The 121,896-nt window shown below is 33.1% G+C and overlaps 1 protein-coding gene across 2 annotated transcripts; it reads right to left on the bottom strand.

Annotated features, from left to right (window-relative positions):
• Nucleotides 1-1,690: 1,690 nt before the first annotated feature.
• LOC134682124 (complement C1q-like protein 2) lies at nucleotides 1,691-94,558 on the bottom strand. 2 transcript variants are annotated; one of them, XM_063541706.1, is made up of 3 exons: nucleotides 94,340-94,558; nucleotides 92,208-92,354; nucleotides 1,691-2,124 (listed from the first exon to the last, which is right to left on the bottom strand). In XM_063541706.1, the coding sequence occupies exons 1-3, from the start codon at nucleotides 94,446-94,448 to the stop codon at nucleotides 1,730-1,732; spliced, it is 651 nt and encodes a 216-aa protein (XP_063397776.1). In that variant the 5' UTR covers nucleotides 94,449-94,558; the 3' UTR covers nucleotides 1,691-1,729. The 2 variants fall into 2 exon arrangements, with proteins under 2 accessions (XP_063397776.1, XP_063397777.1); XM_063541707.1 differs by lacking the exons at nucleotides 92,208-92,354; nucleotides 94,340-94,558 and adding an exon at nucleotides 3,492-3,739.
• Nucleotides 94,559-121,896: the final 27,338 nt, after the last annotated feature.

Here is a 121,896-nt window from a genome sequence, read left to right as displayed (position 1 = left end):
CGATATACTACTGTTGCCTCTATTGGACCTTTGGATATAAATTTTCGCATAAAAATGTTATTGACTGATTATGTCACCGGTAATAACGTGGTCAATCAGACATGATCTCAAAGAAGGATTAAATTAGTTTTGTACTACTGTAATAACTTTTGCTATCGACGTATGTCCTTCATGTAAAGCTTTGATTCATTTTTAATTTTTCGTTTTGTTTTTATTTTCATATATTATCACTAGTCTCGAGCATCACCGAAAAATATATTTTTAATTAATTAACTGTCGAAATGCGCATTTGGCACTGTCAAGTAAAAGGTAAAACATTTTAATTGACTGTACAAGGCATTTACTTCTGTAAGTAGTCTTTACACGAAAATTAGTCTCTAGACACATATTACTAGATTTTAAATTCTTCAGTGGTTGTTTATCTGGGTTAAGTTCAATATAGATCTACGTAGATTTATGACATTTGAACGTGTAGCTAACCTATAGCTTCTACAAAGATATTGATTCCAGCAAGGCAAAAATCTACGTACCGCGTCGTAGCCGCTACGACATTAAACGAAACCATGTTTTGTTTTCAAGATGTGTTGTAACAGTTATTGGGGAACATTTGTCATTTTGTTGATAGTTTTCGTCGTATTGCTTTTATCTTTAGAAAAAACTTGATAGAACACGTTCCTCAATTTGCCTGATTTATATTTGAACCCGAACCCAGTTCGTCATCAGACGATTTATCTACGGTGTATGTCAAACAGAATGTACTCCACTATTAAGTCAGAGGAATTGCAATCAAATGTTGGGTATGGCAAAATATTTCTTACTATGACTTCGAGACGATGTGCATTATTAAAATTACTGATTTTTTTTATATATCAAATGTCCGTGTAGTTGCTTTTTGTCATAAAACTGAAATAGATACTCAATATTCTAGCTTTTTCTCTCCGTTCAATAAAGAAATTGGTGGCATGAAATTTCAGTTTGTTTAAGATTTATGAGTTTGACTGTCCCTTTGGTATTTTTCGTCCCTCTTTTAATCCGAACAAAACTATACCAGATATACTCTTATATTTGATGTGTTTCCTTTAGTTTAATTTTAACCCGGATTTATGAATTTCGAACAGTGGTATACTACTGTTACCGTTTTTGATACCTATATCTTCCAATGTTTATCACTACCTTTGATTTTCAGACAACAAATGCGCAGTGATCATTAATTAGATCATATCCTATCAATGTGATGATATGTTATGCTTTGATATTAAAGTAACAATATTTGTCAAAATATGAAAATAAATATATAAAAAAAGAAATCAGAAATCTATGATGTACGAATCTTATAAAAAATAGGTTCAACTACACAAGTTTAAACACGAAAACATAAGAAAATTCTAACTCTTTTTCTATTGAAAAATTCACAAAATTGTAAAATGAAGCAAACATTAACTTGCAGAGTTCACAGGCACTATGCTTGGTATAATAACCTTACTGATAAAGGTAATCATTGAGTCTCGGAATTTTAAGAGTAACATTAATTTAGTAATTTATAGTTTCTATCCAGTTTCCAGGTTTGTTTTCTTTTTTCTGCATTGTAACAGTGTTATTCACTTATAAAGGGGAAACAATCTAGACAAATGCAAACGAATAAGCATATGTTGATTTGGTTTTATTTAATTAAAATAAATAAACAACCAAATAAACAAATAACAAATATTTTATTTAATGAGTATATTCTTTACATTTTGTGTAAAAGACTACCAGAGAAATAAGTTTGTCCACCGCCAACGATGCCAGAGGCCCGAGACCATATATTCTTGACGTAAACACGATCACCAGATTGAAGTGTGAATGTTGTACCAATTGTTAGAGAATTGTAATTCAATGCTACAGAAACTGCCATTTCTTCTCCGTTTCGGAACATTCCTAAGTGCAAATATCCACTTCTGCTTTGTCTTGCTGAAGCTGTGAAATGATAGAGACCCTTGGTAGGAGCAGTAAAAATCCCTGTTCCGCTGTTGTATCCATTCCCAATATTTTCTTTTATTGCTTCGAACTTTACAGTAGCTTTAGCCGCAATAGCGCCATAGGCTGGTGAAACCAAACGTGCTAGAAACGTCACTATGGACGGACCTGAAAATTTGAAAATACACTGTTTAATCATTGAAATTTGAAATGTCAACGCCAAGTACTAGTAATCGATTTAAGATAGTAAATGTACTTTATGTTGTGAAAAAAACCCACAACATTTCTCATGAACTCTAGAGAGTTGGTGTTGATTTTGTTTTGACTTTTAATCGGACCGTTCATCAATTTATCTACAACTGTTTAATACAGAGATCATTATAATGTAACACACTATACGGAGAGAGATTTTATAGGCTGTGTCTACTGATCAAACCTTTTCATATCTTAAGGAATAAAATACGTTTAAAAATCAAAATGTAACATGCATTTTACATGCTATACATTGATGAAGTTAATTTCATAATTTAATTTCCTTAGCCGTATTTGGCACAACTTTTTGGAATTTTGGATCCTTAATGCTCTTCAACTTTGTAATTGTTTGGCTTTATAAATATTTTGTATGAGCGTCACTGATGAGTCTTATGTAGACGAAACGCGCGTCTGGCGTACTAAATTATAATCCTGGTACCTTTGATAACTATCATAACATCATTTACTAAGCAATACTCAATATACAATTAGCATATCTACAAATATATGTACGTTAATATTTCTTTCCTTGGTTTAAAAGTTACCAGACAGAACTTCTTTACCTATTTGTTTTACTACTCAAACTTATGATGTTGAATACGTTGTTATTTTTGCATTGCGTATATATTTGCATTGTATTGTTTAATTATATGCAAGTTATGTCTGATTTACATTTTATTAATAAATAAATAAATCAATATATTCACACTGCCTCAATTTCATATTGAAATGTCCTTACACGATTCACATTAATGGAATTCGGGAGTTATAAGACAGATCATATAAAAAATTACAAGAAAAAAAGAAACAACAAATATTTGGTTGATCCAATTTTCTCTTTTCTCTACCACCTTATTTTGTTTTATATCTTTATGACCCTCGTATATTTCACCCCTTAACATCGTCAAAATGGTGTAGAAAGGCCTTGATCAAAATATTTAATAAATGTAATTACGAAGAATTCAATGTAAAAAGGTAATGTACATGAATGGAAAATAAAGGGAATATTTTTTCGTTCATTCAGGCTACAAGTTCGAATAAGAAAAACTTCACATTCGTTGTTTCTGCTCGAAATAATTTATAAAAAATCTCTTAAAGACTCCAAACTAAGACAGTGCTCACACAACATCTACTTCTTTTTATATTTTCTCGTATATTATAGTGAACTTCAGTGAGTGAAAATCTAAATGTTTCGTCTATAGTTCTAAAAAGTGCCAAAACATAACGCTTTTAATAATCTTTAACTACTTGGATTGTTCAGAAAAATCCTCTTGAAAACTTACTTTGTTTTAATAATGTTTCCTTAACTGATTTAATTTCCGTACTGTACTGTTTCTGCATTTCCTGGACTTTGTTTTCTAGTCGGTCTAGTTGTTTGGCCATTATCCATAGAAAACCATTTTCTGAAGAACCTCGCTCCACATTAACACTGTATACAACGGAACTTAAACTTAAAACGCAATACAAAACTAAAAGAAACATAACTCGTTATGCAGATTTTTCTTATTTTATCAGTTAAGGATAAAACTGCGTGATGGTTACAGATATAATATCATGTGTCGACTGCACTGTCCTCTATATATGTTGACAACTAATCTAAAATCAATACCTATGTTGTTTTAACTACGATATTATAACATTCAAAAACATTTTAAGTTCCAAGAAATTTCATTTGTATTTGTTTCATATAATACAAACAAGACTTTTTAATTAGATTTTTTTTAAAAATTCATTGAATCTTTTCAACGGGGTGTAATATGGACGAAGGTTATTGAAATTATGACATTAAGAAAATGATTATGTACACGTAACAGGCATTTTTTTTTTAATTAGTCATTTTGTAAAATGAATTAATTTTCAAGCAGTTTCTAAAATGACTTAATTCTCAAGCAGTTTATAAAATGCCTAACAATGATAGGCATTATTTCAAATGCCGGGAAATACCTAGCTATTTTGCAAAAAAGAGTATTTTAGTGGTTAAGGACACGAACAGGAAAAAACTATCAGCGAAATAGAGAACGTGGAGACAATACTATATTAGCAGTACAGTTTAATATGGAGATTCTGATAAGATAAAGTTTGTTTACAAGAAAGTACATAAGTTTTATAGTTTATAAATCAAATTCGACAAAAAAAAAAAACCCAACCGGACACCGAACATGATATTTTCTATACAAACAAATCATCAATATAAAAAAAAATTATAGGCTTTGAGAAAATATTTATAAATGATCGTTGGACATCTTAACGAGATTGATTTTTCTCTAATGTTTGCGCTATTTTCAAATTTCCTAACCGGTGTGAGAAAAATAGTTCTCCTATCTAGTGAAATATCTGTTCTTGGCAAATGAAAAAATAAAATATCATCAGCAAACTAGATTTAAAATTGAAAAATGTCAAAGCTCGGAACAATTCTTTAGAGGGGCGTTTTAAACCCCCCAGAAACAGAAGCTGTAGTAGAGGCAGTGAACATTTCAGTAAAACACGCGATGGATAACAAAATTTGTGGTTTTTAGTTTTAACATAAAAGGAATCTATTTGGAACACTCGTAATATTTGTTGCAATACCATTGCAAAGAACAGAGATTCGGGTTTTGAAATGATATTGGACCAATATAAGACGCATATATGACTGAGTTGAAATTTATAATAGGATGGTAAGATGCAGTGTCATTCATAATGAGAAAATGAATCATGAAGTGTTAAAACTGACACAAACAAACATTTAAATAATGAGAAAAACTGGTATATTAAAGTTAAGAAAAAAACCCTAAAAACAAATGCAATTTTGAATTGTATGGTAGTCTCAATATTAAAGGTACGTCGTAGGAATTTTTTTTACAACTAATTACTTTAATAAAATATATTAGAGAAAAACTGGGATGTGCCGTTGTGTAGCTTTAAACAGAAACGGTTGGATGTACGATTAAATCACTAAGCGAAATATATTCTTTTGTGTTTAAAACTCAAAATAAAGACAACATTATGTTTTACTCTATGCATGTTATATGCAAACTTTTGAAATATTTTGTATTCCATACTTAATTTCATAGGGAATAAATAAAAAAAAAAGAAGAACTTTATACTTTTTCTAATTTTATTTTTATTTCAAAATGGAGAACCTAGTCAATTAGTTATTTAATTGTTTTGATTCTCTTTTCAAACCACATATTTTGAGATACTAGTATACATATCTGACGATGCATCCAGATCCTGAATATATTTATATAGTTATATCTTTAGAACTTAGTAAATATTGATAGTTTAGTGCTATATTCATGTCATGTAGTGTTGTCATTTAAGCGTTTTAGCGATGTCTTTTAACATTTCATAAGACGGCGAGTTTGGCTAACCATTAGACATGGTTCAACATGGTTCAACTCGAATGTTTTCTAAAAATACTTTTTCTAATTTTATTTTTATTTCAAAATGGAGAACCTAGTCAATTAGTTATTTAATTGTTTTATTTCTCTATTCAAACAACATGTTTTGAGATACTAGTATACATATCTGACGATGTATCCAAATCCTGAATATATTTGTATAGTTATATCTTTAGTACTTAGTAAATATTTATAGTTTAGTGCTATACTCATGTCATGTAGTGTTGTGATTTAAGCGTTTTAGCTATATCTTTTTACATTCCATAAAGCGAGTTTTGCTAATCATTAAACATGGTTCAACTCGAATGTTTTCTAAAAATGTCCTATACAAAGTCAGGAATATGGCAGTTATTATAAAAAGTAAGTCTCTAAAAATTCTGACGTTTTTTTGTATTGCACATCAGAGTACCCGTTGTTCCTTTGTTTTTCTCATTTAGTTAAATGTGTTTCCCTCGGTGTTAGTTTGTAACCCGGATTATTATTTTCTCCATCGATTTTTCACTTTGAACACCGGTATACTACTGTTGCCTTTATTTAATTGTAGATATTGTTATGTCATAGGCTATTTTATTCATCATATTATACCATAAGCATATTTTATACTATTTTTCTGTTATACAAGTATATGCTTTTGTTTAGAAATCAATGTGAATGTTATGTTATAAAAGTGGAGAGATTTAGATAAAATATTTAATCTGAATCTGTGTTCTGACCATTGTGCGTGATGTGTGTATTAGTTACATCTGTCGGCTGTGATATCATATATACAGGTTGTAAAATAACCCCAAATCAATACATATGTCGTTTAAACTATGATATTGTAATATTTAAATGAAAAAAAGGAAAAAAATTGTACTAAGAATTCAATTTTAAAATGTATAATAGAATAACATGTCACTAATTTTACAGTATTCTTACAATATTAAAAAAAAAAGACCGCTAGATAATTTCAATAACACCACACGTAAAACTTTTGAAATGTTCAATATTTCATTGCAATAGTATGAAATTTTAGAAAAGAGAGTACATTCAAGGTCATAAGTGCATGTACACTTCCCAAAAGAAGACCATTCTGATTAACAAACTGAGTATGCTTATTTTTCTGTAAAATACTGGAAATTTTAAGCAGTACTGACAAGTTGTGTCATAACCATATCAATAGTTTGAAGAAATTCAGTTTAATGTATAACAACATGTAATAGTTATATGGGGAACATTTCTTAAAAACAAACTTCAAATCATGCCAAATCACACCAAATCACGCCAAATCATGTCAAAAAGTGTGGACCAATGAATTCACCAACAAATAACAAAATATTCATCTCATCTACATGAATAAGTTAAATATTATACAAAAAATTACTTTGACCAATGTACCTCTTTGTTCGGTCCAGTTATACTTCTCATTTTTTCACAAACTCATAACTTTGAAGGCTATTGAATCAACATTTTTGGGCAAATACCATATATTTATGTAAGAAATATGATAATGAATAAGTGAGTGATGTGTTCAAGCTGACTAACTATCCGTGTGAACGTTTACTGACTCTCAGAAATAATTTCTTACTTCAAAGAACTTAAGTTTCCGCCGCGTACTATAAATGGACATATTATGATTCGCTTTAAGAAATAAAGTGTAACTACTGCTTCGATATTGGAAATGATGATAAAGAGTTGTCGTCAATAAGGCCCTTGTGTGATTCCAGCACTTTTCTTTTACAAAAAGTGTTGATACGCTAAAGTTAACTATTGTTCATCTTTCATAATTTTTTGTCTTGCTATGAAATACAGGGCTAACATCTTACAACTCTAAAATCCAAGGATTTTTTTCAACTTTTTTTGTACGAAACCGAATATGAATAAACCCTTTAAATGAACAAGCAGTGCATGTTAATGCAAAAGGAAAAGTGTCTTTAACTACCCTGCTAGCGTTGATGTAACGTAAAGAAAACTGCCATAAGATATAAAAAAAACTGTTTGTTTTCCTGATATTCGTTGTATACACAGCACTCATATGACCTTTCAAAAGGACCAGTACATTAATATTAAAAGGTTGAAACCAGGTCTTAAATTATTTTAAAGTTCTAGAAAAAAATATATGAAATACTTAGTCAAAGCCCTCTATCTGGACAGTATGGATAGGTTACTCAAACCTTGAAATATATAATGTCAGCTAATAATATATTTACGCCATATGAAGGTACTGATTAAATGTTCCTACAGAAATTAGAATTGCAACGGAAAAATGAAACACTGTCTTTTGTTGTAAGGTTTTATTTCAAGCGACCATAAGCGACTACTATGTATATGTTAGTCAAGATAAAATGCTCACTTATCAGTGAAATCCCTTATTTATAATTACTGCGATGAATAATGTAAATAAAGTTACACAATTTGAATTGATTGTGAAAGACATCATTTATAAAACAAGGTAAATTATGAGACAACTAGTTTAAATTACCATTGATGTTATTTTCGGTGTTATATAGAAATGACAACACCATTGTTTGCTTTCATTAATTGCTTTTCATTTTTAGCATTTCCAGATATTCAACAGTCTCTATAAGTTCGATTTTCCGAATGTTAGATTAATACTTGCTGAACATAAATAGGCAACTAATAATTCACAATATATCAAATATACACGAGGAAAACTATCCAAATGAATTTGATTTCTTAAACATTACAAGATATAATATATGCTATTTAGGGTATGCCGACTGGAATGAAGGGCAGACATGGTCTTCGTTGTTCGTTTATTTTAAATTAAAAACATCACAAATCATGAGATATGGATAACGATAATATGAGTTGTCAAAATGACAAACCCTAAAACGTCGTTGTCGCATATTACATATTTTTCTAATAAAAATACACAATATATAAAAAAAAAGGAGATGTGGTATGATTGCCAATGAGACAACTAACCACACTAGACCAAAATGACACAAACGGTAACAAATATAGGTCACCGTACGGCCTTCAACATGAGCAAAGCCCATGCCGCATAGTCAACTGCAAAAGGCCCCGATAAGACAATGTAAAACAGTTCAAACGAGAAAACCAGCGGACCCATTCACGTACAAAAAAAAACCAAAAAACAAATATGTAACACATTAACAAACGACAACCACTGAATTACACGCTCCTGAATGAATAGACATTTCTTTCTTTTATTGAATCTACTGTAATTTTCCCGCAAGTACAACATCATCGACCTGTACTGTTTAATTTGTATTAACTAAGGTACACATTTCACTGGTAGAAACAGTTTGAACGATCAGTGGCTATTGGTGGAGAATTATTTCACCGAGGGTATCACTAGCCCAGTAGTCAGCACTTATGTCTTGACAAGAGTTATCATTGATATGTGCATAATAATAAATTTACTGTTACCAAATCTTTTAATTTTTGAAATACTTAGGTTTTTCTACCTCAGGAATAGATTACCTTAGTTGTATTTGGCAAAACGTTTAGGAAATTTTGGTCTTCAATGCTCTTCAACTTCGTACTTTAATTGGCCCTTTTAATGCTACACATTAAAATAGAAAATGGCTGCTGCTACTGCTGCATTTGTTTTGTGTTCATTCATTAGAACAGTATATTCTTTTGTAGACTGTTGCATCTTTTTTTTTTTATTATATGGGATACAGAGAAAGATATTGCATACAAATGCTCAGGAGAGCATGAACTGTAATGTAAGACAATTATTTTTATAAATTTTATCAGGTTACCTACATTTGTAGGTACTAAACGGGTAAAAGGTGTAATTTATAACATTTTTATTGAATTTTGAATAAAAACAACTTTTAGTCTTCATTTATTTAGCTGTTTTATCTGCCATATAATAAAGAAGACATCAGTTGCTCGATTACATAGCGTATTGCAACATACATAATGTTTTATGTAATCGTGGCATACATAAATGGCTCCATCCTAAAAGATTTCAGTCAACCTCCGGTTTCCCTCCTATTTCTACGTCTCATAATGATCGATCAAATCATATTTCCCACACAAATGAAATTTTATAAACACATTGAGATAACAAGAAAACTTTAAACTACTCCTCTTTGTTAGTTTCACCATTGAAATGCTGAAATATTTCCATCTTTACAGCTTCGTTTCCGATTTCCGCCATTTTTGCATTTGTCAAAATATTTGTTTTTATTCTCCTTCAATTTTCCCTCTGCATGATTTTACAATAAATATTGCCTGGCTTTCAAGCGCAAATGAGACTTTCTATATCTTCGATTCAAACGAGGAAAAATAAGAGCGGACCCACAAAACCGAATGGTTAAAGATTCCTTATGAAAAATCCTGTAAGAACGGCGTACCTTATCGCGGCATATGCCGTGTATAGCATTGAAAGGGTTAAAATTTTTGATTCGAGCTTCACTAATGAGTCTTTTGCTTTGATACTATATATGCCCTTGAATTTTTACTAGATAACATTTTTGTTCGCTTTGGGGATTCCGTATATCGCTAGATTATCGGAATTCCAATGGGGACTAACTGTGCACCACTTATTGCGGACCTCTTTTTGTATTGTTATGAGTTACAATTTATGACAAAAATAAGCAAAGACCCATCAAAACAACATCTGATAAACAAATTTAATAATACTTTTAGATATTTGGATGATATTTTGGCTCTCAATAATGACGACTTCAGTATGTATATTAATGAAATTTATCCTGCTGAACTTACTTTAAATAAAGCTAATACTAACAATGATCACTGCCCTTTCCTTGATCTTGATATCTATATCACTAACGGAAAGCTGAATACTAAAATTTATGATAAGAGGGGTGATTTTTCATTTCCTATCGTTAATTATCCGTTTTTAGATGGTGACGTTCCCTTGTCACCATCTTACGGTGTTTATATATCTCAACTTGTACGATTCGCTCGTGTATGTAACAATGTTTTAGATTTTAACGAGAGAAATTTATGTATTACTGAAAAATTATTACACCAGGGTTTTCGATATCACAAACTAGTCAAAACATTTACTAAATTTTATCATCGGTATAAAGACATCATTCGTAAATATAGCTCAACATGCAGACTTCTTATACGTTCAGGTATTTCACATCCAATTTTTTATGGTAATATTCTTTATAAAGCACAAAGGTGTCAGTATTAACCTCAGAAACTTACAAAACCTTTGAATAGACTTATTAAGAAGGGATATAATTACGATACTGTTGTCAAGTCATTAAAGATTGCATATTTTGGCGTTAATATTGAGTCACTGATAAGGTCTTTGCGTCGGAACTAAACACATTTATTCTAAAAACAGTTGTTGGCATGACACGGGTTATGTTCTTCTCATATATGTTATGATGGTATGATACTAAACCCCTAACGGGAAGGATTGTGCCTGATATTCCTATGATGAAATCATAATCTTTCAGTCAGTTTAATTGAAGAGGGACGAAAGATACCAAAGGGACAGTCAAACTCGTAAATCTAAAACAAACTGACAACGCCATGGCTAAAAATGAAAAAGACAAACAGAAAAACAATAGTACACATGACACAACATAGAAAACTAAAGAATAAACAACACGAACCCCACCAAAAACTAGGGGTGATCTCAGGTGCTCCGGAAGGGTATGCAGATCCTGCTCCACATGCGGCACCCGTCGTGTTGCTTATGTGATTACAAATCCGGCAAATAGTCTAATTCGGTAGGTCAAATTCATGAAAGGGAAGGGGATTGTAGTTACGACGTAAGGAACATATCCGAAATCATTTGTGAAACAGTTATTCCATAACGGTCAACCAACTCGTGATGGCGTCCATAAAATTTACGAAGGGATGATTTCAACTTCACCATTTGGAACTCTTGGTTTAAAAGCTTCCTTGTGAGCAGTAACCCTCTATCAAGAAAATCATGATAGGAAATGCAAGCACAGGAATATCGTATCAATTGGGAGATATATACCCCGTATGCAGGTGCTGCTGGAATGTTGCTACTTAGAAATGGAAAGTTCACAATTGGAAAGCTGAAATCATCTCTTTTGTCGTAAAGTTTTGTCTTCAACCGACCCTCATTGTCAATGTCTAGATGTAAGTCAAGATATGAAGCCGACTTAACTGTATCTGTAGTATCCTTTATCTCCAATTCGATGGGATAGATGCGATCCACATAGTCACCAAATTTTGAATTGTTTAGTGAAAGAACGTCATCTATATAGCGGAAAGTAGAGTTAAAGGATATTGCTAACTTCTTATCTTTCTTCCTAAGAAGTTCCTGCATGAAGTCAGCCTCATAATAATAAAGAAAGAAGTCAGCAAGTAGAGGGTCACAGTTTGTTCCCATTGGGATGCCGACAGTCTGTTGAAAAACACGTCCTCCGAACGTCACAAATATGTTGTCAATCAAGAAATCAAGCATCTTGATAATATCGGTTTCAGAGAATTTTTTATTTGAATCAGAATGATTCTTTACAAAGTATGATTTATCCCTCCCTAAGACAAGATACTTGTATCAACGTTGGCCATTCTTTGTTATGAAGCAAAGTAATACCAACTCTTTTAATTTGTCTTTTAGTTTGGAATGTGGGACACTTGTGTAAAGAGTAGAAAAGTCAAATGTTTTAATACTGTTACAAGATGAAAGAGAGTTAGATTGTATGTACTCTAAAAGATCTTTGGAATTTTTAAGTATCCACATCTGATTCACGCCACCTCTAGAATAGGCAGTTTCACAATAACTTTGAAGCCCGTCTTTGATTGCTGATAAAATGGATGTTAATAATTTAGAAAGGGGTTTCGTGGAGCACTTGGAAGACCCAGCAATATACCGTTGTTTGTAAGGAAACTTATGTAGTTTAGGTATCCAATACAGTGATGGAAGATCCAGTTCTTCATCCTTGGTTGAAATACCAAAGGAACAACGAACAGACCTATGATTATCAAGGATTTCCTCTTTGGTAAGTGTCGTGAGGGTATATGTTGGGTTTCCAAGTGAATTGTCTATACCTAATTCGTTTATCAAGCAATTAATGTAATGACTTTTACAGATAAAAACGATGTTATTTGGGGCTTTGTCTTCGGGGACAACAACATATTCATAATGGAGGTCAAATAGGTGTTTAGCAACATTTGGATCTTTGAAGATTGACGTATCATGGGCATTGATGGACCCATTCAGTTTCTTAATTCTGATTTGTATTAACGACCTCACTGCCTTAATCCATTCGGATAGAGTGTCTACGTCTTCCTTCTCGCGCTTAGCCCATTGCCTGGCATAATCCTCGACTGAATCCATCAACATTTAAAGTTGTGTTTCCAATTGATGGATTTAGGCTCACGATATTTCGGACCTTTCGATAACACGTTTCGTAGAGAAGTGTTATTAACAATGTTAAGGTCACCGGTAATAACGTGGCCAGCAGGATTATATGTGAATTGGGAACTAGCACAAGTGCAATCAGGAGGTTTAGACTTGAAGTCGTCAATATCGAGATCCTGCAAAACGCATTTGTAATTGAAAATTTTAGTTGCAATAGGTTTGGTATAGGTAATAATTCTTGGTACAGACTGGTCTTTGAAATAAGGAGGTATTTTCGATTGAACTAATTTATGATGAAGGATATTGCCTAGGTTGACGCCATCGAGACCTTTGTTGGCAAGGAAAGATTTAGAAAAGATCTTTTCTCTTTTTCATCTTTTCCAATGCGGACTGGCTTGAAAAGTCTGTGACTAGCAATATCCGAAATTATAGCTTGTAGTTTGTATTGGTTTGAATGAGGGCTTGTAACAGTGGATTCCAAACATAAATTGAACAGAGAATGAAGTTTTGAAAGTCTGGAGCTGGCATGTCAGTTTACTGCTAGTAGTCTGTTGTTATTTATGTATTATTGTCATTTTGTTTATTTTCTTTGGTTACATCTTCTGACATCAGACTCGGACTTCACTTCAACTGAATTTTAATGTGCGTATTGTAATGCATTTACTTTTCTACATTTTTTAGAGGTATAGGGGGAGTGTTGAGATCTCACAAACATGTTTAACCCCGCCGCATTTTTGCGCCTGTCCCAAGTCAGGAGCCTTTGTAAGTCTTGCATTATTTTAATTTCAGTTTCTTGTGTACAATTTGGAAATTAGTATGGCGTTCATTATCACTGAACTAGTATATATTTGTTTAGGGGCCAGCTGAAGGACGCCTCCGGGTGCGGGAATTTCTCGCTACACTGAAGACCTGTTGGTGACCTTCTGCTGTTGATTTTTTATTTGGTCGGGTTGTTGTCTCTTTGACACATTCCCGATTTCCATTCTCAATTTTATTTTGTAGACAAAACGCACGTCTGGCTTAAATATATAATTTTATTCATGTTATCTATGATGAATTTATTTATAACGATTACAAGTTAAACAATTGGTAGTGCATACCTAGTCAATTTAAATCATGTCAATTTTTATACGCTATACGCTTGTTAAAAGCATCCATTCTTTAAATATGTGCCTTAATCGCAACTAAGTCAGTATCAATTTTTGCACTAGGTTCGCATCTGCTATAGTCGCAGCGTCGACTGTTAACACATCTTTTTTTCCCAAACAGATCCACGGAATCTGGACAACAAATCAAGGTTATAAGCCCACAAGCTACAAGTTAGAAATATTATTCATTAAATACCTCAAATGAGGGATCATCAATTTAAAAAAAAAATGTTGTATGCTATGTTATTTTTTTTTAATATTACCAGATTAAGGAGCCTTACATTGATTCATGTATATACATTTTGTTGTTGTTTTGTTTTTGTTTGTTTTTTACAAAATAGAATCTAACATGTCTGTAGAGGTTATACAATTGATGTTTTAACTTTGTCATATAGAAAACCTGTGTAAAAGAGGGACGAAAGATACCAAAGGGACAGTCAAACTCGTAACCGATTCAGTGTTATATAATTATGTAAATCCCATAAGAACTACCATAAAACAGCTAAGAAAATCACATAAACAATTTGAGGGCACTGGTCAAAATTGAAGAACTATCATTGATCATAAATTAATCGACTTCTTTTGTTTTTTGCTGATGTATTTTGTTTTTAAGTGGCTTAATGCCATGGTTATAAAAAGTGTTGACTGCTGTATCACAATTTTTTTTGGAGGGGATGGATTTTATGCGAGTGCGATACAAGCGAGACTATAGATAGCTATAAAAGCAGATTTCATCCTACACATTTTAACAGAAGGAAATATGTCCCCCATATCAGGAATACGACAGAACTATTGTTTTCAATTTTTGTCATGTGTTTAAGTTTTTGTTATTTTATTTGATAAGGGACTTTCCGTTTTGAATTTTCCTTTAAGTTCGATATTTTACTTTTTACATGAGCAAACATTCAAACGCGTTTATTTTGTAAATGCGACCTCGTTTTCAAGAAATTATCTGTAAACCTTGAATTAATCTTACTTGTTCATCCTCAACTGTAATTTATCAAAGTAAAATTTATTTTGTTAGTATATCATCAAGAGAATCATCTTCTGACCACTTTCTTTATCAATAAATCTCGCTTAAGGGAGATAAAAACAATTTCTGTCGATTAACTTGCTTTCATATGTGTGGCTAAGGGTATCATTTTTAAATGACAGCTTTTTATTTAATTTTTACTTTTTGCATTGAATAGAATCTATGAATAAAGTTACTTCCGGAAATAATGGAACAATGGGAATATCTATTGTTTAGTCCTTTTATATAGTTTGCACTGTATTAAAGTGCAAGCTAAAGTTTTATATCTTATATTTCCATACAAATGTTCTCTGTCAACACTTCGGTGTTGACATGAATATCAATAATGTGGTCATTTTAATAAATTTCCTGTTACAAAAATTTGAATTTTCGAAAAACTAAAGATTTTCTTATCCCAGGCATAGATTACCTTAGCCGTATTTGACACAACTTTTTGGAATTTGAGATCCTCAATGCTCTTCAACTTTGTACTTTTTTGGCTTCATGAATATTTTGATATGAGCGTCACTGATGAGTCTTATTTAGACGAAACGCGCGTCTGACGTACTAAGTTATAATCCTTGGATCGTTGATAACTATTTTTGTAATAAAACAGATTAATATCCCAGTCTCTGATCTAGGATTTTTGAATGGGGAAGGAGCTGCTGATGGTGAAACTCTAGTAATAAATTAAAAGATATTTAGCATATAGTAAACCTATTTCAATATAGTCATTTTGAAAATTTTACGACCGGGATATCTTATTTTATATGCGAATATATTATTTAAAACTTGATGAGGACTGGTATAGTTGTTTCCGAAATCAACATGCCCCCTTCCATCTCTGAATCAATTAGTCATTCCCTTAGGATACACACAAGGCATATAAGCACGGATAAATGAACTACAACAAAAACCCCACAAAATTAGCAGAGAAATGGAAAGGAAAGAAACACTCATCAATTATTACTGATAGTCTACAATCTCTATAAAGTATCAAAAACTTGTTCAGAATGGCAACATAATAAATTTTGTTATATGTATGTCGTCAAATTTAGTCCTGGTATCTATGAAGAGTTTATTTACGCATTTACTGTGATCTATAACAATACAAGTCATTCATACGAGAAGGAAAACTGACTTGCCTGGAATATTTGTTGCTCTTAGAAAGTCTGAAAGTTTACAAAAAATATGATTATAGTCAAGTAAAAAAACTATTCTAAAAACAATAAAGGCGATAATAAACTAACTGAAGCTTCTTAAGAGTCTGCATGGGTTTTCTGGAACAATGTACATCATGAACTTAAACTGATCCCATTGTTCATCATAGGGTGTCTGTAAACATGTTAAACCCCAACACATTCTGTGTGCTCATGTCCCTGTAGAGGTTGCATTTCTGTAAACATTGGCAAATTCCAATAGGAACTCCTTTGACGACTAAAACTGTTCTTCTGCAACACATTTTTTTCAAAGGTCAAAATATAGGACTGTGCGGCATATGTTCAACGTTTATATGCCCTGAACTTCTCAGAGTTTAAAACTAGCACTAATTTCTCAACTACCCCTACCGCGAATGAAAGATAACCACAGATTTCAATGTAACAATATGCACATGTTTATTTACTGGTAACATTCCCAAGTTATATCTCTGTGAGATGGAACACAGAGAGCATAACTGGGAACCAGTATGTAAGCAAAATTAATTTTCTATGAATATTCAAGATTTCCACAGAAGAGGCGTGTTTTGAGAAAGAGTTGTATTTAAAATTAAAATTGAGAATGGAAATGGGGAATGTGTCAAAGAGACAACAACCCGACCAAATAAAAAACAACAGCAGAAGGTCACCAACAGGTCTTCAATGTAGCGAGAAATTCCCGCACCCGGAGGCGTCCTTCAGCTGGCCCCTAAACAAATATATACTAGTTCAGTGATAATGAACGCCATACTAATTTCCAAATTGTACACAAGAAACTAATATAAAAATAATACAAGACTAAGAAAGACCAGAGGCTCCTGACTTGGGACAGGCGCAAAAATGCGGCGGGGTTAAACATGTTTGTGAGATCTCAACCCTCCCCCTATACCTCTAACCAATGTAGAAAAATAAACGCATAACAATACGCACATTAAAATTCAGTTCAATTTTACATACTGCAAACTATTTATTCAAATAGAAAACTCTCTAAAATCAGTTTTTCTCACATTAATACTCATTTATAAGAAATATAGTCTTAAAGAAATCACTGCGTATACACCAAGATTTTCTTTACTATACATTTTATACTCCCTCCCCTGTTTCATTATTTAAAAGAATTTGAAAACAACACTTTAATCATTGCCAGCTTACCCTATTTGCATATTTTCTGATATAAAATGTATAGAAACTGTTTAAAACTGTTTTGATAAAATATTGGAAGCATATCAGAATATTATAAATATAATGCTTTATAGTCAATTATTACAACATTGAAGATTATATAAAGTATCCAATCAAGTGGTAATATGTCGACTATAAAACTGACTACACAATTATGTTTACTCGTAAAAAGTGAAACGATGGTAGATATTCGAATGACTCTTTCAATACACACAGCCCCGTTCTATTATAGTTAAATTTGATGATTAACATCTATTTGTAACCTCATGTAATATAAAACCTAACTGACCTAATTGCACGAGTAAGCTTTCTATTCATATCTATAATTATGTTTATAATGATTGTCTGTAGTATTTGGAGGTCACCTCGATGGTAAAATAGATGGCGTCTAGACTAATATACGGAAATGCTGATACGTATTTTGACCATATGCATTGTTTTAAATGGTTATTGAAGACTTTTTATAATTTGTATATCATTTGATATGTGATAAATATGAGAATTGTAGTCAAGGTATGAAAATAAATTTGACAGCTCTCCCAATTTAATAAAAAAAAAATGTATGTAAGTAGTGATTATACAATACAATTTGTTGTACTAACCTCTTTTCTGTACTTCTTGACTAGTTTCAATCGATTTTGTAAAGCCTAAAAATAGTGATGTATACTGATACCAGACTTTTTGACTTTTAGACATACAAATGTATATATGGTTATATATTTTTCTTTTCATAACCAGTTATTTTCACGAAACATTTTATTAGTTATATGTATTGTAAGCTTAAAAGAGGGACGAAAGACACCAAAGGGACAGTCAAACTCGTAAATCTAAAACAAACTGACAACGCCATGGCTAAAAATGAAAAAGACAAACAGAAAAACAATAGTACACATGACACAACATAGAAAACTAAAGAATAAACAACACGAACCCCACCAAAAACTAGGGGTGATCTCAGGTGCTCCGGAAGGGTAAGCAGATCCTGCTCCACATGCGGCACCCGTCGTGTTGCTTATGTGATTACGAATCCGGTAAATAGTCTAATTCGGTAGGTCAAATTCATGAAAGGGAAGGGGATTGTAGTTACGACGTAAGGAACATATCCGATATCATTTGTGAAACGGTTATTCCATAACGGTCAACCAACTCGTGATGGCGTCCGTAAAATTTACGAAGGGATGATTTCAACTTCACCATTTGGAACTCTTGGTTTAATAGCTTCCTTGTGAGCAGTAACCCTCTATCAAGAAAATCATGATAGGAAATGCAAGCACGGGAATATCGTATCAATTGGGAGATATATACCCCGTATGCAGGTGCTGCTGGAATGTTGCTACTTAGAAATGGAAAGTTCACAATTGGAAAGCTGAAATCATCTCTTTTGTCGTAAAGTTTTGTCTTCAACCGACCCTCATTGTCAATCTCTAGATGTAAGTCAAGATATGAAGCCGACTTAACTGTATCTGTAGTATCCTTTATCTCCAATTCGATGGGATAGATGCAATCCACATAGTCACCAAATTTTGAATTGTTTAGTGAAAGAACGTCATCTATATAGCGGAAAGTAGAGTTAAAGGATATTGCTAACTTCTTATCTTTTTTCCTAAGAAGTTCCTGCATGAAGTCAGCCTCATAATAATAAAGAAACAAGTCAGCAAGTAGAGGGGCACAGTTTGTTCCCATTGGGATACCGACAGTCAGTTGAAAAACACGTCCTCCGAACGTAACAAATATGTTGTCAATCAAGAAATCAAGCATCTTGATAATATCGGTTTCAGAGAATTTTTTGTTTGAATCAGAATGGTTCTTTACAAAGTATGATTTATCCCTCCCTAAGACAAGATACTTGTATCTACGTTGGCCATTCTTATTTATGAAGCAAAGTAATACCAACTCTTTTAATTTGTCTTTTAGTTTGGAATGTGGAATACTTGTGTAAAGAGTAGAAAAGTCAAATGTTTTAATACTGTTACAAGATGAAAGAGAGTTAGATTGTATGTACTCTAAAAGATCTTTGGAATTTTTAAGTATCCACATCTGATTCACGCCACCTCTAGAATAGGCAGTTTCACAATAACTTTGAAGCCCGTCTTTGATTGCTGATAAAATGGATGTTAATAATTTAGAAAGGGGTTTCGTGGAGCACTTGGAAGACCCAGCAATATACCGTTGTTTGTAAGGACACTTATGTAGTTTAGGTATCCAATACAGTGATGGAAGATCCAGTTCTTCATCTGTGGTTGAAATACCAAAGGAACAAAGAACAGACCTATGATTATCCAGGATTTCCTCTTTGGTAAGTGTCGTGGGGGTATATGTTGGGTTTCCAAGTGAATTGTCTATACCTAATTCGTTTATCAAGCAATTAATGTAATGACTTTTACAGATAAAAACGATGTTATTTGGGGCTTTGTCTGCGGGGACAACAACATATTCATCATGGAGGTCAGATAGGTGTTTAGCAACATTTGGATCTTTGAAGATTGACGTAGCCTGGGCATTGATGGACCCATTCAGTTTCTTAATTCTGATTTGTATTAACGACCTCACTGCCTTAATCCATTCGGATAGAGTGTCTACGTCTTCCTTCTCGCGCTTAGCCCATTGCCTGGCATAATCCTCGACTGAATCCATCAAAATTTTAAAGTTGTGTTTCCAATTGATGGATTTAGGCTCACGATATTTCGGACCTTTCGATAACACGTTTCGTAGAGAAGTGTTGTTAACAATGTTAAGGTCACCGGTAATAACGTGGCCAGCAAGATTATATGTGAATTGGGAACTAGCACAAGTGCAATCAGGAGGTTTAGACTTGAAGTCGTCAATATCGAGATCCTGCAAAACGCGTTTGTAATTGAAAATTTTAGTTGCAATAGGTTTGGTATAGGTATAAGAAATTATTGGTACAGACTGGTCTTTGAAATAAGGAGGTATTTTCGATTGAACTAATTTATGATGAAGGATATTGCCTAGGTTGACGCCATCGAGACCTTTGTTGGCAAAGGAAAGATTTAGAAAAGATCTTTTCTCTTTTTCATCTTTTCCAATGCGAACTGGCTTGAAAAGTCTGTGACTAGCAATATCCGAAATTATAGCTTGTAGTTTGTATTGGTTTGAATGAGGGTTTGTTACAGTGGATTCCAAACATAAATTGAACAGAGAATGAAGTTTTGAAAGGGGTAATGAATAAAGTTTCGTGCGAATGTGATGAATACCTAACGGTTTTTGTATGCATGGCAGCAAGTCATTAATAGAGACATCATGCAGAGAGGGTGATGTATAATGACGATGGCCATGACTACGTCTACGTCGAGGAGTCGAGTTGAAAATATTCATCACATTCACCGAGTTACACGAAGGACTAGATAGAATACCTATACCATCAATTTTGTCATTGCAGCCATACGGTGTTGCAGTTCCCAATTGTCTAATCCAGTAGTCTTCTTTTTGTCTACGGAGAGTCGTTGAAAGATTAGGATTGTTCGAGCTATGGTATATTTTTTCAATAATTCGAACTGTCATAGAAACGATGGAATGATCGGGCTGATTGACCGGGCTGATTAACCGATACACTATTAAAGTTTGAGCTTTCGTGTCGATCTTAACTGAGAAATATTCATCCTTTAGTTTTATAAATACTCGAGTACTCTCAGATCTGTTTATTGTGTCTTTTTGTGTCGGGATGTTCAAGTACTCGACCACGTCCACCTGTATTTTGTCCATCTGATGAGTTAAGCCTTTTAAAACTGATTTTTATAGGTCGTTTTTATGCTGTACTGTTATACCACTGTCCCCGGATAGGGGAAGGGTTGGGATCACGCTAACATGTTTAACCCCGCCACATTATTTATGTACGTGCCTGTCCCAAGTGAGGAGCCTGTAAATTCAGTGGTTGTCGTTTGTTTATGTGTTACATTTTTGTTTTTCGTTTATTTTTTTACATAAAAAAGGCCGTTAGTTTTCTTGTTTGAATTGTTTTACATTATCTTATCGGGTTGTTATAGCTTTCTATGCGATATGGGCTTTGCTCATTGTTGAAGGCCGTACGGTGACCTATAGTTGTTAATGTCTGTGTCATTTTGGTCTTTTGTGGATAGTTGTCTCATTGGCAATCATACCACATCTTCCTTTTTTTATCATCAGAGAAACAATTCATAAGCATATTCTTAAAGTTAAAGAAGTTGCGATGAGAACAAATATATTTAAGAAGATGTGGTATGTTTGCCAATGAGACAACTGTCCACAAGAGATCAAAATGACACAGACATTTATGACAATAGGTAACAATACGATCTTCAACAACAATGAACAAAGCCCATACCGTATATGTTAGCTCTAAAAGACCCCAATATGACAATGTAAAACAATCCAAACGAGAAAACTTACGGCCTCATTTATATAAAAAGAATGAACGAAAATCAAATATGTTACACACAAACAATCGACAACCACAGAATTAAAAGCTCCTGAATCGGGACAGGCACAAGCATAAACAATGTGGCGGGGTTAAACATGTTAACGGGATCCCAACCCTTCCCTTACCTGGGACAATGGTAAAATAGTACAACATAAGAACGAACTATAAAAATCAGTTGAAAAGGTTGGCGTCATTACGATAAGGTTTGTTTACGGTGGTATCCCTTCCAATAAGAATATACTCACCATAAATGTTGTACTCAGATGAAAACTCTCGAGGAAGTAAATGTTTTTGACAGGGGAGTTGAGAAAATATTTATTCTTTTATTGCACTTCGGGTTTTCCAGTTGTTTCTTAGCTTTCCTCTTAAAGTTGATGTGTTTCCCTTGGTTTAAGTTTGTAACCTGGATTTGTTTTCTCTTAATCGATTTGTGACTTTTGAACAGTAGTACTGCTGTCTTTATTCATAATGTTCACTACTACTGCAAACGCGGGCACAGCGGAAAACATTAAATGCTCATTCAACTTAGACAAAACAAAGGTTCGTAAACGAAATTAAATGTCCAGAATTTCGACTATTAAAAGGTGTCTGGAACACATATTAATTTACATCATTTATACTTATAAAACTTACCGCAGAGTAAGAACAATGCACCAAAAAAATAAATAGATCTATTATGTTCCTTCATCATGTTCATGTTGACTGTTAATGCTACTATAAATGCATGATTAATCTTATATATAATAAACAAAGACAATGATATAAGGACGTGCCATTTGAATGGATGATGCCAACGAATCGAAAGCAAGTCTCTTATCTAACAGGTAGTGAGGTTCTTGAACTACGCATATGAACATGTGCAAAGATAAGGTGACATCTCTTATCAAAGTTAATTTAATGTAACAACTTCTGATTCGGACAAACATGAAAAGCTGTGCATTTCTAATTCTATGTTACAATCCCATTCCCTTTCATGAATTTGACCTACCGAATTAGACTATTTACCGGATTTGATATCACATAAGCATAAAATTGAGAATGGAACACGACGTGTGCCACATGAGGAGCAGGATCTGCCCGGTAACCTTCCGGAGCACCTGAGATCACCCCTGATTTTTGGTGGGGTTCATGTTGTTTATTTTTTGGTTTTCTGTGTTGTGTCATGTGTGCTGTTGTTTGACTGTTTATTTTTTAGCGATGGCGTTGTCTGTTTGTTTTAGATTTATGTGTTTGACTGTCCCTTTGGTATCTTTCGTCCCTCTTTTACACTTCGATACAACAAAATACATATCTTTCGTATATGATCAGTTTCATCCGATTAATCCTTCTATGAGACTATAATTGGGAAAATGACAAATCAATTACTGCAAAATTATTTGACGTTAATTGCATATCATCGAGAACTCTAGATTTTCTGACGTCAGAATAAATTTGCATAGTCATTTCCAAAACACAAGGCCAATATGGCCTTGAAAAACTGACCAATCGACTCAATGAACTACAATGCATTCAGGGCTACTACGAGTAAACTACTACTTAAAACACGTGGAATAACTGGGTAAACAGTCAACTAATATATTGCGTGGGACTCTCATTACCAAAGTTTTTATTCTGCAAATATATTTAATGTAAAATATATAACGTAATCTTCAATTTGCATGCTCAGATTAATTTTTTTTTTTTTTACTGGCTTCACGTTTAGACTTTCTTTTTCGCTTTGCAAAAGTAGTTGAACCGGTTTTGTGCATTGTTATGAATTGAACCTGCATTAATTTCACGACATGTTAAACCGATATAATGTCATTCCAAATTCATTTCTGACTAGAAAAACACGAAAACTTTTATTGAAACACTTCTTTCTGTACTGAATGTGTAATATTTTTTATCAGGACCTGAACTAAAAGTAAGAACATCATCATATTCAGTATGCCAAGAATAAGTGTTATAAAAGCGGCAGGGGCGGATCCAGCCATTTTAACAAGGGGAGGGGTTTCAAACTACATGTCACCATCCAAATGCACTGATCGTCCAAAAAAAGGGGGGTCCATCCCCCGGAAACCCCGCCCCCTGGATCCGCCATTGAGCGGGTACGGTAAATAGCTCAATAGATTTTTCTATAGTTTCATCCATCGATAATATCCGTCTGTTGCTAATCCTATCACAAAATATCTCCAATATTAATCTCTGGATCATAGTGGGTGTCATATTACCTGTTATTTTTCTTCTAAAACGTTCTTTGTATATAGAAATAAGAAGATGAGGTATGAGTGCCAAATGAGACATCTTTCCAACAAAGACATAATTTAGTAAGCTGACTATGCGGTATGGGCTTTGCTCATTGTTGAAGGCCGTACGATGATCTACAAATGTTAATTTCTGTGTCATTTTGGTATCTTGTGAACAGCTTTCTCATTGACAATCATACCACATCTTGTTTTTTTTATTATCGATCCAACGCTGCAATTTTCACAAAACATATAACTTTCCACCTTGTCGCACATACATACATATGGATAAAATCATTACAGCTTATTTCCTAATGCATGTAGAGCAAACCTTTGGTTAGCTTGCTTGCTTTGTTTGTACAATTGTAAAATATACAAGTTAAACTATGCCTATATATATATGTTCCGGACCATATGAGTATTTGGACCATACGCGTATGGTCATGACCATATGCGTATACTCATATGGTCCGACCATACGCGTACGGTCGGACCATACGCGTATGGTCGGACCATATGAGTATATACTCGTTTGGTTATAAACGGGCCGGACCATATGAGTATTTGGACCATATAGGTATTTTTTTCAATAATATACTTGAGAAAACTTTATAAAATAACAATGATTGCTACATGAAATTGTATTATTTACAATTCAAATAACATTAAATAGTGAAGCCAAAGTTAGTTTTCATCGCTAATTGTATTCTTGCATGGATGCGTAGGGTGACCTTTACATCAACACGGTACCATAGCTTTTCTTGGGTCCTGGATCATTCCGATGTGTCTACGGTGAAAAAGCTCTAGATCTCCAATATCGTAACATCATCATGACGGAAGTACACCATAGCACCAGACAACTTTAAAAAATAAACTAGCGTCCTTGCCGGTGATGTCATTCATTTTTTTTAAACAAAACACGTAAAGTTTGAAAAATTATGAATATTGCATTGCTAATGCTAATCATATTAAGTTTCAAAAGTAAACAATTTATTAGACTCTTTATCATGTCGACTTTTACGTAAAACAGTTGACTTCTTGTGTAACAGTTCATTCAAATATTTTGGGAAGTTATCTTCCGAGGTCGACATTTTGCCATGCATTCACTCGTAATAACATATTGGTATTAAATGTCTTAAATGAAAAAAATATGTGTTTACTATAGTTTTGACTAGTGATAAGATTTACTGTGTGAAACTTACTGCTTATTTTATTTTGTTAATCTTGTTATTACTAATTTTTAATGAAAAAATTACCTTTGGTAGTGTCTTTTTAATGACGTGACAACTAGACGGGTTACATAAAGAGGTTAGCATAAATGTACCTGTTAATTACCCCGACCATACGCGTACGGTCCGACCATACGCGTATGGTCGGACCATATGAGTATATACCCATATGGTCATGACCATACGCGTATGGTCCAAATACTCATATGGTCCGGAACATATATATTGTTTAAAGATGTCAATCTTATTTTCAAAGCTTGTATAAACAACTATACAAGCAAACCAAACAAGCCAACCAAAGTTTTACTTTGCAGGTATAATAAATCAGCTGTAATGATTTTATTCAGTTTGGCAAATGTCCGAGTCCGTTAAAAAACGAACAAACTGAAACTACAGTTGCTGATTTCACTACCTTAAAAAAAAAAAGGGAACAGTTTGAAAGTCCCATTTACTGAAATGTTACCAAAAAAAATACTTATAGATTTTGTTAACACTGCCATGTATGTAAATATTTCTTCGCCTTTTTTACGAACACAAAAGTTCAAGGATCTTACATTTGCCTTTAATTATCTATACGAACATTGCTGTACTCGTGAATATCAGCACCGGCTGTTATCGACGGCTTACTTTACACTAGTCAGTTTGTCTCATGGGTAATTGTGTTTTTTCGCTGTTGTTTCGTTGCTGTCTGGTGGACAAATCCATGAAATCTCTGTGCTATCTTCAAACGTGTTTTACACCAATATAATTTCTATGATCCCAACAGGAGCCCCCTCACCTCAGTCAAAGGTGTTGTGTTTTGTCTAATTTAAACTCCTGATTATACTACATTTTTTTAAACGAATAATATTTTTAAGCTGACTATAGAGGGTAAGACACGATTGACCAAACTTCTTCCTGCGTGCACTTCAAAATTTAGTGACGGTTAAATTAAGAAAGGGAAGGGAAACGACGACCAATGTATCAGAAGGTATCAATTCGCCCCATTACATAATAATTCGTCCCTGGAGAAAATTACAACTTTTTTGAAAACGCTTTTTAGTTCTATCAGGATAAGACAATTACCTTGATTTAACTACATGAGAGATTGAACTTTAATATCATGCATTTACTTTAATCATGTTAATCTACATTTACATACAAGTCTTCACAATAATTGAACACCAAATTCCTCACTCAAATCATAATTGCTCAAGCAACATCTGGTGACATCATTAATGGGCTTATTCTGGCATCATTTTAGTATATTTAGAATGAAAAATGAGAAAATTATATGTTTGCTTTATGGCAATATTGCGGCGCATTTTGTCAATGAAGCCAGAATGATGTCAGTAGCGGCATCAATGTTCTCACAACCCTCATCAGTTTGCGGCTTTAAAGTCACAATTTGGCAGTATTCTTGCCGCAACATTTTTTATTTCATAAGGACTTGCATGAAATGATGTGATTATCATGTACAAAACCTTACAAATATGGTAAGGAGACATGAAACAGCATTTTATGTTATTTTTTTTCTCTCTCAAAAACAAGATTTAAAAAACTTCACATTATTCATGTTATTTTATGTTTAATAGTGTAAAAAGGGGGTATTAAAGAAGTTCACATTCATGATATTAAAGGCAAATAGTAGATAATTAAAAAAATGTAAGGTTTGTTGTTTTTTTTTTGTGTTTTCTGTGGTTTATTTTTTATTTTTGGAGGGGTACCTGACAGCTGCATTTGTTTACTTTTTGGTCCTATAAGTGCAATTATGATCACTGTATCTTTTTTACAGAAACAAATTATTAGGAAAATATTATCTACCTACTTGTCCCAATAGGAATGAAAAGGCCTGTGTCTTTGCAACAAGTCTTTGAAACATATTGTGTGCAACATGTCGATCCCCAGCTTTTGTAGCATTTACTGAAGGCACACAACAATTTTTCCATCTATATTTCTTGTAAGTTGTTTGGATGATAACATTTCTATGGATGTCACAGGTCCTCAGTTGTGGTGTACAATGGAAAGGGATGTCAGATTCAAGTAAAGAAATTTCTGACACAAAATTATACAGGTCTCTTTCAAATGAAAGCGGTTTCAAAAATACCTGTCATCACTGCACTTGTCACAATTGCGTAGGAAATCTTTTATGCCACTCATTTTATAAATCGGAGGTTACAGATTCTACATGTATGAATAAATACGCTAAACAAGCTAGTAACGGCAAGCAAAGTTTTTTTTATACACTGTCTACAGACATAGTTCCATTGTTCAGACAATATTTTCATAATATGAGCACATCATACCAACTTAACCATATATAAAAGTGTAGGCTAACATCACTGTGAAAAATTTATCAATTTCCCATTATGCTTGAATATAAAACATGAATAAAAATCGTAAAATAACCTTGTTGTCTGCATTTGTTTACATTTTCCCTCCTGTTTTTAATGTACAAGAGAACTCCGCAAAGGGAAGTAATTTGATTAGGTAAATACAGGACAACTCGACTTTTCAGGGTCAATTTATTTCAACACAGTCAATTTGCCCACTGATTTTTTTTCATTTCTTGTTTAACCTGAATTCATTCTCTCTATTCTTATAATCAACAATATAAGAAATGGCTGCATTTTTTTTTAAACACCTGATCAAAATAGACTATAAAATCCCTCTTTTATTGCACTTTTTACCCTATTTAAGCTAAATAGATTTTTTTAAAAGAAAGTTTACTGCTGAATAAAATTTTCATTTGTTTTATTGTAACTGAAAAAAGTGATACATGCCTGAATATTTATATTATTTTCTTTTTATAGGTCATAATTGATCATAATTTGTAAACATCTCATTTTCCCCCTTTTTGGCCACTTTAAGTCCTGTTACCATGGAAACGGTAAACATAAGAGGCTAAGTGTAGTAATATTTTTTGCTAAGCTCATGTGGCTCTATTGAACTAATAAACAAATTTAAAACAAATATATTTTAGTGCGTGCCGAAATATTTTGGTGATTACAGAGAATTGCTCTTAAAAGGTTTTTAATGACTTTATCTAGCAAATTGATGGTATGCAAAATGCATCTTTCGAGTCTGAATAAAAACCGGAACCGCGGATGTATCATTTTAATTGTAAACTACGAGATGAATTCGGAATTACGATACGAAATTTCTTTGCAGGAAATATTGAGTTTTCACTCTTTAACTTTTAAAGTAATTCTATAGTACCCTTACAGCAGAACTCAAGTTATTTGCGATGAAATAATAATAACTGTTTTACGTCTTTAATATTTTGTACTTCTTAAAAAGGGGGGATGCTGATTGCGTAAGTCAAAATAAAAGCACGTGTTCGACTTGTGTAACTGTTTTCCTTGTAACTGGATTATTAATCTATTTTTTTAATCTAAATTATCAGAAGTATTTGCGGAAACTTAGTTGAATAATTCGAAAAATCAATCGTCGATCTTCAGATAGTAGTCTTCTCTATACCTTATGTTCTAACATAGCAACACTTCTAACAATAGACAACTAAAACACAAACGTATGTTTGTCGACTAGCTGGCTGCTTGTGTATATTCTGAGCTGCCGATTTTATTAAACAAATATGTACAAACATGTCACATCAATACACATAAAAAATTGTGGCAATCATGATGACTTCTAATATCTACTACTAATATCTAAATGTTTCGTGGCCGTTCAGGAAAAACTACTTTTAGAAACCTGTGTCCGTTTGCCTAATGCCATGCGAAAACCCAAGTGTTGGACCGCACTTGATATAAGAATGTTCAAAAAACATTTAAGAAAACATTTAAAAAACAAAGAATCTGCTATCAGTCAAAGACTGCGGCTAAATGAAATAATTTGAAGACAGAAATGAGTCTGACATAACCAAATCCGATTACGTTTGTATAGCCATACCACCTATATATATAACGAAAAGTTTTAACTTTAATGCTAATTTGAACATACTTATATATACAAAATATTTAAAAAACGTTCTTAACGTACAAATTAAAAAATTAGAAATGACCATACATACACCTATCATTTAACACAATAATTTTTCCCGCCCGAAAAATTCATACGCCTTCGAACTACTACGTGAGAAGACAATTAATTCCCGTTACACTACGTGCCACGGAAATTAGGAAGTCTTCTCTATACCTTATGTTCTAACATAGCAACACTTCTAACAATAGACAACTAAAACACAAACGTATGTTTGTCGACTAGCTTGCTGCTTGTGTATATAGAAAACAACAAAGATAGCTAGACTGTAGAAACAAATAAATTTCAAATTAAACAAAAAATAATTCTAAACATCAGACTTGCGATTCATAAATCATAAACCTAATTTCTTCGACACTTTTAATTTGTTTTCAATAGAATCAGCCACATAACCATCCTTACTAGAATCGCTTTTCCATCTACCATGGCGCTTCCAGCACCTTTCGTTAACGTCAGAAATAGCCGCCGCAGTGGCAACACCAGACCTCAAAGAGTGCAAACCAAGGTTTAACTCTGGAGCAACTAATTTCAAACGCTTCAGTATGCATTCTCTAGCTGTGCTATAGCTGATCGGTTTATTAACCTGAATTAAACCAGACTTGTTCTTAGATTTATACAATGGACGAAACAAATACTTGTCTGAAAAAATATCTAAATGCGCCAATCCAACATACTTTAATAACATGTCAAAGGGACAAGCCATTGATTGACCTTTAGAAACCAAAACTTCATCTCCAGCTCTATATTGGTCAGTTTTGCTCTTTTTAATCTTTACAACTAAATAACTATCCTTAAAAATAATGTCGTTACATTTCAGATTACTCAACTCCCTAAATCTAAGAAAAGCACTATAACTCAGTAAAATCATAGCCAGATCCCTAACTACTGTTAAATCATTCGACCCTTGAAACATAGAACATAAACTTATCAAATTGTCATTGGAGACAGGATCTTTCTTTACAACTGGAGCTTTAGCAGTACGTTTAGCTGATTCAACTATATTTTTTACAAAAGAATTCTCTGTAGGATCTAACTGACCTGCCATGTCATGGGCCCATTTAATGGAATAAAAAACACTATTGATAGTACTGTATGTAGCACCTGAATCAAGCAAATGAACTAAATATAAGGAAACATGAATAGGCGATGCTGGCAAATAAGTCAAATTATGTTCATGCGAAAATGTTTTCCATTTTTTAAAAGCATAGTTATATTTTCTAACAGTACTGTCACTCCTGGAATCAAGCAGTCTCAACGAAAAACTATCCACCAAATCATGTAAAGGATGATCCTCTCCGATACCACTATCCTCCATGGCTTCTGTTACAAAACATCCAAGCGTTAACCCTGTACAAAAAATACAAAATAAAATCAATCAAATCTGATCTTAAATGCAATCAAGGAAAAATTCATATATTTCCCAAATACACCATTATTTCCCCTTCCGGGAACAACAGGACTAATGCTCATTATTTGATGCTCGTCTTTTATGAACTGTTTCAAATTTCCAAAAATATCATGTCACATCAACCAATAAGGTGAAGAAATCCACAATGGAACTACCAATGTACAATTTGCCTTATCACTGCACAGTTTTCTTATAACCTTACAAACAACATTTGGTGGTGGTACTAACCAATTGTTTTCACCAAACCAATTTTGTGAGAATGCATCAATTTCTTCTGTATTCTTACACCAACATTTAGAATTAAATCTCAAACATTTAGTGTTGTAATCTGTAGCAAATCTGTCTATTGTATGTTTACCCCATAACTTATCTAACATTTGAAATACAGATTCTTTAATACCCCAGTCATCGCAATCTGAATATCTACTCAGACCATCAGCAATTTTATTTTGTTCTCTTGGAATCCAATGTGGTTTAATTTTTATATTGTTCTCTGAACATAAATAATTTAGCTCACAAGCAATATTTTGCAGTTCCGGTTTTTTGCTACCATTTTTAACTATACTAGTTACATTCTTATTGTCTGTATTCAATTTTAAACAATGGTTTACTAAACATCTTAACGAACTTTTCACTGTTCTGCTTACTGCTTCAAGTTCACGCCATGTTGAACTTTTACCACTTTCCAATACTGTCCAACTTCCTACTACAGTATTCAAACTGTTACCTGGTAATTCTAGACCACAGTCAGTCAGAATTTCTAACGAGTCACAGACCGACTCGGCACATATGCCATCAACTGCGGGCACAATATAACCCCCAAAACCTACATCTGAGGCATCAGTAAACGCCACCAAATCACATACATCTGACTCATGCAGATCATTACCTTGCTCATTTAACTGTGTTACTGAATTTAACCAGTATCTGAGCTCCTCGACAGCCAGGGCTGTCAGAGCGACAAGTGACTTCCAACTTGCCCTTAATAGTATACAGTTATACAATTCTCTAGTTCTAAGCCTAACTAGATTACCTAACACAGCTTGCATTGATATAATCTGGCCAACAATTCCGGCAACAAACTTTGCACTGTGCAACATTTTACCTTTTCCGACACAGAAAAGTATTTTACTGATAACATCAACTAATCTGTCAATACGTTCACTGGAAACTCTAAGTTTCCCGAACTCCATATCCCATACCAAACCTATCCAGGTCATATTTTGCTGCGGATACCAAACACATTTTTCTTCAGCTATTAAAAAACCAAATTCAGACAAACTAGATCTTATATACGAGCTAGCTCTTTCAGCTGATTGAAAATCATGTGCACCTCCAAGCCCATCATCAAGATACATTATTATCTTTAACCCCTGATTTCTCCAGTATTTTATCACTTCCTTAAGAATTTTGGTAAAAATATGACCCGCACTGGCCAGACCAAAAGGAAGAACATTAAATACAAAGTACTTTGTTATACCATTGAAATCCCAACTGAAACCTAAATAAGTTCTATGTTCCTCTAATATTTCCAAATGGTGATATGCACTTTTAAGATCATATCTAAACAAAAAATTGCCTTTTCCAAACAATTCTCTTGCAACTGTACCATCTTCAAATTTAAACCTAAACTGGTGTATGCATTCGTTGATATGCCTACAGTCCAAAACTAAACGGGGCTTCTTTGATCTACTAAAAGCTACCGTTAAAGGATTAACCACAAAAGGTATATCATTAACTTCTGAAATGCAACCTTTTTCTGTCAATTTAAAAATCTCACCAATAACGAATTCACCGTTATCCCTAGCAGATTTATTATTTCTCAATACAACATTTTCTGGCAGTACTTTAAACGGAATACCGTATCCCTTTTCTATAACACTTAAAATATACATGCTTGTGTCTATATCTCTCCATTTGTGTATTGATTTTTTCAATTTACCTACAGGTGTGAGTAAACTTGAATTTACCGTTAACTGGCTAGACACCTGTTCGATACGTTCACGCTCGAGTAAACAAATACTATCATCATTCATGAAATACTGTAAAGACTTATCAGTAAGGTGATTCGTATTCACCTGAAAACTATTATCATGTACTAAATCTGAGCAAATGCTCCTTAATTTATTAACATTAAATAAATTTGTACTTAACTTTCGTTTTTTCTCTGGACATTCAAATTTCCAGTGACCAGGCTTGTAGCAGTTATAACAAACTCCGGGCCTCCCACTTGCCTTCCCATTTGCATCACTAGAAGTAGCAGTTGAAGTTGGCCTGCTATATGGCGTTGGTCTCTTCTTCTTGGCTTTCTCCGATTTTGTTTTTCTCTCCGCTCGTGTCTGCGCTCTAAAAATCTTACGGTCGTCCTCTGAATCATCTGCGAGTGGATTCGCTGTATATTCTTGTACAACTTTCCATCCCATCTCGGAAGAATCGGCCATTTTCACTAATTTCTGTCTATAGCGTATTAGTTGCATACCTTCAGCTATTTTCTGCTTGGCTAAGCTGGCACTTGGATCCCTGGACTCCAAACTGGCATCGGCTTCCTTCAAAGTTACGCTTAGTTTGCGATTGAATTTGAACTGATCCTCACACGACTTTCTTTGAAACTTGTAATCATCATTCCCCGAAAGTTCGTTTTGCAATCTGCTCATTTGTAGCTCAGATCTCTCCTTCTGTTGATGATCGAATTCTTGTAGCTTTATAGAAAACATCCCTTCCATTTGCGACAAATCATTCTGCGTTTTTCGAATTTCCTCCCCGACAATCCGCTTAACACTATTCTCGATGTCCGGATCCATCATGGCACTCAGAAAAAATTTGATGTTCACTCAAGTAAAGCAGGGCTAGAAATGACCATACATACACCTATCATTTAACACAATAATTTTTCCCGCCCGAAAAATTCATACGCCTTCGAACTACTACGTGAGAAGACAATTAATTCCCGTTACACTACGTGCCACGGAAATTAGGAATTCTCCTGTCTGATTTGTTGATCTACCTGTACAAGCTTAGGTACAAGTGATTAGCGATCTTATCCGGATATCCTTCAGGCGTTAGAACTGGAAGCGACTAAATAACAACCTCGCTAGCCAGGTCAATAATTTTCTATATTTAGATCGGAATTCCTTCTATTTATTAAGACTCGGGTTAATATCGGTTAGGGAAATTTTTTCCGGAATTTTATAATAAGAAAGAATAGGATAGCAATTATCGTTATTAAGTGAAGAAAACATCGAGTTACTAAATGAAATTTCACTTAAAGTGGAGGGGCATTTAAAAGTTTTACCGGCCTTGTCCGTGTGTACGTCCGTACGTCAATAAATTGTTTTCCGTTCTTTTATCTTGAGTTTGCCTCAACAAAGTGTTATGAAACTTATACACAACCCCTTTTACAACAAAATTGAGATCACATTTGAATTTTGCTGGCGTGACGGCGTCATTTATACCATATTAGGGTTATGCGCCTAAACAATAATTGAAAAAATACTGTTTCCATTTTCTTACTTTTAAAAGTTTGCCTGACACAAAATCAAGACATATACCTAATAAATTTGCAGCAAAGAAACAGCGTCTTTATTGCTGCTCTTCATCTTGAAAATTAAAGTAAGATCTTCAACACAGAGAAAACTATTCTCGTCTCAATGAAAGTTGCAAGACAGCCCTAGCACCAGTTTGAGCAGAATTGTTTGCTAGTCAATATCGCCACAGTTGTACCAGGGAAGACACACGGCAGATGCGAGGCAATATGAACAATTTAATATGAATAGCTGGCAAAGAAATATAACAAATCTCTCATAGATTGCCCGACAGTTCACTTATACATTGATATAAAACGAGACAAATCACACAGGGTAAGTTACTAGATGTTGTATATATATGAAACCCCTCACAAATGAAGTAGGTGGTGTGGTGGGATGTATGATTAACCAAGTGTGTTCTGTCCTGCTTGTCGGTTTGTCCATAGATATAGAAAGTGAGGTACTAGTACACTATATTATGTAGGTGGTCTTTTAACCGAGCACAGAATAAAAATGCATCAAACTTGTCATTTTTGCTGAAGATGAAGCCAGAATATTTTTTTTAGTACCTGAATAAGCCAGATCATTTTTTTGTGTTAAAATAGAGGCCAGATATATAAAATCCCCCCTCCTAATTCAAATGTTCCGTGCTTTTAACCACAAAACACAGATCAAGTTTGAATTTGGGAAGTGTCACTTTTACTATTGTAGAGTTATAAACACTTTACAAATGGAAAAAAAATGCTTATTTCTGTTCTCTAACTTGAGTTTGTCTCAAACACATATTATGAAACTAGTGTGCATCACTAATTAGGAGCAAACATTTGATTTTTAAATAAGGAGGAGTTGGTGCGAGGAAGATTTGTTTTTAGTTGTAATCCCTGACCTGCCTTTTTATTTTTCATTGTATTCGGTACTGCCTTTTTTATTAGTTTACCCTGACTTGTTTTACTAAAATTGTCATCTTGCCTTTTTGAGCAAAGTTGCTCATCCTGCCTATTTCGTTACTCAAAACTCTTGTCCTGCATTTTTATTTCAAATATCATCCTACTGAAGGTCGGTCGTTTTTCTCTCCGGACACTCAGCTGGTTTCTGACCGCCACAAAGTAGCCAACATATGGAGCTTTAAAGAGACGTAAAAACACCAACAATCAATCAATCAATCAATCAAAATGGTTATTATAAAAAAACTTTGATCAAAGTACAAATTTGGGTAGTGCTACTTTACTGTTCTTGAGGTATCCCTTAATAAGTTACATTGTATATGCAAGCAGGGGCATCAACTCTGTCCCATGCACACAGTTACAATTTATTCTTTATCAAACGAAAAAAAAATCGTTTAAACTCTGAGAAAGATGATTGAAAAAAACAATATAGGAAATTGGACCATAGACACAGACCCGGTTTTACAGGTTAGTATCTTATAAGGACTAACCACCATAACCAGGTACTATAATTGTCACACACTACCACATAGGACTGATTAAAAGACCCTTTTGACCATGGACTCAGACCAGGTTTTACAGGTTAGTATCTTATAAGGACTAACCACCATAACCAGGTACTATAGTTGTCACACACTACCACAGTGGACTGATTATAAGACCGTTTGGACCATAGACTCAGATCAGGTTTTACAGGTTAGTATCTTATAAGGACTAACCACCATAACCAGGTACTATAGTTGTCACACACTACCACATAGGACTGATTAAAAGACCCTTTTGACCAGGGACTCAGACCAGGTTTTACAGGTTAGTATCTTATAAGGACTAACCACCATAACCAGGTACTATAGTTGTCACACACTACCACAGAGGACTGATTATACGACCGTTTGGACCATAGACTCAGACCAGGTTTTACAGGTTAATATCTTATAAGGACTAACCACCATAACCAGGTACTATAGTTGTCACACACTACCACATATGACTGATTAAAAGACCCTTTTGACCAGGGACTCAGACCAGGTTTTACAGATTAGTATCTTATAAGGACTAACCACCATAACCAGGTACTATAGTTGTCACACACTACCACAGAGGACTGATTATAAGACCGTTTGGACCATAGACTCAGACCAGGTTTTACAGGTTAGTATCTTATAAGGACTAACCACCATAACCAGGTACTATAGTTGTCACACACTACCACAGAGGACTGATTATAAGACCGTTTGGACCATAGACTCAGACCAGGTTTTACAGGTTAGTATCTTATAAGGACTAACCACCATAACCAGACACATATACTCATATAACACGGTTCTTCTATCTCTTATGTATAAATAGATTATAGAGGTTAGTATAGACATTCGTCTATTGCCATAGCATTGTCAGTTTATTTTCGATCTATGAGTTTGAATGTCCTTCTGGTATCTTTCGCCCCTCTTTCAGTAACCTGACAGTATGTTCTACGTTGTTATGTAACCACATAACACTTCTAAGTAAAACAAAACGCATATACAATTGTTAACTATCTCTTACTTTTAAACAGTTCATGGAGATGAGTACAGATATACGACTAACTTCAGTAACCTGGCAGTATGTTCTTCACAGAAATATAACTGTACAACACCTATTCTTAGTAAAAAAAACTCATTTTACATGGTTGACTATCCCTTATGTATAAGCAGGTTACAGAGGTTAGTACAGGCATACAACTAACTTCAGTAATCTGGCAGTATGTTCTACACAGAAATATAACTGTACAACACTTGTTCTCAGTAAAAAAAAACTCATTTTACATGGTTGACTATCCCTTATGTATAAACAGGTTACAGAGGTTAGTACAGGCATAAGACTAACTTCAGTAACCTGGCAGTATGTTCTACACAGAAATATAACTGTACAACACTTGTTCTCAGTAAAATAAACTCACATTACATGTTTAAATATCCCTTATGTATAAACAGGTTGCAGAGGTTAGTACAGGTATAGATCAACTTCATTAACCTAGCAGTATGTTCTACACAGAAATATAACTGTACAACACTTGTTCTCAGTATAACAAAACTCACATTACATGTTTAAATATCCCTTATGTATAAAAAGGTTGCAGAGGTTAGTACAGGCATAAGTTCAACTTCAGTAACCTGGCAGTATGTTCTACACAGAAATATAACTGTACAACACTTGTTCTCAGTATAACAAAACTCACATTACATGTTTAAATATCCCTTATGTATACACAGGTTACAGAGGTTAGTACAGGCATAAGACTAACTTCAGTAACCTGGCAGTATGTTCTACACAGAAATATAACTGTACAACACTTGATCTCAGTAAAACAAAACTCATTTTACATGGTTGACTATCCCTAATGTATAAATATTTCAAAATTGATTATTATTTACAAAATAGCTCATTTTTTTTCAACTGTTCTGTCTATTTCACAAACAAAGTCTTCATTGCTGGTGCCAGTTGCAAAAGCCTCACCAACACAATGGGTTTTTCTGTGGAACAAATTCTTGCATATTTTGCATTGAATCTGTAAAATATAATGTTCATGTATATTAAAGTAAAGCCTTTAAGTAATGTGTCTTTTCAAAAATAGAAAATAGATAATTATGTAAAAGCAATTGTTACAAAAAATCATGTTGATCTCTATGCATGATAAATTTGAAAAGATCAGACAAGATTATAAATAGAATATATAGAGTATACATGATTACCAATTGTTCTTCATCAGCATTTGTTCGAAATCCACAGCATGGACAGCATCCCACCATGTGTCCTGTAAAGAAAGGATTTAAAAAAAAATTGTGAGATATTAAAATATTAACAAAGCACTTATTATTATTATCCAAAACAATATTTAAGATACTCCTTCAAAATATGTGATACTGAAAGAATATATGTGGTTAACTCAATTGAAACATTGATTTCTTCTTCACACAATATCCAAATGCAAAACATAATTTCTCTGTCAGTGTTGTGATATTCAACAATGAGAAAAATCATCCTTCTAATGGATTAAATATGTAATTGGAAGGGTAAAATATTGTAATTAATATATTTATTATTATGTTCAGTATTGATTTATATAGTTTTTTTATAATACCTTCAAACATCCATCAGTGTGTGGGCTATCATTACCCTTTTATTATTTACTTCTTCCTGAGTTATACCAAGCAGAGATTGTCCAGCCAGATATTTCTCAGCAAACTGCAATATATAATTAGAAACATTTAAGAAAGATAGTGACATTAAGTTCTTAGCAATTTGCCAATTTACTAAATGATGTGCTGTTTTGATCAAAGTGTTGCACCCTTTTTTGTGTCAATAAATAATCTATACAAGTCCTGCTATTTGAAATAATGATGGGGTAATTAAAAAAATGTAAATATGTAGTATATATTTGAAGAGTTTTGTATGAAATTTTGAGTGAAATCTTTCAAAGCTTATACAATGTTTGTGTATAACCACTACCTCAATGCACAGATAAAATGTTTACTAGTATATGTTATTTAGAAACACTCTTTTGTTGATGAAATGACAATTATGTAGGATTTAATGTGTCTAAGGCGAGAAACTCATTACAGGTCTTAATCTAAGTCACTTATGTATAAGATGTAGGTGAGGGTTACAGTATTTTGATATGGACCTTCATTATTTTTCAAAGTTGTTCCATTTGAAGATAACTATGTTTGTGATTTTCATCATGAGATCAATTTTTTCAACAGAAGTTTTACAATTCCTTGAGAATTTTAAGGGATCTACAAATACTATGAAAATTGTAATGAACAAATAATTGTTCTTCCACAATACTTCTATATATCTATTCAAAAGAAATAAAAACTGTACCTATTTAATACTGTACAGATATACATGCAACAAAATAAGAAAAGGTGTATCAATACTATGAAAAATTGTAAACTAGCTAATTGTAAGAAAGGAAAAAGATTATCACTACAAAATCAATAACTACCTTAAAGTCAGTAAAGAAAATCATCTCTTTTGCAATAATGGTCGCAGGACAGTTCAATTTTTTAGTTGTTTGGATGTGGAAACGTTTCTTTTGATAAGCAGAGTGATCCGATTGCTGAAATATTGAAACAGATACACGTAGTGTCACATCATTTAATAGTCATCTATTGTATAAACCATGTAAAATTCAAATGATCAGTATGGCACATTTTACTTAAAAAAATTAAATGTTCATCCTCAAAAGGACCACACATTGGACTATATATATCTAGGACAAATCTATAAGTGTCTACAATAAAACCAGGTTCTACAGGTTAGTCATCAGAAGATTCTAACTTGTAAAACCTGTTTGGTGTCTGAGAATTTCTGGTCCCTTATCTGGTCCTATGGGAGATCACAGATTGATCTATAAGTGTCTACAATAAAACCAGGTTCTACAGGTTAGTCATCAGCAGATACTAACTTGTAAAACCTGCTTTGTGTCTGAGTATTTCTGGTCCCTTATCTGGTCCTATGGGAGATCCCAGATGGATCTATAAGTGTCTACAATAAAACCAGGTTCTACAGGTTAGTCATCAGAAGATACTTACCTGTAAAACCTGTTTAGTGTCTGAGTATTTCTGGTCCTTTGTCTGGTCCTATGGGAGATCACAGATGGATCTATAAGTGTCTACAACAAAACCAGGTTCTACAGGTTAGTCATCAGAAGATACTAACTTGTAAAACCTGTTTTGTGTCTGAGTATTTCTGGTCCCTTATCTGGTCCTATGGGAGATCACAGATGGATCTATAAGTGTCTACAATAAAACCAGGTTCTACAGGTTAGTCATCAGAAGATACTAACTTGTAAAACCTGTTTGGTGTCTGAGAATTTCTGGTCCCTTATCTGGTCCTATGGGAGATCACAGATGGATCTATAAGTGTCTACAATAAAACCAGGTTCTACAGGTTAGTCATCAGAAGATACTAACTTGTAAAACCTGTTTAGTGTCTGAGTATTTCTGGTCCTTTGTCTGGTCCTATGGGAGATCACAGATGGATCTATAAGTGTCTACAACAAAATCAGGTTCTACAGGTTAGTCATCAGAAGATACTAACTTGTAAAACCTGTTTTGTGTCTGAGTATTTCTGGTCCCTTATCTGGTCCTATGGGAGATCACAGATGGATCTATAAGTGTCTACAATAAAACCAGGTTCTACAGGTTAGTCATCAGAAGATACTAACTTGTAAAACCTGTTTGGTGTCTGAGAATTTCTGGTCCTTTGTCTGGTCCTATGGGATATCACAGATGGATCTATAAGTGTTTACAATAAAACCAGGTTCTACAGGTTAGTCATCAGAAGATACTTACCTGTAAAACCTGTTTAGTGTCTGAGTATTTCTGGTCCTTTGTCTGGTCCTATGGGAGATCACAGATGGATCTATAAGTGTCTACAACAAAATCAGGTTCTACAGGTTAGTCATCAGAAGATACTAACTTGTAAAACCTGTTTTGTGTCTGAGTATTTCTGGTCCCTTATCTGGTCCTATGGGAGATCACAGATGGATCTATAAGTGTCTACAATAAAACCAGGTTCTACAGGTTAGTCATCAGAAGATACTAACTTGTAAAACCTGTTTGGTGTCTGAGAATTTCTGGTCCTTTGTCTGGTCCTATGGGATATCACAGATGGATCTATAAGTGTCTACAATAAAACCAGGTTCTACAGGTTAGTCATCAGAAGATACTAACCTGTAAAACCTGTTTGGTGTCTGAGAATTTCTGGTCCTTTGTCTGGTCCTATGGGAGATCATAGATGGATCTATAAGTGTTTACAATAAAACCAGGTTCTACAGGTTAGTCATCAGAAGATACTTACCTGTAAAACCTGTTTAGTGTCTGAGTATTTCTGGTCCTTTGTCTGGTCCTATGGGAGATCACAGATGGATCTATAAGTGTCTACAATAAAACCCGGTTCTACAGGTTAGTCATCAGCAGATACTAACTTGTAAAACCTGTTTTGTGTCTGAGTATTTCTGGTCCCTTATCTGGTCCTATGGGAGATCCCAGATGGATCTATAAGTGTCTACAACAAAACCAGGTTCTACGGGTTAGTCATCAGAAGATACTTACCTGTAAAACCTGTTTAGGGTCTGAGTATTTCTGGTCCTTTGTCTGGTCCTATGGGAGATCACAGATGGATATATAAGTGTCTACAACAAAACCAGGTTCTACAGGTTAGTCATCAGAAGATACTAACTTGTAAAACCTGTTTTGTGTCTGAGTATTTCTGGTCCCTTATCTGGTCCTATGGGAGATCACAGATGGATCTATAAGTGTCTACAATAAAACCAGGTTCTACAGGTTAGTAGAAGATATTAACTTGATACATTTAATATTTTTTAATCAAGTTAAAAGCAATTTATATACATCTTCCAAAATATCATTTAATACTATATATATACCAATAAAATGTACCTGTGCATTCTGGGCTTTGACTTTTTTAGCCTTATTTCTATCTGGCCCATGGTGACACTCAAATCTCTCTGTTTGTAGGACTATATAGGGATTGTCTGGCATATGAAGATTGTTCTTTTCCCTCCACTGGATCTTGTGCTGCTTACTGCCAATATCAAATAATTGAAATATTCAATACTTGATTACTACTGTGTTTATATTACAGTGTGAAATGTATATGTATTGTATATTTATCACCTAAACTCATTCAGCATGTTCAGGACAGTTACCATCTCATTTTAAGTTTTAATTTTAGAAAGAAGTGATCTTTTTTCAGTGGAAACTGGTCCACTGATACAGAGATTTTAAGCCTAGAGCAATTAAATATACACAAATGGCTGATAAGTAGTGCAGAATAGTCAGTAATGATGAAATGAATTATTTTCATGCGAATTACACATACATATCAGATCACTTTTTCAAATAAAAATTAATGCTAAAATCTGTTTTACACAATTAGTTTTGTTTCAGTTTCATCAATGTACTGGACAAAGAAATAACATGATGATAAGTGTCTTTCATAATTTTCTTACCCTTCTGAACCTGATTTCACTGCCAATTTTAAGTGGAGTCCATGTTATTTTTTTATTTATTTCAACTGTTGTTGTAAACGTATTTTACTTTTCTACATTGGCTAGAGGTATAGGGGGAGGGTTGAGATATCACAGACATGTTTAACCCCGCCGCATTTTTGCGCCTGTCCCAAGTCAGGAGCCTCTGGCCTTTGTTAGTCTTGTATTATTTTAATTTTAGTTTCTTGTGTACAATTTGGAAATTAGTATGGCGTTCATTATCAATGAACTAGTATATATTTGTTTAGGGGCCAGCTGAAGGACGCCTCCAGGTGCGGGAATTTCTCGCTACATTGAAGACCTGTTGGTGACCTTCTGCTGTTGTTTTTTTCTATGGTCGGGTTGTTGTCTCTTTGGCACATTCCCCATTTCCATTCTCAATTTTATTTGGTTTTATAAGTCTTTGTTTACTCAGTGGCTTTGATTGTAACTATCTCATATTTAAAAAAAATTATTGCCAATATATAATGTATTGTATTAATACTGCATTGTTTCCCTTACTACCATGTTCTTGAACATGTATATTGTAAGTTGTTTCCCCTGATTACTTTCCTCACCTCATGTTTCATTATTAAATGTGCCTTCTTATAACATGTTAGTTTTTAGTGCTTACTGGTGAATGAAAAAAACCTACCAGTGTTTCCAAAAGTGGATGAAGTTTTCACAGAAACAAAATATGATTTTGTCTCCACTTCATAGTGCCACTTAAGCTCCTCCAACTGTTCTTTTGACTCAACAAAGCCATTATATGGGTTATGGAATGTGGAAAAAAAATCACACCATCCTGGAAAAAAAGGGCTTATACATTAAAGTATTATTATTCCACTGTGTGTTGATTTTGATAGCAAAATAAACATCTGATTGGTTGAACTAAATTATCACACATGAACAACAATTCATATTCCATTCTGGATATAGGGCTTGCCTTGTGTGAGGTTACAAACGGTACATGTTTTATAACGTTATCATTTGATTGTTTTTTTTATATTTTCATTTGTATAATATAGTATTTTGGTTTTTAAAAATATTTTCAGATTTAAAAACAAACAAGAATGAATCAATAATTAACTTTTAATCGCAACTGATTATCATTGTGTACATTGTTTTTTATAGTTAAAAAAAAAACAGATAAAAAAAGAAGTATATTGATTAATATATAAATGTTTTAATGAAGTAAAAAAAGGTAAAGACAGTAGAATAAAACGCTCATTTCCAAGGGCTTACAAATGTAGGAAGATATGAAGATTTGTTCATCCAAGGAAAATCATATATGAAGAGGACATCATATCTCCGTTAGGCTCAGGAGATAAATGTATAACATTCATGCATAAAAAAACATACCCCTCCGTGAAGTTAAATGATCGTACCCGAACACTCACTCACTCAGTGACGGTCACTCACTCAGACTCTTTACGATGAACTGTTAAATCTACTGCCCCGGAGATCAATTTTAGAAATTTTTTAGTTAGATTCTGTGGACCTGTAGATATGATTTTTACAGGCCCGAGAGAACTTTTACAAGCCTAGGCTGCCTGGGCTGATGTTCAGCGCGAAAAAAGTAACATATCACTGTATATGTCAACATTTCAAAAGACAGGACAGTTAAACTTTCTTTGATACATGTTGTATAGAGTTATTTTTGTATATAAGCTTTGCTTTCATTCATAATATTTGTTCAATTTTATATAAAAAATGAGAACCGACTAATGTGGTTTAAAAATGTATCAATAAAGGTACAAGTACTGTCAGAATACACCTTATCGCTATTTGTCCGCCATTACTGGACATCACACAGGGTCCCGTAAAATTTTGACGTCATAATTCAAAATGTCTGACGCCACAATGGAAAAGTGATTGTTGTATGACGCCAATAGTTCAAGCGGAACAGATTCTCGGGTCAAGCGGAAATAGCGATAAGGTGTATTAGGAGTTTAACTATTCAATCTGAAGGTTAGAAATTATATCATTGTATTGATATTAAATCTTCGAACTACCTGTATCCTGTGTCTGTTGGAGTGGGGATTGTTCCATATTTGCGTTGTTCTAGTTCTACATGTTTTAACTATTTAGCTTAGCTGTTCTCTTCCCTCCTGTTCTACTTTCATTTTCAAAAAGAGCGCCGGAAATAAATACGGGGAAGCCGTTCTATTTTTAACAAGTAGATGCGTACGCATTTCTGGTTTCAAAGGTTGTTATCTAGTTGCTTCCGTTAGAACTAACTGTATTGGATTATATTGCAAAAAGCATAGGGTTATGCAATTACATGCATTTGATTATAATTGGAGATCCCTGATGCAGACCAGTAGTCAGCCTAAGAATATCGATCATATGGTGATTTTTTTTAAAATTTACTGTTTGAAAAAGTATGAATTTTTCGACATACTACGGATTTTCTTAACCCAGATATGAATAACTTTAGCAGTATTTGGCACATCATTTTTGATCTATGGGTCCTCAATGCTTTTCAGCTTTATACTTATTTGACTTTCTAGCTTTTTTTCAGCGTCACTAGTGAATCATGTATAGACGAAACGCGCGTCATGCGTATTAGTGGAAGATATTAGCAGTCAAAATCGAAGGGATTGTGCAAATGATGATACAAGCATGAAAATTACCACAAAGCATCATTTTTATATACTTTTAAAGAAACAACTGCTGGCCATACAAAAAAAATCATTTTTTCAAGATGGCCACTGCCGTTTTCTAAAATGGCTGTTTTTTCAGTTTGAAAATACTGATTTTTTCTGGAAAACTTTTCGTTTACGTTCTTTTAGTAAAAATCAGCTGTCAGGTTTGGTAGCTACCTTGTTTACATGTGAATAATTCACTAGACATGAGTATTTGACACATACAGGGTTTGTGCATGCGCGAAAATGTAACAAAATTCATTAAAATATATTTTAACTATTTACTATAAAATAAGTGATTTGGGATTTTCAATGATATTATGTTTGGTTTGATAACATTTTTCAAGGTTATGACACACATGATTTAACAATTTTGCGCATGCGCAAACTATTTATAGACATAATGAGTGATTTGTATGCACTACGAGGGCAAACTGGTATAAATCGTAGTTCACATCATTACTCTAAAAAACAAGTAAGTGTAAAATCTATGATGCAATTGTTCAAAAACAAGCCAATTCAGTTGCAATGATCAGGTATTTGATGGATAAGACGGAAAATGTGGTTAAAACGAGAAAAACATCAATAGTAACGGCAGATCAGCCACTTTTGGTTATGAATATTCAGTGGGAATTGCCTGATAAACAGGCATTGCAGGACCTTGACTTAAAACAATATCTTAAAAACCCTCCGACATGTGACTGTTCCCACTTGCCTTATAATTACAGCCCCTCTGGTCATGTTATAACTGGGGATCTAAACATAATTCAACATGAAAATCTCCGAAAGGTGATTTCTCATGGTACTAACCCCAACACATCAATTGGAACCATAACTTCAAAATAATTATGGATTCTATTGAGGACTACGCCAGAGCATGGGCTAAGCGAGAAGACGTTGAACTGGAAACTTTGTCAGAATGGGTTAAAACTATCAGGTCTCTGATAAAACGTCGCATTCACAAGTTGAAAAACTGTGTGAACGATCGACCAAAGTCCGTTTTCAGAGACAAAGAGGCCATGAAATGTCTATCAACTCTTCATGATAAGTATGTTGTTGTTCCTGCGGACAAAGCTTCAAATAATATTGTCTTTGTATGTAAATCGTATTACTACGAATGTCTTGTAAAAGAATTGGGTATAACGGAGCACTCAGGTAATCCCACATACAAAGACATATCATTTGACAAGGATGAGATTTTAGCAAATCATAAGTCCTATATGGCTTCAATAAACATTACATTGAAGACCAGATCGGAGGACTTACCTTGTTTGTATTGGATACCAAAACTTCATAAAATTTCGTACAAACAACGGGTATATTGCTGGCTCATCTTCATGTTCCACTAATTTAAAGAATTGTCCATGAGATTGACTAAGATTCTGTCCGCAGTGAAAGAGGGTCTTTAGAAATACTGTGAAACTGTTTACTCGCGTAGTGGTATTAACCATATGTGGATTCTTAAAAATTCTAAAGAACTTCTAGACAATTTTAAATCTTGGTCTTTTTCTGAAATTAGTTCCATCAAAACTTTTGATTTTTCAACCCTGTATACCACTATTCCCCATGTAAAATTGAAAAATCGCCTAAAAGAAATTATCCACAATGCCTTTCAACATAAAAATGGTAGCATACGCTATAAATTTATTACTTTGGGATTTCATAAGGCATATTTCGTTAATAGTGACAAACAAAAAGGTAAAATATGCTACTCAAAAGAACAAATTGTCAGTATGCTGGAGTTTCTTATCGACAACATATTTGTTGAGTTTGGAGGTATACTTTTCCAACAAATTGTCGGCATTCCTATGGGAACAACTTGTGCGCCCCTTCATGCCGACCTCTTCTTATTTTCATATGAATCGGAGTTCCTCCAGACACTTGTCAAAAACAAGAGGATCAAAGAAGCCAGATTATTTTATTTCACTTTCAGATATATTGATGATGTTCTTACCATAAACAATCCGAACTTTTCTGATTGGGTTCCATTGATATATCCCCCAGAACTAGAGAGTAAAGAAACAACAGACACCGCTTCCTCCGCCTCATTTTTAGACTTATATCTCGAATTTGACTTACACAGTCATCTCAGTACCAGAATCTATGACAAACGAGACGATTTTAATTTTGAAATTATAAATTTCCCCCAGCTTAGTAGCAACATACCAACTTCACCTGCATATGGGATATATATTTCCCAACTTATTCGATATTCAAAAGCTTGCAGCTCCTACTCAGACTTTGTATCATCAGTGTCTGAGTAGAAAGTTGATGAACCAGGGGTATGTCAAAGAACGTCTCGTTCTTTTTCTAAAAAAGTTCATCCGAAGGTACTAAGACCTTGTTGATAAATATTCCGTATCAACTTCTCAAATAATACACGATGGTCTTGATGTATAGATTCTGAGTACTGATTTTGTTTATCATCTTAACAACATGTTTTACTGTTCTTTCATTTGTCTTTGTTCTATTATTAATATCACTTTTACTGTTGAATTGTTTCATGTGATATCCGTTTGACGTGGCTCGGTACTTATGCATCTCGTCAATGCGTGTGTATTGGCTTTCATTTTTTGGTGGTTTGTTTTGTATATGCGACTCTTTGTATTTCTTTTGTTCTTATTACGTGACTCTGTACTTTAAAAGATTCCGTCAGTATTATTTTGGTCTATTATATGTCATTATGATATATTTCTATTATGAATTACTATATACGTTGAACCACAAACGTCAAAATCATTCAATCGCGTAGTGGAATTAACTATTTTTAGATTCTCATAAATTCTACCTATAACTTTTGGACTAGTTTAAATCTCGGTCTATTTCTGTAAATTGTTCTTACATATTTTTGATTTTTTAACTCTGTATGCTTACATTGCCTATGCAAATTTTAAACTGTTTGTATGCACATTGAACGACATAATAGGAGTTATTCTTTTTAATTTGGTTATAAGAAACCGGTTCTCCTTCGCTTTGTTTTTGCTTCAAACGATCTTCAAATTATTTGCCTTTGATCTTTTTTAAGAAACCCTTGTGTGTTCATTAAGTCGTTCATTTATTATAGAATGCCTCAAACCACTAGATCTTGCAAATTTATCTGAAAGTCCAGCTACCATCAATACGTCTAAATGAGGTTTTTGGTTAAACCTATGACAACACATCGCCCTTTACAATTGCATTATTCGCATCAAAAACGAATAGACAAGAACTGTCATATTCCTGACTTGGTACAGGCATTTTCAAATGTAGAAAATGGTGGAACAGTCACAATTAATAAAATAGTCAAAATATGGGTACACCAGTCATCATCGCATAACAATTTAAAAACGGACAATTTAACAGAACACAAAAACATCTATCTACAAACACATGGATTGACTTGAGTGTCTGACGTCATAAAATTTGTATACGTCACATAAATTTGTCGTTCAATGTGCAATGGATAAACTTGAAACATTTTGTAATTTGCAGATGCGAATTCTGACGCATTTATCGTTGATAGAGCAGCAATGGTTGATTCCAGGCCACCTTGTAGGGAATCAATATTGGATGATATTGCAATTGTGTTATACGGTCTTAAATAAACTCTTGCATCGATAAGTATTCAAGAGTAAATATTTTGTTAGATTTACTAAATGAATCATTGAAAGGCTAGATGTGAGAAGACAAAAGATGACAACGAAACGAAATTTTTCAATTGTCTTGCCGACAGAAATGCTTCTGTAGAGACTAGTAAGGATACTTTCCAGCTACCCCTTGTAAGCATGGAGAAGCAGATATACGAATGTTTGTCCATGTTCGGCCTGATTATGAAAATTGTTGTAGGACGGTAATTTAAGGTAGCACCGACACAGATATAGTAGTATTAAGAATTGAAGCACTCCAAAAATTTGGTGGAACAAACTGTAAATAGGTTGTGGCAGGAATGAAGACTTTTGATGGCTTCAATAGGTTGTGGCAGGAATGAAGACTTTTGATGGCTTCCTGTACGTGATATATCAAATGTGTTTGGTCCTCGTGTAGCTACTCTTCCTTTCATACTTTCAGTGCATGTGACACTAAGGGAATAGGTCAGTTTAGATGACATAGGAAGTATTTCAACATGTAAGGGACGTACTTATTTCTTTGCTGAAGTATAAAGACACATACAAGGACATAAAAGAAGCATTTGTTTGCATCATGTATGACAGAACAACATCACTATTTGCTGTTAACGAGGCACGATGTAAATTTTTACCCAGGAAGCAGCGGCATTGTGATGTAGTTCCAAAGAGCAGCGTATCAAGGAGGATAAGTTTGGGCTCAGCCTGATTTATGTACCAATTCATGAACACTGGGGTTGGATGAAAGAAAAAAATCGAGGACTTCTTCTGCTACCGTTAAAGTTGCATCCTCCTGTTGGGAGTTTTTGAAATGAGGAGGCGAAAAATCCAGTTGTGTTGGTGACTGTAAATGCTACCGTTCTGTCCTTCCTTGTACAAGTTTTGTTATTGGCTACTGTCCGATAATTTTAAGATAACGAACCTGTCTTTTTAACAAAACTAGGCATTTAATCTTAACAAAGAATGTGATATCACTTGTTAAGTTGATGAAAATTATATAAAAATACATTTTCAAAAATTTTGCCGCCATTTTGAAACCGGAAACCACTCTTTTTTTGTCATTTATGTGTTGTTTTTCCTTACTTTACGCTTAATAAAACCTTACATTGGATTATACCTATAACACAACTTTCAAAGATTTACAACTGGATATGACGCCATTTGCAAAATGATCGGTGGCCATCTTGAAAAAATGGAAATTTTTGATGGCCAGCAACTGATTTCTTTTAATTATCGTTTAGTTCACCTGTATACCAAATTTCATGCTTGTATTTCATGCTTGTGTTATTACTTGTCAAGTTGATGAAAATTATTATAATATTTTTACGTATTTACATCTAATTTGGAACCGGAAACCACTATTTTTCTTTAGTTATGTGTTGTTTTGTCGTACTTAGGAGCTGTTTTTAACGTTTTATCATATCTTACATTGAATTATACATAACACATCTTTCAAGGATTAAAATCCCTTGTAAAATTGCTTGAAAGTAAAAAAAATCGAAATTTTTGACTCGTTAGCCGACATTTTGAAACCGGAAGTCACCTTAAGTTTCATTAATGTATTGTCTAGTCGTTATTTATGACCTGTCATTTTCTTTTTATCAAATCTAACAATGGATTGTACATATAACACACCTTTCAAAGGATTAACAAATATTGGCTAATTTGTTATGACGCCATTTTCAAAATGTGTGGTGACCATCTTTAAAAAATGATTATTTTTTTCTGGCCAGCAGCCGATTTTTTATAAGTACCATTTAGTTAACCTCTATACCAAATTTCATGCCTGTATCACGATTTGCACAATTATGTCCATAATATCTCAATTATGACTAAAGCTGATAAAACAAATTCACAATTTAAATGTTTATTAAATCTAATTCTACTATTAGCAGGAGACATACAACAAAACCCTGGCCCTCAAAATAGAAACATCACAGTAAATCCTTGCGGCCTGTGTGACAGACCTGTCACATGGTCGTGCGAAGGCGTATGTTGTGATGATTGCAATATTTGGCATCACAGATCATGCATTGAACTCTGTAGTCATGACTACGAACTACTACACAGATCAAATGTGCAGTGGATGTGCTGCAAATGTGAATCCATGAATGTGGACTCGTTTACCTACCACAGTTTTGAGCTATTTACAACTAATATGTTCTCACCACTCTCAAGATCCGACTTTTCAATAGATACTGACTTAAATACATCAGCATTCAACCCGGTACATATCAGTAGCCCAAAATCCATTGGAAACAGACACAGTGGGAACAGCTAAAGGAGCAGTAACCTTACAAAAATTCAACAATTCAAATGTACTTAATTTACCACCAAAAGGTAACTTACGTATTATGACGGTAAACTGCCGTAGTATCATTGAAAAGAAAGCCGATCTATCAGCTTCCATACAATACATAAAACCAGACATCATATGTGGAACTGAATCCTGGCTAAAAGGAATTAAACCAGGTAAACCAATGAAGAAAGATGCAATTAAATCAGGTGAAGTCTTCCCAGAGAACTTTAAAATCTACAGAAATGATAGAGGCACTCTTGGGGGCGGAGTATTCTTAGGAATACATGAAGATCTCATATCAACTGAATTCATTGAACCCGTTACAGACTGTGAAATTGAATGGTCTAAAATTAAATTGAAAAACAGCAAAGACCTTTTCATCGCATCATATTACATGCCTCACAGAAACATGAAAGACATAACAAATCTAAAACTATCACTAGAAAAGTTAACTACAGGAAAACCAAAACATATCATTATTGCTGGAGATTTCAACTGCCCAGATATCGACTGGATAAATATGGAGATAAAAACAGGAGCAGCAGACATAGAAGTACAACAAGCACTTATGATTCATAAACAACCCGTCCCTTATTAAATCAACTGGCAATGCACCAGGAATTTCAGACCATGATATCGTCATTACAGACTCATTTATAAAACCATACTATTGCAAACAACACCCACAGAAAAGATACATGTTTGGGAAAGCAAACTGGGATCAGATTAAAACAGACATAAATATGATAACAAAGGACATCTATAATCATATACACGATATGCCAATAGATAAAACATGGCAAACCTTCAAGAACGGTGTACAAGCAACAATTGACACAAACGTACCGTCTAAAATGATAAAGAAAAAGCATTCTGTCCCATGGTTAAACATAAGACTGCGCAAAATGCTAAAACGGAAAGCTAGGTTGCACAAACATGCTAGAAAAACTGGAAGTTACAAAGAATATAAACAATTCCAAAAAGACTGCAAACGCCAATTTAGAAAAGCAGAATGGAACTATATTAATGACATCATCAAGGCAGGTTTTGAAAAGAATAGTTCTAAACCATTCTGGAACTACATGAAAGCAAAGAAACAAGATAATATAGGAGTAGCACCACTAAGGTCAAATGGAGGCCTTACAAACGACAGCAAAGAAAAGGCAGAAATTCTAAACAACCAATTCAAATCAGTATTCACTAATTAAAATTAGATCCGAACTCACAAATACCACCACTAAAGAAAAGATCAACTTCAAATATTTCAAAATTGGACATAACATCAGAAGGAGTACATAAATTATTGAAAAACGTAAATCCATCCAAAGCAATGGGACCAGACGGAATACCAAACACTGTCCTTAAAACATGTGCAGAAGAACTCGCACCAAGTATATCCGCCATCTTTCAAAAATCAATTGACACAGGCACTCTCCCCGAAGATTGGTTAAGTGCAAACATAGCTCCAGTATTTAAGAAGGGGGACGTCCACGCAGCTGAAAATTACAGACCAGTTTCACTGACCTGTGTATCATGTAAGCCTTTGGAACACATCACCTGTAAACACATCCTCAAACATCTGGAAAAGCACAAAAACCTGACAAATTTAAATCATGGATTCAGATCAGGTTACTCTTGTACAACACAACTGAAGACCTACTAAAGAGCTTCGACAGTGGCATTCAACTCGATATGGCTATACTCGACTTTTCAAAGGCTTTTGATAATCTGCCACATAACAAACTTCTGGCAAAACTAAACAGCTTCGGAATAGATGGAAATCTGAACAAATGGTTAGCAGCATTTCTGCAAAAACGATCAATGCGGGTTGTCGTAGAAGGTGAGCACTCAGAATATGCCCATGCTCTGGCGTACCACAAGGCACAGTACTAGGACCGCTGCTTTTCCTATGCCACTTCAACGACCTCCCGGAAAGCGTAAACTCTCAAGTTCGTTTATTTGCAGATGACTGCTTACTCTATCGAGATATTAAAAACACAAAAGACCACCAAACTCTCCAAGAAGATCTAAAAGCTCTGGAAGTATGGGCACTAAATTGGGGAATGAAATTCAACGCAAAAAAATGCTATATAATGAGCTTCAAACAAAAATCAACACACTTCTACCAACTAGACAACCACATACTAGAACAGGTACAAACTAATCCTTACCTAGGTCTTAACATATCTGATGACCTAAAATGGACCATCCACATAGAGAAAACAACAAGCAAGGCAAGCTGTACACTAGGGTTCCTGAGAAGAAACTTACGCCAGTGCCCCCAAGAGTGCAAAAAACTTGCCTACTTAGCCATGGTTAGATCCGTACTAAAATACGGTGCTGTCATCTGGGACCCATTCACCATTCGGGAAATAGAAAAAATAGAAAGCATACAGATAAGAGGAGCGCGTTTCATTCTGCACGACTATAAATCCAGAGACACCACATGCGTCACAAATATGCTTTCTAAGCTAAAACTACCACCTCTCCAAGAGCGAAGGAAACATCAGAGGCTGACTTTGTTCTACAAAGTGGTTGAGGGATTGGTGCCGGCTATTGATCCAACAGATTATCTGCAAAAGAAAAGAAATAAACGCCAAGTCAAAGCAAAAAACTTTAGTGACTTCCAATATTCATACATAGTGGAAAGACAAGAAACCAGAAATAGCAGATCGTATAAATTAATAGACTGCATAACAGACATTCGAAAGAACTCGTTTTTTCCAAAAACAATAGTCGAGTGGAACCATCTAGACGAGGTAACTGCATGTCAAAAGACATTTGAGGGTTTCACGGCTGCCCTCCAACGGTTGGACTAACCAACCCGCTCTCCTTCCAGTGCGCATATATCCTCGATCGGATGTGTAACATACAGATACAGAGATCTCCCACTATATCAAATTTTAAGCCTGGTACCTTTGATAACTTTTTTCTTTAAACATGTGGAATTCAATAAAGAAAGACCATTTCACGTTAAAGGGATTTATGTTATATTTCAAACTTTGATAGCACTTTGTTCGTACTACATGTATATATGTACATACGATCTGCGCTGAGCAAATCATCATAATGAAATATTCGTAAATCACAAAACTTAATTGGATTTCGGTATGTTTCAACTATAATTCAATAACAATTTATAAAGAGATCACTTATTCCAAGAAATAAATTCATATTTATTAATATAAAATAACTTTTTTTTTATTGTTGCTGATCATGCAGCAATTATAATGTTTTTTTCTTTCTCAACTGGGAAAATGTTTTCTACTAAATCATATACAAAACATACACCAAGCCTTCTTCTAAAACCCAAAAAGCAAGTCCGAGGAGGCTTCAAGTAAACAAAAATAAAATGAAAAGTTCATCGTTCCTTTTACTAAATCCTGCATCATTTAGCGCTCTCTCAAACATGACATATTTTTTTTACTGGAATTTAGATAACCCATTTATATTGCATGAAAAATGAATAAGTGATATGATAAAAGAAAATGTGAAAAAAAACACATCACAGTCATATTAACTACGGTCGTCAGTGAAAGAGTGAAAGGTGAAGTTGACAAATTGAAATACGAAATATCGACTGAAGTAAGTGAATAGATATAGAATTTAAAACCCTTGAAAATTCATGTGCTGAAAAATAATGTCTACATATTGACGGGGATTTAAATTATTGGACTTGATAATCCGAACAAAAGCAAATTGATATTACTAATGAACAAAAAATCAAAAGCATTAAAATTCGTATTTATGCATACTTAGAATTTTTTTAGAGTGCAAGTGAGCATTATACATAGACACAGACATATCAAATAATGAAAACCATTTATAAAGTAACCTTTCGTTTGAACCAGTATTGCTTTCTTTCATTGAAAAAGAATCTAATCTGGATTGTTTTCATGGCCATGCCATGATGAAGTTACCAACCAAACCACAGGTAGGGCAATTTCACGTACTTCGTTGGAAAGTAATTTTTTTGGAACTTTGATTATCAAAAAAGTTGTTAATAAACACGCAATGTAACAATTGTTTTTTCGTTAACAGCTAACAGCCTATACTATTTGTCATCAAATGCACCCGTTTGACACCTTTTTTGGGCATTAAATACATATTTAATGTACTTTAAACTATTGAAATATACTGTATATGGAAACTGTAAAATATAACAATTAATTTTATACAATGTCACATAAAAAAGTGGTATAGTCCAGCAGATATCAGGATAATTGATCACTTAATGGAAACAAACCATGAAACTTGGCAAAATGAAAGATAAAGGAGAGTAAACAAGATTTAGATGAAGCCACGAAAAAAAATTCTAATTTGGCCGCGACATAATTATGGTACTGAGAATCCACACCATCTACTTGATAAACTCTTCTGATATACATTATATTATAGTTCAATAGATATCACAAACTTGAGGAAATGCATTTCAGATACGCCAATAACTATTATTGTAACTTTAAAAATATATAATTAATAAATATGTTTTCATGACTAGCAATGAAAAATATGTACGAAGCCCTACTAAGTCAAAAAGTCCTCTATGGAAAATTTGAGCAACAATTAAATAGCGCCTCAAACGTAACTATTTGACATCAAAACGTTATAGAATAAAATTGAGAATGGAAATTGGGAATGTGTCAAAGAGACAACAACCCGACCATAGAATATACAACAGAAGGTCACCAACAGGTCTTCAATTCAGCGAGAAATTCCCGCTCCCGGAAGAAATATTCATATGACTGATAACCTGAAAGAAGATTTAAATTAAAAATTAGCAGTCTCAATCAATTTCTCATAGTCCGGTTCAGGAGTGACATAATAAAACATATCCTTTCAATGCTGCTTTCAGTTATATACATGACCCTCTCAATCCTTTCTTTCATACAAAGTGAATGAGATATTTACATGAAATTGCAGCTTCTGCAAGCCCTGACCAGAATGATACATAAGTAGCATAAAGTTTTCGCAAAACAAATTATCTGGTGGTGGCGTAACAGAATTGCTAATAAACAGTTACCCACCATATAACACTTCCTTGTGTTATCATTGTACATGAACCAGTATTATATTAACTAGACCGATCATACAGAAGCACGACATAGTGGTCTATAACTTTTACTACTTTTGATATTTCGACTTCGATTTTGAATAATTTAAACAAATTCATCTGACAGCTACTGACGGTTACAATGTTAGGACCATGAGTTTCAAGCTGATTTCTTAGCCTTCTCAGAAAATGATGATACCATCAACAATCAGCCATTAACCAGTGGCTAGATCTTTAAATTCAATTATTTAAATCAAATATATCGGAATGTCTAGCCATTTCCAACCAATTCACACCTGTGCAATCTGCAGTCTGTTAAAACAAGACACAGACAATACAATAACATATGTAACAACTGTTCTGGTCAATATTATGTTATGATATTTTTCTATGCAGCATATTAGCAAGCAACAACATTCTGGAATCTGTCTCCTCATATCAACAGTAGCTCAATAATCTATTGCTGTGTGCTGCAGTATTTTCAATTTCGTTGTCGTTGTCAGTTAATACGATCCCATTGTCTATTCCAGCTCTGATTAGATATAATATGAGCGAGAAAATCTATTAGAGACAATGTATCTTGACATTTTGACAGACGGTCAGCTTTTGTACCTAGATGAATCGAACGATTTCCTCATTTCTGACAATTATAATAGTCTTGAAATAAAGAACCATTACTTTCCAAATACTATTAGTTAAATAGTGTGCTAGTGACCTAATACGGTATATATGGGGTCAGTAAATTCCATATGGGATGAGAGCAATATATAGCGTATTACGTCACTAGCACACCATGTAACGAATTTATCTTACCGACTATCTTAACGTGTACAATTCAGACTAGTGACCTATCAAAATAAGCAAGTCTTCAATACATTTAACATTAACATGATTAAGAAACTACTTCATTTGATCCTACAAATACAGATGCCAACTTGTTAGATTTAAATAGGTATTATGAATTCATTTCACTTTATCAACACTTTCTTCGTCTGTTGAAACCTTTAATTTTTTTTCTCAGTACTGTTTTGTTTTTCTAAAGGGACGTAACACCACTACTAACCGTGTATGAAATAAGCCCCGCCTCCTTATTTATTATAAGATATATGGAATATAAAGGGACGTAACTCTACTTTTAACCGTGTATGAAATAAGCCCCGTCTCCCAACTAACCTAATATCAAATATACACGGTTTCCACGAGGACGCTATAAATTTTCTGTTTACAAAACTTTGAATTTTGGAAAAACTAAGGATTTTCTTATCCCAGGTATAGATTACCTTAGCCGTACTTGGCACAACTTTTTAGAATTTTGGATCCTCAATGCTCTTCAACTTTGTACTTGTTTGGCTTTATAAATATTTTGATTTGAGCGTCATTGATGAGTTTTATGTAGACTAAACGCGCGTCTGGCGTACTGAATTATAATCCTGGTACCTTTGATAACTATTTACAACACTGGGTCGATGCCACTGCTGGTGGACGTTTCGTCCCCGAGGGTATCACTTCTGTGTTGACATGAATATCAATAATGTGGTCCCCTTTTTTTTTAATTTCCTGTTTACAAAACTTTAAATTTTCGAAAAACTAAGGATTTTCTTATCCCAGGTATAGATTACCTTAGCCGTATTTGGCACAACTTTTTGGAATTTTGATCCTCAATGCTCTTCAACTTTGTATTTGTTTGGCTTTTTAACTATTTTGATTTGAGCATCACTGGTGAGTCTCATGACTAGACGAAACTCGCGTCTGGCGTACTGAATTATAATCCTGGTACCTTTGATGACTATTAACCAAGCATAGTCCTATAAATGTATAGGAGGTAAGACAAAATAGTATATTATCCATCGTACAAGTTTTCTTTGTAGGTGGTGATGTTCGAAAAAGTGGTAACTTGTTCCTCTTGATTTGACAAAAGACAGACGTTGTTCGTATAGACCTTAAAAATATCAACACTGGCAATTCAAATTCCAGTGTTACATACCAGGTTTTAAAATGAGGAAATGTGTTCATCTTTCCTTAAACCACTTTTTAATTTCTATGATTACCATTTCATGCATCATTCAAGGAATATATGTACTGTCAGTTAATCATTTCACAATAAACTATAAAGCTTACTTTTTGTAAATTGATCTACGCTACATGTTTTGTATCATGAGACTCCGAAGTAACCTGGACATTTACTTATACACTGGTCAATTTACTGTCGTCAACTACCCATGTCTCTGAACGTAGTCATGTCTATGTGTAGGCCGCTGAACATCATAACAAAGATTTCCTTACCACACATCAGAGGCCAGTACAATTGTAATAACTAGTTTTTCTTTTTGTGAAACGTGGTTGATCAAAAGCAACAACCAGAGTTTGACCTTGATTTAGCTTTCTTTTGAAACAATGATAGAAGATCAGAAATAGTTTATTATCAACCAGCAACGTAAAAACATGATAGGTGGAACAGAAAATGTGTTCCGAACTTCAGCCTAAACACTTGCATTTTCTGCAACATATTTGAGCTAATTTGCTTCTACTTTTAATGCAACTTGGAAAGAAGAAATACCAATTGATACGGATGGTGGAATATTCGAATAAATTTCTAGTAAAAAACATTTAAAAAAAAGCTTTAGATTGGTCAAATGTTTTCAAAACTACTTAAACATCCAATGAATTATTCAGGAATAATAATAATAATACCGGTTCCATGAATGAATCTTTTGATGATATACTACTAGTATGTGGTCAATGTTGTTTTTGTCAGACGAAATGAAAGATATTTGTAGTAGATGCCTAGGGTAAACAATACATCTCGGGATATAACGATGACGAGCATCGTTGGCCATCAAAGTAGAAATTCCTAACAATTTGTCATAAATCGCAAAATAAGCACAAACAGGGTTGTATGGTAGAAAGTAAAATCACAAAAATACTGAACTCCGAGGAACATTCAAAACGGAAAGTCCCTAATACAATGACAAAATCAAAGGATAAAACATACCAAACGAATGGACAACAACTGTCATATATACATGACTTGGTACAGGCATTTTCAAATGTAGCAAATGGTGGATTAAACCTGGTTTGATAGCGCTAAACTTCTCACTTTTATAACAGTCGCATCAAATTCCGTTATTTTTTCAACGATGCGTGAACATAACAGCTATGATCGGTAAAATAGTCAAAATATGGTTACAAAAGTCATCACTGTGTTACAATCTCAAGACAAACATATAAAAAAAAACACACAAAAAAATACCCCTGGTTCATATTATCATGGAAGATATGGTCTTTCATGTGACGCTTCCGTCAATTAAAGTAGCCAAATACTTTTTTGTTAACTTTGCACACATTATGTGATGATGACTTATTACAACTTTTTTTTTATTTGACCTTCACATTTGTTTTTCCTGGAATTCGAAGTTTTATTATCTTATCAATATTTACCTTTTAAATACTGAGACGTGCAGTGATTTGAAAAATATTTTTTTCTATACTATACATTGCAAAGACTTATTAGTGGAATCCAAACAAGTTTGACTACATAAAAGGTGTACCCGAATTTCTCTGCAAAAGGGCTTCCAATTCTAAGATTGCTAAAAATACAATTTTAATCGTTTAGAAAATGAATCTTTTATTTTTACGTGAACGTTTTCAATTGTATTTATTTAAATTCATCTTAAAGATACAAAGGTATTTGAAAATCCACAAAATTAGTTGTATTATGAATAGTTGTCGTTAATCAAAGATGCATACAATCTTTTAACTTCATTCTAGAACTTTTGTTTGAGTACGTTAATATCTTACACTTTTTTTTTATTGTACATATGCATAAAAAAATAAGGACTATACAAGCATCTCTTTAACATGCAGAAAATGCCGTTTTTACCTTCAATAGTAAAAACATTTCATTCTATTGTTTGATTTCCTTTGGATTTTCGCCTGGCTGAGACAATACTGCATATGATTCTTATTGGAAAGTTTTATAAACACTTCCCTTAAAGAGGTACTGTACTTAAAATATAGAAAGGCGATGATTTACCAAAAACACATTGATTGACATATTTTGGAAATATAATAATCTAGGTTGATGCTAAGGGCACAATCATAATATAATTAGAATCGGCCCGATAACACAGTTAATTTATAGAGCATTTCTTTGGAATAATACTAATTATAAATTTCCAACTTAATTTTTTTTGCTTAAGATTTTTTTACAGTTAAAAGGAACTTCATTTGGACTACTTATATCAAAGTTGAGTAAAATAAATCAGCTCCAACTACAAATATGGTCAAATGTTTGCAATGAGTGTCTTTAATTTTGTTTGACAGCCTGGTCAGCTATAAACAGCCCAAAGTTCTAACTTGTGCAAAACAATAAAAGAATTAACAAATATCATACACTCGTCAGGTTAAAAGCAATATACGACAACCACTGATAACAGGATCCCGACTTGGGACAGGCATATTCAGAATGTGGCGGGGTTAAACATGTTAGCGGGGGCCCTATCCCTACCAAGTCTGGAACAGTGATGTCACAGCACAACATATGAACAAGCTGTAAAGATCAGTTGGAAAGGGCCGACTCACCAAATCAATACCAAGAAACAAAAACACAGATCGGACGTTGCAGGGTATTTATACATCACAACAACAAAAAGAGACACTAAGTACAGATCTGAGAGTGCTCGCGGTAACTGAATAATTTTCAATCAGTATTTTTTCTTCATGCAACTGAGTAAAAAAAGACGGATTTTACCTCAATGAGATAGTAAGCCAATCAAATACGACTTTGACGATACAGAAAAGCAAACAAACGTTTTGTGGGGTTAATGTCGCTCAGTCTTTTGTTTTGTGTTTTGTATTCTGTTGTTTGTCTTTTGATTATTTTTATTTTGCCATGATGTAGTCAGTTTGTTTTCGACTAATGAGTTCGAAAATCCCCCTGGTATCCCTTTTTTCTCTTTCACGTTGAACCGAATATAAAAAAGGTGTATAAATAAAAAAATGGAGTCCTGGAAAAACGTCTTTACTCTTAAGTGTCAAAGTGACATAGAGAAAAAAAAAACAGTTTTCCTGTTTCTCAACTATTAGTTTACTATAATACAATAATAAGTATAAACTTTTTATTTCATTTCCAATTTCCAAACAGGTTCAAATGTTCATTTCAGAAATTATCATGGAAAGTATAAATTTATATGAAGAAGTAATTCCATGAATATATTTTAGCCCCAAAACGGTTTATTTGTGTTTCAAATCAAAGAAATATAAATTCTGTCTTTTCAGATGTGTAGCAGAACTCCAGAAAAACTATTTCCTTTACCTACTACAGAAATAACGTCCCCAGAAGAGCTAGCACTAGTACAGTATATCCATGCTTGATCACCTTGTGATAAAACATCTATTCCATTTGCAGATACACATGGCCCCCCAATTTGGTTATTAAAGTTCAAATCCGCTATCACATCGCCAGTTGTTTTTACTTTGATGTGCATATGAATAAATGCCTTCGGTTCGGGACATAATTGTAAGCTGAAAAGATAAACTCCGGTAACGGGAGCTGTAAATACACCAGTGTGCGGGTTGTATCCACCACCATGGTTTACTATCATGTTCGGGAATACAAGAAGTTTTCCAATTAAATTACTATCACTTGTCACATCTCGAGCCTTAAACACGACATTAGGCGTTTTGACCCCTGCAAATAGATAATATAATATATGATATGATGATCTTAACTCTTCTATTCAAACGCTTACAGATATGTTAGTATTCAACATTACATAGACATGCAAAGGGTATAGTGGGTTTTGATCGGAATCTAGTTGATGACCATAGCTTATCGTGTACCATTTGTTCAAATCGTTTACCTATTTTACTGAATATTTACCTACATATATCTCTTATTCGATATTTTTATCGGTAAGGCGGCATTTCTAGTGGTATACCTTTATTTTTCTGCCGAGTAATCGCAATTGCTTTTATCGATTAATCTTTCTATTTCTTAGTGGTATTCAACAAGATCCATCGATATTACCACATTCTTCATTGAATAAGTTAATACACATGATTTATATGTAAAAGATTGGAACTAACGGTATTAACATGTATTTTCAATTTTTTACCATCTTTGACAATTATTTCATAATTTAACGCCCGTTTATACATAAGCTGAATACACACACTGTGTTTCTTAAATAACTCTCAGCTACAATTTGAAAAGGCAAACGTGTTAAAAATAAGTGACTAGCGATTATTTCTATTGTTAAAACAATTAGACAAAAACTCTGGCATTGCTTTACAAATTTAAATATCATATTCAAAGTTGAATAATTACAATTTAGATATATGTTTCATTATAATACGTTATTCTGATTGGTTAACTGCAATATCGCGTAATCAACTTTACACAACCATTACACAATGGAATTTATCATTCATGATGACACGAGGTCCCACAATAAAATGCACAAGTAAATTAAATAAAAAACTTGATAAAAATCGTGTTTTCATGATCCTAACAAAACAATGTATTTATAAGTATTGACTGCTTCATTTTGTAACTTCATAGGGTTGCAAAAGCGCAAACTGTGCGCACATATCAAGATTGAAGCGCTTCCGCGTTTGATACAAAATGTACTTTGGTCAACGCTCCTGAATATAAAACTTTGAGTTTTCGAAAACTAAGGATTTTCTTATCCCGGGAATAAATTTCCTAAGGCGTTTTTGGCACAACTTTTTGGAATTTTGGATCCTCAATGCTCCTCAACTTCGTACTTGTTTGGTTTTATAGATATTTTGATATGAGCGTCTGTGATGAGTCTTATGTAGACGAAACACGCGTCTGGCGTACTAAATTATAATCTTGGTACCTTTGATAACTATTTACACCACTGGGTCGATGAAAACTATTGTGTTATTTTAAAATAATATATATCGATGAAAAATAATTATTAAGACATATATGAAAGTACAAAAGCAAGGAGATGTGGTATGATTGTCAATCAGAAAACTATCAACAAAAAGCAATAAGCAGTTATAGAAACATTGACAGGGTCACTGAACAGTTGTAATGTCAGGGATATCAAAAACATTAATTTATCAAAATAGACGGCAGAGCATAATTTTGGCAGAACAATGGATTCGGCAATAGATAGTATATTCATAGATTTGTTATAACAGTTGATATTTACCCAGTTCTATGATGTCATTAATCTGTTTTTGTAGGTTGGAAATCGTTAAACTGTTTCTAATTTCAATTTCCAGGAGTTCAAACTTATGTTTCTGTTCAAAGTTTGCCAATGCTGTATCAATAAAAAGAACATTCAGCAGAAACCTCGATTAAGTAAAAAAAAATAAATATGATTTTAAACCAGAGAAAAAAAGCATCTTCATCATTCACAAGTGTCATATCAACTATAAATTAGATTTCAATCTATCTATCAAAATTGTGGTTGTGGCAATAACCTAAAAAAATATCAAAGAAAATCATTGGATCTTCTTCAATTGCTGATGAAAATTTATCAGTAAGTTATATATGAAATTATCAAATCAAGGATATATGATCCTCTTGTCCACGAGAAAACTATATACCATAGAAAAAAGACAATGATACAAACAGCTATATGGTCACCGAGAGCCCTTCAATTATGAATAAAATCAAAACCGTAAGTGTAGGAATGCAAGGTTTATTACTGAAAGATTCTGTTGATTTATATAAAACTACATGTGTGTTTTACTTAAAACATATAAAATATATTGGAACGTAATCACAATTTCATTTTACTGTTTTATGAAAATAGAAATCAACAAATTGTTTTGATATGTTTTTTGTTTTGTTGGTTATCAACACTATTATGAAACTGACTCATTGCCACGTTTTTACTGCTTAATCTAACAGAAAACAGTATTGAGATAGATAAGCAACACGAATTCCACCAAAATCAGGGGGTGATCGCAGGTGCTCCAGAAGGTAGGCAGATCATGCTCCACATGTAGCAATCGTCGTGTTGCTTATGCTATTACAAATATGATAAATAGTATAATTGTTATAACAAATGATGACACAACCATATTCATATTGGTATAAAACAAGAAGATGTTGTATGATTGCTGATGAAACAACTGTCAAAACAACGAATTTAAGGAGTCACCCTACAGCTTTCAATCTTCTGAAATGAATATTTGATTAAGCTACGAAAGATCCCAATTTATAAAAAGTGACACATAAAAAACGAATAAACCCAAAGCCTGGCCTATGAAAAAGCAAGCATAAATAAACAAATATTAGAGACGAAAACCAACGACACCCTTAGATAGCAGGCTCCTTACTAGGGACATGCACATAAATTATGTGGCGGGATTAAACTTGTCTTATCTTGTTAGATACATTTCTGCTTTGTACAGATATGATCAGTTAAGCCATTTTGTTATAGTTTGTTCTTATGATGTACTGTTACACAACAACCCAGACACCTTCATACGTCTTTTGACAGCCACATTATGTGTGTGACTGTCCAAAGTTGGAAGCCTGCTAATAATCCCTTTAGTTTTACTATTATAGTTACATTTGATCTGTTTACCACACAGTGAAGTTGCTTTAAAATAATATAAGTATGCCTGTCCGTCATGTATACCTATGATGTCATATGCAAAGTTAAGAATCTTTCATCTGGTTTCCAATTATTTTTTGTGCACAGTCATATTCTAAAAAAATCACACAAACTCAAAATGAACGTATTTAATCTATGTAAGTAATGACACGCAAATGTATCAATAGGTAAAAGAAAAGTTGTTTTCGGATCATAAAACCAAGTAACGCCTTATCTTTCACGACCAAACTAATACATTTAATACTCCTTCACAAAATTTGCTTTAAAGTATTGCACTTTATTTTCCAGGAAGCTAAATCCTTATGACAGACATATTTCTTTTTTGTTATTTGTTCCACCGTTTGAAAATACAGACTATTTTTCACTGATTTTGAAGTAGGATTACACTTAATAGCATTCACAATCCAGATACCAGATCTTTTTCGATCCGATCGCAATTCTTGACAATCCTTAGATATTCTTTCACGATCATTTGTCTAAAAAACACAACATGTTTTGTAACATTTCATTACCTGTTTGGTCAAGTTTAAAGAACATTTCCCCCATTCTTCGTTCATTGTTGTATACATAAATGGCCATCAGCGCTACAACAATAGCACAAGCATATAATTCGTAGCCCATGTCTTTGTGTTGATTCCTACAATAATTTGTTAGCGTAGGTCATATAGATATTTACAAGACCTTCGTGTACTTTTGTTGTTGACTACAGGTACGCTTAAGGGAGATCATCCGTATGGTATACAAAAGCAATTAGGTGAGACGATGACTATTTAAACTTAGCGTATACCGATTATAACATGTATTTATTTACACTTTACATATCTATTTATATACATTTTTAAATAACCGTGTTATGGTATGTTCTATATATATATTAACTTATATTTGTTCCGCCTAACATAAGTACTAATGGACACTTTCTTATAAACAACGAGGAACTGAGGAACAGACAGGGCGGGATCCCTTAACATGCTAACATTTTTTTATTTTGCTCAAATCTGATAACAGCAGTATTAAAATACTAATAACCGTTAATCTAAGTAATCGTATATGAGAAAAAAGCAAACGGAGAATTACAAAATCGAAAACCATTGACAAGGATAATTTTTTTTCCACAATAGCAGTTTACAACAATGTCAATTTTAAGAAAACAGAAGCGCACGACCTGGTGCTATGCCAAAATAGAGGTAAACCACATTGACAGTATGTATGATAATACATAGCTATACATATTTAGTTAACATAAAAAAGAAAGTTAGACCGTTGGTTTTCCCGTTTGAATGGTTTTACACTAGTAATTTTGGGGCCCTTTATAGCTTGTTGTTCGGTTGAGTCAAGGCTCCGTGTTGAAGGCCGTACTTTAACCTATTATGGTTTACTCTTTAAATTGTTACTTGGATGGAGAGTTGTCTCATTGGCACTCACACCACATCTTCCTATATCTATGATTGCCAATGAGACATCCCTCCACCAGAGACCAAAGGACACACACATTAACAACTATATGTCAGTCTAATGTCAATAATGAGCAAAGCCATGGGCTTTGCTCATTGTTCTAAGAGAGGTTAAGGAAGTGCAAACCTAAAGTCTCCTTCAACTTCAATCAGCTATAAAAGGTCCCGAAATGACAAATGTAAAACAATTCAAACGAGTGAACTAACGGCCTTATGTATGAACAAAAACTGAACGGAAGACAAATATGTAACACATAAACAAACGCTACCGCTAAATAACATGGTCCTGACTTTAGAAAGGCACATACATACAGAATGTTGCGGGGTTTAACATGTTAGCGGGATTATTACCCTCCTGCTAACATGGGAAAGTAGTGTAACAGTACAACATAAGAACAAACTATACAAAACAGTTGAAAAAGGCTTCACTCATCAGATGGATTCAAATGGAAATACATCCAATATTCCACAGAGTGGCCGGGTATTTGAATATCCTATCAAAGACACTAAGTACTGATATGAGAGTACTCAAAATTACTGACAGCTCAGTTAAAAGCCACTTATAATTAATAAAAAAAACCATAGTGCAGCTAATACTAAATAACAATCAATACACATCAAATATCTAATTGATTAAGTGTTAAGACGTCATAAACATTCAGAGAAAAACACGACCTTGTGCAATGAGAAATGTAATTCAAGTTCGTAAAACAATGTTTTAACTGATGAATTTAAAATAAAAAATCCAAAAAGCATATTGAAACAAAAACCACAAGACCAGAACAGATATTTTATCAAGTCTATCGTTTGTTTTGATATGCAGAATATGTAAACACGTGTCCTCGTGCTAATATTTCAAATTTCTTTTATAAACGAAACTCAACATTTACAATCTGACTGCTCACTTTTCTCTGAATAAATGTGCATACAATGATGTATGGCCGGAACTTTGACTGGACGAGTAGGAAATGAAATAACATGTGCCCTTATCGTTATTTTGAAAATATTTTGGCTGAACGTAAAACATTAAATACAATTACCTCGTGGTTTGAATCAGGTGTACAACAGAACAGAAATTCGTTAATGTTGACAAATTTAGAAAGTAAGCTATATACGACCATGCCTGACACAACAATAGAACAAAAATTGCCAGAGGCTTGACACTCCACAATCCAGTTAGGTGATGATGTCTATAGCCACTTAGAGAAAGCACTTCACCTGAATGAAATCTATAGTCCTGCCAGCTGCATTAGAGTGCCTACTGATGTACGAAGTTAAGACTGATGTAGGTTAGTTTATTTGATGTTAATGTTTTTGCAATAAAACTTTGAAATATTTCCGGTGTTTCCTTATAATTAAAAAGAGGTCAATATTAAAGGAATTCATCTTAGGAGCAGTATGCTTAAATAACTTTTTGTTTAGAATTATACTGTTTGATATCTAATATCTGTATTAGATTTAACTTTGTTTTATTTAAGGAATGATTGCTATCTTTTTTTCTGTTTATGAAGAAATAAAAAAAATAGTGCACACTGAATAACGCGCGTAGCGGGTTATGTAACAGTGTATACCACATTTTTTATAGTTATTTCTTATAATTTAATTCTAAATTCGATTTTTTATCGTAAAAAACCATGAAAAAACGTTGATGACGTCACGGTTACATGACGAAATTATGTATATGGGCTCATAACAAAATAACGTCAGCCAATCAGAAGACCCGTTACATCCAAAAATAAATTATTCCTATTTGGTCACGCAATGTTCTGTATCTGATTTCGGTTTCTTTTCAATTGACACAGCATGTTAAGCCCTAATAATACACATAGAACCTGTTTAAGCATTTCAGTTTTTTTAATGTAAAGCTTGAGTTTAAAAGGAAATATATATATATGAGCAAATACACTTCAAGTCTTACTTTTTTTCAATTTGACAAGATTGGACATAAACCAGTATAATTCTGAGGTGACGAATAGTCTTAGGAATTTAAACAGTCATATTTAGTGCACTATTTGTCGGCGGAACATTTCGTAATGCAAATTTTTTTTATAGTTTACAAATAACAAAATGTGATATATGAATGCCAATGAAACACTTATCCACAAGAAACCAAAGTTATGTAAATATTACAACTATAAATCACCGTAAAGCGTTTAATCATAAGATATAGCGTTCCATATAAAAGTCATATTGAACTTCAAATTAAAAAAAAGTTGATTATATTTTATATTCTTGAATGGCTTGGTTTTATTCTAAAGAAGTGAACGCGAATGATTAAAAACAAAAATCTTAACAACATCAACATTTTTATCAATGTATCGATATTGACTTCCCCGGCACTCATTCGACGTTATTATCCCGAATGCAGTAATCTTGATACGAAACACCTATCCACAAAAAAAAAACAAAGTTATGTAAATATAAACGACTATAAATCACCGTAAAGCTTTTAATTATAAGATAGACCCTTTCATATAAAAGTCAAATGGAACTTCAAATTAAAAAAAAAATGTTGATTATGTTTTATATTCTTGAATGGCTTGGTTTTACTCTGAAGAAGTGAAGGCGAACGTTAAAAAAACAGTAACCTTGATACGAAACACCTATCCACAAAAAAACAAAGTCATGTAAATATCAACGACTATAAATCATCGTAAGGCTTTTGATTATAAGATAGACCCTTCCATATAAAAGTCAAATGGAACTTCAAATTAAAAAAAAAATGTTGATTATGTTTTATATTCTTGAATGGCTTGGTTTTACTCTGAAGAAGTGAACGCGAACGTTAAAAAAACAAAAATCTTAACAACATCAACATTTTTATAAATGTATCGATATTGGTTTATTGACCTGTTACCTGTTACCTAGTCTTTATCTTACTCCTCTAGCAGGAGCTTCGCTTCTACAGCTTACTTCAACTTTGCACCCTTATTTGCACGGGTGCGGCATGTGGAGCAGGATCTGTTTACCCTTCCAGAGCACCTGAGATCAACCCTAGTTTTTGGTGGGGTTCGTGTTGTTTTTTCTTTAGTTTTTTATGTTGTGTCATGTGTACTATTGTTTTTCTGTTTGTCTTTTTCATTTTTAGCCATGGTGTTGTCAGTTTGTTTTAGATTTATGAGTTTGACTGTCCCTTTGGTATCTTTCGTCCCTCTTTTTTTGCACCCTATCCCCTACACACGGGGCACTCATAAAATCAGTATACGTAGTTATTATAATTTATAACAGTAACATATATACAGCATGCGGACTAATCCATCACCATGTAAACGAAGTTAACTATATATATTACACAGACCAATCGTTCATTGCCTGATCACTATTTATATCTCCATATCACAAAGGCTTAACAATATAAAAAAGAAGATGTGGTATAATTGCCAATGAGACAACTATCCAGAAAAGACAAAAATGACACAAACATAAACAACTATAGGTCACCGTAAGGCCTTCAACAACGAGCAAAGCCCATACCGCATAGTCAGCTATAAAAGGCCCCAATAAGACAATGTAAAACAATTCAAACGAGAAAACTGACGGCCTTATTTATGTAAAAAAATGAACGAAAAACAAATATGTTACACATAAACAAACGACAACCACGGATTTGCAGGCTCCTGACTTGGGACAGGCACATACATAAATAATGTGGCGGGTTAAACATGTTAGTCTACAATTATAACATTCCTGCCCGCGCATTAGCGTTTACTGTCCAAATAATATCCATGTTATCTTTAAAATCTAAAAACTTTCCACTCTTCATTTGGTAAGCAATTCATCCATAGATAACACGCAAAAAAGTACTTAAAATGTAAAACCACTTGATATCTTACAAGCCTTGGATACGAGTTTTCAGTTCAAACACTATCCATCTCTTAGTATTGCAGAATAAGAATCACTATATAAATCCTGACACAATCCAGTAAAATGCGAATCAAATGCATATATGTATATCGAATTGTTATCTAATATGTATTATTCTTTGGTTTTCTTTTATACCGCCTATACTGAGAATAAATTTACTCAGACATTAAAAGTAAACGTTTGTGATATAGTTTGTAACACAGACCTCTGGTTAATGTCTCTTTACGGACCTGTTCCTTGTAGGTAATAAAATGATATGATGTACAGTCTGTAATTAGATGTAAAAGATTCTCCTTGTCATCAAATAGTTCTTGTATTAGCAAAGGTGGCTTATAACAATCTACGAGAAGAGATTTGAGCTCTTGGATAAAGCGATTTCTTATGCTTGACAGTTTTTTACATTTAAGTATAAAGTGAATCATATCTTCTGGTTCAATGTTACATAATGGACAGTTTGCTGAGATTGAGAGTTTTTTGAAAATCTAGACCTCTGATACTGAAGAATTATTATTCCGGTGGCAATTTTAACTTTAATTGCGGCCATATAAACGGAGTACGGGTCAGTCCCACTTCTTTTCCAAATATTATAGATATAGGAAGATGTGGTGTGAGTGCACAGTTCCTATGTTGGAATCATTAAAATTAATATATTTCAGAGATGACTTTTCTTTAGCTTCCTTCTTTAAATTTTGTAAAAAATGATTATTCATACATATATTCACAAGTCTATTTTTGATGGTGGATTCTCAATGATATCATAAGGCGATGGCAATCCATAAATTACAGTAAAATTGTGTAGTTTTGTTAACCAATTTCCAGATTTTTCATATTTCATAGTCAATTGTCTTAAAGCCATTTCTCTTTCAACAGACTTATCATTTGAAATTATATTTCAAAATGTTTTCAGAATTTTCTTATGAATTTCTCCCTCTATAGGAATACGCCCTAATAATAATAAAGTTGCAGCTATTGATGTTCGTTTAGGCAAGTTCTGAATTTGCTTTGATATTTAAAGAATAGTTCCATTTTTTGTATATATGTATTTGAGAGCGATATGACATCTAAACCATATAGAAGTCTAGGTATAACATACATTTGAATCAAGTGTACAGAAACTTTTGGATTTACTCCATTCAAACCTTGTAACCCAGCACCCATAAAAGAGTATACAGTTTTCCTTGCAGTAGTAATACGCTTGTTCACAACTTCTTTAACCCCAGCATTTTAAGTTATATTTCTATCTATTCCAAGGTGAACTCGTATTCAGAAAGTGTTATTGATTTTCCATTCAATGACCAAGATGTTGGCAATTTATCGTTACATACTAAAATAGTAGATTTTTGCGCACTCAATTTGTTTGCATGTTCTGCATGTACATTAAGCATTGTTTGTAATTCATATGGATCTGTAGAGATTAAAGCAACATCGTCAGCTACTGTTGGAATACCACAATAAATGGTTCATATAAATGCTCCTAATTGATTTCTTTCAAAAGTTTATAAAAGTGAATTTATAAATATTTTATAGGCTGTCGTGACCAGATACCGCCTTGTCGTACACCTTGATGTTACTCTATTGAGTTTGATAGCAACCCTTTCCATTTAGATTTGAGATTTTCGTACCATCTTTTAAAAAATAACCAATTGTCCCCCGTTAATCCAAAGTTGTGCATTTCTCTCATCAGGCCAAGATGCCAAACAATGTCAAAAGCTTTCCTTGCGTCCATTAAAGTCACATATAGTGGTGATTTTGTCTTTATTGCTTGAATTATAAATCCAGTTAAAATTAAAGCAGCAATAATAGGCATTTCTCCAGAGGTAAATCCTTTTTGGAGTTTATTTTGGTTTTTAGATACAGAGTTTTTATTTTGAGATAAATGAGCTTTTTCAAAAACTTTTCCTACTGTACTTATGATAGTTATTTTCCGATATGAGTTCGGATCAATATTTGGTTTTCCATTTTTCAAAACAGGACAGGCTATCCCACCTTTCAATAAAGTTGGCATATGTGAATGTTTAAAAATAGCATTTACAAGAAAAGTCAATATAGTTATCATAATAGGTCCACCATAATTTAAATGTTCAGCTGCTATATTTTATTAATCAGCAGATTTATTATTTTTCATAGATGCTAAAATACTTTTCATTTCAACTTCTGTTACAGGTGAAATATTTTCTATCTTATTTTCAGTAAAAGTTTTTGTTGAATGTTTTATATCATTTTCAACTAGACTAAAGTGTTCTTTATCAAAATTTTCAGAATCCATAGGAGTTGCCAAATCTTGAAAGAAATCCATACATTCATCACGAATCAAGTTATCGTCATTTAAAGAGATATCATTAAAAGTAAGCGAAGAAGTTGTGGTATTTGCTGGATCTCTTTGTTTCCTTACTAAAGAAAAAAGTCAGCATCATTTCCCTCGTGAAGTTCCATAATTTTCTGATATTTATTAATTCTTAATCTTGCCTCAAGTTTCCTGTGCATTGATCTAAGTTTCTTTTTGTAAAACTGAATATTTTGGAATAAAATGTTACTTTTATCGGTGGGTCGGCTAGCGGCTTTCCACTTTGCAAAATGATCTCTTTTTATCTTAGCCATATTTTCCAATTCTGGAGTCCAATGCTTTATCTTTAACCTTTTACATTTTGAAAATTTAGAACGGCTACATTTAGAAGCTGATGTTGCAATGATTAAACATAGTTCATTTATCTTATCTGGTATATAATCAAATGTCAAATTTATTGACCTTCCATACACTCATTCGACGTGTGATTATCCCGAATGCAGTAACCTTGATACGAGACTTCTTTATTCGTTTGATGTGTTTGAGCTTTTGATACTACCACTTTCCTAGGGACTTTCCGTTTTGAATTTTACTAGGCGTTCGGTTTTTTTGTGGTTTTACTTTTCGCTTTGACTCCAACCAACAAACAGTGCAAGTCGGATTAAAATACAATGACGAAAGAATGTGAACATATTTGCTCTTGACGGTAAATATACAATATAAGGTTAATGTAAAAAAAAAATATAAACTTTTTTGTATGAGGCTGAGAAACTGTGAAGAGCGAGGTTCTATTTATTGACCTTATATTGTTTTCATACTGCAACTTAAAACTAAAACATTGATAGCTCTTTAAATCGTAACACAAATTTCAAACTTCTTTACATTCCTTATTGAAGCCCTAGTTTTGAGAATATGTTCCATGATGAAATTGACATTATACAAAATATAGATATGTTACTATATTAAGGAAATAAGCACAACTAGTTGCAGTTTAAATAGTATTATAATGCAATTATTTTGTATCAATGGTTCTGATTGATAATCGCATCCGATATAAAATGAAAGCATATTAATAGATCGAATAAATAATCTAAATATTGGCCAGAGCATCTGATGAGGATGAACGGCTTTGGTCCGAGTGTGACCTAAATTGATATTCGAAACACCATGCGGAATGAAAACAATAGAACATTTAATCCAAAACAATAGAAAGAATACTTAAATAATTAAAAACCAATTGTTCAAAGAACAATTGAAGGTCTTTCCACTAATAAGTATCTATTTTGATATGAAAATATTAAAATTCAGTTGAAAATGTCAGTTCATATGGCTTAATGATGTAGAAATATGAATTTCAAGCAAAGGTCAAAATCTAGAACGTCCAATTAACCTATGACCTTGACCTATATTTTAAGGTCATAAACCAAGGATTCCAAATCAAAAGACCCTAGGTCTGTATTATGTATGGTTCATGAGTAATATCCGTTTACGCATAATTCTAAATATAAAAGGGGCAAAAACTCCCATTTATTGTCTACGCACCCTTCCAATCAAAATTTATAAGTTACGACATGTCGCAACTAACAATTTAGTAACAATAATTTGTCAAAATCTTATAAAGGTAATGAAAAAGAGTAAAAATAAGCCAAAATCAAAATTTAGAATTTGACCTTGACCTTTGACCTTGACCTAATTTTCATTTTTTTGGACCAAGGACCTCAAATCAAAAGATGCTTGGTCTCTAGCACTTATGGTTTACAAGATAGAAATGCATATCACTTATATCAAATGCATAAGGGGAAATAACTCTCATATGGAGCGTTCATATCACTTCGGTCAAAATAGGACAAATCATGCGAAGGATATAACGAGCAATTTTGTAAAATAAATTTGTCATAATATTTTACGGTTGCGAAGGAGTTGCGCTAACAAGGAAAACAGTGTTTGGGGAGATAACTCCCACAAAGAAAAGTATTCGTTTACGCAGGGTACATTTCAAAAGCGCATAAACTGTTCGATATCATATACCAAATATCTAAGCGACATATTGCGAAACAAATGTTTATCGCAAGAACAAAATTAGGCGGAAGAAAAAAAAAAAATAATCAGAAGAAAAACAATAGGTCTTCCCACAGAAAAGTGGAAAGACCTAATTACATGACACCAATACACTTGGGAACACACTACGAGTGTCAAAATGTAGCCCTCATTACAAATTATAATGATTAGAAAACTGCAACATGTCTTCCAAGACATATAGAAATGCTTGACTACTCCTTGGATTGGTTAAGACATGTGTATTAATTTAATTACAAAAATGCTGAACTCCGAGGAAAATTAAAAATAGAAAGTCCTTAATCAAATGGCAAGTTCAAATGATAGAAAACATTAAACGAATGGACAACAAGTTGTCAAAATTTGTTAATACAAGAACCTATCAATAATTATTTCTTCAAATTTGGACGGATTTGTGATACTGCGACGCATCCCATACTTTTGTAGAAGGTTAAACCTATTACCTGAGGGGTTTTGTATCCCTATGTCAAGCATTCTGCGACATAAGTCGCAGGCTCGACCAAAATGATACAAACGACAAGTATCAGCCTACAAAACACAATATAGACAGAGCAAAATGTAAGTTCATTCAAACCTTAATTAAAACATGTGAGGTGGTAAGAATTTCAATCGTTCCCTGAACAATTGGTATTTAATTCTATAAAGAAATTGACACCATAAAACTATTTAAACTTTGATTTGTAAAATTTAAGGCATTTATTCAAGGAAACATTTTTTTCGCTAGACTATTTAAAATTGGTATTTTTAACTTTTTTTGGATTCAAGCGTCACTGATGAGTCTTTTGTAGACGAAATACGCGTCTGGCGTATATACGACATTTAGTCCTGGTATCTATGATGAGTTTATATATGTTATCGACTTTATGCGGGTGTCACATGTTGAGCAGTATCTGCTAACCCTTTCAGAGCCCCAAAGATCAAGCCCGGGTTTAAGTGAGGTTTTCGTTTTTCAGTGTTTTGTGGACTTGTTGTTTTTTCGTCGTTTTTCGTTTTTCGTTTTTCTATTTTCGCGTTTTAAAATTCACTTAGAATTGTTTTCTTAAATTCCCCCTTCCGTCTCTGTTTTGTCAAAAAAACAGAGAGGGTGTTGAAACAAAAATAGTTAATAATGGGCTGAAGAAAAAGTGAATTATTCATTGCCGTTTGGTTTATTTCAAGTATTGTGATATTATTTTTGACTTACACATAGTTCACAACAGACAACAACAAAAATAAAAAACTGCGTGTTACAATATAGTGATGTTTTGAATTGGACGTTTGACAAAAAGATATTTGATTTGTTCATTTACTTTCTTGTGCTATGTTAGAAACATAAATAAATTGAAAAACACATATACACTGTAACAGTTATATTTCATTTATTAGAAAACCCTAAAACCCGAATAGGATGACCAATAAGGAAATATGTGCTTTGCAGCAATTCCATGCGCCTCCACATTGGCTACGTCGTCTTTCTTTAGTTCAAATACTACGGTTTTAGTTGCAGGTTGATACTCATTTTCGTTGAAAGCGCTGGCACGATTCCCTGCAACAACTTTACCGTTGACTACAAAATCACTCTCAAAACTGGTATTAGGTGGAGTCAATGCAGTCCAAGTAAAACTATATACACCATCCTCAGGACAAGTAAACAATCCGTTTGATGGGCTGTAAGCCTCCCCAATATTAAGAATGATAATGTCAAATATTACAACCGCTTTTGGATTCAAATTTTTTAAATCTTTTCCAAGATTGACATGAAATGCAACATTCTTTTTGTGAGTACCACTGCAATCACATTTGTGTCCTGCAATGGAAAACAAGAATAGAAACACTTTCTGAATTTAATTGTACTCTAACACAATCTTCAAACACCCGAATTCAAAACATGAAACATATATGTGGCTCTTGCAAAAGATAAAGATCATTCATGCAATTCACATACATTCACCAGGTTCAAAGACTGGAAAAAAGTAAAAACTAAAATAGTCTGTGTCATAGTTCCACACCAATTGGTTAAACACAAATCGTAATACAATTTTAAAAAACCTATTGTTCAGAGAACAATTGAATGTCATTCCCCATGAAAGACATTTTGAGAAGAAGCTAGTTATTTTATACTGATGCGGTACACAAGTGGTTTCGATATACTTTTGAGTGAAATAAGAAAGCTAATTTGTTTCTTCTGGTGACGAAAATGTATCAACCGGTCTCATATGATAGCTTCTTTTATACTAATTCCAAAAATATATAGTTTCTATATACTTTTGCCTTAAAACCAGGCAATAATTGGCCACTTCCGATTAATCGAAAGTCATTTCTAGTCTTTAGTGATAAGATAATGTATTCAAATTACAAAACAAATGAATTCCAATAAATTTTTCATGACAAAAGTGCAAAAACGCCTACTTTTGGTTTTCTCAAGGTCACTTCCGTTTGTCACTTTTCAAGATCATATGTCACCTTAACTTTTGTAAAGGGTCATATGGCTTTTTAATGAGCCAAGTTGAAGTAATAATCAATTAACCTTATAATTAAACATTTCAGCGACAGTAATTACATAAGATGCCATTTGATTGTTTCTGATCAAATGTAACACATCTTCATTACAATAAAGCAAAAATTGTGCAATCGTTCTTTTAAATATATGTTTAAAAGTGTTTTAGAAAATGCAAAAATAAGCAAAAGTCAAAATTTAGATTTGACCTTGGCTGTGAGCTTGATCTTATTTTCTAAGTTAGAACCTAAGAACCCAAATAAAAACATTCCAGGGTTATACGGTTAAAGGTTTACAAGTTAAAAATTTATTTCGTAAAGGTAGGATGTAACGAACAAATAAAAAAAAAAGAATTTTACGCCATCTTTTTTTTTTGTTACGAAGAAGATGTAATTACATGGTGTTTTCAGACTTTTGTATGTGCATGATCTGTCAAAGAAAAATGAGATACAGACCGAAATTGTGTAAAAATAAAAAAAAATGCAAAAATAAACGCTTAGAACTTTGCATTTTGGCGATTTGCACAATTAAGCTACAAACAAAAATAGTTCAAGAATCTAGTAGTTTTGTTCTAATGGCACCAAGTTTGACTTAACTGATTCCCGTAGTACGTTCTTCGGTCTTGTAAAAAAGCTCAATTTTATTTATATTCAATTTGCTAAATTGACATTATATTTTAAAACAAAAAAAAATGCATTGTATTTTGCCATAGCCGATGACTGGTTTCATTTAAAATTGTCTCTTCAAGGGAAAATAATGATAGAGACTGGGCATTGAATTAAACAAAAAAGAAATTTGATTTCCAAAAATAAGTGGACGAAACAATTTAATAGAAGACAATATCAATTAATTTTCATTATATTTATTCTCCATAAAAAGAAGAAACAGTTTTTTATATTCATATATTTTTTTCTTTATTTTATTGCTTTCATATTCCTACATATTTGTGTTTGTTTGATTACTCCCTCTAAACTTATTTTCAGACGTCTTTGACTTCTAGTCTTTTACAAATCTGTAATAAACTTTTTTGTTGATTATTTTATTGTTTTTTCTTTCTTTCTTTCATTTGTTTGTTGATGGTTGGGGATATGAGCCGGTGAATAGGGAAACTGCGCCACTACTCTGTTAAAATAAAGGTAGGCGGCAAAAGATATAAAATTGAGAATGGAAATGGGGAATGTGTCAAAGAGACAACAACCCGACCAAATAAAAAACAACAGCAGAAGGTCACCAACAGGTCTTCAATGTAGCGAGAAATTCCCGCATCCGGAGGCGTCCTTCAGCTGGCCCCTAAGCAAATATATACTAGTTCAGTGATAATGAACGCCATACTAATTTCCAAATTGTACACAAGAAACTAATATAAAAATAATACAAGACTAACAAGGCCAGAGGCTCCTGACTTGGGACAGGCGCAAAACTGCGGCGGGGTCAAACATGTTTGTGAGATCTCAACCCTCCCCCTATACCTCTAACCAATGTAGAAAAATAAACGCATAACAATACGCACATTAAAATTCAGTTCAAGAGAAGTCCGAGTCTGATGTCAGAAGATGTAACCAAAGAAAATAAACAAAATGACAATAATACATAAATAACAACAGACTACTAGCAGTTAACTGACATGCCAGCTCCAGACTTCAATTAAACTGACTGAAAGATTATGATTTCATCATATGAACATCAGGCACAATCCTTCCTGTTAGGGGTTTAGTATCATACCATCATAACATATATGAGAAGAACATAACCCGTGTCATGCCAACAACTGTTTTAATAATGAATGTCTTTAGTTCCGACGCAAAGACCTTATCAGTGACTCAATATTAACGCCAACATATGCAATCTTTAATGACTTGACAACAGTATCGTAATTATATCCCTTCTTAATCAGTCTATTTAAAGGTTTTGTAAGTTTCTGAGGTGAATACTGACACCTTTGTGCTTTATAAAGAACATTTCCATAAAAAATTGGATGTGAAATACCTGAACGTATAAAAAGTCTGCATGTTGAGCTATATTTACGAATGATGTCTTTATACCGATGATAAAATTTAGTAAAAGTTTTGACTAGTTTGTGATATCGAAAACCCTGGTGTAATAATTTTTCAGTAATACATAAATTTCTCTCGTTAAAATCTAAAACATTGTTACAAACACGAGCGAATCGTACAAGTTGAGATATATAAACACCGTAAGATGGTGACAAGGGAACGTCACCATCTAAAAACGGATAATTAACGATAGAAAATGAAAAATCATCCCTTTTATCATAAATTTTAGTATTCAGCTTTCCGTTAGTGATATAGATATCAAGATCGAGGAAAGGGCAGTGGTCATTATTAGTATTAGCTTTATTTAAAATAAGTTCAGCAGGATAAATTTTATTAATATACATACTGAAGTCGTCATTATTGAGAGCCAAAATATCATCCAAATATCTAAAAGTATTATTAAATTTGTTTATCAGATGTTGTTTTGATGGGTCTTTGCTTATTTTTGTCATAAATTGTAACTCATAACAATACAAAAAGAGGTCCGCAATAAGTGGTGCACAGTTAGTCCCCATTGGAATTCCGATAATCTGACGATATACGGAATCCCCAAAGCGAACAAAAATGTTATCTAGTAAAAATTCAAGGGCATATATAGTATCAAAGCATGTCCAATTAACATAGTTTTTTTGTTTATTGCTACTAAAAAATGACCTAAAAGAGTTTGAACATATATATTCACATTCTGATTTTTTGAATGCCCATTTAATTAGGTGTGTGAATTTTTTCTTAATGAGAATGTGAGGCAATGTGGTATACAGGGTAGAAAAATCAAAACTTTGAACAGATTCAAAATCACCAATATGAGCATGCAATTTATCAAGTACTTCCAACGAGTTCTTGACACTCCAAAAGTAATTTATTCCACTATTTTCGAAGGCCTTATTTGAACAATTTATTATAAGGTTTGTCTTTGTTTGGTTATGTTTGTTTGTTTGTACGTATGTATGTATGTTTGATTTGATTTGGGTTAGGAACCGGGAAAGGGGACTATGCTCTCATAACTTTTGCAGTAGTAGTGAAGGGCAAAAATATAAGACTGCCATTTTTAATTTTTTTTTATTTGTTATTGAATTATGACTGGCGAGTAAATAGGATATTAACTTATTTCCTAACTATTAGACTAGTAGGATTGAAAGTAAGGTACTTTGAAAATACTGCTACTTTGCTGCGATGTCTTAAATAAATAAGTATTTAACTAAACGCACACTGCAAATTGAACTGAGAGGAGCAAAATCACAGAGTTATTGAGGACTTAATCTCCAAAACATCGTAATACATAAACTGGTATGCACATGTTAATACGTTTTTGTTCAATTTACTATGCATCCGTTTTGTAAATGAATAACAAATGTATTACATTCTAGTTTAAGAAAACATCGTACAAGTCAGACGCAAAACAAACTTCCGTATCTTAATAATTTTAATTTTTGACTTGATTATGTTTTGAGAAATAAGGTTGGAAAGTAAACCCATGAGAACTAAGGCATGTTACGGAAGATTTCAACGCATCTTTACCCTTAAAACAAGGTTTTTGATGTTTTCTTACACGTCCGCGACTTCAATTTTGGTTACAGAACGGATGCTTTTCAATTCCAGATTGAAATCTTTCTAAATGTCAATAAAAGGAGATAAATGTGTTTTCTTGTTTTTCTCTTATACAAATCATAGTCCGTATTTTTGCAGATCTCATAGGAACACCGCTGTTTGTTTTCGGGAGTTTGTATGAAATTAACATTGATTGGTTCGCAGCTCCTTTCATACTCATTTTTGTTTTGAGGTTTTATTTACCGATTCTGCTGCTGATTGAATGTGCGGTATTACTGCTGTTCATCATATATCGGAGTGAGATAAAAGTGCATTGGCATTTGGTTTCTCCTGTTGCTCCTGTCGTGCTCATTGATTTATACACCAGTTAAGTGCGACAGGCGTTTCATTCTTTCGGAAAACTTTACATCTTACAGCCGAAAATGAATATTTTTTTCCAGTATTACGACAGTTTCATGTTTCAGAAAAAATTAAACGTTCATAAAATTCTAATTCTTTCTGAAAACCAAAATCAGTGTATGTAAAGTGCGGATCCTAAAATATCATTTTTACTGTATATGCCATAAATGTCTAATGTAGAATGATAAATAAACAGACGATTTTTTTTTTTAATTTTTGAAGAAAATGAAGAAAATGAGTTAAAATGTATATGTTCAGAAATACATAATACTAATAAAACAAAGTTAGAGATGCGAGCGGGGTTTTATCGCGCCTAAAGCCATCCAGTTGTGAAATATATACGAAAATAGGTGAATATTTAGGACATTTCACGAACAGATCGTGCAGGTGCTTTATAACTAACAGGTGAGATGTTGTTGCAGTAAAAATTATTCATTTTAATACAAATATTAAAGTTGTATAACGTAGAATATGTTTTGTCATTCAGTTTCTTCATATTTAACTAAATTCCACTATGATGATTTCGTAATGCTAGTCATGTTTACTGTCGAAAAATGATACTATTCTTTCATTTTCACTGTGGAGCGAATCATTAGTATTGTATATGCGGTGCATTTTCACTGTATAATTTATTTTTTTAATCTATTACAGCTCATTTCTTTAAGCATATAGAACAAGACTTTAGTTGATTTTCTTGCTTTTTTTTATTGGATAATCGTTATGATAACACCCAATTTAATTCAAATATTAAAAATACAGGTTAAACTATGCCTATTCATATTGTTTAAAAATGTCAATCTTATTTACAAACAATTATACAAACAAAGCAAGCAAGCCAATCAAAGTTTTGCTTTACATGCATTAGGAAATTAGCTGTAAAGCCTTAATTTAGCCGACTTGCTCAAACAACAGACAAAGTAAGAGAAAGATTTGATAAAATTTAACTTTCGGAGGAAAGTTTGGTTTTAAAACACTCAAATAAATTCAATAGAAATAACATTTATTTCAAATGTATTCCATTTAGTTTCCTATAAAGCTTATAGGGATCTTTATCCTTATTTTTTTTTTATCCATTTCCATTACACTTCACCGCTAATTACGTACATCTTGCTATAGATTGCATCTTTGTTTTCCCATTTAAAAGGTCTTACACTGGAGCCCTTTATAACTTGCTGTTCGGTGTGAGCCAAGACTCCATGTTGAAGACCGTATTTTGACGTATAATGGTCTACTTTTATAAATTGTGACTCGGATGGAGAGTTGTCTCATTGCCACATATGACATCTATATATGGCTCAAAAACGAAACGAGACGGGATAAAAAGGGATAAAAAAATCTACGCTATTTTTTTAATATATTTATAATGGGCTTAATAAGAGTCAAAAAAGAGTAAATTGTGGGTCGCATTTGGGTATAAGCGGCACACCGGATTGCCGATTTTTTGCAAGCGTGACAGGTGAAAGTCAAATGATTGTGTAGTGAAAAACGGGAAATGAGGTCTAGCGGGACATGGATAATTACAAAAAATTAGAACTGCATAGTGTAAGCAGGATACGGGAATCTGACAAAACAATAAGCGGAATACGGGAATCTGCCAAAACAGTAAGCGGGATCCGGGATCAGAACCCCCCAATGAGACCCCAGAATAAGATATTTTTGTATATTCATCCTATTGTTACAGTCATGCCTTCAATAACAAATGTATCCGATGCATGCATTTTTTTTTTATATTTTTGGTCCCTTTTTCAATTTTGTGGGGTCCAAATTTATAGCTAGTCCTTTAATATAGATATTTGGAATTCGTTGACATGCTGAATCTAACCGTGTATCTAGTTTTGGGATTTTTTGCCTAGTTGCTGAAATAGCCCACATAGAGTTCCAAAGGGTCTAAAATCAACAAAAAATAATTGTAGCATGCATTTCGTGTACAATAACCCAAATGTGCATGGTTTTACCTCTGCGGTAGTATCCATTCGCGGATCTAGAATTTTTCATACGTAGGGACCCACTGACTGCCTAAGAGGGCCGGTTGCTGTCACGCTCCAGTGATTCCCCATATAAGTTAAAATCAAGGAGAAACGTAATCTGAAGAATACAATATGACATTTTGAGAATCGCTTTTGTTACAAGTTTGAAAAGCTATATTTAATGAGGAATGAATGAGGAGTTTGTATTTCAATTTGAAAATACATGTATCATAAATCCTAAAGTCATCAACTAAGTTTTTTTTCATTTGTTGCAAGTGAATTTATCACATAATTCTACAATAAAAATTCCTCGCATCTTTGAAAATTCTACATTAATAATGACTGCACTAACAGTGATAATTCATCGCATCTATAGTTAAAATGGATCGCTTTCAATAATCGATATGCTATATTATGATGCTTTTATAACACTTATTTGAACTTTATTGCTTTGTTTGTATATTAAAAAGACATATCACAATGAAAATATGTTAAAACTTAACTTACAATCCTTTAACTTGATATTGTCAAAACGTAAACAAATACAGTTTTCCCATGATCCTTTATTCAACAATAGACATACCCGCATATAACAGTAAAAATGAACTAGCTGGATTCGCACTTTATATACACTGAAAATAATTCAGTCTTAAATGTCCTTTAATAATTAGGTATTGGTTTTGGAAATTCTCTTGGTTTCTTCAGCATTTTGAAAATAAATCAGTTCATCAAAATAGACGTCAAACCATTATTTGGGTATAGCGATGGATATTCTGCCAGAGGAAATATATATTTTTTTAGATTTGTAATGATAATTTATATTTACGTTTTTCTGTGATGTCCTTAATCTGTTTTTGTAGATCAGAAATCGTTAATTTATTTCTGTTTTCAGTAACTTGCAGTTTCATCCCATTTTTCTTTTCATTGTCTGCAACTTTTTCATTAAGTGAATCTAATTGCTGCTGCTTTAGCTGAGCTTCAATAAAAAAAATCATTTCAAACCAGGACAAAATTAGAAAGAACACAAAATGTTTACTTTATTCACCAGTATAATAATTTTATATATCTGTATCAACAACTATTAAGTAGATTTTAAGCTGTGTATCAAACTTTCGGATGTGGCAATCACCCAGAATAAAAAGATCAAAGAAAATCATTGTGTCATTTTTAACTGTTATGTTCAGATGAAAATTAATTATTAAGACATATATGAAAGTACAAAATTAAGGAGATGTGGTATGCTTTCCAATGAGAAAAGGAAAACAGAAGTTTGTCATATTTTAATTTTTCATAATAAAACATGTATGCCAAGAAAGTCATGTTTGATGAAAGGCCTTATAATGTATAAGGAGATGTTGCATGATAGGCTACGAGAAAACCCAGAATTAAAATGAGTGTAAACAGCACTGACGTGACAAAATATGAAACAATTAAAAAGAAATAATACCACAGGGTTTATAAGACAAACAAATCAACGAAAAAGCAAATATCAGAATCGGCAACCAACGATGAGCTCCATTACGGTAAAAAAATCAGACTTTTTTTTATAGATTTGCACAGAAATCCACTTCTTTTTTTCCGGTCTTGTTTTCATTAGACTTTGAATAAGATATATAATTATGTAGCGCTAACAAACCTGTCTAACCTGCCACAATCTGAATATGTCTGTCTAAAGTTAAGAGCCTGTAGTTCAGTGGTTGTCGTTAGTTCATGTCTGTCAAATTAGTTCTTGTATGTTTTGTTGTTTATTAAACCGGTTTTTTTTTAAAATTATATTGTATTATTAAGTTTATGTCGGGCATTGTAAAGCCGATATCAGGAATGTGTTTTTCTTTTTTTTTGCCGACCAGATGATGGTAATTGCTTACATCCACTTCATTCGATGGATAATTGTCTCATTGGCAATCATGTTTCATCTCCTTATCTTAATATTGTGAGCTTAAATATAATATTCACAGCAGCAGTCAATTTAGACCAAACTGAAAACCAGAAGCTCAATATATTGACACTGATTTCAAACGTACAAAATTTATAGCAACTCATCAAGGAATACGTAATAGCAAGCGACTTCTTTTTTACTGAAAGTCACGTCCGGTGTCCCCCACCCCCAAACAGTTTTTTTTAAAAGGGTTCCTCACAGTCTGGTTTCTATATATCCATGATTGACAAAATGGGGGTAATATTACAATATGTTATTTCCAGTTTAACATATAAAAGGTCATTTTACACAATTTAGGAAAAAAATGGTTTTAACGAACTTTAAAGGGAATTAGGTGCACAAATATAACTTCCGGTTCATATTTTATATGGAAAATATCTCCCAATTAAATAACCAGTTACGCAATATAACAGTCATTATCACGTATCTATACATGATTTTATATGAAAGAACCTTTGGTGCCATAGCTTTTGTATACTTTGAAACCCTGAAAATAATATTGACGCCACCGTAAAGTTATAAACTAACAATTATCAGTTCTCATTGGTGGTTTTATTGTGTAGCTAAAATTCGATTGGATAGACTGAGATATTGTACATTACCTGGACAGGAGAAAATATCAAAATTTGATTATACAAGAACCTATCAACAATTATTGCTTCATATTTTGAAGTAATTTGTGAAACTGTGACGCATCCCATTTTTTGGCTATTTTAATCATGATTCAACACATAAATGATTGTCTTTACACTCCCGGTGAACACCTTTACCGCAAACTCTACACACTATTCTACTCCTCCTTCGACCCCCTAACCATTTCTGTCTAAACATACATCGCAATCTTTTTCTCTATGACCGGGCAACTTTCTGATTCCGTGTTTGTTCTTATTTTGTCTATTGTCGTCTTGGTTTCCGTTTCTTAGTACTATGTGATCTTTAGCGAGATCCTCTATAAGCCTTTGTGTGAAGGATAATCTCGACAATTTCGGATTATCGGGAGTGTTTTCCTTATAAATAATGTATGCATTGATTACCACACGATGCATTAGATTAAAAACAACCTTTTTCCAAACCTTTAACGTTTTTCGTCCATTATTGTAACTCTCATCATGTCAGCCAAATTTACGCCCCCCCATAAATTTATTATACGAGCAAATCATACCCGGTTTATCATTTTCTTATGCTGCTTTAGAAAAAGAGGATATGATTCTAACTGGTTTTCGACCATTCCGTTCTTTATATGCACATTGCACACTAACTTAATTCTTCCTTGTCTAATATAAATGCTCTCCTTTTCCTGCAAAAAAGGATTCTTTATTGTGTTTGGCATTTGCCGATTAGCGCGTAATGTTCCAGTGAATAACGTTCCTTTTGCTAAAAGCTCTTTAGCCAGATTAATTGAGGAGAAAAAACTGCATTAAACCAGTAAATAAATGATAAGCTTTGTTAAACAATCCTGCGGCATCTAACAGTTTGTTGACTACGTAAGCACCCTGTAACATTCCTTGTGGTGTTGGGTCATATTGTTTGCCTTTTAAAAACTGATTTGACAAATATAGCCACTGACGGCCTCGGCTAATACCCAAAGTTTGACTCCAAATTTTGCCGCTTTTGAAGGAATATATTGTATTATTGATGAGCAGCCTTTAGATGCGATTAAGCTTTCGTCAATACTTAGGTTCTGTTTTAGAATGTAATGTTGTTTCGACTGTCGATTAAAAAGATCAACGAAGCACTGAAATTTTGATGTGGGTGAATAATTGTCGTCGTTCCGGTTCGGTATTGTAGTATTATCTACGATATGAAAAAAAATTAAAATGCTCTGAAATCGATTTCTATAAAACATATTACGAAACCAAACAGTATCCTGGCTTTGAAATTTGGTGTTCCAATATTCTGTAATGGATGGTTTACGTATGAGACCTATGTTGAGTATTACTGATATAAATCCTTTCATCTCATCTAAAGTTACATCACCAACTTTAAACATGTTAAACCAGGAATGAAGACGTGAAAATCTTCTAATCCTCTGCCGACTAGTGATGAAATCTTGTGCATACCTGTTAAAAAAAATGACAGTACAATTGATATGAAATGTTCAAATAGTAAAAATAATCTTAGAATTAAAACATGTTTACATTCTCAACGCTTGACCTAATAAATTAGTAACTCACGAATGCACGTAGCCCATTAGGTAATTTTTAGTGCTTTTTTGTTTAACGTCCAGCGTCAAATTAATGCGTATATTTAGGACGAGAACATAATCATACTTACGTAAACAATGTCGTCTGCTTTGTACTAGTTTAGAAGTTTATATTGCGCATGAAGATATGTCACTTTACTCTGACTTATTATTCTGACTCCCTGCTGACCAGTCTTTGTTCTTATGATTTATTTTCTGTTGCTTACATGTAGTGTTTATAAGCAGCAAAATTATATACCAATTTCATATCTATATTTAATATTATAAAATGTGTTGAAACGACCAGGCAAAGGTAAGAAAAAACAAAGGCAAATGTCTTCATATTAATCGCAACGTGTGCATTAATATATCGTACTGAGTAAACTTATTTTCATATGTGAAATGTAACATATAACGCAAAAGTTGATTGTAAATTTTACCTGTTTGTCTCTCTGACCAAATGTCGTAGAAAATCAAGTGTCAGAAACAGCAAGAAGTAGTCAATAGGTTAAGCGTTAAATCTTTGGTCATGCAAATAGTCAATCTCTGGAGGTCTAACTCGAAACCAAGGATTGGCATTCATTGGAACATCATTCATCTCATCTTCAGATTCTGAGCTACCGCTTAAAAAACTTCAAAATCACCATCACTCTCCTCGTCTGAAAACTGCTCTGAATCACTGGAGTCGGCCATATTTGATTCATGAGCAATATGACGTCAACAATATATTTTTACATGACGTCAAACATTAAATCGGGGGATATCTTTTTCCGCCAAAAATGACCTTATTTGCGCCAATGCTACTTCTGCGCCAGTCCATTGAAAAAATATAGATACCATTTGCGCAAATAAAAAAAATCATCTAATTTCGCCCAAATTTTGCATGTATTTATTTTTGATACATTATTGATATTTCAACTACTTCGTACATGATTTTTTATCTTGTCTCCTTCGTCCGGGCTTGGGGCCAGAATTTTACCTACTGAGTTGAAGTCTTCCGGAGGTCTAGAAATTTTTTTTGAAGGTCGTTTAAAAAAAATATCAGTTGCTTTTCGTTTGCAGGCGGTTCTTAACAACTTTGAATATTAGCCGGTTCTATGTCTGATTCCGAGCCTAATTCACTGGCCATTTTGTTCGGAGATCTTGCAAATTTGAACATAAATTTATTATTCGAACGAGCAAAATATATTCAATACAAAGTACATAATGTACTTTCAGAAAATGTTTTTTTTTATTAGTACCAAAGTTAAAAGAATTTGACAAATAGTAAAATTACAAGCAACAAATAATTATACTCCACAACAAAAGAAACGCATCAACTCAAGTGGAAAATTTTCAATTGTCTATGACGGCATTATAAGTAACTGTGCTTGCAAATGGGCCCAAACATTTACACAATGATTGTTGCTGGGGTCCTTTGTTTTAAGCCGGTGTATAGGGGGAAATTCTACTCTTCCAATTGTTTTTATGTAGTAATGTTTTAATAGTTTCGAACCTTTCTCTTCGATGTTTTTATAAATTGTTTGGAAAGGAAAAAAGCAGGCGTAGAAAAATGGAGACTAGTTTCAGCGTATCCCTTTTCAATCATTAATTTGTTAATTTTTTAATTGCAAAGATTACTCTTCGTGTTTGCAATTTTTCTTTTTTACTTTTGAACATTTAAGCCACAGTATGACTGGTATCTTGATAAAAAAAAAATGCGTAACTATAATTCTTCCGTTTTCAAAAACTCTCCGAAAGTTGTTATATTTTGTATCAGTTTAAATTATGAAAATAAGGAAATGTGTGATGATTGCCAATGAAAAAACTATCCATTGTTTATTTGAACACTATGGAACCATCTTTCAACTAAAAAAAAAACGAAACTAACTTTTAGCTTAAACAGTATTTATTAATGAAAAAATACATGATATATATTATGGGGACGAAGTCCCCAATAACAGTAGAAAATTCAATAAAATAAAAAATTCGGGAAAATTTCCTGAATTTTTTATTGTACTAATGAACTCAAAATCGTTCATTTTTTTTTATGTCATCTTTTGAAATCCCGGACCTGCGCAGAAATCTACAATGTACTTCCTTTTTCCGGTCTCTTTTGTATGAATCTTTGAGTAAAATATATATTTATCCGTCTAGTATAAATAGGAAGGAACTCAATACCAATTTCATTTTTAATAATTCCTTGATATGAAAAACGTTACCTGATGATAACATTTCTTTTTTTACATTGCATATGACGTCATAACTTAAATAACGTCACAACTTCGTCCGCATTTACAGGTTATGCCTGCCTCATATTACAATGTTACATAAAGTTCAAATAAATATTCGGAAACAAGTTTGAAAAATCCGTCTCCTTAAACTTACTTTTGCCCATAGGATTTTTAAAAAACATTTTTCATAAAAGTATTACCGAAAAAGAAAATTATATTTCTACGCATAGAGAAGCAAGAGGTTTCAAAATTATCAATCAATCACTGAAAGACGTCGTACCCTTTTACTCAAAATCTTATGACGCGACGTTATTGTTCACGTCACTGACGGCAAATATTGTTGTGTACTTTAGAAAAAAACAAGCTGGGCAGTAAACGGAAAATAGGAATGGAACTGAATAATTGTCAAATCATATCGTTGGAAAGTTAACCTTTAAGAAAGCATATTTCAAGAATTTGGACGGATGATAAACCTTTTGACAAACAATTGGATTTTGTTCACTTATTCCGCGTTATTATGTTCGGTTACAGGACGGATACATTTAAATTCCATATGGAATGCTTTCTGAGTACTTCCAAAAGAGGATATAAGTGTTTTCCCTTTTCCCTTTTCTCTTTATTCAGGTTTCATAAGAACTGTGCTGTTTGTTCTAATCAGTTTGTTTGAAATGAATTGGGTCTGTTCCGTCATCTCCTGTTATTACGATTTTCCATGTACAGTCGAAAAGCAAGCCCTTAGAAACGACCTTTGTTGCTTCTTACTTAAGACAACAATGGGACTGATATCAAAACCCGCCATTCTGAAATTGCGTAAATTTCGCGGATTTTTTCGGCGCCAATTTGGAAGTTTATCTTTTTTTTCCAGTTTTCTACTTGACATTTGGGTCTGAAATAGATTTATTTCGATTTTTTAAGCATGGATTTTATTATCAAAAGGAAAACAATTTTTCAAACATGTCAAATTCAATATTGACCGTCTTTTAACGATCCTGTGGTGCTGTTGATCGTCGTTTGAAATTTTGTTCTTCTATTTTTCACAGATTAACAAAGACTACATTTACAAACAATTAATAATACGTATCTCAAAATTAAAAAAAAACCATCAAGTATAACGATCTATTACCCCTTGAGAAACCCCGTTTGATATAAATTCCTAAAGAAAGACATTTTTTGACATTGTAGTTTTTCGGTCTTACACATCGATGTCACCTTGCATCTCAACACAGTCAATGTACACACATATATGCATGTTTGTTTGACAAAGAAATGGCGAGATCATCTGTGAATATTTGACTTTGGATTTAGTATTCTCTTTAGGTCTGTGAAATGTACGATTTAACTAAAAACAAGGTAAGGAAATCTTATACTGTCTTTGCACAACCTTAACTGCTTTAGATGACTGACATAAAACTCATTCGTTGTTTATTATAATATATTTTTTCTGTGATATGGGAATCCTGCAAAAGTAAATGAAAAAGTAGTGTCCTAAATTTGAACTTAGTCAGCCATTAATCATTTGAGTTTCTGGTGGGGGTAGGGGGTGGTGGCTATTGATTGTTTTGAAAAAAAGATTGTTTTCAATTTTTGAATATAAAATAATTTGTTTTTGACCCTGTGAAAAAATGTTTGTTTAACCCTCAGCTGCCATTAAACGAAATGCCAAAATTGAAAGAGAAGAATTGTTTTCAACTTGTCTGGAAAAAAATGCATAGTACCCCTTCCCTGGTTGCTGCCTTAAAACATTCACATTCAGAGTGTCATTTTAATCAATCTTATTCAAAGCATTAATTTATCATACTGACAGTGACATGAAGTGTGACTTAATTTTGACTTATGATCTAAAACCTAATTGTTGACTAAGCCCCCCCAGAATCTGCTCTGAAATACTTTGGTCTTTTGTGGATAGTTGTCTCATTGGCAATCATACCACATCTTCTTTTTTCTATTTTATATAAATATAAAAATGCATAGTTTTTTAATGTTATTATTTTTTTTAAAAAGATAAAGAAAATATTACTGGGTCAATTTTGTCTAATTTATTTTTCAAGTTCATGGTTTGCATCATTTATTTATTAGTTTAGTGTGTTATTTTTATAATTTGAGTCCTTTCAATAGAACTATAACTTGCATGAAATCAATGAAACAACATTTATTGTTATATTTAGTTTGTTCATACAAGGATTGCAAACTAATTTTCCTTTTATCTAAAATAACGAAGATTTTACATTCAGAATACTTTCATTATGATCTATTTTAAGTTTAAATGAAAAAGGTAGGACCAGGTATCAGTAATGAAAAGGAACTCCATTTTAATCCTGTCTTGTCAGATCCATTTTTCATGAATATTTTAACTACCCCTTGTATTGATTTAGTAGAAATTTATTTCTGTGTAGAAATAATTTGGTTACAGCAGTAAAAATACTTACCAAACATGAAAATGAAATAAACCCTTGGAATATTAAATTAGTATTAAATTATTATGGCACATAGGGACACATAGGGCCTATTTCACTGGGACTAAGTTCTGAAAAGTGATAAAAAATGTGTCTCTATTCTTTTTACAGTATCAAAGTATACTTAATGAGATTATTTTAATAATATCCACCTGTAAATAACAGCATATGTTGATTGATATAACAATAAGTTGTTCATGATAGTGTCAAACAAAGGGACGTAACTCGTGAAATACCGTCGGCCCCGCTTCGTCAGAAATATTGACACATCTAACTGGCACATTTGCGTATCTTAGCATATCAACTGGCACAAATTTGACATATCATAGTCCAAGTAATGTTACATAACATAATTCAAATTCAGCATAGCTTCCCGAGAAGTTAGGAAAGAAAATTACGATTTTAATTTTCTGTGACCATTTTTTTTCGTCAACACCTTGACTTTGAAGACACATTTGAGAAAGAAAAATTAGTGTAATCCATGAATGAGTTGAGAAATATATTTCTTATATACTTAATTCATGCAAAGTACTACACATTCCAAAAAACGGGTTTAATTTTTTTTGGTAAAAATATGCCCATATAAGGTAATCACATGACGTCCATTGTTGCTTTAAGAAATGGTGTCAAACCGGGGTCAGCTTTCCGACTGTGTATTTTAAATGATTTTAGAACACACCTCAAAGCCGAAATACATTTTTGTTTCCGAAAATCAATAGCTTCCTGTTTCTGTAAGTTAATCATTAAAATATTTGTTTTTGTAATGCTTATTGTTCCCTCCTCAGAGATATTTAGTAAAATAATTCATCAAAACAGACGTCAGTGCAAATTGGGCAGAACGAGGAATTCTGAAAGAAGAAGTATATTTGTAGATTTGATTTAACTAGTGATATTTACTTAGTTTTGTTATGTCATCAATATGTTTTTGTAGATGATCAGTCGTTAATTTGTGTCTGTTTTCAGCTTCTTCCAGTTTCGTCCTAGTTTTCTTTTCAATTTCTGAAAACTTGGTATCAACAAAATGCAATACCTGCTGTAGCTGAGCTGAAATGATAAAAAAATAATCATTTCAAACAAGATAAAAATATCTACTGCACAAATCGTTTACTTCATTTACCAGCATAATATCAGTATCACCAACTATGAATTGAATTTCAATCTTTTTATGAAAATTTTGGTTGGTGATCACCTAAAAGAGAATCGGGAGTTTTTTTAAGTTAATATCATTAGAGATTTTTTTTATAATATTAATAGTTATCAAAGGTACCAGAATTATTAATAAAAAAGGATTAAAATAGCGCATTCAATTTACCAATTATAAGTTTTCATATTTTGAAAAAAAGTTATAATTAGTAAAAAAGACTATTGAAATTTATTTAACGCACGTCTGCTCATGTTAAAAAGCTTGTTTTTCTTTATTTGCGTTCCCCAATAGAGTCACCCTTTACTCTTAATCACGCGCGATATTTACAGTTAATATGCCAATTTAAAATCAGGTCTATTCCAAGTGATAAATACTCAATGTTTACATAAACGTCAAAATAACAGTTTCGTCGAGAGAATAACTGTTTAGTTATACACAAACATCGCAATTTGGATTTACGTCCCTTTCAAAGCAAAAAAGAAAAGAAATCTGAAAGGATTCAACAGGGGGAGAAATTCATACATGTAATGAACGATTGTACTAAATAATAATACAAATTCAAAGCTAAACAGTTGTTGTTGGCATATGTTTTCTGTATAGACAAAGGGAAGTAGGATCTTAATACTATGAGTATTGAAGTACTGATCACTTTAATAAGCCGCTAGACAAAATACCACATGTGAAGATCCAAGACGATATATATGGGATCAGTTAATTCCATATTGGGATCCAAGCTTCATTCATTAAATATGTTTGACAAATTCTAAGAAGCAGTTGCAAGTTCATGAAAATCGTATTCATTATCCATAGGCGGATAGAGTATGTAAACTACTACCAAGATGAGGAAAATATATATAATTTCGAAATGAATTAGTTTTTCATAGACTCGGGTAATGCGATGATCAAATTCGGTTCATACATGTCTAAAAAAGATGCATTTGGAGCTTTATACATGCATGTGTTGTCTGTATTATCTAATTGCAGGACTATAAATGGGACCCAATCAAAAAGGTTTGTACTGTTAATTGAAAGAAGAACATGTTCAATTTTATCCTGTAAGTAAAATTAGATAATATCGCTTATTCGATTTAATCCCTGTGAAAACAAAAACGTACATATTAAAAGATGTCCAGGCGAAGACCACCATACCTTTTTCTCGCTTCACTAATTTGTGGCTTCAGTTAACATTATAAATACTAAGATATTAGCTTTTCTACAATGTACGCTATCTAGGATGCCTCGTTAGCGTTACCTTTCAAATGAAATTAGGTCTAAAAATGTTTTTTGTATGTATAGAAATGTCACACACACACACACACACACACACACACACACATGAATGCATTAAATCAATGTAATTAACGACACCATTCAACCAATTACAAGTGTATCAATCGGGAATTAAACCTAGTCACGCCTTATTTTTCACGACCAAAAAAAATGCGTTTCCTTCTCTTTTACGATGTTTTTTTCAAAATAATTGTTTTTTTCAAGTAATAATATAGTTTTTTTTACTTATATATCTGACACACAATTAAGATTAAGTTTTAAATATATTGAAATGTAACCATTATAGATACAAAACGTGATTTGTTTTCTTTATGATGCTCATGGGATTGTGTGTCGACTTTTGTGTTTTCAAAAAAAGAACTTCATTTTCGTAAGTAGTGCACATTGTTTTCAAGGAAGTAAAATCCTTTTGACAGACATTTTTTTTTATTTGTTACACCGTTTAAAAATACAGACTATTTTTCAAAATTACACTTAATAGCATTCACAATCCGATTCCAGATCTTTCACGATCAGATCGCAATGCTTGAAACCGTTAGATATTCTTTCACGATCATTTGTCTAAAAACCAGCATGTTTTGTAACATCTCTTTACCTGTTTGGTCAAGTTTATATATCATTTCCCCCATTCTTCGTTCATTGTTGTATACGTAAATGGCCATCAGTGCTACAACAATAGCAAAAGCAAATAGTTCGTAGCCCATGTCTTTTTGTTGATTCCTACAATAAATTGTTAGCGTAGGTCATATAGATATTTACAACACCTTCGTGTACTTTTGGTGTTGACTACAGGTATGCATGGCACAAAGGGAAATCATTCGTATGGTATACATAAGCAATCAGGTGAGACGATGACTATTTAAACCTAACGTGAACCGATGAGAACATGTATTTATTTACATTTTACATATCTATTTATATACATTTTTATATTACCGTGTTATCGTATATGTTCTATATTTAAAAAAAGATGTATCATATTTATTGAAATCTGTACATTTGTAAGATGAAAAACATCAAGTACCGGTACCTTATCTCGGCCTCGTTAACATTAGTAAATAACATATTTATACAACTGTTAGTTTTTGTTAATACTTTACATACAATTTTCCATACTAGATTTTTTTTTATATACATGTCAGTAGTTTCAAAAAAGAAGATTACCATTAAGTTTATCAAACATAATTACCTGATATAAAAAATGTACAGATTGAAAAATATATTTTATTTTTTATTATGAATTTCTTTTTTATTTGCACATTAACATAATACGGGCGCAATACGTTTGCGCGCATTTAGGGCTTTAAATGAAAAGCTGCGCGCAAACGTAATGATTTTTGCGCGCAAATGTAATGGTAATACGCGCAAACGTAATGCACCGCATAATACGTTATACACACTTTTATGCACAATAGTTATATACACTACACAGAAGATATATGATATACTTAATAGACACAACTGTGATAGTTTGGTACATTGCAGAATATGAGTGCAAGGATGAGGCTAGTTGGATATGAAATATATAGACAATATATGTGGAGTAAATATTTTTTTTGTTAGTTTGTTTTTATGACAGCAAAGGAATCCAGGGGTTCCAGCAGTTCTCTGTCCTACTGAGTAATTTTTTTTTTATAAAATATTTTTTTTTCTATCAAAAAGTTTAAAATTTATTTTTTAGTGCTATTATATTGGTTTGTTCCACTTATAATTAGCTCTTATAAATGTCGAATGTTGTTAATAGAAGTATCAAGTTTCTTTTATTATTTTTATCTGTTTTTGTTAGAATACCAAATAAAACCAAATCAATATTTAAAGTTAGTTCTATTTATGTCTTCTCAAATATCCAGGAGTTAAGGTCTTCCCATAATTTTGATATATATGGACAGGTCCAGAATATATGTTCTATTGTTTCGACTACTCCGCAACCAAAACTACACTTATTTGTATTTTTTATTTTTATTTAAAAGAGAAGTTCATTTGTACTAAAAATTTTGATGTTTTGTTCTGTATTGAAACCACTGCAATTTTGAATTTTTTGTTATATAAAAGGGCAATACATGGATATTTTTCCAATTGGAGTTTGTATTGAGAATTAACGACCATTTTTGTTCACATTTATGTTTGGAATTTGACTTTTTACCATTCAAAATATTATGCATGCACTTTGAACCTCTCTGGGATTAATAATAAAAAAAGTTCTACATGTAAACATCTACCACGACACAAGTCAACGGGTATTTGTTCCGCCTAACAGAAGTACTGATGTACACTTAATTTTAAACAATAAGAAACTGAGGAACAGACAGGGCGGGATCCATTAATAGCTAACATTTTTTGATTTACTCAAATCTGATAACAGCAGCATTAAAATATTGATAACCGTTTAAAGAAAACGGAGAACTCAAAAATCGAAAGCCGTTGATAGGGTATTGTTGGTTCACAAAAGCAGTTCACAACAATGTCAATGTTATGAAAACAGACCATTGCTACTTAAAATTAGTCAGTTATTAACAAATACCAGTTAACAGCACACATTTTTCTAAAATTACAGTTAACAAAAGTGTAAAAATGGCAAATTTTTCTTTAACATTAAATGCATTTTTATATTATTTATCGAGGGCTTGCTTTGCTGTAAAACTTATCCAGATACCTAGGTTTGTCTGTACTCAAACGAATGAGTGTGAGCAATAACAAGCAACTGTATGACCTTCAACAATAAAAGAACCCAAACCATATACTGGGTATAAAAAGCTCCGACGTAAATTGTAAAACAATACACATGGGAAAGTTATTGTATGGTGACCGGATAAGGCCATTTCGCGTTTTCGCGTTTTCGCCCTTCATATTATATAGGGGGAAAACGTAAAAACGCGAAATCACGAAGTCGAAAACGCAAAATCGCAACGTCGAAACGCGAAAAAGTGAAACATTTTTCTTTCCGGACCGCGTTTTCGACTTTGCGTTTTCGCGTTTTCGACTTCGCTATTTCGCGTTTTGCCCAACAGATTGTGAAGGGCGAAAACGCGAAATGGTCTTAACCGGCCACCATAATTAATCTTGTAATTTATTAAGAATGATTTACGAAAAAAATATAATGATATTTATACACCAACTACAAATAATTGACTATATGCACTTGACTTTTGATATAAATGAACTCATCATAGAAAACTAGATAAAATTTTGTATTTACGACAGACGCGCGATTCGCTCGAATCCAAAAATGTTATAAAGGTTAAACAAAGTACGAAGTTTAAGACGGACTTTAGGTTTTCACTTCCTCAACCTCTCTTGTATTGCAAAGAATGTAGCGGATCTAGAGTAAAACACGTTTGTGAGCGCTCTTACCATTGACACGCCTGTTTAATCACACCATTAGAACAAACTGTAAAATAAATTTCAATTGGCCCAGCTCAAAAGATCGGCATGAGGGAAAAGCAATAACATAAAATCATTGACCCAAAGCACAAAAATAAGAGTAGTTTGACTTATTTGAATGTATTTCCAAACCAATGACAATTAGTTAATACATCATGTTATCCCAAACTAATGTATCAATCGGTACACATCAATCGAATTCATTGTAAAAACTACATAAACAGAAACACACGACCTGGTGCGTTGCCAACATATAGGTAAACCATATTGACAGAATGTATGATAAATCATAGCAATAAATATTTACTCAATATAAAAAAAAAGATGGGGTCAATTGCAAATGAGACAACCCTCCACATAATGTTCTACTAGAGGTTGAGGGAGTGCAAACCGAAAGTCCCCTTTAACTTCAATCAGCTTTAACAGGCCATGAAATGACAAATGTAAAACAACTCAAACGAGAAAACTTACGGCCTTATACATGTACAACAATGAACGAAAGACAAATATATTACACATCAACAAACGAAAACCACTGAACTACAGGCTCCTGACTTGGGACAGGCGCAAACATATATTGCGGGTTTAAACATGTTTGCGGGATTCTTACCCTCCTCTTACATGGGACAGTGGTGTAACAGTACAACATAAGAACGAATTGGAAAAGTCAGTTGAAAAAAGGCTTGACTCATCTGATGGATACAAATAGAAATACATCTAACAAACAAATCACAGAGTGGCCGTGGCCGGGTATTTGTATACCCCATAAACAAAAAGATACTAAATACTGTATTGCGAGTAATCCCAGTTATCAACAGCTCAGTTTAAAGCCACTAACAACTAACAATTAAAAAAACTGTAGCTAAGACTAAATTATCAATTATTTCACATCACACATCCAATGGATTTAGTGTAAAGTCGTCATAAACAGTTAGAGATAAACATGACCTTGTGCAATGCCAAATTTAAATCTGCACTTTAGAAAGAATACGAGAATCACACTGAAATAAAAATAACGTTAAGTGGAACGAGACAAGAACAGACATGTTATCAAGCCTATTGTCACGGTGGGTATGGTTGTCCTGCGAGAGAACGCTCTGTGCTGGTGATTCGGTCCTGACGGGTGCTGTGATCAATGAAAAAATGTAAACAAAGATGTAAAAAGTTGACCCTCTAATCTGTTTCAGTAAGCGTAACACAAAAATGCTCATTTTCAGAAAATCTAGAACTAAAAAAAATAAACAAAAATGCTCATAGAGTCCGCTTTCTATATCGCAATCCACACGACAAAACTATTTTGTGAAAAAACATTGCAATTAATTAAAATTTAGCATTTTCTCAATATATTCATGTCCTGATACTGTGCCGGTGGGTCTTGTCATTGTGCTAGTGGGTCCTGATACGGTGCTAGTGATTTTGGGTAAGAAGTTGGTCATATTTGAAACAAATGTTACAAAATCAATAAAATTGGGCAGATAAATGTTGTCAATAGGATCTATGACTCCTATTTTAGCTCTTGTGCATCCATTTGGCTGTTTAATATGTGTTTTCAAATACTCGTAACTTGTATTACATAATTACATAAAAGGGCAACATCTTTCGTCCAATATCAGATAACAATATATAGTATCTAAAATAAGAATAGTTTTATTAAGATATTAAATGCCCCTTGCATTGATGATTCAACAACGATCAAAGTCCATGCCGCATAGACATGTTTGTTAGCACTCTGCATACCCCTCCCCACTTCCACCCAACCAACCCTCCTCATTTCCTCCTTCATTGTTACAGTGGTGTACCAACACAACAATTTATCACATAAAATAATAACACAAAAACACACATTATTGAACAACGAATGCTCGCAGGTTCTGAAAGCTAGTTCAGACATTTTTAACTAATAGATAAACCATGTTCTCACATATACAAAAATTCCAATCGTGTCGATTAAAAAAGTCTCAAAACTTAAGTTCACATTTTAATGTTTGAGGAAGCATAACTTTAAAAGTGTGCAGTGAATCTTGTGTTCACAACAGTTATTGTCATAATTATGTTTACATAAGACTTATAAAGGAATTAAGAAGGTACCAAGAAATATTTTACAGTTCAATTTAATGATCTTGAATGGAAGGAAATGGTACGGAAGTTTACATAGGACAAAAAGAAATTTTTGTCGAAAGACTTAAACGCTTTTTTGCATTATATAGTACAGCTCTTCTATAAAAGCATGCAAAAAAAAACTTTCAATGACTTGCTTGCTATGTTTGCTTGGATGTTTTCAAACAATAGGTAGGCGGAGTTTTAATACATACTTGGATTTGATTGGACAAATACAAACTGACAGGAATTGAAGTTAATGTTTATTGTGCAAACAAATTCTAATATATAGTAAAAAGACTACTTATCTGTCATTTACAAATATCCAAACAATCATAGCAAGCAATTTGATCAATGGTTTGCTTTGCATATATTTACAGAAGAACTGTAAATTCTAAAAAAAAAATCTTGTTTAAGACGGTTAAATCCTCAACAAAATCTCAATAACTTTGTTGGAACGAATAAAGGTTTAAAATCAAATTTTCGTGGACTTTTAGCTTCCACCCTGACGAGGCATGTTAGCTGTTCGTATGCTGTTGCACCTGACGCACGGAAACTTTCACATTTCCATCTTCTTTTCTGAAATATTTTTCCCAGCTCATACTTGACAGGATTGTTATCCTAGTTAAAGGTGTAACCAATGAATTGAAGTTAAAAATTACACGATACTATATAATTCATTTTATGTGTCAATTTGTTCGAAAAAGGTCGAAAAGAAGAGAGTTTTTTAAATGTCATGATTATCTGTCGCTTTCTAGATCTATGCTTAGCATTTATTTGAGATGACATGGACTCCGCACCCTGGTGACCCTGCTGCCTTTCATAAGTTTATCCGTATACATATATTAATAGATAAACAAAAGGCTGCAACTGGTATTTTTGTATTTAAAATGATTCGTTGTAACGAGAATATTTGTGGTGAAAGGAAACTGTGAGGGTCAAAATCTTAAATTGCTTATAAATGTTGCTGGACCCAGTTTCGTTATCTGATCTGAATTTTATGAAATGCGCAAGGTAGATAGACATCGGCCTTTTGATTTTTTATACTCGGTAAGCCTCGGTCACACCTTACCGGATAGCTCGAACGGACGCCTAACGGATAACTTTTTTTAATCCGTTCATGTTCGTTAGACGTCCGTTCTTATCCGTTAGACGTCCGTCCATATCCGTTGCATGTCCGTTAAGCGTACGTTTTATCCGTTGAAGTCCGTCCTGTTCGGTGGAAAATTTTTAGCATGTTCAAAACTTTGAACGGACGCCCAACGGATAACATGTCCTTTGAACGTCCGTTAGGCATGCGTTTTGTACGGTACTCGTCTGTTTCGTTTTCGTTTTGCATCCGTTACGTGTCCGTGATACATCCGTTGGAGTTCTGGAAGATAAATTCACCAACGGACTTCTACCGGACGTTTAACGGATGAAACGGATGTTGAACGGATGAGAAACGGACTTCTACCGGACGTATAACGAATAAAACAGATGATGAACGGATCTGAAACGGATAAATGCCAGTTGAAAATTTTGCGTCAGAAATGCCAATTATTAGTATGTCAGATTTCTTAAGGTTCATGAATTCTTATTATTCATAATCGGTCTTAGAGTATAGGCACGTCTTCACAATCAAGCAGTTCTTATTCAGGCCAGACACTGCCCTTTGGCGGAATTTTGAAGAACAAACCAAAACCAGTTACACAGAAACATTATAAATATTTATGCGATTTACATGTATTATTATTGTCGCCTTTGATTTTTCCGTAAATCTTGTTCATCCGTTTTATCCGGAACGCTTCCGTTAGGTGTCCGTTTTATCCGTTACTTGTCCGTTGGATGTACGTTCGACATCCGTTCTGTCCAGTACGTGTTTTTTTCTCGTACGTTGCATATCCGTTGTGTGTTCGTTATGCATCCGTTACACGTCCGTTTTATTCGGTCAGTACACCAACGGACTCCCAACGGATAATAATTTTGTCAACGGACAACTTTTATTTTCATCCGTTAGTCGTCCGTTCGTGCTATCCGGTAAGGTGTGACCGAGGCTTAAGTTTTGCCCTAATTGCTTGAACTTTTGCAATATTAAAGCCGATTTCAATGAGTGTGTAGACAAAGGGAATATCTTTGGTTATCTTGCTTGCTGAACATAAAAGTCATTTGGTAACATTCGGTCAAGTAATTTCAGAAAAGATCTTTTGGTAATTGCGGACGCCAAGACAATACATGAACCTCACACGACCCCTCGACACAGGTGAACTTATATATGATCTTATAGCGATTCGGGTTGATAACCAGTTGAAATTTAGCCAGTTTTTTGTGTGTGTAAATTTGTATTGTTTTAAACTGTTATGACCTTTTAAAGTTAAATGTAGGTGTTTAATCTAAGAATTTCCTTTTTAAACTTATATACTTGTTTTATACTCAATTGGTAGTATGAAGCTACGAGATATTTTAATTTTTGAAATTGAAGGCACAATAAACAAAGCAAACGGTAGTTTCAAATACTTTTAAATAGATTTGTAAGGATAATGTACCCTTGTGTTGATCCCATGCTAAACATAACAAAAATCTCTGTACAAAGGTTATCTCGTCTTTATTCTCTGACATATTCAAGTCTGCCCTTTCATAAAATAATGATTTTTTTAGAGTTCTATTGAACTTTTGAAAAGAAATACCTGATAACCGTTCAGACAAAAAAATTATGTTGAAAAAATCTTACAGATACAGCAAGTGATTCTTAATAGCTATAATATACATTTTTCTTTTAAAATACAACTTTTAAATATTACGAGAAACTATTCCAAGCTTAAAATTTTCACTGTAACCTCGCTCTAACTTATTTAAGCTGCTAAAGACATATGATTCAAACGCCCAGAAAGTCCTTTGTTCTATATTTTTGCTCTCCATTTTTATGCAAAACCTTTTACATTTTTATTTTATGGGTTATTGTTGAAGGTCGTATGATGACTTATGGTTGTTTTAAACACATACTTCCTTTGGTTTCTTATGGAAATTTGTCCACAAACATGGCAACAAACATACCACATCATCTACTTTATATAAGTATTGTATAAATTACAACGTATTGTGGTGATCTTGCAAAATGATCGTAATCCCGAAAATCGTAAACATATTTTCTTATCTTAAAAGGGGCAAGAAGGGTTCCATTAACAGGCCAATAAAAAAGATTACAGTTAATTAAAAAAAAAAATAAAAAAAATAGGGGTATTTTTTCTCTCATAATAACAGTAAACAGATTCACATCAATGTCAATTTCAAGAAAGCAGACAACAGTTAATTAGTCAATAACAGTACAGCATCAATGATCTTGAATATATGCCACTTTTAACTAAAATATAAAGGCACAGAACCAGGACATAGGAGCACAGAACCAGGACCGTTTTTCTTATCACCAGCACAGCGTCAGGACAGTTCCGTTTAACGAACTTGCACGACTTTTGTAATATAATATTGTTGTAATATACTTTGCATGGTACTTATGACGCATCAGAGAAAAATTAAGCAACAAAACAGTCGTTTTATTGCCGTTCTGATACAATGTAAACAAACCCACCAGCACAGAATCAGGACCCACCAGCACCTGATATGACCAAATCACCAGCACAGAACGTTATCTCGCAGGACAACCATACCCACCGTGATTGTTTGCTTTGATATGCAGAATGTTATTACACATCCTAGAGCTAATATTTCATATTTCTTTTATTAAAGAAAACTCAACATGGACAAACTTACTGCTGACTTTTCTCAGAATAAATGTACATACAATGCTGTATGGCCGGAACTTTGCCTTGACGAGGAGGACATGAAATAGCAAGTTCCCTTATCGTTATTTTGAAAATATTTTGGCTGAATGTGAAACATTAGATACAGTTATCTTGTGGTGAGAATCAGGTGTACAACAGAGCAAAAATTTGTTCATGTTGACAACTTTAAAAAGTAAACTATATACATGTACGACCACGACTCCTACAACAAAAGAACAAAAATTGCCATAGGCTGGACTGTCCACAATCCAGGAAGTTGATAATGGTCATAGCCACTTAGAGAAGGCACTTCACCTGAATGAAAACCTATAGTCATGTCAGCTGCATAAGAGTGCTTACTTATGTACGAAAAAGAAAGTAATCTAAATGAAGGAGTCATACTTAATGAATTTTCAAATGAACTGTTTGTCTAATGTTTAATATTAACAACTATTAATCACCGTACGGCTTTTAATCATAATCAAACCCTTCTATATAAAAGTCCTATGGCATTTCAAATTTAAAAAAAATCCTTATGTTTTATATTTTTTATTTTACTCGAAAAGAAGTGAACGTTAACGATTAAAAAAATTCTTTACAACATCAAATCATTTTTCAATGTATCGATTATTGACTTCCCAGACACTCATTCGACGTAATTACCCCGAATGCAGTGACCTTGATACAAAACTTCTCTATTCATTTGATGTGTTTGAGCTTTGATTGTACCTCTTTCCTAGGGACTTTCCGTTTTGAATTTTACTCGGCGTTGATTTTTTTTGAGATTTCACTTTTCGCTTTGAATCCAGCCAATAAAAAGTGCAAGTCAGAGGAAAACACTATGACGAAAGAATGTGAACAAATTTACACTTGACGGTAAATATACAATATAAGGTTAATGTAAAAAAAAGATAAACTTTTTTGTATGAGGCTAAGAAACTGGGAAGAGCGAGGTTCTATCTATTGACCTTAAATTGTTTTCATACTGCAACTTAAAACTTATAAATTGACATTTTAGACCTCTTTCCATCCCTTAATGAACCCCTAACTGTAAAGAAAATGTTCCATGATAAAATTGACATTATACAAAATACAGCTATGGTACTATATAAAGGAAATAAACAGTTGCAATATAAATAGTATTCTAATGCAATTAGTTTGTATCAATGGTTCTGATTGGATGACAGTTAGCGTAAAATTCTCTATCTCCTTGTCTGTTACTAAGGAAGCCGACATTTTGAATTGCTGAATGTATTCACATGTAATATCTACAATAATAAGCTAAAAAAAAACCTCACATGTTGCACCTAAAAATCTTATTTTAATAGATTTTTATTACATTCCGAAGCGGCACAGAAGCCAGAAAAGGCCCGGTGTGTATGTTTGACGCTGGAAGCATACCTAGTGTAGGGACCAAAGAAGATAACATCTTTTCGCGAAATTTTCTTTAAAAAAGAAGTTAAACTGAAATAAGGAAATTTAATTATAAACTTGTTTTGCATTAGAATAGATAATATGAGGAAGGCATTACCTGTGAATGGGGACGAAGTCTGTATTATTATTTTTTTAAATTCAAACATGTTGATAAAAGAAACGGAAATACCGTAACGTTTCTGATGTTGGTTCTGTTGTTAGGGATTTAGTTGTGACGTTATTTAAGTTATGACGTCATATTCAATGTAAACAAAGAAACGCTGTTATCCAGGAAACGTTTTTTTCATATGAAACAATTATTAAAAATTATTGGGTGTTGAAATCCTTCCTATATTTGTTGATGTGTTGATAAATAACCATTTTATTCAAAGTCTCATGCAAACAAGACCGGAAACGGAAAAGACCAGAAATTTTGGATTTTTTTTTATTGATTTTTCAACTGTAATTGGGGACTTCGTCCCCATATAACTGTATTACATTTGAAGCTTTGCAGACGCGAATTTTGCGCGGGAATGAAGCAAACTGAATAAAATGCTTTAAAAGTATACTTAAAAGGATGTCAAGAAATGATACAGGATCATAAGCTTTTTAATACTATAATACCAACTTATTTATCGTGTTTACTTATTACCTAGTTCGTCATTTTCATGTAAAATGTTGCATTCTTTCGAGAAATTTGTTTAACGTTTTTTTCGAACATCTATCAATCAGAATATCTCATATAAATCAATAATCATATTCCTAGTAAATGATAATAAAAAAGGTTACTGTTATACTTGATTACGCGAAATAATAATATTCATTCACAATGCACCATACACGCTTTATTCAAAAGAACTGGATAATTTATTTAGGTCTCAAATACCACGATTGAAATCTCATTATTTTTTTTTGTAAAAGTACACACATGTTAACCGATGTACTTGTATTGCCATACGATATTTCAATATATTTTAGAACTGTTTCATCATGGAAGCATTGACTTAAAAATATTTATTTTCATTCGAAATGGGGATGTTAATATACATGTGTATATAGTAGACACAAATTTTAATGATTTCTATTCATATCATATATATCATAGATATCCTTTCCTAGTGGCAAACTGTTTTTTTCTGGCATTCATGACAGGTCTTTTACTTTGTAGGACAGTAGATTTATTGTATATTGAATTTCATACGTCCTCAATATTGTATGAAATATTTGCCACTGAACGTTGAGAAGAGAACAATTTATCAATTAACAGATTTTAAAGCGGATAATTCGTGTATGTCAATTACAGTGTGTACTTTATCATAGTAAATGAAAATGAATTATTATTGATTCAGGTTCACATGTAGACGATACAAATTAGTTTTAGAAAATTTCTTCCCTCGTTTTTACTATGTTTTTTTTTATTCGTATCCTCTAAAATTTTTAACAATAAGTGGTTAACAAAATAATAATAAACATGATTAAAAAATAAGCAAAATGAATATAGATAATAATTTTTGTTTAAAAAATATTTCCTCGCCTACCGAAACAAGGATTGAAATCATTATATTTTAATCTGACACGTTTGATACTTTACAACAAGAAGTAGTTCATAGAATCATAGAACAGCTGTTCGGATATCTATTTGTTTTTATCAATTTTTACACGCTTTGTTTTTATTTTTATTTTCATTGGATGCCGTTGTTTTGCCGTTTATATAATGATTTGAGAATTTTTTTCACAGTATTTACCAATTACCTAATTAAAAAACGAGAATAAATATTTTAGTATTTTATAGGTGGTCAAGAATCATTTATACATTTCACTTGACAAAGATAAAACATAGTCGCCTTCAAAGCTAGTATAGCAATAGGTATATAATTTTCACTTCATTTTAAGACAAGAAAGATAAAAAAAATATATATATTCAAAGGTTAAAAGTTGTATTTTTAAATAAAATTGTATTAAAAACATCGTTTATGACAATCTTAGAGCAATAACTTCCGTAAAATTACTTATACATCGCTTTTCATAATTACGGCTACATTGACGCGGGAAAAACTATGAACGGCGGGAAAGCGCAGTTCTACAGAGAGACACAAGTTTTGCAACGTCACAGATAAGAAACGTCAAAATGCTTTTGGCGCGACAAAGCAAGAAAAAAACTCGGCAGCAAGAGGGTTAAAGCTTCAAATGCAATACAGTTATCCTTTAATTCAGAAAGAAAAAAGTCAATACAACTTATCATTCAATGAGTCTTCAGGAAAAGTTTGATAAAAAAAGGGAACACATTGAAAATATAAAAAAACAAATGTAATAACTCATAATTCATTGATCTGATATAACGGAATTTGATGAGACTGTCATTAAAGTGAGAGGGTTAGCGCTATAGAACAAGGTTTAATCCACCATTTTCTACATTTGAAAATGCCTGTACCAAGTCAGGAATATGACAGTTCTTGTCAATTCGTTTTTGATACGTTTTGTTATTTGATTTTGCCATGTGATAATGGACTTTTTAAATTGATTTTCCTCTAAGTTCAGTATTTTTGTGATTTTAAGACATCGGTAACAAAACCTTGGAAGTTTATACGCTGACAATCAACAATTACTGAATGATATATCTTTCGTCAATATTAAGTTATAGATGTGTAATCAATATTAAAAAAAACCGTGCAGGATTGCCAGATCTATTTTAGGAAGTCAGACTTTTTTTAAGACGTCAGACTTAATTTAGGATGTCAGACTTATTTTATGATGTTAGACTTATTATCATGTCCAACTTATTTTATGATGTCCGACTTATTTTAGGATGTCTAGCTTATTTAAGGATGTCCGACTTCATTTAGTATGTCAGACTAATTTTAGAATGCTAGAATTTTGAGCTATGTCCTTTTGCTAAATGTATAGTATGAAAATTCTTGTTTATTCGAGTCCAAAAATGTTATCTATGAAGCAATACTAGTTTCTGAATTAATAGGTTAAATTTGTTTAATATATTGAAAAGGATACAATTTGATTGGTTGCACCATTAATAAATGTCTGGTGTCGGGTACGTGCTTATAAAACTAGGTATTCAGAACTAGATTCTGTTACGAATAACCAGGAAAGTATTATCATGGTGTATATTCAGAACGCTTGCTTTCCGATTCAATCGACGGTAACGCTTGCTTTCCGATATGCGTAACACTTGATTTCAGGTTTATATTGACGAAGAAGCAGGAGACACGAAATTAGGATGGACCATACTTGAATCTGATGATTAATGTCGTTTCTTCTTGTATCTCATGGAACACTAGAACCATTTTTCTTGATATAGCATGTCATCATAAAAATTTGAAATCATGTCTTAAACGGTCCCACAAAAACAACACTTTAAACGATTGCAGACAAGAATGCATTTCGTATTAAACTGTTTACAACATTAAAAATTAACTCGGGTTTCAAATCCTCTATTGACTTTTCTTTTATTTATATTCTCCCTTTCTCGAAATTCATTTTTGAAAAAAATCTTTCACATTGTTTAACCTTTCCACCTTTACATGTTTATTTGCAAAATAATTTACCTGGTGATGCATTTGCGTTTTAATTAAGTTATTGTGACACTCTTGATAATTTCAAAGAACTTGAATTCATCCAAAACACATATTTTTCTAAATATGTTGAATCAACGCATGTTATATTAGATACCCCTTTTATACAAAATATAAATAGTTGCTGCATATTGCAACCTTACTTTATAGAGGACATGTCAAATGTCAAAACTATGTTTTTATTGTAATAAACATAAAAATCCCCATGTACAGGTAATTTAGAAAATATATTTAATGTGAAAACAATGTTCATCGGACATTTTACATCAGCGTAATTGTAAAATATTTATATTACACAACATTTGGTGTTAAAACGCCCTAAGTAACATATCATTACACGAAACAAGGAATTTTCTAAATTCACAGGTAACATTAACAATGCAAAACAAATAATAAATAGCAAGATAAAATTCTATAAAATACCCAATACTAAAAAATGTCCTTATCACATTATCTTAACAGGTTTTATAATCTAAAAATACGTTTCAATCCTGATTATTTCCCCCCTAGGTATCCTTCACAGCACCTCTTGTTTTAATTTATTGAAGAACAAAAAACAATATGATCTGTGTTAAATGTTCACGTTTGTGGTAGCAGTTTTTAAAGTGATGGATATAGTACAAGTGTGCAGAGCAATTTCTATATTATGTTTAATAACTCTGTGTAATGGTTATCGGCACTGTAATCCTTATTATGGACCAAGTGGGATTTACGAGTGTATACCGTCTGACAGGTACGACCAGTCACAGTATGCAACATACCTTACAAACTCATATATTATATTGAAATCGAATTACCGTGCCATATGTAGAGAAACCGTTAATGGCGTACTTCCTACATACTGTTGGTATCAGTGTATGGTTGAATTGCATGATTTAGATACTGGACTTGTTACTGACGACTGTGCATGTACCCCTGGACAACATGTTAAAAAATACTCAAGGACTACTTCAACTACACCTTTACCTATATCAGAGCAGTGTTACACTCCTACAGGACATGACTGCCTCTGGTTTCGCCATTGCTTGAATTATAAATATTCTTGTGACGGTACAAATTACAAGGAACTGCTGGAATTAGGTATTAACTTTTGTAAAATTGCGCCAGTAACTAAAAAGAAGATATCCGAAAATGGTTCTTTATGGTTCGATAATGCTCAGAAATGCTTTCAGGTCCAAATGGCTCCTGTTTTAAAACAGTGGTTGCATCTAAACTGTTCTACTGTAGAAAATAAAGCTACTTTTGTACGTAACCAGTGTCTTTCAAAACCCCTTGGCGTGATATCATTATGTGATTTGTCCCATGATGATATATGGACTATATTTTGGAGCATACGGGAATCATTCGACACAAATCTTGTTCCAAACCTCCAGCATGTCATGAACTTGATATACAATTGTTCAACATCAGAGAATAAACGTAATGTCACGGAAATGAGACTTTTCTTCACGCCGACGGTCAATATTTACGTTACAAATACTATGGTTGAGAAGTTCCTTTCTAAAATTGTAACGAAGATGAGTTGGCAAAACGAAAGCATAGGTTGGTTTTGCATATTTTCAGGACAAAAGACAGTACATGTATATCTAACTGAACGACCAACTACCGACACAAATCAAGATAAATAGAATGGTACAAGTTTAAAAAAGACACTGATGAAATTTGCAGATGCATTCGAAGATGGTGAATTTCAGTTCAGTATTCAGGGACAATTGATACAGCTTGACAAAATGTTTATGTGTAAAGACATTAATTGTGAGGAAACGTACCTTCACCGTAACGCCACATACCCAGGTAACCTTATATTCTACTGTAGTTGAGCTTTTGTAAGAATGTTGCTGGCCTATTATTTTTTCATAATTTGAAGATTCTAAATATTACCATTGCTAGTTCAAATGTCTAACTGGGTACTTGCGTCTGACCGTAATCAAGATAGAATTTACAGAGTCATGAGTTTTTGCTGTGCTGTTCTGTATGTATACATATTCAGATAAGTTCGGTTAAAATGGGAACTATAACCCCAAATTATCGTATCAAATTACAAAAACAACAAGTCATATAAAAGGTATTCGGCTGATTGTTGAAAGGCTAAATATTTCCTTTTTAAAGTATTGTTTTTGTATGGCCCCGCAACGTAGTTGTCGGTGCCATATAGTTTTACCCTTGTCCAAATTCCGAAATCTGTAATTCCGTAATTCCGAAATTCCTTCATTTCTGTCAATCCACAACAAACCATTATACTGAGTTTTTTTTTCTAAACGCCTTCAGATATTGGGCTGATTTTAGGTATGTGAGTTAACCATGGTGAGTTACAGATCAAGTTGAAGTAATTTATGCTGAAATTGCGGGCTTTGGACTTCATAGTTATACATATTTTTTTCTATACGCCTCCAGATTTTGAGCTGATGTTTGATATATGAGACTACCATCATGTTTGTGTCCACATGTGTTTATATTGAAATTGCAGATTTTTCAACTGTTTGGGACGGAGTCATTCGTGTCGCTTTGACACCCCTAGTTTAACATTGACGTTGACGTACTTACACTAGTTTATGAATATTTGAAATGTTAGAATTGACCTTTACAAGCAAGAAGGAAACAGAAATTCAAGGAACCCCAGATAATGTGGGAATATAATATCGGGAATTCCAACTTCCTTGTCAAAAATCAGTTTTTAAAGAATAATCTCTATATTTCAATGGTTATGGGGCTCTTTATAAGATAATGTCTATATTTTAAGGGTTTAAACTGACAAAGATCTCTTTTAATAGTCTAGTAACCAATGTATTTCAAAACCACTTGGTGTCATATGATTATTTGATTTGTCCCATGTTGATGTATGGAGTATTTTTTGGAGCATAATGGAATCATTCGATACAAATCGTGTTCTAAAACCCAAGCAATTGATGAAATTAGTCCAAGACTGTTCAACATTAGATTTAGAAATTAATGTACAGAACATGAGACTTTTCCTAACGCAGAAGCGTCATAATAACGTCACAAATGAGATGATTGAAGAATATTCTTCTCAACTTGTTGCAAAAATGAGTTGGCAAGAAAATGGTAACACTGGTATTGTGAAATGTCACAACTACTGCATGTGTTTTATGTATATCTATCCATTTGGCCGAAAACTGATAAAAGAGGGATGAAAGATACCAAAGGGACAGTCAAAGATACCAAAGGGAAAGATACCAAAGGGACAGATAAACTGATAGTATGACGTTGATTATCACTGAACTAGTATATATTGAGGGGCCAGCTGAAGGACGCCTACGGGTGCGGGAATTTCTCGCTACATTGAAGACCTGTCGGTGATCTTCTGACTGACTTCTACCATTACTGAACAAAGTATTTATATTTTAGTTGATGATTTCAATATATACATATTTTATAAATGCGTTGATGATGTAACAAGATGTAACACAGTGCAACCGCGTGAAAGAACGTATTGTTTTGTGTATCTACATGAAAGCTGACAGGATAAAAAAAGCCACAAATTAGCGAAATAAGTTGTATAAAACTATTTAATATTTCAATAACATATTTTATACAATGTTATACGTCTCTTAATTATATATTGCCTGCAGTTACGTATTTCACAGCTAAATGACAAAGGCATATGTACATGTTAAAGTTGACGTTTACAAATTATTAAAGAAAGAAAACACAACAGCATGTACAGGTCATTTGTGAAAAATATTTCGGGATAACCAAATTTGTTGTAAACCATGGGGCTATATAAAGGTTTTAATATATTTGTGACAGGTTAAGAAAACATGTTTACATGTGACGACGGCTATGTTCTTATTGTCGTATAACACTCCCGTCCTCCTTCAAATGTAACCTTATCGTCGTATAACACTCCCGTCCTCCTTCAAATGTAACCTTATCGTCGTATAACACTCCCGTCCTCCTTCAAATGTAACCTTATCGTCGTATAACACTCCCGTCCTCCTTCAAATGTAACCTTATCATCGTATAACACTCCCGTCCTCCTTCAAATGTAACCTTATCGTCGTATAACACTCCCGTCCTCCTTCACATGTAACTTTATCGTCGTATAACACTCCCGTCCTCCTTCAAATGTAACCTTATCATCGTATAACACTCCCGTCCTCCTTCAAATGTAACCTTATCATCGTATAACACTCCCGTCCTCCTTCAAATGTAACCTTATCGTCATATAACACTCCCGTCCTCCTTCAAATGTAACCTTAACGTCGTATAACACTCCCGTCCTCCTTCAAATGTAACCTTATCATCGTATAACACTCCCGTCCTCCTTCAAATGTAACCTTATCGTCGTATAACACTCCCGTCCTCCTTCACATGTAACTTTATCGTCGTATAACACTCCCGTCCTCCTTCAAATGTAACCTTATCATCGTATAACACTCCCGTCCTCCTTCAAATGTAACCTTATCATCGTATAACACTCCCGTCCTCCTTCAAATGTAACCTTATCGTCGTAAAACACTCCCGTCATCCTTCACATGTAACCTCAACGTTAGATTTATCACCTGGTTTGTACTGTCACGAGGAACACAACGGGTGCCACATAAATAGACGAATCTGCTGACTCTTTTGGAGCACCTACCAGATTTGCGTAGGGTTCTTAACATGGAAGTCTTTAACGATAGTGACTGGCTTTACAGCAGCTATTTATTTACAAATAGTGTTGTGAATTTATTTTCAACTTTATAGTTTGAAAGTCTTTACATGTTTTTCGCCACTAGTTACAACTGATATATATGTATAATTGTATATATGTACTATCGTTACAAAGTGTAATGATAGAATGTTTTGTTATAATTATCCTAACATGATATGCCCTTTGGTATCTTTTGTTAAAGACATCAGGTATCAAGATCAATTGTCATGACTTTATGGTTATAATGTTTTTTCGACAACTAGTTTATTGTATGAAATGAAAAGATACCACAGAGTAATTCAAACATTATTAACGAGTTAATATATGAAATATTTAAACAAGAATGTAAGACGCAACATTACAGTAATACATATTACTAACGTTAGTAACTCACATATCAATTGTTATTTTACAAATTAAAAACCAACTTGACATTTTAGGTTTTTGCAATTCGTCTACAATTTTATTACTTCAACTTATTTGGTAATGCAATGTTGGCATTAACTGTATATGTTCACTTGTGTTAAAATTGATATTTTATAGTGTGTCTTCCAATATTGTGAAAATACAGTATTATTTCAGATGAGAGTAAAGGTTTGGTACTATTAAACCTTATTAACCCGCTGCAATTTTGTGCAGGGATCTGATGTCCAGTAGATGTCGTTTGCTGATATGGTTCATACATGTTTCTCGTTTCTGTTTTTTTTTAATATAGATCAGACCGTTGGTTTTCTGCGTTTAAATGGTTTTACACTAGTGATTTTAGGGCGCTTTATAGCTTGCTGTTAAGTTTGCGCGAAGGCTCTGTGTTGATGACCTTACTTTGACCTATAATGGTTTACTTTTATAAATTTTGACTTGAGATGGAAAATGATATATAAAACAATGTAAATACAAAATCAATAAAATAACAGGTGAATAAATAAAGTAACAGTATCAAACTGCTGTGAAATGTTAAACAATTGCAGCAAGATTAATCTTTCTTTTCTCTTTTGGTACCTTAAGTTATAAGATTTAAAGCTGGATAAAAGATAAAATTGTCTGATTGAGGGTGCAAAAGATTTGCAATATGATTTCATTAGATAGGAAAATTGCCTGATAATTTGATTTTGCAATTGTTTATGGTAAATTTGTGATGTAGGTTTAATGCTTGTAATCACTCATAGACAGAAGTGTTACTCCTATCTATTATTTACCTGTAGATGTTTTGGTAGATTGGATATGTATTTTTTCCATAATGCCGAGTACCTCACATATTCATTGATTCATATAACACAGTAATTTTCTGAAATTATATTTTTCAGTAATACCTAGAAGTCAGGAAGAACAAGAACATGAAAAGCCAAAACCTAATTTTGCTATCATGGAATTCGGATTGTTTGTAGGAATAATAGTAGCTATTTTATTTGTCCTGTGCTTTGTAAGATGGCTGTGCAAGGTGTTCAATAAACAACGTGATACAAAACATTCCAACATGGTAAAAAACAAGGATAAACATCGGAGAAAGATAGTTAAAAACAAAATCGGGAAAGACACTATGAAGGTCTCCATTATACATGAGAAAATCCAAGCTTTTTATAGGATATCAGGTAAACAAGGAGAAAATAGACCAGGTTTCCTAAATCTTTTCAAATCTGAAGTAAAATACCGCATTATGGAAGAATAGAAAAAAAACATGACTAAACAAAGTATTTATATTTTAGTTGATGACGTTATAATCTTTATATTTATATATGAGTTGATGATGTAACAAGATGCAAAATGGAACTGATTACTAGATATTTTTCAACTTGATAGTGTGTGGTACTTTAACTGTGCTGTTTATGGACAAACTGAAACAGGTAGAAGTTTGAAATTTATGATGAGATTGATAAGCGACTGAAGTAGCTTCAAAATGTCAGATGGTAACGAACTGAGTAACATATTATTCATTATCATTTCCATGCTTAATAAAAAGTAAAATCACAAAAATACTGAAGGAAAATTCAAAACGGAAATATAAAAAAGAAGATGTGGTATGATTGCTAATGTGACAACTATCCACAAAAGACCAAAATGACACTAACATTACCAATTATAGGTCACCGTACGGCCTTCAACAAGGAGCAAAGCCCATAACGCATATAGTCAGCTATAAAAGGCCCCGATAAGACAATGTAAAACAATTCAAACGAGAAAACTAACGGCCTTATTTATTTAAAACAAATGAACGAAAAACAAATATGTAACACATAAACAAACGACAACCACTGAATTACAGGCTCCTGACTTGGGACAGGCACATACATAAATAATGTGGCGGGGTTAAACATGGAAGCGGGATCCCAACCCTCCTCCTAACCTGGGACAGTGGTATAACAGTACATTATAAGAACGAACTATAAAAATCAGTTGAAAAAGGCTTAACTCATCAGATAGAAAAAAAATACAAGTGGACGTGGCCGGGTACTTATACATCCAGACACAAAAAGACACAATGAACAGATCTGACAGCTAGTTTAAAGCCATGAACCATGTTAACAACTAATAAAAAAAAGTAATCAAATGCCAAAATCATATAAAACATATCAAACGAATAGACAATAACTGTCATATTCCCAACTTGGTACAGGCATTTCAAAATGTAGAAACGGTGGATTGAATCTAGTTCTATAGCTCTTAACCTCTAACTTGTATGATAGTCACATCAAATTCCGTGATATTTACAACGATGCGTGTACAAAACAGACATAAAAGGTAATAGAGTCAAAATATGGGTACAGAAGTCATAAATGTGTTACAATCTAAAAATAAAACCCAATTATTTAACAAAAAAACTTCTTATCAAAATTCAAAACCGCATTCATTGCTTCGAGTGTTTGATGTCAGAAAATATACAGGTCACAAAATTTTGTCGTTTAAAGTATTTAAAAAAAAATCACATTGGAAATTGTGTTATACAGGTTTAAACAATCAAAAGTTATGTTAGAGCTTATTCTAGAAACAGACCTAGATATAAATTTATCCTGAAGTTCTTTAGAATTTTTAAGACTTCACATATGCTTAATACCACTACGCGAGTACAATAATTTTGTCGTTAGTCGTTCGAGGTTTTTATCAGTTTATAATAGTACAAAAACGTAACGACATATAATAGACCAATACCATAATAACGGGATCTATAAAAGTACCGAACCATGCCATATGAACCAAAAACAAACACAAAAAGTCGCACATAAATAACACACCAGCAAAAATTTACAATAATACAAACACATTGACGGGATGTATAAGTAACGAGCTACGTCGAATTGATATCACAGAAAACAGACCAAACAATATAATTAATATTATTAATTGAAAAAAGACAAATAAAAGAGCAATTCAACAAGTTGTTAAGATGATAAACAACGTCAGTACGCAGCTAAATCTATACATTAAATAAAGGCAACAGTAGTATACCGCTGTTCAAAACTCATAAATTCAAGGACAAAAACTAAATTGAGGTATTAAACTAAAACCGAGGGAAACGCAATAAATATAAGAGGAGAACAACGTCATAACACTAAAATGTAACACACACAGAAACGGACCGAGCATTAGACAAAATCCCACGAGAATAACAAATATAACATCAAAACCAAATACATGAATTTGGGATAGACAAGTACCGTGACACGTCTCATTGCAATGTTAATCTACACTTAAAAATAAGAAAAAAACAAACGACGCAACGTTTAAATGTTACACACACAGAAATGAACTCTTATATAACAATGGCCATATTCCTGACTTGGTACAGGACATTTTTAAAGGCAAAAATTGTGAGTTGAACCTGGTTTTGTGGCATGCCAAACCTCGCACTTTTATGGCCATGTGAAATAAAACATCAAACACCACAGGAATACAATAAAAATAAATTGGTGAACACATTTGACAAAGAATCACACGAACAACAGACAACAAAAGGCAACAAGTTCAAAATTTTAAAACGCCAGAAGTGCATTTTGTCCACACAAGATCTACTAGTGACGCCCAGATACAAAAGTTTTAAAGCCGAAATAAGTACAAAATTAAACAGCATCGAGGACCAAAAGTTCCAAAAACGGCAAGGGTTTTCTGTTAGTTATCAGAACATCCCTATTGTTTAGAATAATTTATACTTTTTCCAACAGCAAATTCTATAAAATGACTATACAAAAGATGTACATGATTAAACTAAGGTATTAACTAATTACAGGAAACAACTGAAATACGTACATTACATAACCAGACAAATGACATGATAAAACTGAAGTATTAATTAATTACAGGAAACAACTAAAATACATTTCATAACCCGACATTAAGACTATCATGTATTGTTTGTAAAGTTGATACGGAATATTTTTCAACAAGATCTTGGTACCTTTTGATGAACCTTTTGTTCAGAAAAAAGACGAGACGTTCTTTGACATACCCCTGATTCTTCATCGTTCTGCTCAGACACTGGTGACGGTTTACTAAGTCTGAGCAGGAGCTACAAGCTCTTGTTTATCGAATAAGTTATGGAAATGTATATCCTATATACAGGTGAAGGTTGTATATTGCTATTAAGGTTGGGGGGGAATTTATAATTTCAAAATTAAAATCGTCTCGTTTGTCATACATAATCGTACAGATATGACGGTGTATGTAAAAGAGAGGCGAAAGATACCAAAGGTACAGTCAAACTCATAAATCTAAAATAAACTGACAACGACGGAGCACCTGAGATCACCCCTAGTTTTTGGTGGGGTTCGTGTTGTTTATTCTTTAGTTTTCTATGTTGTGTCATGTGTACTATTGTTTTTCTGTTTGTCTTTTTCATTTTTAGCCATGGCGTTGTCAGTTTGTTTTAGATTTATGAGTTTGACTGTCCCTTTGGTATCTTTCGTCCCTCTTTTAAACTTTGTGATCTTACGCATGATCAGTTGGCTCGCAGCGAGGAAGTGAAACATTTTACATTTGTAATTAAAGATAACGCATTAATTTACTGGTTTTATGGATTTCCCAGGTCAAAGTTTCAATTTTTGCCAGGAATTGATAGAGGTGAGTACATATGTTGGTAATATGGTGAAATATATCCAATAATGCAATATAGTTTATGTGAAAGCTCTAAAATTTGAAATGAGTTTATCATTGTTTACTCTTTTTTGTGTACAACTGTTACGGCAGGGAATGTATGTAATTACTCATGGGTTACCTACTTCATGCTATATATTATATAAATCCCGTATGAGGGATCATTGTTTATTTACGGAGACTGTCGTCTGCAATTTTGCGGGGACCGAAAAATATGTCTTGTTTTATCGTTAAATAACAATTCGTACCCTGGTTAATTGACCTCTAATTGTTTTTTAAATACCACAGATAAGATAGTTTATAGATATACCCTGCCGTACATAATAAGCGAGTATGCGAGTGACATTCAGACCTTAAAAATATTTTTAATGCACCTATCTAACACACAGATATATTACATACCATTCGAAAGGAAAACATGTGTAGATTCCATTTTTCCAGGTCGTAAAAGTGAAATATGGTGCAATGTTTTTTTATAATGGAGTCAAAGGTCATTCATAAAAGAATGGAAGAATAACACTTTCGTCTCATTTGAAGCAGCTGGTAATATAGTAAATTCAAATGTTACTTAACACGATACTTTGATAACGTCTCTCTGAATCTTAGTTGCGAATCGTTCATGGTTTGGCGATAATTGACGTCATTTTTTTCCCATCTGCTAAAACAATACTTTCTACACAAACGACGTAAAGTAACAAATATCTGACCTTAAAGTGTTAATATTAACAATAATTGATGGTGTGCCATGCAAAAAAAAAAAGAAAAAATGATGAAATATTTGAAAGTTGAACGAGTAAAAGGGAGAGAGAAAACAACGCAAAAAAGAGAATAAAAAGCTGAAGTCCTTGTCACATCAACAGTGACAATAGTCGCCTGTTTGTTAATAGCCTACAAACCGTGTCAAGAGTAGAAATCATTATCTAACATTTTTTATACAACCACAAGCAAAGTTTAAGAGGAGATATGAATCACATTTTAAATTTGTTCGTTCGTCAGTCCCCACTTGTTTGCGGCCCGTGTCGAATTAAATCAGATAACTTATACATGTATACATATATACAGTTCATCCAAAGACCAATGATTTCAAATATAAGATGCATTGCTTTGAACTATAGAACTGATTTTAAGTACACTTAGTTCATGGGATGGCACGTGGTTTCTTCATAAATTAAATCAGTTCATTTTGGCATTGACATTGACATTTGAGTCGACAAGTTTTCAAACGTTGTTTGATTCGTGCTTGTCTGGTTTGTTACCGGTCGATACAACTAAGTAAGCAAATAAATCATATAATAGGGGGTGGTCATAAACTAAAATCAGGTCATTGTGATATGGATCCAATCATAATGGAATCATAATGTAATCCTGCCCGCGACATATATAGCTGCTAAACTAAGGTTTACCACACTTCAGATACAGAAGTCGGTTTTACAAAAAAAAGACACGATTAATCGTTAGTTAAAGTCATAAGAAACGAGTGACCGGTGAAAAATAATATTCTTCCAATTCTTAAACCAATGCATACAAACATCATAAACCTAGTCTTCTGTGCTCGAATTTATCATTTTTTTCGTGTAAATTTCGTATAATCGTCATTTTTTTTTCAATCGGTCAGTGTTGTTGTGAAAATATGGCAGGTAATTAAAGTTCGTGTTTTGAAGCCGAAGTTTAACGATTGTCACCTGTTTGTCAACAATTGACGAAAAATAAACAAAAAACATGGCATTTGAGCACGTGTTTAACATGTAAATTCAGATAAAAGTTTATTTTAAGGACATCCATGCGTATTGTGGTCACCGGATTTTTACGAGATGGGTCACACTGAGGTCACCTTGCATACGGAAAATATATCGGGGGAATTGCTTGCTGAAATGAAGCAATTCAAATAAAGTAAACTTCTTCTAAATATGAATAAATTAAAGAATTTTCTTCAGAAAAAAGTATATGTACATAAGTTTTACAATGAAAACTATCCATTGAGTTATAAAAAACATATGCATTACTTTTTTTTGATTTGAGGTTTCTTATGACTTTAACTGAACTATTCATGACTTATGTAAGCTTTAGTCGTGAGATTTGTTGTGAAACTCAACCAAATGCAAAATTAGAATGTGGTGATAACAAACTAAAGTAAGGTTCCACGGTGACCTTTATTTTGAAATTTGGGATTATAAACTTTACCAAAACTTTCATTTCTTTACGACTGCATTTTTTTTTCACTCACATTTGTGCAGTAAAAAGGTTTGCAGTTAAAAATGCGAGCATTGATTTCTTACCAGTATTTAAAACTTAGTGATATAGATATTTATCAATTAATATGAAATTGTGGGATAAAGTTCGGCTACACCTATATATTGTTTGTTTTTGTCATTCTGGAGGAGTGTCTGTGAATAATCTATTTATTCTAATGAAACGAGATAAATCTTATTTATTACAAAATAAGGCAATTTTCAATTTTGTGATTTTTAACAACATAAGACAGTCGAAATTCATATTTTAGAAATGAGCCTGTGAAACATTTTCTTTACTGGAACAATCCCTGATACTTCGCTGGTCATGACATAATTATGTGTAACAGAGGCTTACAATGATTTCAGTACATGCACAAGTTTCCTAATGCATACATTTTTCGTTCACAATAATTAATTTATCAAATTCTGAAGAAAGTATGACGTATTAAGACCACTTTTATCATTCGTATTCATACTTGGGTATACCTACTGCCGTATTTGTTTGTTATGACGCCATGTCTTTGTTTGCTAGCTTTCAGAACATGTAGTTTGAATAATGATGCACTTGGTGGTAGGCGTGACACGATGGCACTCTTTTTGGTTGGAAGTCTAAAATGTGGCTTGCTCAAATCGTCTTACTAAGACTTATACATACTTATTTTTAGTTTCGGACACTAAGAGTTTTCTTGCAGCACCGATCTACGTGTCAATATAAATTTTGTTTAATTTGTGATAGACCCGCAATCTATGATTGATGATTTTGAAAGCGTTAAAGAAAGTTTTCGTAGGAACAAAGATAGATGATGAGCTGTTAGAACCTGTAAGAGCATGAACTTCTGGTAAAGATACATATATTAAATAAAAAAAAACTATACATGCACAATAAACATGGTGCATCGCCAACCATAATTCCCACTGGTTATAGAATTCGTAAACAGCACACAGTTGTATCATGTCTAGAATACAACGAAGTGTCAGGTCATCGTTGACCCTTCTGACATTATGATTAAAAGGACAATATATATGATATATGTATACTGGAGACTAAATGATTTTAGGTAAACAAATATAGCTTATCGTATGACATAAACCAAGAAGCAATACCCAACACTGTATAATAAAGATTCTTAAACAATTTTAATGAGATAACCAAAAGCCTGATTCATGCTCAAACTTCAAACAAAAGGCAGAAATCATAAAAAGCAACTAACGACAACCATCATGAATAATAAATCAATTTCAAAGATATCAGGCATACGATCTATTGTTTATGTTAGACACGCGTTTCGTCTACATAAGACTCATCGGTGACGCTCGAACCAAGTAAAACTTCGAAGAATATTTAAAAACACGTAACCCTTTGTAAAATACGGCACAGGTAATATATACGCCTGAGGTAGAATATTTATTGTATTTCAAATATCTACGAAGAATTCAAAATTTGTCAACTGAATGAATAGATATCCCCATGTATTAAAGTATTTATAGCATGTCAACATACATGCTCTTGACGTGGCCCTAGCGAATACACTATGCTTCTTCTAAAATACTGACCAAAATTTGCACCATCAATAAGTCTACCATATGCTATGATTACACGGTAGGAAATTTAAAAGATGGCCACATCTTACGTTTAAGTTCATGGGGAATAAATCAGATTTGACACATGTTTGCGTACTTTTACTTGCAAAACTAAAATATTCTTTGATCCAATTGAGAAGAAGTATTTTTCAATAGTTATTCATAATCTCTCCCTTTTATACGTGCAAATTGACTAAGAATAATAAGATATTGGTTTTCTACCAAGAAAACACGTTGACATCTCAGCTTCTATGGTCCTTTGATTTTTTTTTTCACATTTGTTCCAAAAAACAAATGCCTTCATGGCTAGTCATACTCTTTTTCGAAGCGTTTAGGTCCGTTATCTTGAGGGAAATTAACAGAGAAAG

The sequence above is a fragment of the Mytilus trossulus genome, chromosome 8 (assembly GCF_036588685.1).
Source record: "Mytilus trossulus isolate FHL-02 chromosome 8, PNRI_Mtr1.1.1.hap1, whole genome shotgun sequence".
NCBI classification, from domain to species: Eukaryota; Metazoa; Mollusca; class Bivalvia; order Mytilida; family Mytilidae; genus Mytilus; species Mytilus trossulus.
This window is presented reverse-complemented; position numbering and strand designations above follow the sequence as displayed.

Bases quoted from the DNA above. Each gene is read 5' to 3' on its own strand.
- LOC134682124 (XM_063541706.1), bottom strand. From the start codon at position 94,448: ATGGGCTACGAACTATTTGCTTTTGCTATTGTTGTAGCACTGATGGCC. The intron at 92,355-94,339 runs GTAAAGAGATGT...TTATCATTTCAG, and splicing joins ATATAAACTTGACCAAACAG to CTCAGCTACAGCAGGTATTG. The intron at 2,125-92,207 runs GTAAATATCACT...TCAAATTTTCAG, and splicing joins TGATGACATAACAAAACTAA to GTCCGTCCATAGTGACGTTT.